The 132431-nt window shown below is 33.1% G+C and overlaps 11 protein-coding genes and 1 pseudogene across 15 annotated transcripts; 7 read left to right on the top strand and 5 right to left on the bottom strand.

Annotated features, from left to right (window-relative positions):
- Positions 1–4851: 4851 nt before the first annotated feature.
- Positions 4852–8281, top strand: LOC148206627 (proline-rich receptor-like protein kinase PERK9). The gene is made up of 8 exons (XM_088114046.1): positions 4852–5469; positions 6055–6447; positions 6543–6629; positions 6931–7001; positions 7092–7168; positions 7313–7460; positions 7673–7834; positions 7947–8281. The coding sequence occupies exons 1-8, from the start codon at positions 4893–4895 to the stop codon at positions 8100–8102; spliced, it is 1671 nt and encodes a 556-aa protein (XP_087970172.1). The 5' UTR covers positions 4852–4892; the 3' UTR covers positions 8103–8281.
- Positions 8282–17909: 9628 nt separating this feature from the next.
- LOC148206626 (uncharacterized) lies at positions 17910–20287 on the top strand. Its single transcript, XM_088104466.1, has 2 exons — positions 17910–18558; positions 20166–20287. The coding sequence occupies exons 1-2, from the start codon at positions 18109–18111 to the stop codon at positions 20181–20183; spliced, it is 468 nt and encodes a 155-aa protein (XP_087960592.1). The 5' UTR covers positions 17910–18108; the 3' UTR covers positions 20184–20287.
- On the top strand, positions 19112–19975 carry LOC124829618 (putative calcium-binding protein CML16). Its single transcript, XM_088104467.1, has one exon. The coding sequence runs from the start codon at positions 19322–19324 to the stop codon at positions 19802–19804; it is 483 nt and encodes a 160-aa protein (XP_087960593.1). The 5' UTR covers positions 19112–19321; the 3' UTR covers positions 19805–19975.
- A 21-nt stretch (positions 20288–20308) lies between the features above and the next one.
- On the bottom strand, positions 20309–32798 carry LOC148206625 (putative phospholipid-transporting ATPase 9). Its single transcript, XM_088104468.1, has 11 exons — positions 31390–32798; positions 29567–30924; positions 28929–29039; positions 28552–28828; positions 28380–28468; positions 27922–28030; positions 22263–22475; positions 22032–22157; positions 21833–21931; positions 21556–21747; positions 20309–21322 (listed from the first exon to the last, which is right to left on the bottom strand). The coding sequence occupies exons 1-11, from the start codon at positions 31780–31782 to the stop codon at positions 20693–20695; spliced, it is 3597 nt and encodes a 1198-aa protein (XP_087960594.1). The 5' UTR covers positions 31783–32798; the 3' UTR covers positions 20309–20692.
- Positions 32799–47302: 14504 nt separating this feature from the next.
- Positions 47303–48760, top strand: LOC148206624 (uncharacterized). Its single transcript, XM_088114041.1, has 2 exons — positions 47303–48307; positions 48429–48760. Exons 1-2 carry the CDS (start codon positions 47303–47305, stop codon positions 48501–48503), a joined length of 1080 nt encoding a protein of 359 aa, XP_087970167.1. The 3' UTR covers positions 48504–48760.
- A 12979-nt stretch (positions 48761–61739) lies between these two features.
- On the top strand, positions 61740–70386 carry LOC124829569 (putative isoprenylcysteine alpha-carbonyl methylesterase ICMEL2). The gene is made up of 11 exons (XM_088104465.1): positions 61740–62318; positions 63182–63258; positions 63373–63442; positions 63528–63608; positions 65144–65218; positions 65955–66056; positions 66178–66318; positions 68440–68505; positions 68597–68740; positions 69880–69970; positions 70090–70386. The coding sequence occupies exons 1-11, from the start codon at positions 61936–61938 to the stop codon at positions 70249–70251; spliced, it is 1392 nt and encodes a 463-aa protein (XP_087960591.1). The 5' UTR covers positions 61740–61935; the 3' UTR covers positions 70252–70386.
- A 5434-nt stretch (positions 70387–75820) lies between these two features.
- On the top strand, positions 75821–76601 carry LOC124829578 (Bifunctional inhibitor/lipid-transfer protein/seed storage 2S albumin superfamily protein). Its single transcript, XM_047303119.2, has 2 exons — positions 75821–76247; positions 76394–76601. The coding sequence occupies exons 1-2, from the start codon at positions 75890–75892 to the stop codon at positions 76408–76410; spliced, it is 375 nt and encodes a 124-aa protein (XP_047159075.1). The 5' UTR covers positions 75821–75889; the 3' UTR covers positions 76411–76601.
- A 130-nt stretch (positions 76602–76731) lies between these two features.
- On the top strand, positions 76732–85367 carry LOC124829636 (histone-lysine N-methyltransferase family member SUVH9 pseudogene; annotated as a pseudogene). Of its 3 annotated transcripts, none has more exons than XR_015783662.1 (2): positions 76732–79533; positions 84937–85367. The product of XR_015783662.1 is annotated as a histone-lysine N-methyltransferase family member SUVH9 pseudogene, transcript variant X1 (transcript). The 3 variants fall into 3 exon arrangements; XR_015783663.1 differs by having other exon boundaries at positions 84906–85367; XR_015783664.1 differs by lacking the exon at positions 84937–85367 and adding an exon at positions 80779–80912.
- A 951-nt stretch (positions 85368–86318) lies between these two features.
- PPR40 (pentatricopeptide (PPR) domain protein 40) lies at positions 86319–91739 on the bottom strand. Of its 2 annotated transcripts, none has more exons than XM_088104464.1 (3): positions 88721–91739; positions 88167–88342; positions 86319–86616 (listed from the first exon to the last, which is right to left on the bottom strand). In XM_088104464.1, exon 1 carries the CDS (start codon positions 91668–91670, stop codon positions 89676–89678), a length of 1995 nt encoding a protein of 664 aa, XP_087960590.1. In that variant the 5' UTR covers positions 91671–91739; the 3' UTR covers positions 86319–86616; positions 88167–88342; positions 88721–89675. The 2 variants fall into 2 exon arrangements, with proteins under 2 accessions (XP_087960590.1, XP_047159179.1); XM_047303223.2 differs by lacking the exon at positions 86319–86616 and adding an exon at positions 87055–87755.
- Positions 91740–98081: 6342 nt separating this feature from the next.
- LOC124829674 (defensin Ec-AMP-D2-like) lies at positions 98082–98716 on the bottom strand. The gene is made up of 2 exons (XM_047303234.2): positions 98556–98716; positions 98082–98474 (listed from the first exon to the last, which is right to left on the bottom strand). The coding sequence occupies exons 1-2, from the start codon at positions 98617–98619 to the stop codon at positions 98302–98304; spliced, it is 237 nt and encodes a 78-aa protein (XP_047159190.1). The 5' UTR covers positions 98620–98716; the 3' UTR covers positions 98082–98301.
- Positions 98717–111693: 12977 nt separating this feature from the next.
- On the bottom strand, positions 111694–112817 carry LOC148206623 (uncharacterized). The gene is made up of 3 exons (XM_088108354.1): positions 112708–112817; positions 112373–112618; positions 111694–112303 (listed from the first exon to the last, which is right to left on the bottom strand). The coding sequence occupies exons 1-3, from the start codon at positions 112815–112817 to the stop codon at positions 111694–111696; spliced, it is 966 nt and encodes a 321-aa protein (XP_087964480.1).
- A 7460-nt stretch (positions 112818–120277) lies between these two features.
- Positions 120278–130720, bottom strand: LOC124839210 (UBX domain-containing protein). The gene is made up of 10 exons (XM_047314957.2): positions 130520–130720; positions 130204–130334; positions 130013–130129; positions 129002–129197; positions 125244–125321; positions 125091–125159; positions 124337–124480; positions 124127–124223; positions 121194–121477; positions 120278–120638 (listed from the first exon to the last, which is right to left on the bottom strand). Exons 1-10 carry the CDS (start codon positions 130619–130621, stop codon positions 120474–120476), a joined length of 1383 nt encoding a protein of 460 aa, XP_047170913.2. The 5' UTR covers positions 130622–130720; the 3' UTR covers positions 120278–120473.
- Between the last annotated feature and the right edge of the window lie 1711 nt (positions 130721–132431).

Here is a 132431-nt window from a genome sequence, read left to right as displayed (position 1 = left end):
ATATATATATATATATATATATATATATATATATATATATTATATATATATATATATGGGGTTTGCTAACGAGCGATGTTTTTCAATCGATACATTTTAGCAATGTGTACCGGATTTTAGTAGACAAAAATAGCCTTATATATCATGCATTCTAAGTTTTAAGGTTAAGGGTATTTTAATAATTTTCATTCTCAAAACTTAAAAAAAAAAAAAAAACCCCCCAAATCCTTACTCACCCGTCTCTCATTCCTCTCAATCCTTTCTCTTTCATCTCTCTCACTCTAACCTTTTCTAACCTTTTCTCTGTCATCCCTAACATATTCACCTTTAGGAAAAGGTTCATTCAAGATCTCTTCAATTTCACCATCTTCACTAACCTCTCTAATTTCATCATCTGCATATGTTGAATCATCATCTCTAAAAAAATCCTTCAGGCCAATTACCAATTCTTTCGGATGTCATTATGCTTGTGAAAATTAGATAAAATTATATATGACAAAAATTATAAAATGAAAACTCATTATAAAGTCATTTTTTTGTAAGAAATTGTTTAACGAGTGTTTCTGATTTTTTTTCCAGGCCAATTACCAATTCCTTTGATGTCATTATGCTTGTGAAAATTAGATAAAATTAGATAAGACAAAAATTATAAAATAAAAACTCATTATAAAATCATTTTTTGTAAGAAATTGTTTAACAGCAAGTATTTCTGATTTTTTCCAGGTCAATTACCAATTCCTTTATGCTTGTGAAAATTGGATAAAATTAGATAATACAAAAATTATAAGATGAAAACTCATTATAAAATCATTTTTTTTGTAAGATTGTTTAACGACAAGTGTTTCTGATTTTTTCAATTGGGGCTACATTAGAGAAGACAGAGAAAAGATTGTAGTGAGAAAGAGGAAAGAGAAAGGATTGAGAGGAATGACAGAGGTGAGTAAGGGTTTGAGGGGTTTCTTTTTTTTTTAGTTTTGACAAAAATATCCTATATAAGGATATTTTTGTATACTAAAACCCGGTACACATTGCTAAGATGTACCAACTGAAAAACAGGCGTATGCGCGTTAGTAAACCTATATATATATATATATATATATATATATATATATATATATATATATATATATATAAGTATCAAAGAAAAGACCACCAATAGAACAAGTTGTATGAGTAGTTTAAAAATAAGTAAAAATGAAAGAATAAATTTAAAATTATTAATGAAAAACTGATGGATATTAAATGAATTGTTTATAATTAATTAACATATTTATGTACTTGACTAGTTGCTTATGAGATTAAAATGTAAATTTCCAACATTTATTTTTTATATCAGTAAGTTTAATTTACATAAAACCTCATTTTTTATCTTTCTAATGTGGTTATTTGACCAATTTGATTCATAAATATTTAATATATATAATATAATATATATGAGAGAGAAAGAGAGAGAGCAAAATTACAATAAATTATGTATATATAAATTATATTGTTTCTAAAATTTAATTAAAGTTTTGCAGTGGGGCTAAACCCACTTCAACCCTGATCCTAACCCACTTGAGAGGGGTTTTTGGGGTTGGGGGTTGGGTCTTTTTTCTGGCCCCGTACTTGATAGACTTCTTAAAATAGGACTTTTTCAATAATGGGTTGGGATTGGCCCTGGAGCCATGGGTTAAATTGACATCTCTAGTTTTGACATCTAACCTACATTCATCGATAAAATCAATATGAATTTTCAATTTCACTACACAAGTTGCAAAAATAACTACATGGATTACAACTTCAAATAATGAATGCTCCATAACAATTTAGCAACCATTTCTCACTTGGAAATAATAGCTTCAACTTTTTATCATATATGTTACACACGACATAAACGTAATAATAAAACCTTCTAAAAACATATTAGACATGGACGTAGTAACAAAATCCATATATAAGCAGATAAATCTTGAGAAACAATACCAGGAAAGCTCAAGAATTGAAAAATATTTTCACTAAAATCACCCACCATAAAAGTAATGAAACATATAAGCAGATAAATGGAAGTTAGGTTTCGTATTAGAAAGTGATTTTAAGTTTAACTCAACTTCACAAAACCAGCTTATAAGGTGAGGTTTACACCTTATTTATATATTATAAATTGACTTTATCTCTAGTTGACGTGACACTTTCAATATTTCGTGTGCATAATGGGATGAAGTAATGAATGGGAAAAACATTCAAGTATTATGAGTCTATTTGATGAAATAAATCTTCAACGCACCTAAATCTTAAAGTTTATGTTCCTTGTCTCTTAAATCCTTTTGTAAAGAATCTACCTTCTTCAGAACCTCTGCACCATCATCATCATTTTCCATGTACATCAACACATTTAATGAGCCCTTTAATCACTGAATCTCCAACTCCAGTTCTTATTTCATATGAAGTTGCTTTTTTATTATACTAATGGCCCGAACTGAGATTTAAATAAAAAATAAGAAAAGGTAATAAAACTAAAGAAAGGAAAGTTAATGCGGAAGTAGAAAAGGTAAACGTGGACAGTGAAGGGTTCTGAATCAAGAATAAACAACTTGAATTTTAAGTAGATCTCAGCATTAATTAAGTTTAGCAATTTAATCCTTGAAACCATCTATACCATTTTTTCCTTAAATGCGTAAATTTATTTTAAACTGAAATCTAGCATGACATCATAGCCTTTTGTCAAAATTACACTTACATTATTGATCGTGTAAGAGTTATTTTTCCGTCGTAAAATTAGTATCAAAATAGCCTATGATTCATGGCTACTCCAAAGGGAATTTTCCTATCACTGATCCACTTCTTAATGAAAAACATATGACAACTAAAACAATTACATCAGAGCCTAACTAATGCATATTCAGTTCTTCTTGATAAGTGTCAAATGTAATTCTTAATATTTAAGGCACTTTTTTCTTTAGTTTGTTTTTTAATACAAGTGAAAACTCCTAGCATTACGTTTACTATGATATTTCTTTTTATGAAGAGTTAACAAGTTGATTAAGAAAGTTTTGCTATTTTTCTAGATGCACATGAGAGAATATGTAAGATTGAGAAATTCTGACACAAATTTGAACCATTCTAACTAAAACATGAAGACAAAAAAGTGAAAGAAGTAAAAACTGCCATGAATGCTTTTTTTTACCTATTGCATTTGGAGTTCATTTTCTTTTTACTTAGTACATTTACAGTTCTAATTAATCTCATCCAGTGATCTTGTGATACCCTATGAATGTCTATAAACATTTACAAACTGTAAGAATTTAATAGGTTTTCCTATTATACCGGTCCCACACCATCTGGAAAAGATTATTTCAGGAAAAAAAAATATCAATTGTCTATAAAGAAAACAACAATGAATAAAATCGTTATGGAAATATATAAAGTTAATATTATTGATTATAGTTTTATGCTTGGGAATTGTACAAAGTAAATTCAATTTAACTCATGGATTTGTAAAAAAAAATACAAATTAATATTGGCATGTTATTGTGGATAACTCAAAAACTGATATATATTGCTAAATTTGCGGTAAAAAGAATTTGAAACTTATTTATTTATAAAAGTGTTTCAAATTATTTTTTTAAAATTGAATTTTTGTAAACTAAGGGGTGTCTGCTTAAATCCAGTGAGTTAAAATGATGATACAATTTAAATTACATAGTATATTAATTGCTTCAAGCTCACTTTTGAGTTTTGAGGAGTGTTATTCACCTCAGTGGCATGTACGAGGGAACTTATCTTTCGTGAGAGTTACATAACACCCGATGAAGATCATAATTGAGGGTCACAAATTTCAAGAAATAAGAAAAATAGAGGATATGGAAAATTGTAATTGAGACATCAGTTTGAATTAATTGTGAAAGAAAATATTGCCCAGAAAATAATTCTTCAACAAATGACAAAAGAGGAAACTTCATCCATGTGATTTATCAATGCCATAGTTTCCCGGAATTTGCAGACCAGTTGGACAAATATTCAAATAGGTTTCAATACAATTTTTTTTTATTTTGAATACTTAATATTTTTTTTCTTTAAATGGAATAATGAATAACAAATTTTTTAATTAAATTTAACAAAATACTTGCATTTTGTCTCTTTTTATATATTAACTTAAATATTTTTAAAATAGTTTTATATTATTTATTGTTTTGAAATTATTTTTATCATAATAATAATAACAATAATAATAATTTGTTCATATATAATTATTATTCTATTATATAAAGAAGAAACTTAATTCTTTTTTTTTTCTTCATCATTTTAAATTGATTACATTATATCTGTTTCAATTTAACCAACAAACGTAGAACCTATATTAAGATAATACTAAAACCTTAAAGAATTTGTTTTCATACTCGAAACCAAAACATGGTTGATCTAAACCAAGAAACAAAGATGTTTAGCTTGAGCACTTTCCGTTGCAAGGTGACTTTTTGCGATGATTTATAGGTTCTGTCAGTGGCACTGTCACGTACTTATACGTTCCCTGAAGGTTAGAACTCTATATCAGCTTCAAATGTTTTGCTTGTATCTGCATTTTTATGTAACAGTTTTATGCACAAAGGTGCAATGCGTAAACCTAGTTTATCGAAGAGGTTTTACAAGATCAGTGTGGAACATCATAGTTTGGCATGGCAGTTGAGTGGGAGTCTTGGAACATTGGTTTCGGTTGGTGACACTGACAGTTACCACTTTCTTCATCTTAAGTTTCCTCCTTTGGCATCGCTTAAGGTCTAAACTTCATCATCTGACCCCAACATGAACATCCTGTCTAAACTTCCCAACCCCAACCTTAGTTCTCATTATGCAAATGTTACATGACACACCACACCTCAAACAAACACCCCAATTCTATTTAGTTTCCTACAATGTCAACCCCATTACCATTATCACCGTCACCGGCGTCATTCACCGCCGCACCGCCACCACAGTTATCTTCTCCGACACTACCTAATTCAACTTCACTATCACCATTATGGTCACCATCACTCCCACCATTACCATCTCAGTCCTTGCCTCCGGCTTCCTCTCCACCGGCACCACCACCACTGTCACCATCACTATCACCACAATCGTTGAGTTTGCCACCGGCATCAATTTCTTCCCCTCCGCCACCTCCTCAGAGTTCTTCTCCTTCTCCAGCAGCATCTGCTACACCTGTAAGTAGTAGTGCACCTCCTCCACCTTCTAGGACAAGTCCTTTAGATTCTCACTCTACTCCATCACACACTTTTGCATTGGCTCCACCACCTCCATCAGCAAAAGATTCTGGCCAACGAAGCAGTGGTGGCCCTAGTTCAGTGGCTTTTGTTGGTGTTGTGACAGCAATTGTATTGTTTGTGTTCATTGGCATTGCTATCTGGTGCCTCAGGAGGCAAAAGAAAAGGATTTCTAAGACTGGTGGTTATGACTTCCCATCCCCTCTTGGCTCAACATCTGAGTCAGGTAAAACTGTAAATACTGGCTTTATTGTTTTTCAGTGAATGAAAATCCTCAAATTTTTCCATTAGGAATTTCTCATGATCCCAACTGTTAGTTAACAATGCAAAAAATCCACCCTATAGTTTCTGATAAGAACCACAAATGTCAAGCAAGCAGCAATGTAATGAAACCTGCCATTGTAGCAACAGGAATTTAAAACTTTTGTTACAATTATTTTGTGGATCATACTGAGTTTGGATGCATCAAGAAAGCGAGAGACTCATTAAATGGAAATTCTTTTAACAATTGATAAAAATACAGCAATACATAAACCCTTGAATTTATCAATACATTGTTTAAGTGTTAATATAACCCACATGTATAGTTGTTAGGGATCAATGAGAGATCTGTGCATTATTGAAGGCTTAAAGTTGTCCCATAAAGAACCAATTGGGGTGTAACAAACAAACTCTTGTTTCTTTAGTACATTTATCCTTGTTTTCATTATTATCTGTTGCCTTCGAAATATACTAGGATTCTTCTTTTACTGCTTACGAATATTGCAAACTTAAAGGCAATAAAAGTAATTAAATTTTGTACATTGTTCAGATTTGTCCTTTCTTAAGACCCGTTCTTCAGCTCATCGTTTGCAAAGAGCTTCTGGCGGTAATACAGCATCAGGACTGGGAAACTCAAGATCATTCTTTGCATATGAAGAACTAATGAAGGCCACAAACAATTTTTCAACTCAAAATCTTTTGGGTGAGGGAGGGTTTGGTTTTGTGTATAAAGGGTCACTTCCAGATGGGAGAGAGGTAGCAGTTAAGCAACTACAGATTGCAGGAAGTCAAGGAAAGAGAGAATTCAAAGCTGAAGTGGAAATTATTAGCCGCATACATCATCGTCATTTAGTTTCCTTGGTAGGATACTGCATTTCAGAGAACAAAAGACTGCTTGTCTATGACTATGTCCCCAACAGTACCCTTTATTTTCATCTTCATGGTACAGCCACTTCAGAGTGATCGGTGACTCTTTTTTCATGATATTTTGACTAAATTTAATCTGTGCTTACTGAAAGTGAATTTGATTGAATTAAGGGGAAGGTATGCCAGTGCTGGAGTGGACAAACCGTGTTAAAATTGCGGCTGGAGCAGCCAAAGGAATAGCTTATCTCCATGAAGACTGTAATTATCAATCCTTAATATCTTTTGTTTTTGTGTTGTTGTTGAAGTTATGTATGAAGTTGTCTTAAAAATGTGACTGTAAATTTTCGTACATGGTGTGTGAGAGACGGGTACTGGAGAAATATAGTTATTCTTCTTTGTTCTTAATTAGTTTATTCGAAACAGTTACTGAAGTTAGGGACTTAAAAAATGGGAAAATAATTCTTTTATTTTAGTGTAGCTAGATTCTATGATTTGGTAACTGGTGACCTACTTTATTAAACATAGTTATTTCTGCTAAGGAATGTTACATTTCGCACAGGCAATCCTCGGATTATTCACAGGGATATCAAGTCAGCAAACATTCTTTTAGACTACAACTTTGAAGCTCGAGTCTGTGCTATTACACTTCTCATTCTAAGTTGGATATTATCTGCTACATTGATATTCTAAGCTAGTTGCTCGTGTTTTTTCATTTCATAGGTCTCAGATTTTGGGCTGGCCAGATTAGCAGTTGATGCAAATTCACATGTAACCACACACGTGGTGGGAACTTTTGGGTTAGTAACATGTCTACTATTTTCTCTGGGTACAGATAACGAATTCATGATTCATTTCATAATAATGCTCAAACAATAACATTGATTTTAACATGAAACTAAAGATACTAACAATGATTCCTCTTTTGCTTTCCCCTCTTAAAGATATGTTGCACCTGAATATGTATCAAGTGGTAAATTGACGGAGAAGTCAGATGTATACTCCTTCGGAGTCATGCTTTTGGAGCTCATTACTGGAAGGAAGCCAGTGGATGTATCTCAACCAGTAGGTGAAGAGAGTCTAGTTGAATGGGTAAGCATAGTTGAATGGATTATGGTAGGTATACAAGTAGGTAAATATCTAAAGATTTTGAAAAGTAGAAAGCACTAGAATTTCATACTTTGTGGACTCAACCATTATAGTATATAAGATTGGAAAAGTCAGCCTTTTCTCCCAAACCAAAGTTGAAGATGTTCATGAAGGCAAGCCTTTCTGACTAAAGATGTTATACCTTAATTTTTCAGGCTCGACCCTTGCTAAATGATGCACTTGAGAGTGAGGAATTTGAGATTTTGACAGATCCAAAGCTAGGAAAAAAGTACGTTGAAAGTGAAATGGTTTGCATGATTGAAGTTGCTGCTGCTTGCGTCAGACATTCATCTGCCAGAAGACCTCGGATGGGACAGGTAATTATAAAGAAAGTGAAGCAGAAAGTTTTGTGTTGTGTTATTGGTTGAGCAACATATATACACCAATTTCTAAACATTTTGTTCCTTGAATCATCATCACATTTGTCAGGTTGTTAGAGCTTTTGATGGTTTAGCTATGTGTGATCTTTCAAATGGAATGAGAGTTGGGGATTCTTCGCAGCAATCCGCAGAAATAAGATTATTACGTAGAATGGCATTTGGTTACAGTTCAGAATTTTTTAGCCACTCAAGTTTGAATGAGTAAGAGGCTATATTGTATTGTGAAATTAAGTTGGTTTCAGTGTGACTATGGTGCACATAATCCTGAAATTCACGCATCATGTTCTCTTGATTTTCGTAACATCCTCTTCTTATTCTTCTGTAGTTACCATTTTCTAAACTCATGTTGATGGTGGTAATCAATTCATGCCCTTTAACGTAATAAATCTCTTGAATTTTCGAGAAAAACAAGAACCATGTTGTTTTGTGGGATGAAAGAGAGAAGACCCTTGTTAGATCATATTAGAATTAAGAATGTGATTTAATTGGACTATTGAGATATAGAGGTTTTGATTATTTAAACAAGTTATGTTCAAATTTTAAAACCTCAACATTAAAGAATTATGAATAACTCATCATTTTTTATTTATAAAATTACAACTCTGTTTCTTTTCAAAAATTTAAAATGTATACACATTTTATTAATAGGAAATTATCATATTAAATATGTTTTTAGTTTGTAAATTTTAATTCAAAATTGAAATTTATTTCTATGGAAAAATATAATTTGTAATAGAAAATGAATTGATGTAGTCTTCCTAATATAACTACATTACAATTTTTTGACACATTACAATTTTTTGACACATTTGAGATATGTTATTTTTAGACACTGATTGAAAGATGTTTGAGTTATTTACACTATTTAATACGTTCTAACTCAAATATTAACCTAAAAAGTTGTTTAATACGTAAAAAAAATTAGAATCGCTAGATTAAAAGACTATTTTCATTTACTTTTAAAGTTTGGACCAGAATGTATTAATATTGGATAATAAAGAATTTCAATTTCGCATATACATTCAAATATTATTATAGATTATTTAACTTGAAATTATATAATACTAAAATTATTATAAAATCCTAAATTGATCAATTAAATTACCAAAAAAAAATTTCATTAATTAAATATAAATAAGTTAATCAAGTCTGAATTGATGTCTTCAACAAGTTAACTTAATCTATATTTAAAGTTTGACTGATATCAACTTTTTAGATAATTATTAAGGAAATAACAAATAATAACAAAGGTATTTATATTTTTTTTATATTATTTGTAAGGATCTAGAAAATTGTATTTTAGGTTTGATGGTGTTCTAAAATATTGAGACTCAATTTCTTTTTAATATCAAAACACTTTAGTATAAATAGAAAAGTTTCTAAATGAGTTTCATTATTTAAAAATATATCATCTCTTTAAAAAGCATTTTCTTGAGTTCCCTAACTTCTCTACGTTTTCTCACTCTCTGTTTATTTGTTTGAAGATGTAAAATTGTAGGAGTAATCCTCGTGACAAGCTCTTTTGATATAACCAATTGGTTTCATCGTTTGAGAAAGTAAATTTTTCTACCTTCCTTAGGTCAATTTGTTTCTTCCTTTACATGTGATCTTTCTTCATTTGTATGTATCTCTTGAGTCATTAATATGAGTTTATGTTGATCAGTGATCATAATAGTACGGATGTTTCTATGTGTAGTTAAAACATCTTGTGGAGTTAGAGGCATTTTGATGTTTAGAGCAGTTAAAGTTGTTCTAACAAGTGATGGAAGTTGATTTGGCGATTACACAAGTCATCTCTTGGTAGGCGATTTAATTGGTATTTTGTTCCACTGGTGGATTCGTTAGGCAAAACATATAGTCGTTGGATGAGTAGACCTCAAGAAGCTACTCATTTGGTGAGTATACGGTCTTGTTGAAAGAGCATGTCAATTTTCAATTAACATGAAGAAATTTACATGGTCTAGAGACAATTATTATGATGCATTAAAGCTTTCTAATGTAAGCTTCGATTTGTAAGATTGAGCAAGTATGATGTGCTATGATCTAAGGTGGATTAAGCATGTGTTTTCTTTAAGTTATGCATTAATGAAGAAATTTATGATTGTAAGTTATTTTGACACTCTAATAACCATTCAAACTCATATAGAAGAGAAATAGTTTTGTAGTGAGAGTAATAGAAGGTTCTAGCCAAAAGACTGCTCCAAGGTTCTAAAGAAGGGGGAAGGACTAATCTTGTGAAACACATTGACAATGACTCTACAGAGGAATAGAGACCATCACAAGTGTAAAACTTTCAAGGATTTTATATCAATGAATAATTGAGTTTAGAAAAGTTTATGGTTGAGTTATGTATTGTATGAGTGTTTAAAATGTATAGTGTTTAAAGTGCATTGTATGATGAACCAATATATTTATTTGATATATGAGGTTTCTTTTGCAAATTAGCTTATCATCTTTTTTTGTTGACTTTCTTGTGTTTGTCTTATTTTTTTGCAATAATCACTTTAGTGTTAAAGAGCCTACAATTTGAGATATAAGAGAAGAGTATCTCCTCTTATGTTTAATTTTGGTATAAGTAATAGAGTGCAATCTAATTACATACATACATATATATATATATATATATATATATATATATATATATATATATATATATATATATATATATATATATATATATATATATATATATATATTTTGTTTCTATAAACAAATATAACAGTGTTTTTTAATTTTTTATTAAAATTATATATATTAACATGTTTATATTTTTCATTGTTATAATCAAGTTTATATTTGTCTTTATCTTATTTAAGTTATTTTTTGAAATTCTTTTGTCATTAGTTATTTTTTATCAACTTTTTTTTACTAATGTGAGGGAAAATTAATTTCCAATTAAGTAAAAGACTCAAGATTGATTGAAAATATAAATTAAAAAAATCAAATAAACTTTAACATGGAAAAGATTCTCAACATGTATGACTGTTAGGTTAAGATCAACTAAAAAACAATTTCAAACTTATTTAGTAAGAGGAATGGTATGATAACATATATTTTCATTTTTTTTTAACATATATTATAAGGATAGGATATGGTTATAAATAAAATAATTTTTTTATATTTTAAAAAAATATTAAATGAATATAAAAGATTTGTGTATATTATCATTTCTCAAATAGGAGAGAAAATACAAAAAGAATAAAAAGAATATAAAGAGGTTAGACGAAAACAAGAGAAAGTATAACGAATTTCCAGTCTTTTTTAAATAATTCTAAATAATCTAAATATTCTTGTAAATTTTCTAGAATTTGAATCTATTTATTTATGATGAAGAATTCGTAAAGTGTAATGTAAAATATGTTCTTTGGATATGTAATTATTAAAAAATTGAAATTACAGAAATTATGAAAATAATCTTAATTATACCTGAAAAGTAAAAATTTAAATTTTTGTATACTTTTTCTTTTCTCACACATATCTTTTCCTTTCATAATAACTAGATAGATGTGTCATCGATATAGTTTTGATAAATATTATCAGTTGGTGGACATTAGTTTGACATTATTTTTTTGAATAATTTTAAAAGATAATTTAATAATATAATTTCTTTTTCAAATATCAAATGATGAAACTTTCAACTTTATATTAACGTTACCTGGTCAGAAAAAATTTCTAAAAACTAAGTCAGAAAGAAATAAACAAAAATTTTAAAAAATATGATTGAAATTAGTGGAAATAATTATAAATAGTTTGCTTAATTTATAAAACATTATTTATACAGTTAAAAAAAGTAAAATCAACATTGACTAAAAATATTTAATAACTAGTGTTTTTTAATTATTAAATATTTATTATTTTTTAGTAATTAAAATATTTTTATCTAGACAGAAAAATTAAAATTTATTTAAACTTGATTGTTTCATCAAAATAATAAAAGGAAAGTAGTTGAAATTTAATGTTTTGATTTCTTAGAAAATTTAAAACTTTATGGGCTTTGTTCTTTGGTAGTAATTTGGGGGAAATTATGTGGGGGAGATGATTTGAATGGATTTAAGTGGATTTGAGGATAATTTTTTTGTTGTTTTTTTTGAGTGGATTTGAGGGTAATTTTTTTGTTGTTTTTTTGAGGGGATTTATGAGTAATTGAGAGTGGATTTGGAAGTAAAGTTTGTCAGAACGGTAGGATTTGATTGATGTGACAGATTTAAAAAATTAGTTTAATTGGTAGAAATTAAAGATTATCAAAATAAAATTAAAATTAATTATTAGAAATAATTTTAAAAATGTAAAAAAATTATAATTTAGTAAAATGAATTATTTTTAGTATCAATACATTCTTTTGAAGGGCATGATATTGATATTTTTAGTCTATATTGACAAGAATTAAAATTGTTTTAGTTAAAAATAAAAAATAAAAAATAAAAATAAAAGTGATTAAATTGAAATTTTTTATATAATATCTTTTTCAATCTTAATACATGGTATTGTTTTGTCTTACAAAATTTTTATTTGATATGTGATAATTTTTTTAAAAAAAAATTTTAAAAGAGAAAAAAACTAATTTGATGATTTAATTAAGATTTTTGAAAAGTATCAAGTGAGTGTTTAAATCTTAAATATAAGCTAAATAATAATGTAATTATTCAAAACATTCGTTAACATACACCTTTTCATGAATTTGCTATAATTTATTTAAATTAATGCTTGTAAAATTTACTAATATTCTAATTATCATAATTTTCTTGAAAATCATACTCAGAAAAATAATAAAGAAAAGAACGGTCTAGCTCCTTCCTTACCAAATTCAAACGTGAATAATTAATTAAAAAACTAAAATAAAATAAAAAGGGTGTAAAAAAATAGTAGATGATATTTTCTCATGAGTTTTTTCAATTACCTCTTCTATTAATAAAAGAAAAATGGAACTCTGGGAGCTTCTTCTGCTTCCTCAAGGAAACTCTCAAACTTTCAAGAAACATTTTTTCCCACTTCATATACTACCCATGCTTCCATTCTCTCTTACTTCACACATCCATCACCAAAAACTCGATACATCAAAATTCAAACCGATTTCATTATTCACTTTTGTCTCTTCGTTCCAACAAATCAAACTTCATTCAAATTTTTTTGTTTGTTCCTCCACTTTTGTCCTCCACGCGCAATTCACTCTTCTCCATCTCGCTTCCTCTCTACTCTCTCTGACAAGAGGGAATCTTCTTTCAAGCGCTATCCAACACAGCGGCGGGAGAGGAATCGGCGTGCGACGGAGAGAGTATTCAGCCAAGTGAATGCACCACTTCTCTTGCAAAATGCACAAGTTAAGAATTGAATAACTATGACTAGAATTGAATACACCAGTGATCCAACCTGAAGTGGAATTTTTGGAACCCAATACACCAACCTTCGATATTTCTTGTTGAAGCAAAACCGAATACTAGTACTGGATAACCGAATACAGTTTGTTTTGGTGGGTTTCTTTCATATGCAGCCATGGTATTTCACAAATAAACGAGGACAAACATGTTATTTACGTTGAAATCACTGTAAATCTCTTCACTTCAGCGAAGATTACTTCTGTCCGCTGTCTTGCAAATCCGTACTACATATCTCCTCAAGCGAACACAAATTTATTCGCATATCAGTCGTCGTAATTTCTCTCTATTATACCCTCAAGCGAACATGAGCGTATAGCATGAAAGTTGGGGTGGGCCTACGTTTTAAATTCTATTGAAAGTACAGTGATTAACCTGTGCATGATTGCTTATTGTGTCCTACTTAAATCATCCTTGATACATGATTTAACATGTAATTTATTTTTTACAACTGCACCTGTCTAAATTCATTCGTCAACACTCCGTCAAACTTTTCTAAAAATATTATTTTTAAAATTACTTTATCTTTCATTTTGCTAAAGTAAAATATATCACACAAAAATTGTTTAAATACTACGTTTTTGTCTTTGGCTTTTTGTATTTTTATTTTCTAATACTAGAAATAAAAATTAAAAAAAAAAACTAAGTCAAAAGTCTCATATTTAGTCGCTATTCTAAAAACATGTCCATAATCAATACACAGTACAGTAAAAAGGGTTTCTGATTTCTTCTTCTTACCCGGTTGTCGTAGCTTCCTTCATTCCTCCATGGTTGAGCTCCTCTCCGTAGCTTCTTCTCGATGCTTCATTCTTTTCGTTGTATACCATTTCTAAAATAAACCCTAGATTAAAATAAAAGATATCTGTGAAATTGAGAAATTAATATGCAAGCTCAAACAACAAATCTCACACTTTCTACCTTTTCCACTCTCAAATTAAATCTATTATCTATGAGTTTAGCAAATATTAATTTTTCAGAAATAGTACATACATCTTTTTTTCTCTCTCTCATGTTTACTTTCATTCTCAATCTTCTGGATTTTATTTTATTTTGTCCAACAATAATTAGAAAACACAAAAATAAAAATGAAAGAAAATAATTATATTTATATTGTAATATAATTGAAAGTTTTATACAAAATCATTCTTTAAATCGTGGAGATTGATTGAAGAGAGTGAGTAGATAATTTTGATAACATTGATGCTTGAGGAAGATAGAGTATTATATCTTTATTTTATGATTAACTTTTGTATTGGCTTTTATCAATTAATAAATTACCTTTACATTTATATATACCTTTTATTTTCATCAATGATTTTGACCACGAAATTGGTATTATTTTGTTATCTATGTATTTAAAACTTATCGATACACTTAGATACCTTCTATTGTAGTAGAATATAAACCACAAGTCACAATATCAAAAACTAAATATAAAGTCTTCTACATCAAAATCCTTCTGATAATTGATTACATCATTATTGTAATTGATTACAATGGCCTGTAATACGAATTACAGTCTCGCATAATCGATTACAATAAAAATTAATCAATTACACATTGAAATCGTGCACCCTCCAAACGATTATAGCAATATGTAATCGATTATAGCAATATGTAATTGATTATACCTTTTACTAATCGTTAGACTAGAAGTTGTGCATCCCCAACACGACTTCTTTGTTTGAAGTCGTGTGAGGGTTGCATGACTTGTCTATTTACATAATTTTTTAAACTTTTGTCCACTATGTAATATGGGAATACATTTTTCCCATTCACGTAAAAAAATCCTTTCTCCTTTAGGTTGTGTTCGCTTTCAACGATTTACTATTGGAAGGGATTAAGAATGATGGATATGCGAGTGAACGTTGTGTTCTTATCCAAGGATTTTAGCATGAATGAGAGCGTCGACTTAAGGGATTGGCTTTGAGGCCATTTTGCTTAAGAGGAGTTGATTTCGGGGTGTCAATTGTGTTTTTACAACATTGTCCCTAGTTTAATATCTCATGGTCTTTCAATTTTCTGCTAGTGTTGTTTTCATGGTTTGAGCTTTCATTTTTACTTTCAGAGAGACAGGATTACTCTGTGATGAGTGTGGAACTAATTTTGCAGGGTCCATGCCTACCTGAATGACCAATTCCTACAAGGTGGTCACGTGAGGGAACAGTTATGCAAGTCCATGGTGGTAATGGTTCGAATGTTAAGGAATCAGTTTTGGTACGTTGGAATTTGTTCTTGGTGATGGGAATTGGTTCCAAGGATTTCATAATGAGAATATGAATTAGAAATTGGGAATGAATATAAGGAAGGAATCAAGATGGAGGAGGAATCTTACGGTAGTGGAACTCCCACGGGTGGTTGCTAATGTGGATTGCAATAACTCATTGGGTTGTGGTAGTGAAAATGGGAATGTGTAGTGTTGTCAAAACGGGTTGGAACCCATAGCCAACCCAACCCACCATGGGTTTGGGCCAAGTTGGGTTGAAATAAAATTTAAAATTTCGATAGGGCCAATTTTGAACTCGGCTCACTCAGAATCTGGTTCACCTAGGTTGAACTCATGGTGAGCCAACTTGGCTCACCAACCCACCTAATATTTCTAATAAGTGTTTTTTGTTGGATCAATCATTTAGAAAATATTGAAACGAAGGCGAGTGTTAAATTATATTTTTATGGAATAATTAGGCTACATGAAATATCCACAAATTTATACTTAGTAACTCAATTTTTATCCAGAAACAAATTTGAATCCCTATAAAGTCATTAAAAAATTTGTTGAGAAAATTTTTGTGATATTTTTATGTGAATGAAATATTATATTTGATTGATCATAAATATAATTTAAGATATTTAGATTTGAATTAAAAAAATTATTATTTTTTGAATTGAAAAAAAATATTGTAATTAAGTGAGTAAGTAAGTCAATCATTTAATCCATCAATTCGTGGTGGATCAAACTTTTGGGTTCAATCTTTTTAATTTACTATATAAGTCAGATTGAATTGATTCACTAAATGACTAACTCATAGTGAACTAAGTCTAATAAGATCAGGTACCCTAATTTAATAACACTAAAAATAAATATTGAATGAACAAATGAATGAATAAGAGAAAAGAATCGGGATATATATCTGACACACACCGAATCAATTAATTTTTTTATTTTCTCACTTTATATTCTACTCTCTCAAATCACTAAACTACTTTGTTTTATTAATTCTTAATTTACAATTCTTAGTATTATTTTTTATCACTGTACATTGTAATACGGTTACTATACTTGTTAGGTGTAAATTTATTATCTATGATAATTATTAACTTTATAATAATTATATTAAAAGTATACCAATAGTAATTTGTAATTAATTGATAATGAAACAGAATTAACATTGCAATTCTTAATATTTTCTTTAAAACTATTCATGAGCATCTTTCTTCAAAAATAATTTAAACTAATTTATATTATTTTTAATATTAAGGATAATTTTGTAATATTATTTTTAAATTTATAATTTTTTTATATATTATATAAGTCAAATCATTTACAAACTTTCACGAAATTAAGTTTATATTCAAATCTACTTACTTTTATTTTCAAATCCTTTGAAAAAATAATATAAACTTTACTTTCAAATTTACTTAAATTTATTCATTCATTCTTTTCTATTGAATCTTTATTTGCAAATAATTGAGAATCGTCAAAATAAACGCAAACAAAACTCACTATTCCGTCGAGATGTACCATACGCATGTGGAAACAAACGCAAGCTTAATCTTTTGTGATTAATCAAGCCAAATACCACAAATTATTCATCCATGGACAATGATATAGTTATTGATGTCACAAATTTTATTTCATTTTCACTTAAACTTCATGCAAATCCAAAATGGTTTTGCACTCATAATTTCTCACAGAGAATCAGAAGTATAAGAAATTACCAACCTCGAAAATTTTACCATCTCTTATGCACTATTTAATTAAAAACGTTATGAAATATTGTTGATTTTCTTCTCATTTCCAAAATATAATGATCATGTTTTTTTACGAATGTACATATTTGTCTACAAATTACATATGGACAAATCAGAAAAATAAAAATGAAGTCATCAAAAATTATGACGAGTTAAATATAAAATAGTAACGCTGAAGTCGTCATGATTATTGAGGATTTCACTTTTTCGATAATGAAGTCGTTAACGAATTTACTTTTTATTTTTTGACTTATCCATTTACGTAATTTGTGAGCAAATATGCTTCCACTCATGTGTAAAAAAGATTGTGAAGAAGTTACATCCTTAGGATTAAAATATGAAGTTTTATTTTGAATAAAATTTTACGTAATAATTTCTTTCCATTGTACAATTTATACATTATATGACATTCCTAAAATTTACATATCAAAGATAAAATTAATTTGTAGTGTTAAGTTAAACTTAAAATTTGGAGAAAGTTTTCACAAGTTAATTTATTTTTTTCAAAACATATTGAAGAGTAGAAAGAAAGCAACGTTCCATGGAAAGTGAACTCATGTCAATACCTTGGCAATAAATGTTGACAACATAAGCACTGAATCATTGTTGGGCACGTCATAGGTTGATGTGAATGTTAAACTAGAATTTATTTAAATTTTATAAATTACACACACAACATGATATAATCTTTATTCAGAAGCTATGGTTTGCGTTTAGGCTTCAACCAAATAATTTGAAGGAATGAGTATCCATCACTATTCACCAATATATCTTAGCTTTTCCTCATCAAATTGTGTTGCTTCCTCCTCACCAAGACCTGCATAGGGGAGAAGGAACCTCTTCTTTAAACAGGCATGCCTTGTTTTTATGATCTCCTCCTCCTTCTCTTTCACAGCCATGGAAGAATGGAACATGCTTGCCGCTGATTGCGTGGTCATATCATGCTGCTGCCAGTGCTTGCTGCTGCAAATTCTTGTCTTTCTCATGCTGAAGCTTCCCTGGAAGCTCATCAGGAAAACAAGGGAATATGCTAAGAAAAAGCTTCGTCAAAGGAAGGGAAACGATGATAAGATGAAGATAGAATCGGCTTGTTATGAAGATGTTCTTGTGAGAATTCATGAACAGTCTTTTAGAATTCAAGGAGAGATGACAGTGAGAGATGGTGAAGGTTTCGGTTGTGGTGGTTGCATGGATGAAGTTGAAAAGATGATGGAGGAGTTATATCAAAAGGGAGAGTTTGGATTCGGGAGCTTCTGGGGTAGGGAAGAACCATGCGGATTTGCTGTTCCTACAAAAATTCACAATGATCCTAATCTTGTAAGATATCAAGTTGTTGATTTATTGATTAAAACTAATGTCCACGCATAGATTAGGTTAATTAATTTGCATAACATTTTGTTAAAATGCTTCCTTTGTTAAATGTAAACATTGTCATGTCACCATAAACATAATCCGTTACGCAATGCTAATTGAATCAACTTTTTATTCTCTATACGGAATCAATTAATGTGATAATGATAATATTATTAAATTTTTCATGAAAATTTCCACATGGTAAAGTTTATAATAAGATATATAATATTTTATATGTAAATTCTAGCAAAACATGGTGGGCAAGTGGCAATAGTCTCACTCGTGTTCTCAATGGGTTCCAGTTTTTGTGGTAATAAATAGAGCGAATGTTTTCCTAAATTTAAGTTAAGAAAAAATCTAACTGCATTATGATCTTATCGTATATATCCAAAACCTCAACTTTTCTCTTCTCACAATTTAGAAATGTAGTTACTTTCTAGACAACAATTCCAACCAGACATGCATTAAATATAGGACCGATTTGTTCCCATTTGCAAAGGATTTGCAGACAAAAAAAATCCACTCATCACACCGTTATTTATTTTGCAACCGTTTCGCACGCGCTTTCCATCTACCTTTGAACCGTTCCAAATGCGAAACGTGATCCATCGTTGTGAAAGACGGAAGCTACCATTCTTCTTCTCTCCATCCGAAGAATTGAAGAAACAAGAGCAAAACATCATCGTTATCATCTTTCACCGTCAAAACAAAACAACGTACACGTACGATGTCAATTCAGGAAAGCGACCAAATCAAACAACTCAGCGACATATTCAAACGCTTCGACATGGACTCCGACGGCAGCCTCACGCACCTCGAGCTGGCGGCGCTCCTCCGGTCCCTCGGAATCAAACCCACCGGCGATGAGATATACGCGCTGCTCTCCAACATGGACGAAAACGGCAACGGATACATCGAGTTCGACGAGCTCCTGCACGCGATCATGCCCGACCTCAACGAGCAGGTTCTCATCAACCAGGAGCAGCTGCTCGAGGTCTTCCGCTCCTTCGACCGCGACGGCAACGGCTACATCACGGCGTCGGAGCTCGCCGGCTCCATGGCCAAGATGGGCCATCCCCTCTCCTACAACGAGCTCACCTCTATGATGGCCGAGGCCGACAGCAACGGCGACGGTGTCATTAGCTTCAACGAGTTCGCCACCCTCATGGCCAAATCTGCCGCCGATTTTCTCGGCCTCCATGTCGCCTAGAACCTCCTCCCTCTTTTGCTTCGTCTTCTCTTTTTTTCTGTAACTTCTTTAGGCTACGTTCGCTTTGGGTGTTGACTTCTGTGTATATATATATATAAACACTTCTCCGGACGTGAATGCAGATTCTTCTTGTTGCTTTTTAATAAGAAAATATTACAAATTAGTCTGCAATATTTTTGCTTTTTATTTGTCACTAATTTTCTTGCACTTTCGAAATGCTACATCGAGGAATCTGGTGATTGAGTGATGAGAAAACGTAGAAGATGAGATTATGTCAATGAATTAGTGCCCCCTGTTTTTTTTGTTGGTGTCTTTTGTCCCAGTTTTTCAAGCTGATCTTTTTCTTTGATTTATTCTGCAGGGGATCCATACTCTCTAGTTGGTAATTCGATCAATCGAGTAAACTTGGTAACTTCTATCAGTGTACAACTAAGTTGACAAGGAGCTGATATAGATTCTCAATTAGAACAAGAATTAGTAAAATAAACAAATTTACAAGATTGCTTCACACAAAAAAATCTTCTCAGTAATAGGATAACTTTGTTTTCTACAACAGCAAGCAGCTCTAATCCAATCTTACAAAGAATTGGTCTGTCTCTATACAGTAACTACTATGATACAAGTGGATAAATGAATTGTTTGCAGCAGCAAAATGGCCGAAACAGATATACAATTTTATTTTTCTTTCCAGCCTCAGTCACAAATACTGGTCCTTGCACCATGCAATCACCGTGGAAGTGGATCTAACTTGTAAGCAACACTCCTCTGGTTCAAAGGATCCAGCAAGCAATTCCATGACCACAGGCAAAAAAAAAAACTACATATTTGTAGGAAGCTGTACACAAACTAACTAAATGCTTTCATGGTTAATTTGTCAAAATATCTTATCTACCGTTTAACATTTCTGTCTCTAACGTTGTGAGCCTTAGCAGCCAAACGTGCTGTTGAACCCACTGTTGTTGGCCGCAATGATCTCTGCCGCACCATATCACAAAACTCAGGATCCTTAATCTTCCCTTCATACCTTATCCATTGTACTAGTTCATGGTACATGGGAAAGAACCGCATCTGAATTGCTGCGTAAGAGAAGTATGGTATAAGGGTTGAGATAACCACAAAGAATGTCACAAGCCAATAGGAAGGGGATGGAGCAAGAGCTTCAATGAAGACTTTGTAAGCATCTTTACTAAAGTGTGGGGGTATTGCTCCATATACCATGAGAAAAATATACCAGAAAAGAATGGAACCCCAGATGAAAAAATGTTGGATCAAGGTGAAATAACTTATCGCTAGTGCCATTTGCAAGTTTACAACCCAAACTATACAGGTGTACATTGTTACTCCCAGTATATCCTTTCCAGCAGTTCTACCTTCTGCATCGAAGGCCTGGAGCTCCATCGCTTTTGTGCAGAAGAAGAAAATTATTAAGGCACTGATAAATCCATTAAGCATCCAGCTGAGTATTCTACGCCAGCTGAACAGAACATTCTGTACTCCTTCTTGATATAACAAAGGAAACTGCCATATTAACAACATATCATCGTCAGAGAAGAAGCAAAGGAACCGAAATCAATCAAAAATCAATCCTATTTCTGAGGTAGGTATTGCATCATAAGTACTATGCAGATTTTTCATTTACTTATTTTATTTTTCTGTTCTATGTGCAATCTATTTGATGACAAAGCAACAGTGAATTTTCATTTCACGCTCATTAGCAAAGAGGATGGTATCATAGGCTAAAACAAACTGACCTTCAGGCAGTACCGAGCGGATACATCCTGGTCAAACACCCCAAGTGCAACCACAGGAAGTGATGAAAAGAAGACATTATACAGAGACAAAAACCAGTCATTGTAAGCTGGTTGTCCAGAGAATGATGCATACACCTCATACAAGAATAGAGTGAAACCAAATGTGATATTCTTGTAGAAAAAGTAGCATATCTGCAGATGAAAAAGTTACCAGACTGTCAGAGCCTCTATCTACCATGTTTAGGATTAAAAGCTGAAATACAAATATTGTAAATACCATAGACGAGATCCTTCTGTAACACCAATGTCCGTGAACCAGGAGTAACCGTTCCAAATACCGGAATTGTGCAATTGCAATATCACTAGACATAACTGCCTGGGGAATTGGGGGAATTAAACAAAAAGTATTGTTCAGAAAATCACATGAAGAAATCAATAAAGAAAACGAAAGAATATTTTGTGAAGCTTGGCATTACCTGCATTCCTTCAACACCACTTATACCAACCCCTATATCTGCTTCTTGAAGCATTCCCACATCGTTAGCTCCATCCCCAATGGCTAAGGTTGTTTTCCCAGTTCCAGATTTAACCAATCTAGTAACCTTAAAGAGAGGAACAAGACCAATCAATTCTGAAAGCTTAGCTAACCAAAAATTACCATCACGATTAGCATATTTATTATAAACAAAGCACAGATTGAAAAATACCAGTGCCTTCTGCTTTGGGGATGAGCGACAACAAATAACAGATGCACAATGCATCGCTAGCTCCAGAAACATGTTCTTTATATTGTCTTCAAGTGCATAAACAAGTGATTTTCCATCAATAATCAGAGCAAATGCCTTCTGAGAGCTCCCTCTGTACGCAGTGAGTTGTGCAGCAGCTTCAGATATCTGAAAGAGGACACTTTGCCTTGATGCCTAAAAGAAGAATCAACAAACAAATTTAAAATCTACGGCATAGTACTACAAGTTTTAAGGTGAAAAAAACTGTTGCAGTAACTCCTCCAGGCACTAGTATCATTAACAGGGAGAGGCCCAAACGTGTGACTCACAAGCCCAAAGGCTGGGATGATTTTATTCATTATTAGATATTGAGTCAGCAAACTTCTAGAAACTGTTGTGTTGTGCATGTTTGTTACGGGAATAATGTTGGAGGGTGGTTATATACGATTGTAATTTCTGTTTTGAGGATATGAAAAAAGTATTTTTCTCCTTCCCTTTTCTATTCAGGAGTTCTCTCTGTCCTCGAATACAGAGCTCTTCCCATATCTCATCATTTGGTGCTCTCGTTGCTTTCTTCGATGGCGGAATCCGTTCGCAAGACCCAGTCGGAAAAAATGGATGAGATGCTCCATAACATGTCTCTTGTCATCTCCAAGATGGATGACCTAAATCTCCGTCTTTCCGCCCTGGAAAACCATCCCCCTTCTCCACCTCCTTCTCCTCTTCCAATTTCTTCACCGGTTAATCATCGGCATTTTCTCAAGTTGGATGTGCCCCGTTTTGATGGTTCTGACCCCCATGGTTGGATATTCAAGATCTCTCAGTTCTTTGACTATCATTCCACACCTGAGGAAGAACGGATCACTGTCGCGTCATTCTACCTCGACGGACCTGCTCTTGCGTGGTTTCAGTGGATGTACCGCAATGGACAGATTCATTCCTGGCCACAATTACTGCAAGCTTTAGAGACCCGTTTTGCGTCGACCGCTTTCGATGATCCTCAAGGTAAGCTTTTCAAGTTAACTCAAACTTCCTCTGTTGCTGCTTATCTGAGTGAGTTCGAGACTCTTGCTAATCGGATTGTTGGGTTGCAACCCCAATTTCTTTTGAGCTGTTTTATTTCTGGGTTAAAACCGGAAATCCGCCGTGAGGTGCTTTCACAGCAACCTCAAACGCTTTCTCAAGCCTCTGGGTTAGCTCGTCTTCATGAGGAAAAGTTTCAGGATCTGACTCGTATTGTTCGACAGCGTAGTGGTCCCGGACCGATGCCGTTGCTGACCCGGTCACCCACTACTCCTCTGGTACCTTCAGTTCCTCTGAAGCAGTTGCCACCTCTCTTACCGGCTCCCCCTCCGCGCACACGCTTTAAGCAATTAACCGAGGCAGAGATGGCTGATCGACGAGAGCGTGGTTTGTGTTTCAATTGCGACCAAAAATTCTCACGCAATCATCGTTGTCCTGCACGTTACATGCTGTTGGTTGCTGAAGAGGATGATGATTCCGGCGAATCTTCTTTGCATGCTCCAATTTTGGAACCCAACCCACCAGATCCTATTTCACCCATTATCACTGATGATCCGAATCAGGCCCAACTTAGTTTGAATGCTTTGTCGGGCTTTGGGGCTCCCGAAACGCTGCGGGTCTCAGGTCAGATTGACCAATTTCAGGTAACAGTTTTGGTTGATGGGGGCAGTACCCATAATTTCATCCAAGAAGCAGTGGCTAATTTTTTGGGCCTATCTCGTAGCCCAATTTCAGTTTTGAAAGTTATGGTAGGAAGCGGTGAAGTTCTATCATGCACTGAAGTATGTACAAGGGTGGAATTAATGATACAAGGGCATAATTTTCAGGTGGACTTATACATATTGGGAATGACGGGGTCTGATATTGTTTTAGGGGCCCAATGGCTGAAACAACTGGGTCCAATTCTCATGGACTACCAAAACCTTACTATGCAGTTTAACCATCCTAATGGTCTTATTGTGTTGAAAGGCCAGACTGTTTCCCCTCCTGAACCTATCTCTTTTCACCAACTAAAACGTGTCCTTCATTCAGACCCTACAGCACAATTCTTCTCTCTTAGCGTCACGCCACAACCTGACACATCCTTACCCCTCCCTACCCTCGCACATGAACACGTTCCACTCCAACTTCTCCTACACAAATACCATTTCCTTTTTACTGAACCTTCTTCTCTCCCTCCTCAAAGGTTTTCTGATCACTTCATTCCATTACTCCCAAACTCTACCCCGGTCAATGTTCGACCATACCGCTACCCACAATCCCAGAAAATTGAGATTGAAGCTCAAGTCTCTAAGCTGCTAGCCAATGGGTGGATACAACCAAGTGTTAGTCCATTCTCTTCCCCGGTCTTATTACTGAAGAAGAAAGATGGCTCTTGGCGTATGTGTGTTGATTACCGGGCCCTTAATGCCATTACTGTCAAGGATCGCTTCCCACTGCCTACGGTGGATGAACTTCTTGATGAATTGGGTCATGCTCGGTGTTTTTCTAAGCTTGATCTGACTTCCGGATTCCATCAAATCCGTGTAAACCACAAGGACACTCACAAAACCGCCTTTCGCACTCATGACGGTCATTACGAATATTGTGTAATGCCTTTCGGGTTATGTAACGCTCCTTCCACGTTCCAGTCCACCATGAATGACATTTTCCGCCCATGGTTACGGCGATTTGTGATTGTTTTTTTCGACGATATATTGGTTTATAGTGCCTCTCTATCTGATCATGTTGCCCATCTACAACAAGTTTTCTCTATATTATCAGAGCACAAGTTTTTTTTGAAACCTCAGAAGTGCGAGTTTGGAAGACCTAAGATTGCTTATTTAGGTCATATTGTATCTGATGGCAAAGTATCACCTGATCCCTTAAAGATTTCAGCTGTGATTGATTGGCCAGTTCCGACATCCGTTAAAGGTCTTCGTGGATTTCTTGGTCTAACCGGATTTTATCGAAAATCCGTGAAGGGTTATGCTTCCATTGCTCATCCTCTTACCGAGTTGCTTAAGAAGGATAATTTTCATTGGTCACAAGCAGCACAGGATTCATTTGATGCGTTGAAGAAGGCATTGACAGCAACTCCAGTTCTAATATTGCCGAATTTTTCTGAACCATTTCTTGTCCAAACTGATGCTTCTGGCATGGCCATGGGTGCAGTCCTTTTACAGAGAGGCCACCCCATCGCTTATTTTAGTAAGGTATTTTGTCCTCGAATGGCTCGTGCATCTGCATATTTAAGGGAACTTCATGCTATTACCAGTGCGGTCAAGCGTTGGCGACAATACCTCCTTGGCCATTTTTTTGTAATCCAAACAGACCAAAAGAGTTTGAAGGAATTAATGTCACAGGTAATCCAAACCCCTGATCAGCAACATTATTTATCCAAGTTGCTTGGATATGATTACCAAATTCAATACAAACCGGGAAACACTAATATTGTAGCTGATGCTTTGTCTCGATCACAATATCCCACGTCGGCCTCTTGTTTAATATTAACAGTTCCGCAGTTTGTCTTCTTGGACGAATTGAAGAAAGAGATTCAGAGTGATTCATCTTACATTTCCCTGTTGGAAAAATGTGACACCAACCCTTCTTCCCATACCGAGTACAAGAAAGTGGATGGATTTTTGTTGTATCAGGGAAGAATCTGGCTTCCTCCAAATTCTCGTTATAAGGCAGCTATACTCCGAGAGTTTCATGACACCAATACAGGGGGACATGCGGGTGTCAACAAGACATTGCAACGTCTTAGTGCTAATTTTTATTGGGACTCAATGAAGAAGGATGTTCGTGACTATGTATCACAGTGTACGGTTTGCCAACAAACAAAGTACCAAGCTATGAAACCAGCAGGGCTTTTGACTCCTCTTCCGGTTCCATCTAATGTGTGGGAAGATGTGTCTATGGATTTCATTACTTGTCTCCCTCCTTCATTTGGATACACTGTGATCCTGGTGGTTGTAGACCGTTTTTCTAAAGGGGTTCACTTGGGTGCGTTACCCACCCACTTCACTGCTTATAAGGTGGCCGACTTATTTGTTTCGATGGTTTGCAAGCTTCATGGCATTCCAAAGAGTATTGTGTCTGATCGGGACCCCATCTTTCTTAGCAAATTTTGGACTGATTTATTCAAGCTTAGTGGCACTAAACTCCGGATGAGTTCTTCCTACCATCCGCAAACCGATGGACAAACGGAGGTGATGAACCGAACTATTGAGCAATATTTGAGGGCTTTCATTTTTCACAAACCTTCTCTTTGGTACAAATTTTTACCCTGGGCAGAGTACCATTATAACACCTCAGTTCATTCCCGTTCCGGCCTTTCCCCATATCAAGTTATTTACGGGAAGCCTCCTCCCTCCTTGCCTTCTTATATTGTTGGGTCATCATCAATTGCTGCCGTAGACGAAACATTATCATCTCGTGAGGCCATCCTTCAGCTGCTGCAACAAAAACTACTCAAGGCACAAATTCGCATGAAAGAGTACGCAGATAAACACCGCAGAGACGTGATTTATGAAGTGGGTTCTTGGGTGTATGTCAAGTTACAACCCCACAAACAGATTTCCCTCTCAGGTTCCAAGTACCATAAATTAGCCAAACGCTACTATGGTCCATACAAGGTTTTGATGCGTATTGGCCCAGTAGCTTATAAATTAGAGCTGCCTTCATATGCCAAAATACATGATGTCTTCCACTGTTCTCGTCTGAAACCCCATGTCGGTCCTCCCCCGGTGGAGGTTGATCACCTTCCCCCTAATTTCGTTGACAGTCACCCCCTCATCACTCCACTAGCTATCCTTGACTTCAAAATTGAAGACATTAATAACAAGCCATCCCGCTTAGCTTTGGTTCAGTGGCTGGGTCTGTCCCCTGACGACACATCTTGGGAAAATTGGGATGATTTGAAGTCTTTGTACAACCTTGAGGACAAGGTTGAATCTCATGGGGAGGGTATTGTTGCAGTAACTCCTCCAGGCACTAGTATCATTAACAGGGAGAGGCCCAAACGTGTGACTCACAAGCCCAAAGGCTGGGATGATTTTATTCATTATTAGATATTGAGTCAGCAAACTTCTAGAAACTGTTGTGTTGTGCATGTTTGTTACGGGAATAATGTTGGAGGGTGGTTATATACGATTGTAATTTCTGTTTTGAGGATATGAAAAAAGTATTTTTCTCCTTCCCTTTTCTATTCAGGAGTTCTCTCTGTCCTCGAATACAAATGGAAAGAAACATAGTGATAGAAAATTTACAATAGCATAGAGCTTAAGTGCAGCAATTAATATCATACAACTCAAAGTACACAAGCATGCAGGAAATTCTTATATCTTCTGAAATAGAAAAGAAAAATGGTATGCTAATGCAGTTACTGAAACTCTTAATAACACATTTCAATTGTTCTGTTAAAGAAAAGACAGTGAAACAATGAAACATAAGTTCAAATTGTCAGAAATATAAAAGGCAGGTCAAGCTGACATGTTAGCTACATGAGAGGTGTCATTGAAATATTGCAACGTTGAAGAAACCAACTTATTAGCATGTTGCTAAATATTTTACTAGAAATGTAAGCTACACAGTGATAGATAAAAACAAAACTATGGTATGAAATTTACTTCACCTTGGCAATGGCCATCTTGTCCCCATCTTTCTCTAGTGCTTGAATTTCTGGACTATCCAAATGAATTATAATCTGCTTCATCCCTTGTCTAAGCAAACTGCAAGCAAAACTACAATGGAATATTTATGTCAGATAAATATAAGAAATATTTATAAATATATATAAGATTATTTTAGAGAATCTTAAATTATCTCTAAGGATTTTTTCTTCTTAAATATTTTGATTTGTTTCCTTATTTAATTAAGATCTTCATAATTATAGGAATAGGAATACTTTATCAGAATCAGATTTATTAGAATATGATTTATTGGAATATCATATCATGTATGTCTAGTCATGTTAATATACAATGGAGTCTGTTCTACAATCCGTATACACAGTTTTCAGCAACTCTTTCATCTATTTTGCTCTCTTTCAACAAATACCATAGTTAAAAGGGCATAATCAGAATATAATACCCAATGTTGATTGCAGTCTCCATTTTATCCCCAGTCAAAACCCAAATTTTAATTCCAGCTTGGGCAAGCTTGTCAATGCAATTAGGAACCTAGCAACAATACGAGAGGCATCAGTTGCTGCCCCAATGAGTAAACATTAAAAGGTAAAACAAGTACTTTTATTCTAGCTTACCCCATCTTGGAGCTTGTCCTCCACAGCAGTGGCACCAAGAAGGACCAGGTTCTTCTCAATCTTATCTGCTACTTCCTCAATCAGTCTCTCCTGATCAGCACTGACTAACTTCTTGGCCTTGGAGAATTTACTATCAAACTCCTTGTATTCTTCTGCACCAAGCTCACGATAGGCCAGTATAAGGGTTCTCAGACCTGCATCAGCATATTCATGCACGTGCTCCATGGTTTTCTCTTCAAATTCCCTCCCATTCTTGGCAAGTCTTTCAAACATGATGCTGAATGAAAACAATACTCAAGGTGGGTCAATAGGGTGAATCACAGGATAAATTTTGGAATTCATAACCATTTAAGGTTACATGCAAGTTTATCACAAACCTGTCTGCACCTTTGCAGAGAAGCAAAATTTTCCCTTCTTCATCTTCCACTATCACTGACATTCGCTTCCTTGAGCTATTGAATTCCAAAACATTGAGAAGCTTGTATTTCCTGCACAAAGAAACCGGTTAATGAAAATATGTATCATAAACGTGAGGAAAGAAATCCTGAAACATAGTAGATAGAAATAATAAATCAGTTGGCTACATAGCATTTTAGAAATATTAATATTGGGTGGGATGAATAAAGTGAAAACAACATCAAATAGAACGATTATGCAGAAAACTATGATGTAGACACAAATTAAATATTCTTTTTTTATTTTAGATATTTGAAAACAATACGAGTGTTAACTACAAAATCACCTACTCTATGAGTAGCTACAGTAAACTCGCCATGTGAAGATAACTATGCCAACTTCAGATAGGGAAAGGTGCTATTTAAAGCTCTTTTTGTTGAACAGTACTTACTGTTATCAGATGAAAAGTTACTATCAAATATCATGTGCACTCTTAAATGTAACCAGACTAAATAAAGCTTTGCATATCGATATGCAAAGATAAAATGTAGCTGTAGCAGTCAAATTGAAGAGTTATCACATAGACAAAACAATTGATAGCTTGAATGAAACAACTGACCTTTCAACTTTATTGCCAGAAACTGGATCCAACTCAAATGTCGATAAATTAGTCTGACCCCTTCTGTAGAATTCAAAACCAAGTTCTCTGGCTGCAATCAGAAATGCGGCTTCGTCTGGGGATTCAGCCTCATATGAAACATTCCCGGTGTCTTCATTCACTTCTGGTATGGCTGTATGACATACAGCCAACACGCGAAAAAACTTCTGGATGACATCTGCATGAGGCTCATTAACCCAATGTCCATCTTTTATTCTTTCGTCATCAAAGTTAAAACCTTTAATAAGCGCTTTTTTATCAAGCGAACCCCTAATGTTATGTGCTTCTGATTCAATATCATGCTCATGAATTGGTGGTGAACCTTTTCTTCTACCCATGGCCTTCTCAACCTCTGTAGCACCACAGCCATATGCTACCCCTGCAATAGAACATTTGATGAATTCCATTGAGTTGCAGGTGAGAGTTCCAGTCTTGTCAGAAAGTATTGTATCAACCTGCCCAAGCTCCTCATTCAAATTAGAAGTACGAGCTCGGGCTGGTTTGTCTGCTTCCTTGTAGTACATATGGATATCTTGATTGATGAAAACACTCTGAAGAACTTTGACCATTTCTATTGACACATACAAAGAGATAGGAATAAAGAATCCATACAACATTAAGGCGGTCAAACAATGAAAGAAAGCAGCAGCAGCTGGTCTTTTTGGGTCAAAGAAAACAGCAGAATCGTCTGGTCTTAAGTACCATCTTTTCATCAACCCATTTTGGAAGTCATCTTTAGTTGCAATGCAAAAGAAAATAGATCCAACAAATGCCATTAAAAACAAAATACAAAACAAGAAATAGATGACTTTGTCCATCTTCTTCTCAATTCTACTTCTTTTTGAAGGTGGGTCAGTAGAATTTTGAATAACCTTAGTGTCATGACCAGTGAAAATGACAGCTCCAAAAATGTAGTCTGTATTACGAAGTTTAGAGTCACGGAGAAGAAGTTGCTGAGGAGAGAGGGCATAATTCTTCTCTTCAAACTCCATGCTCCCAACAAATGAATACAAATTTGCATTGGGGTCTTCACATTTCACTGTAGCTTTAAATTTTTGGAAGTTAAGATCATTCTGTAAGGAAGCTGTTACCTCTAACCCTTGTTTTAACTTCAAATTTGTCTCCCCATCTAAGTTCATGGTCTCAACATAGCAAACAGCATCCTCATAACTGGATGAAAGCAACAGCAGGTCAGCCGGGAAGAACTCATCCTTCTCTACCTTCACTATATTCCCCACCCTCAGATTCTTCCATGCAGTATATTCAAAAATACCACCAACTTTATGAACTTTAACTCTTCTATTGTTCACCTCTATATCCTGCACAAGTATTCCACAAGAAAAATTATTTACACTGCCGTCACAGCTTGCCACAAAAACATTTATCTTCCCTTTCCTTCTTGCTTTTCAACCATATGGGCATCAATATCAAATTAACAAACTTCTAGTCTGGTAACAATGTCAACTTTTACTGGGAGATATTATTTTGTCATATGCAAGACACTGTTGACTTTGATACTTTAGAGTTTGATATGATACAATAAAACACACTATGGGTTTTTTGAACTGACTTCCCCAAATAACACTTGCAGTTTAATTTAAAAATTTAGAGGATTCAAACCCTTTAGCAAAAACTGCATTTGGACAAAAAAACAATTTTGGTAACTGCATCTCATCCCTTCCAAATATTACGAAGAAACTAAACAGAATGGAAAAAGGTTATGAAGAATGACATTATAAGAAGAAACTCGACAACAGGATAAATAGGTAAGTAGAATATAGCACCTGTTTTTTCCTGCGCCAGTCCTCGATACCTTCTTTCACCATAGTAGCCCCAATAACAATAATCAGTGGAAAGATAGCACTGGCAGCAGTATATGGAGCAAGTTTTGTTAAGGCCAAGGAGCCAGTGACCAAAAAATAGAAGTTTGCCACCCTCCTAAACTGTTCAAACAAAGATTTGGGAAAGAAAGTTGCAAGAGTATATTTTGTAGATCTGACAGAGTTATCTGCAAAATTCTTAACACCATCCTCAAAGATATCTGGCTCATTGCAGAACACCACCCTGGAATAACCTTTTCCTCCAATCTGTGAATCATCTCCCTTGAAAGATGCCTTGCAGCACGCGAATGAGTAGATCTTGCTTAAACGCAGCTTCCTCTTCCTGTCACCACTCATTCTTTATCCTTTATCCCACTGATTAAAAAAATTCAACACAACATCAAGAGACTGAAATGCCCTCCGTCAAGAAACAGCTTTTCTTCCTAGGACCAAGACTCTTGTGTCATTACCAAAACTAGGAACCAAAATGGCAACTTTCCCCAATTCCAAACCTCAAACCACGATCAACTCACTAAAACACTTACTAGGGAGCTCAAGTTGAAGTACAGAATAATCCTAAAAGCAGAGCATCTTCAAAAACTAACACCACTAACAACTGCACAAACCCCGCAACCCAAAACTAGGTAATAACTCCTCAGCACAAGTACCCAGTAAAAATGAAATAACAAATAAAGGAAGGAACAGATACTGAACCGCAGAAAGGTTCCCACCAGAAGAAGCTCCAAATCCCAGTAATTTAATAATCAATGAACAAAAAAGAAACTAAGCAAAATAATAAAATAAAACTAATAATTGAGAGAGAGAGAAATTAATGGAAAAAAAGGGACAGCCAGAGTAGCTTAGAGAGTAATGAAGAAAATGGTGGCTCAAGTTGAGACAAAACCAAGCGATAGACACAACCTACAGCAGAACTGGGCCTGCAATCTGTGACAACCAATGTGAAGTTTACAATGAAAACACAGAAAAGGAAACACCCCAGTGAGCCTAAAACACCAGAAATTATTGGGGAGGCACGGAGAAGTGGTAAGAAAAAGGAATAACAAAAAATCTGCAGATTTGAAGCTATGTGAAAAGATATCTGGAGAAGAAGAAGAAGAAGAAACTTTGAACAGAGACTTCAATTATTAGATCTCGCATTTGGACTCCGAAAGAGACAAGCATTTCCCTTTCCGAGCGTGACCAATTCAAATTGGCTTAGATTTTTCCAGAAAGCTCAGTGCCATGTCAAAACCCTTTTTCTTTTTCGAGATAAAAATCCAACGCCAAGCACAAGCAGAATTTTTCTCTGGCTATATATCCATCTATCTATGTTTAGCGGGAAACCTATGAGTGAAGCTTGTGTTGTGATAATGGTGGCAACTAAGTGTCTCATTCACTCACCCAATTTTTCGTTGTATTATTTTTCCTGACAATTTAATAATGAAGAAAAGAAAAAAAAAACATATTTTTGATAAGAATAATGTGGTGAGAAAATCGAAACCAATGAGAAAGGGTCATCTCCACGATAACATGCAACAAAAAGACAGAAAATAGAATGTGGGTTTTCGAAATTTTTAATTTTTAACTTCTTGTTAAAGTGATAATAATTTATCTACCTGAATGAAGGACCACCGGTATACCTTTTCAATTGCAGAAGCAAAAAGAGAATCTGCATGGCCAAATAACATTTATCATCACTGTGATGAGCTGAAAAAGAAAATGAAGCAACAAACATATCATGTGGTTACTTGAGCTTTTTACTTGTGTGTCTGTTGAGTTGCATTAGATGCGCCGTTATGCTACATACTATGTTTGATTTAGATTTAGATTTAGATTCCTTAAAAACATCTCTGTTTTCAATTCTTACATATGCAGTTACAAAATATGGAATCAAGAGTTCACTGGGTTAGAATTCCATAATTTAGTAATATCATTAAAACAAAACAAAATTTAAGAAAATTAAGAAAAACTAAAATTTGAATTATCCGTGGTCCATTTTTTTTCTATGTTTGCATGCAGTGACAAACCAAGTAAGGAACCAGGAAGAGACCGACCAGGGGAAAGCATAAAAGGAATGTAAGAAGAACAGAATATGTATGTTTTTTTCATTTGTCAGGAAAAGCAAGGAATAATGAAATCTCAGAATTTTGGTACTTAACGAAGCAACGCAAATTAAGAACATTGCGATAACTTCTTTGAGCACTGATGCATATAAAAAAATCTGGTTAATTTACAAAGCAGGTTAATTTACTTTTGAATTTACTTAAAAGAGTTGCATTTTTCTAATTTTGTACAGTCAGATAGAAACTGAAAACTTCAAAAGATAAAATCTTCACGACGAAGTCGTATATACCGCTTCGCTTTAAAAAAGAAAAGTCGTATGAGATTTTAATACTTTTATTTTTTTAATATGAAGTCGTTATATCTATAAAATTTTAATCTAATTTTTTTTCTATCCCGATATGGTTAATTTTATTTAAAATAAAGTAATTATTTTAAATTTTTATTTATAATAAATTTATTTTCTTTTTTATTCAACTGTTATAATGTTAGAAATTAATTTAATTAATTGAATACAAGACGTAATAAATCAAGAAAAAGTTGTAAGAACTTAAAATTAAATATAATTAAAATAAAATAACATAAGTAAAAATACATATAAATATTTATTTGAGTGAATAAGTTTTTCAAGGTGATGGTAATGTTCTAACTAAGACAAGTCAAATTTGGAAACAACAAGTCATGTTCATGGATCTCACGATTATTAATGGAGGAATGCGGAATGTGTGGTGGATGAAGGTAGAATGTTACGGTTTTGATGATTTTTATGGTGAAAGATGAAGTGTTTAAGGATTCTCTAAGAGAGGTTGGGTCAACTCTTGGAAAAAGGTGGCTAGAGGAGGCCACTTGGGTTGCTCTAGCCTATGGTGACCTTAGAAGAGATTGTGTGCACAAAATGACAGCATAACTTTACTATAATTTCCAAGGTCATTACATGATGGAGAGCACCTCTATTTATAGGCTAAAGTGTCTTAAAATGGACAAAAACTTTAACCTAAAAGAGCCACCTTGGTTGGCTTGGATAGCAAGGAGAAATTCTCTCCAATAGAAGGGAGACAAGTGACAAAAATCATCTCAAATGAGAGATTGACAAGTAACTACTACTTATGGAAAAACTTTTCATTCCTAAAGAGACACATGGTCACTAACTAGGAGGAAAACTCTCCAATGGGAAGCCTCTACATGTCTAGGACGAAATCTTGCTCCATCGTTCTCCAAGCTTAGCCAAAATGTTGACCCATTGGTGAACACACCCATTTTGGACGTCCAAGCATAGTCAACTTTGGGATTTGGCCCTTTATTGACTTGTTTGGTCAAAACCTTATTCTACTTGGCCCAAAATACAAGGTCCAATTGAAATCCTACACTATTAGGCACATAATACAAAGGCCAAATAAAATCTAGACTACTTTGCCCAAAGTACAAGGTCCAAAATTATTCTTACTCTACTAAATCTTCATGATGGCTTAAGACGGCCCAAGAGAAAGAGTTTAGACCCATCTTCCATAAATGTCTCCAACTCTTCATGAATGTGTTAGGTTATGGCTAGGGATATGACATCATAATGTGACCTTCTTCATTGTCTATTAGTTCTTTGGTTTCCTCCATATGCAATTGGCATGGTAAATTGTTATTCAATATTATCATCATTTTGCTCATTTTCATCTTCATCATCCTCACTTTCGTCATTATATTATTATGATAACAATTCATAGATGGAGTTAGATTGTAAGCAAATAGTAATGTGTGTAGATGTCAGAGTTCCCACAAGTCGGTTCATGGATAGATCAAATACTGCTAGAAAAATCATCTCAAGCGTTTGATGGAGGCAAGAGGTATCGGCACATGACAACCAACCTAGCTAAAAGCATGAACTCTATTTTAAAGAGAGCAAGTTTGTTACCAATTGTTGCTCTTGTTAAAACAACATTTGAAAGAACTAATTCTTGGTTCGTTGAAAGAGGAAAGGAATAAAGGCATTGTGCATGTTACGAGCAAGACATTAATACCTAGAAAGTGTCACAATGTTATTCAAGAAAAATGAGCAAAGATTGACCATGTATCATGTCCACCAGTATGATCGACAATGTTCTATGCTTAATGTCCAAGAGATGGCGAATTCTCAATTCTACCAACAACCAATGTCATAAGCGATTAAGTTAAATGAGTTATGGTGTAATTATGAAGAGTTTTGAGCTTTGATGTTGCCTTGTCCTTGTGTTATTGTCGTGTGTTATTGTCGTTTGTTCTTGTTTCCACTTAAAACTTGAAACATTTGTTGGCCCTACTTATAGTCTATAAAAACATTTATAAAGTTTACGAAGATATTTCATAATATTTGAGATTAAGATTATCATCAACCTATATGGATCCCAACTTTATTCTAGATCCTAAAATACGTCGGAAATAATTTAGAAAATCAATTATTACTCGTATCTATAATAAAATGTATCAAACAACTAAAAATAAGTCAGAAAGTTGTTCTTATTGTCATAAAAAATTAAAATCAAAGAAATTGTTGATGATATTTCATTTTGTATTATTTATTTGTCCACTTTATTAATTATTTTATAATAAAGTATTCTCAATTTATTACAGTAATCTTTATCATGAATTCAATTAATTAAATTAATTTCAAACATCATATTAGTTAAATAATAAAAAATCATTAAATATGATAAAAAAATATTTTAAATAAAATTAAAAACCAATTCAAAATAAAAAAATGTCTTAAATTAAAGTCTTGGTATAACAAATTCAGTTTGAAAAAATAAAAAAGAAATCATCATATATCCGACTTCAATTATAACAGAAAAAAAAAAGTTTAAACAAAAATTTTTAATAGGAATGACGAAAAGTCGTTATGCGGACGACTTTACTTTTGAAGTCCAAAGTCTCCATCTTATTCGTAAAATTAAAAAAATCTAACTCCTTTAAAAAAATTCAAAAGTGAATTAACCATATTTCATAAATTAACCCAAAAAAACTCCTACTTTAGTATTGTAAATTCTAGTAAATTACAGTATTTTTATTTTTGTAAATGTGTTTTCTATTTAGTATGTAAAACTAAACTTGTAAAAAAATTAGCCATGTTCTTTTCAAGCGAAAATATATATGAAATTTTTATTTTTGAAACAGAAGTTGTTAAACTAGTTTTGACAATAATACAGTATAAACAATTCACCCAAAGGAATCGTTGATGTTTTCTTCCTAGTTGATAACTTCGCCTCATGATGTTCCTGTTTCCATAGTAAATTTGTATTTTTATGATTGGGAAGTTCTTATATAAATGAGAGTTGACTATTGACAAGCATAACAACATGCACACATAAATAAATATTCAAGTTATTACAAGTTCTTCAAAACTTAGATAGCATTATTATAACTTTCAAAACTTCAATTATTACAGGAAAATATTCAGAAAACAAATTATTACAATATGAATTTTTTTTTAGTCATTTGAAATTGTTAATTTTTTTATTTATATTTATTTTACTACCACATATGAAAAAGGTTATTTTATTTTCTTATTTAATTATTTTATTTTTAAAATCATTTGTCTTAAAAATTAAAATATATTTTTATACTACTTTTTTATTCTTAAGTTTATTTTTTTAACATTTATTATTAATTGGTCACTTAATAAATTATTAAATAATAATTTATATTTAAAGTATTAAATTTTTGTACTATTTTTTTATTTTTAATTTTATTTTTTTATAATTTCTAATTACTTGGATAGTTAATTTCGAAAAAATATGTTTTGCTTTTTTCTTAAAATAATATTATTAAATTACATTATAATAACATTTATATAATATCTTACTTTTAAAAAAAATTACATTTAATTTTTTATATTAAATTATAATATACATATTCTTATTATTGAGTTTTTTCATAATTTTAAAAAAATTACACTTATCTTTTTCATATTAAATTATAATATAAATATTTTAATAATATTACTAAATTAAGTTTGAATAACATTTAAATAATATTTTACTTTTAAAAAAATTAAATTTATTTTTTTTATATTAAATTATAATATAAACATTCTTGGTGGAATATTTTTCATATTTTTAATATGTAAAAATTAAACTAATATTATTTAATAAAAATTTAGCATTAACCATTTAAAAATAAAAATTGGTATAAAGTTTTAAATAATTATATATATGTAACAAAATAAATCTAACATTATATTTGACCGTTAATTTTAAAATTTTAAATTATATATTTGTAATAAAAAAATATCAAACTTCTTGATATTACAAATTTTTGTTTTATACATTTTGAATTCACTTTTTATTATTTTTAGGTTTAATTATTCAAGAAGTCTTTATTTTCGAGGAGAATCTCAAATTGGTCCTTTTTTTCTTGGCATCTCAATTGGGTCCTATTTTTGTGAAAATTGCAACAATTCAACCCCTACCGTTAAATTGAACCTAACGGCGTCAGTATCTGATAAACGTGGCACACTGTACTGATTTTTTTCTTGACGCGTCACGGTGAACTAACTGATGCTGAATGACGTGGATTTAGTTTATATTAAAATTAAAAAATTGAGAGTTTCATGGGATAGCCACCCACCGCAGATCTTCTTCCACAGGTTAGAATTTTTTCCTAAAGTTCCACCGGAGACTTCTCTCCCTCCTCCGATTCTACCACCATTCAGATTAACTTACATATAAGGTACTAGAAGGTGTGTTTTTGTAACTACTTCGTAAGGTTCAATAGTAGAAAGTTCCAAAATCCCACCAAATCTCGAGGTTCATCAATGGCGTCGTCGCTCGCGGTTCTCTTCTTCATCCCCTCCTGCGTCTTATCCTCTCTATGCCATGCACTACCGCGCGAAGCCGCATTTGACGCCGTCGATGTCCTCTTGAATTCAAGGTTTGTATCTATGGCTCTAACACTAGAAGTTGTTCAAGAAATCTGGCCAACCGTCCCTTGACCTCGCACCGTTCCTGCTCACCTCGTCCAGCCTCCGCCTCCTAAGCGTCGGCGCAAGGATCCCGACAACGCTCCCCGGTCAGTCTCTCACCGTCACAACCTCTCCATCCGATTGCACAACCTTCATTAACAACATAAAACTCACGCCATGGTCAATCTACGACGACGTGGACAAACTTGCGATTAAGGTGCGAGTTAGGGTTTTTGTAATTAGGGTTTTTGTAATTAGGGTTTTTTTGATTTTTGATTTGGGAATTTTCTCAGTTCTTATTTTGTCTTGCAGTGGTTAAAATGTTGGACGAACGATTGGGTTCCTGTGCAGTCTAAGGTGGCTGCCATGGAAGCTGGGCACTAGAGAAGATGAAGGATGGCATTCCAGGAGATGGCAGATGACTACTTTGTCCTTATTTAAATTTTATTTCCCCTTTTTACAGTCCATTTTTTAATTCAAAAATTAAAATAATATACTTCATACATTTCTAATGCCACGTCATTTTAAAAAGACATCATCAACATGCCACGTCACACTCTTCTTAACGGTGTTTTCTAAATTTAACGGTAAGGGTTTATTTGATTCAATTTTACAAAAATAAGGACCCAATTGAGACGCCGAAAAAGAAAGGGACCTACTTGAGATTCTGGACGAAAATAGGGACCTATCGAAACATTAAACCTTATTTTTAACTTGAAAATGTAGAATTTAACACTTTAGAAACAAAAGGTATAAATTATTAAATCAATTATTTTAAAATATATCACTAATGTATTTATATTGTCATTGTATTGTCCGACGTCTATGGAGCCCTTTAGACATCGGACATTGCATTAACCGACGTTTATGGAGCCCCTAAGACATTGGGGTCATGCAGTAACCGACGTCTATAAAGATGTCAGACCTATTTCAGTCCGACGTTTGATTAACATCAGTCCGACGTCTATAAAGATGTCGGTTTTGGAGCTGACGTTAAAAGGCAAAATAAACGACGTTAAATGCCCTTTCTGTACTAGTGACATTAATTAGACAAGTTTAATGATATACATAAGATAAATTTGTCCATACAATCGCTAGACAGATATAACAAAAAGTATTAGACAAATAATTTCATACATTGAGTTAATATGCTCATACACTAATAAGACAACCCTCACAATATACATTGCACAAATTTGTCCATATGTAAATTATAGGAGTCTATTAATACATATTGGACGAGTTTGTTCATTCATTAATTAAACAGTCTTACACATTAAGCGAGTATGCACATACATTGATTAAATGACTATGTTCAAATTTTAACTAAACGAGTATAAAAACTGACACTAAACGAGTATAAATATACATTGATTAGACAAGTTTAGAACTATATACTAGACAAGTCTATCTATACACATATTAGACAAGTCAATTAGTACAATTAAGCGAATTTGACTATTACGAATTAGACGAGTCTTGCAATACACATTACATGAATATGATTATACACTAATTATGAGTCTGTATGAAAAAAATACATAATCACAAGCTTATAGGTAATCTAAGAAATACATCTTAAATCAATATTGTACCAGAGGTGCCGGATGCCGTACGGAAGGACGCCCACATAGACGGCGCCATATGTACCGATAGAGGACGTCTACCCAAAGTAGAACGTCCGCCCAAGAGCTGGACGTCCGCCCAAGAAGTGGACGTCCGCCTTAGTTGGCATGTCCGCCCAATAATCCGGACGTCCGCCAAACAGTCTGGACCGAGCGTCCTTAGGAACCGGACGTCCGTCCAAGGACGTCCGTCATCCGCCAGTCCGCCCAAAAAGTGGACGTCCGCCTTAGTTAGCGTGTCCGCCCAATAATCCGGACGTCCGCCAAACAGTCTGGACCGAGCGTCCTTAGGAACCGGACGTCCGTCCAAGGACGTCCGTCATCCGCCAGTCCGCCCAAGAAGTGGACGTCCGCCTTAGTTGGCGTGTCCGCCCAATAATCCGGACGTCCGCCAAACAGTCTGGACCGAGCGTCCTTAGGAACCGGACGTCCGTCCAAGGACGTCCGTCATCCGCCAGTCCGCCCAATAATCTGATACGCATTCACTAGCCGGACGCTCGCCCAAGGATTGTACGTCCGCCCAAGGAGTGGACGACCGCCCAAGAGCTGGACGTCCGCCCAAAGAGTGGATGACCGCCCAAGTGCTGGACGTCCGCCCGAGGAGTGGACGACCGCCCAAGGAGTGGACGACCGCCCAAGAGCTGGACGTCCGCCCAAGGATTGGACGTCCGCCCGAGAGCAGGACGCCCACCTAGGATAACATCCCTGACCGACCATCATTCCCAACCGACGCACGTTGCTGATTACACGGTTAAATGCTAATGACACATTAAAGTCCTTAACGAAGATTAAGGTATTATTGGGCCGTCCCCAGGCCCCCAAAAGGTAAAAGCCCATTACAATTCGCTATAAATAAAGGTCTCAGGTACGAACTCTAGACTAACTTGAATAACGATGCATACATGCATCACAATCACTCTGTCATATTACTGACTTGAGCGTCGGAGTGCCTTTAGCAGGTACCCGGCCCCTCCCCAACTTGGAGTGAGATGCAGCGCCAGAGGACGTCCGCCCAACATGGAGGAGGAGCAGCACCAGAAAGCGTCCGTCCGCCTTTGTGCCGTCCGTCCAATCCACTGGAAGAGCCGCAAGCGTTCGCCTGCCCGTCATCAATCAACCGTCCGCACGCCATCGACCTCCTGCAACGTTCGTTCACAATTCAAGTGTGTTTTTGCGGGGTCCGCCCGGATCCAGTCGAAACAAATATCAAACATTAATAGGTAATTTGACAACAATTTGATAACAAGTAACATAATAAGTTGAAAAAAATACATAATCACATGCTTATAGGTAATCTAAGAAATACATCTTAAATCAATATCAAACATTAATAGGTAATTTGACAACAATTTGATAACAAATAACATAATAAGTTGAACAAATAATATCTAGTTAGAAAAAACTTCAAATAACTTTAATTAATATTGTCTTAAAAAAAAATTTAAGTTTGACAATCTTATAAAACTAATTTATAAAATGAAGTTAAATTCGTTTTATTTCTAATGATTAAAATTTGCAACATCTTGAAAAATGAAAATAGTTAACGCTTAATAATACTATGATTTGCAAAAGTATACTCCACTAAATTAACCATAATTTCATTAAAACTCGACTACCTTAAAAAATTAACTAGAAAAAGTCAGGGAGACCAAGACCTTCCATTATTAATGTTCACCTAATAGGGTCGATGTTAGAGCTATATTTATAGAAGTTTAAGATGTGTTTGATATGATAATTCTAGGGCTTCTGAAAAATATTATTAGGTCGTTCTAGAATAGTGATAGTAACTTTATTCTATAGGCTATGGCTCACTCTAGTGTACCAAAGTATAATATTACAGGTGATGACATTGATTTGGATCAACATGTGATATAATAATAAGTTGATTATGCTTTTCAAATCCACGTGTTCTATCAATGAGCTTAGACTTTGGAATAAAATATCAATCACAACAAAAGAGTGAGAAACGAGTTTTGTACGTTTCATTTACTAAAAAAGAAAAAAGAAATCTTATTTAAAAGTCTGTCAAAAAACAGTATTACTTCATTGAAATGAGAAGAAACAACCATTTTTAATCAGTGATTTAAGAAAATATAATTGCATTTTTTGAACTCTTTGTTTTAAAATAAGCAGCATGAAGAAAACTAGGTTGGTGAAGCTTCTTATCCATTGCAATAGAAGCATGAGATTAGTATTTTAATCGTGTGCAGAACAGAAAAATCAGACCGAAACCAACTCTGCAGAGTCGTGCACATCATTCAGAGGACCACTTTTATAGTAAGACAAAACATTATTCAGCAATATGTGTTAGTACTAAGAATCAACATTTTAGTTGGAACATTATCTGAGAAAGAGAGAGAGAGAGAAATAAACTCAAATTCACTGAAACAAAAGATCCTATGTACTTTCTTTAGAAAATTTTCTGCAAATAAATTTTCTAAAAGAATTTAAATCAAATGGATATACTGGTAAAATAAATTTTTAAAGGATTTCAGATAGTCAAATTTTCACCCACCACCAATTTGCAGCTCTGGGGAGAAAAAAGGTTTCAGAATTTGGTATCTGGAAACGTGAATTATGGATGGAATTTTTATCCTTTTAGGTGAGAAGGAAAGAAAAATTATAAAAAAAGGAAAAAAAAAGAAAATGGAATTGATTATAGGAAAAAGAAAATTAAAAGAATTAATTAAAATTTGGAGAATAAGTTGTAATTGATTTAAAAGGGAGAAGAAATGAGAAATTTAGTTTTGTTCTATTATTTAAAATTAAATTTGGTACTTTTAATTTTTTGAAGATAAAAAAATAATAATACAAAATATAAATTGAATTTTGGAACTTTGCATTGAAAAATCATTATAGTGATTTAAAAAAAATAAAAATTACTATTGGTGGTGTAAACAGTTAGAAATAAAATTGAATTAATTTATGAATTTTTGTTATTATGTATATAATGATAAATATCTTTTTTTAATGTTTTAGGAAAAAATTAAGAGAACCATCACAACTTTTTGCTATATATGCTATCATGAATAATTATTTGTTAGTTTTGATTTATATCCTTATTATTTATATATATATATATATATATTCTTGTATATTATTTTTAGGAGAGTAAACCCTTAATTAAGATAGGCGAATGAAAATATATATCATTGTTTTGTTTGGAGAAATTTATTTGTAAAAGTTTAAAGTATGTTCTGAATTTTCAGAGTTCTTAAAGATGATCCTGAAAAACTGATGGCGCATATTTGATTTTATTTAGTCGTAAGTATGTTATTTGATTTTTAGAATTGTAGATATTTTAAGAAGTGAAAGTTTTAAAGAAGAAAAAAACAAGAGTGGTTGAACAAGAATAAATGGTCCCATGAGGTTTGACAAAACCATAATAGACAATGGCATCATTTCAAAACCATACCCTTGTTTGGAGTTGTTACGAAGAAGATTATATCACAATTTGCATTGCGTGAGGTTATCTCCATCTTCATTTTTTATTTCCTATGTACGTCTATCTTCTACTTAAACCATTTTCTTTTTAAAACAAAAAGTTTCAATCATGGCACAACGTCATTTATTATTATTTTTTCTATTTTCCAATAAATGGGATTGAAACTCTCAATTACGAATAATAAATAAATTTGTTATTACAAGTATTGTTCGAATTTGTCTAGTTTTGATAAAAAAGTTTATCCTAAGAATAATATCTCATATTTTCAATTGAGTGTAGGGATAATATATATATAAACATAAATGTGATATCTTAGTTTTTATCCGTTTCCATCTCATATTCATTTTTATTATTATTTTCGTTTAAATTATTAAAATACTCATTAGGTATATTTATTAAGTAATAATATATATATATATATATATATATATATATTATTCTTAGTTTTATTTTTATAACTTATTTATTCTTTTAGTAGCTACACATTACTATAAAATTAATTTACATTTTTTAAATATTTTCTATTTTATTAGAACTTTTTATGTTGTTATGTTTAAATTATGTGTAAATTAAATACTTTTTGTGAAAATTTACTCAATTTAAGTGTTTATTAGTATAAATTCTTTATTTCTTAAGTAATATAAGTTATCTCTTTTTATTCTCTATTTTTTTATTTTTGATTCATTTTAAGAACTTTTTAATACTTTGCTAAAATAACATTCATTGTCTTTCAACAGTTTGACTAATTTTATATATGAAAAGTTTTCTTATATCTCTAACTGATCTTATTATATTCTTAATTATATATTTGTTTTCTTTTATGCGATTTTATTTAATAAGTATCAAGTTGATTCTAAAACAAATTTAATTATTTTTATTTATTTCTAATATTTTTATTTTGTGGGTTGTTTTTATAATGTAAAATAATATTGTTATATTTTTTATATAATTATTTTTATTTTCTAACTCATTATGTATTCTATCACTAGAATTGTATAAAAAATTGTATATTATTATAATATTTTAATATTATTGTTATGAATATTTTTTATTATCATCCAACATATATTGAAGTTCAATAGATGAAATATTTATATTAAATTTTAATTATTATAATTTAATGTTTGTTCTTTGTGTGATTTCATTAAAGTGATGTATTATAATTTTTACTAACATATAAAAATAGATATTTCATTATAATTTATATTTTTAAATTTGAAGATTTTTTTTGTAATTTTTAAAAAATATTTTTAAATTTTATCAATTTTGTTTCATTAACTTTTACAAGTTTAATAAATATTTTAATTTTCATGAAATTTTATTTGATACTCCCATTTGACATGTATATAACTATAATTTTTTTCTAAATATTTGATGTTGAAGAAACAATTATATGTTTTTTGATATTTAATATTTGATAATATCATGTATTTTTTAAGAATATTTTATAATTTCATAAAAAAATAATTAATTAATATTAAAACATTAAGAAATCAAGTATGATAGGAACAGAATAGAAAGTATATCCATTATATGGTGGAAATAGAGATGAGACAAAAAGAAAATTATACTCATTAAATTTATATTATGTGTATAAATGAGAATAATTAAAGAAAAAAAGTATGGGATAACAAAACTCGTCCTGTCCCATTATCGTCATTCATCCTTAGTTTTTAAAAAAAAACATGACAAAAGATCTTTTAATATGTAAGAAAATAAAAAATAAATTTTCTAAGCAAGTGTGTCGATTTACAATGGTTTGAAATTGCACCGAAATATTTATTTTTAAGATGTTATAAATTGATGAAACAATTGTTTGTTATATTACAAAAGTAAATTATATTAATCTCTCTTTCTACGGATTTTATTTATCTTTCTCTTTATCTAAAAAATAATAATTTACAAAAAATAAAAAAAAAATTGTAAGCTATGTTTTTTATTTCACATTTTTTGAATGAACGGGAGATGATAATCGTAGTTGAGCTCTCCTTTTCTTTTTATAGGATTTACTGGCCTGGTGCTAATAATATAATTTTGACGGCCGCTACTTCATGTACCTCCTCTTTTTTCCTCCTTGCACCTCCATAAATTATAATATTTCTATTTTATCCTTTATTAAAAGATAATAAAAACTCTAAAACCTTAATTTGACATTCCCTTTCCTTAAGCCATAAAATACCCTGCACCTTTCTCACTTTTTGTTTCATTTTCTTCTTTTTGATAAAGTTGTGTAGGATTGAAAATTGAAGGCCGAATCCCCCTCCCCTATGTGATGGGAGGTGAAGGATTTAAGGGGAAAGAGAATTTGGAGAAAACTAATTTTAAAATCAATTTTTTATATTCCAAAAAAGTCATTTTAAAATCAATTTTATATATTCCAAAAAACTTGTTCTAGAAATTATGCTTTGGAAATTTTATTTGATAACTTTTATTCTAGAAATTTCGAAAAACTTTTCCCGAAGGTAAATAATCCAGAAATCACCTTTGTGAAGTGTATTTTTGTAAACATACTAAACTTTTAACTCCAGGAACAACTAATTTCACGATCATTGGAATCTTGATTAAATTGGATGATGACTAAACCATTAATATTACAAATTATTGCATTTTTCATATTAATCTTTTTGCAATAATAGTGTTTTTAATAATAGAACTATTTTTACAGGTATAACAATAATGATGATAATTAATATCTTAGTACAGATTGATATGAGATACAGTGTATAATCATCAAAGAAAATTAGATGTTATTGTATGATTGAAAGTGAATTTAACTTTATAATTGAAGAAAAAGAATTAGGTAAGACATGTGACTAAAAACAGTTAACTATATTCTTTGGTTGAGATTAATTATTAGTATAAATTCAACTAATAGTTCGCGTCCGATTATCCAAAACAACTACAAATTTATAATCTAATTATGAAAATAAGGATTTTTAAAATAAATAAATCTCATTTGGATATTGTAATAAGTTGATAAAGACTCTTTCTAATTAAAGAAAAATAAACTTTATAATTAAATTATACTTTATGCATACCATATTATAAGAATAAGACTATTTTGTTAAAATTGTATTAAAAAAAAGTTTATATTTATTGTTATTCTCAATCTGTGTTTAAAAATCAGTAAATAATTTGGAAGGAAGAACAATAAATATATTTGCAATAGAAAAAGAGTCAAGTAGATGTAACATCATTTTAACATTAAAAGTTTGATAATAAAAAAACCTCGATATATCTTAAAATATCAGTTTAAAATAAGTACATTTCTTTTCCAAAACTAACATATGTATAAGAAAAATGCTTGGACATTATGCTTTTCTACCATATTTAGAACATGTATTCCTGAACTTTTTTTTAAATACCAACAATAAAATGAACAAATTCCTTACATTTGTCTCCTATCTAATTTCGTTTTAGGTTGAGATAAATATTGTAAAAAACATTAACAATTCCCTTAACCAGATGATAGGATGCTTAAAGAAAGACAGTAATGTATATTTTTTATTTCACATGTTCATTCATATTTTTTATTTCACATGTTCGTTCATATTTTTGAGGAGAAAATATGAATAAGAAAAAGATAAGCACCATTCCTGTTGGAAATATGTCTGTAGTGAGGAGAAAACATCACCTTGGTATGTTGGTTCATCAGATATTAACAGAATATGAGACCTGGTACTAACATATAGGTCACATGTAGATATGATAGGTAAAATTGCATTCTCATTAACATATGAGTCTCAACCATAACTCATAAACATGCACCATACCATATAAATAATCAACAACCCAAATCTTTGTACCAAATCATATCCAACAATGGCTCCAATGTTCTGGGCACTTGCTTTGGGCTGTCTTTGCTTCTCACTAGCCTCAACAAGTGCCCAAACACAAGGACATGCTCCATCAAAGTTGCCAACTTCAACCCCAACTGCACCAATAACAGCATCATCTTCTCCCACTTCTTCTGCAAACAAATCACCAACCATAACTCACCCACCTGCAACTGCACCAGCAACTGTTAAACCACCACTTCCTAAGGTTGCATCTCCAACATCATCTGTTCCTGTTCCTGTTAAATCACCATTTCCTAAGGCTACATCTCCAACATCTGCTCCTGTCAAAACACCACTTCCCAAGATTACATCTCCAACATCTGCTCCTGTTAAAACACCACTTCCTAAAACTACATCTCCCACATCTGCTCCTGTTAAAACACCACTTCCTAAGATTGCATCCCCAATATCTGCTCCTGCTCCTGTCAAAACACCAGTTCCTAAGACCACATCTCCGACATCTGCTCCTGTCAAAACACCAGTTCCTAAGACAACATCTCCCATATCTGCTCCTGTTAAAACACCAGTTCCTAAAACCATATCTCCAACATCTGCTCCTGTTAAATCACCACATCCAAAAACTACATCTCCAACATCTGCTCCTGTTAAAACACCTGTTCCTAAGCCTGTTTCTCCAAAATCTGCTCCTGTAAAATCACCAGTTCCCAGGGCTATATCTCCAATATCTGCTCCTGTAAAACTACCGGTTCCAAAGATTATATCTCCAACACTTGCTCCGGTGAAATTACCAGTTCCTGAAGCTATATCTCCAGCATTTGCTCCTGTTGAATCGCCGGTTCCAGTGACTGCATTTCCAATATCTGATCCTTTTCCATATCCTGATCCCATAGTTACAGCTCCAATATCTCCTCCAGTGAAACTACCAACTCCACGAGTTAAACCATCATCATTAGCTCCTGCAAAATTACCAATCGCCAAGGTTTTACCACCGCCATCTCCTCCTTTGAAATCACCACCTCCCATTGCGGTAATCCCCCAACTTAAACTACATCATGCATTAACTTCTCACAAACCTTATGAAAATGTTGTTGTTATTATTTAATAATAGCTTTCATTAATAATATCAATGTTTACTTTTTGTTTTACAGAATAGTGCAGCAGGGAAAAAGATATGGTGGAGTATTGGAGTAGCTATTTCGATTTTGTTATCTGTCAGCATCTGAGACGAGCACCAGCTGCTATATATATATGTGACCACCATGGATTCACCCTAAATGGCCATTGGGTTTTGAAAAACTTGAAAAGTCATTATTACTCAAAAATGATAAATTGTGATCATTTTTTTTCTTTGCTTCAAATACGAATGAAAGAGTTATTATTTAATAATCAGGAAATTCAGTTAACTTCTGAAGGCCTTATTATTTGTGTTTGACTAAGAACCTTGATGTGATTATAAGTTAAACTGAATTTCACATTTCAGAGAGGGAGTATAAACAAGATATCCATGTTTGATATGGAAAATATAGAGATGAACTCTAAAATATTCCATGTAGAATATTATATAATATTATTCCTCTTTAATTATTTTACCAGTACAAGATGTTATTTGCACATATTATTATCCTGGTTTTTTATTTCTAACTAATTCAATATTATTGAAAGATTTATTTTTCAGTAAAATAACAAGTCCGTCATAAATAATAGCTAAAATGCATTAGTGATTAAAAAAAAAATCTCCAATAAATCAGTAAAAATTTGGTACTTTGAAGCACAAACATTTTTCAAAAGGTTATTTTATTTCCACTGTTTTTATTTATTTCACAGACAATAGAAACTAAGAAAAGACAGTTGCTAAATCTTAGCATTGGAAATTTGCTCTTCCTATAACTCTTATTTTCCTCAAACTTGTGTTAAGTGGAAAATTTTCTAAATATAAATATGGTGTAAGACTTTGTATATACGTGGTGCCATGATTGTGGGTTTAGTCATAACAAATATTAACTACCTACAATTTCTTCAAAAACAAATAAAATTTAAAAAATATAAATACTTTCTTTTCATCTACTATAAAAGGTGATAAAATAGATTATGTCGGTTTCTTTAGTTTCAATATGTAATCAGTGTATTAACTATAGATTAAAGTGAGTTATCAATCCTTTCCACATCAGGAATTACACTAATGAAAGAATATTAATGACAATAAATTATGAGAGTTCTAATGTCATGATAAGTAATGTATTGACAAACTTATTAATATATAGTAAATTTTGCTACGTTAGTAAGTCACTTGCTATTCATTAATATTAGAATTTTTATGAGTTTTTTTTTTAATGTTGGAAGTAAGTCTTCTTATCAAACTTAAAGGAATGACACACCATATTTGAGAAAAAGGAATTGTATATTAAGATAAAATAGTTTGGCTTATTTAGAAGCCTTCCAGGAAAGCAAATGTAAAATTGATTTAGAAACAACATGGCAATAAAGTAGGAGAAATTAATGCAACTAAGGGTGTGTTCACATGATTTGTGGGAGATTATTTGGGAAGAGTAATTGAATGGATTTCAGGGTAATTTTTTTATTGTTTTTTTGAGTGAATTTGTGGATAATTGAGAGTGGATTTGGAAGTAAAGTTTGTGAAAATTAGTATAGGATTTGATTGATGTGATAGATTTAAAAAATTTGTTTAATTTGTAGAAATTAAATATTACCAAAATGCCCCTAGTTATTAAAGTAATATAAAATGATATTTGTTAATGTTATATTTAATTGTAAAAATGTTTATAAAGAATAAAAATTTTAAAATAATTATTAAAATAAATTTTTAAAAAGTAAAAAATTATAATTTAATAAAATAAATTTATTTTTAAATGTAGTATTTGTTTGTAATATAATTTATTACCAAATAGTATGAATTTATTTGTTATGAAAGTAAGATTCACTACAAAAATTTGTAATTTTTCCGGGGGTTATTTTTGAAGTTACCGATGGTTTTAACTCCCGGAAAACGCATTTCCCGCGGTTGGAAAAATCGCTGAAAAACCTACGTCGCTAAATAAGTACCGGCGGTTTAGTAAAAAATCGCCAATATTAGCGAGGGTTTCTGAAAACCGCCGGAATTTCCAGGGTTTTTTTTGAAAACCGCCGGTATTAGCGGAGTTACTCAAAAACCGCTGGAACTAGTTGAGGTTCTCTCAAAACGCCCCTATTTTGCATAGTTTAGTTAACCGAGGTTTTAAAACCGCCGAAAATGTATACAACTCATTTTTTTTCACTTTTTTTCGTAATAAAATTGGATTATTGTAAAAGTGGTTTTATTGACAAAACAAAACAAACAATAAATTAATATGAAATAAAATTGATTAATATTATATAAAATAAATTACAGTGTTCAACCTAATATCATTCATACAATTAATTGTTCATATATAAAAATTAAAATGAAAGATGTTCATTACATATTTACATATGTTCAATATAGATGTTCAATACAAATTTTCAATACTAAAAATATGACTGAAAGATATTCAATAACAATATCTAATTTTTTTCTTCTTCATTACATCCATTGTTTGGCATACTCCCTTAATCACATACCTACAATATAACATAATAGTTAGTTGATAATATATTTAATAAAAAAATCATACAAATAAATTTAAGAATTATTATCAATGATAGTTGAAACAAAAATGTCATCATTGCCGTCATTTCATTGACTTGTGATGTCACTAAAGATACCTATAATAGAAAAATTTATTTAAAAAGTGAAAAATATGATACTTAGCATGTTAATATTAAAAGGAACAAATCAAGTATGTATATATTAAATATTCATTAACATGAGATTGTTTCCAAGTCCTTTTTAAACCTATGATACAAAATGAAGAGAACTCTAAAAAAAAACTAAAATGGGTAAAAAATGACTAGAGCAAGTAACAAAAATAATCTGCATCCACATGAATATCAGCAGTATTAGAACTAAAATCCAAATCTGTAACATACTTTCAAATCTTTAACACTGAAGAGTTGTTATTCTTAAAAGTATAGAATCAACTTCATTATAAAAAAATGCATCTAAATATGAACACGAATCAACATTACTAACAGCAGTTATATTAATAGAATCAATGACAAATGCTAAACCAAGAATATTAGAATGAGGAAAAATATATTTAAATCAATAATTGCAACAGTGTTAGCAATATTCTTCATAAAATCAAAATACATATGACCAACAACATAAAACTTATTATGAACACTTTCAAAATCATCTAAAAGTTTGGCTTTATTTCAACCCCACCAAATAGAAGGGGCATTTTAAATCTATATAGTATTACCTCATGTGTTCCCATATAATCCTGAAACTATTATTGTTTTTCCATCATCATCAGCTTTACGGCAGAATTCATAAAGGTCTTCGAAGAATTGTGCTTCATCAATACCAATCACATATATTCATGACTAGAAAAATAGGGAACTTCCAATTATGTTTGTATAAGAAAAACAGGACAACCTTGAAATTCATTGTGAAAAGGAAATATTTTTTTTAATAGTTATACAAGTCGTGTTTCACAGATTTTGTCTGTTTTACCGTGCAAGAGCTTCCATACATGCAGTAACCTGCTGCTAGCATTTGGTTTCCAAGTTGCATTGCATCTTCAAGACTTACTTTAGCCTCATTCTTTACCATGTAAATTCTAAAGATCTATGTGCAACAGAAAATGCTGACAGTTATTGTAATGTTTTCAGTTTTTAAATGCAACAATTTTGTTTGACAATTTGAAGTTAAAATTCATACAGTTCAAATAGAAACTTCGCAGTCAATGTTTGAGGATCCATCCAAAGGATCAAACACAACAATGTATCTACAAAATTAAAAGGAACGTTGATCAGATAATGTATTTTATTTGATCAAACTTGTTAACAATTGGTGGAAATCAAATAATGAGGAAGAAGAAGGGGGCAACCTGGACTTTAGATGAGGGTATGGTTTTGAGCATCCTTCAAAACACTGCGTACAGCGAAGCATCTGGGTTCACCTACAAAACCATTACTCAATTCAGAACATGAAACAAATAAAAAAATCCATTAGCCACCTTATCATTAATAAAAAAACATTTTATTATTCAACAAAAACAAAGAACTGTATGTGACATCATGTTCAATTGAAAAAGGTAAAAATAAAAATGCACCTTAAGGCAGAATAACTTAAAAAGTAAGGTTCTATATATAAACTTTGGGCAGCTTGAAGTTCAACGAAAACTACAATGTAAAGAATCTTTCAATTTGTTTGAAATCTTGTACCATAAAAAAGAATGCACCAGAATACAGAAAACTATAGCCAAAGATTGCAATCTAAGCTCGGATATAAATTCAGAGAGTAAGACAAAATTAACTAGAGCCACAAAATACGTTTCCAAATTCAAAAGGCAACCGAAAAGATAAGGTTAAAATTTAGATATCCGTTATTTAAATAAAAAAAATCCTTCATTGAATAATCCAAATAGAATATGTATCTTTAACATAAAGTCTCTAAGAAACAATGTTTTGGCATCAATTATGTCCAACAATGAAGAAATAGTCAATCAATTCTTAAGCCAGAAAAATAAGTTCTTCACACAGTGGATCTATGGTCAAGAAAAGTGTATTAGCATAGCATAGAATATGAAAAAGATGGCAGCCAGTGTGAGGAATCTGAAAGCATGAGAAACAGCTCAACGTCTACATTCTGCTTTTCAGCAGTTTAAAATTAAATGTCCAAAGGAATACAAGATTTTTGGTTATGTATGTTCGTTGATGAGTACTGACCTTCTTTGATTCCAAGCAGCGTTTCTCTGAGGAACATATATTTGTTCTAGCTTTTTTGGGGGCAAGCAATAGAGCTGGGGAGCTAGAAAACAAAAAACAACAATGTTTAGAGAAATTATTATGCGCACATTAAGTAAAAATAATAGCAATAAACTACATGCAAGAGGATATGCTAAATTTTCACCAGGTCTTGCCAGAAGCTTTGTAGAAATTTGTGGAGCCAGAGTATGCAAGATAGGAGAACAAGAAAGTAACTCATATCAGAAAGAGGCACTTCAGAGGCAAAGCATATGAAAAAACCATATTAAGAAAAGAATTAGAGAAACTTGCTTTATTTTCAACAGAACAATATACCTAATCTAAAACCTATTCCAAAAAGGAAACAGAAAAAGGGTAATAAAATTAAACCTTGATTCACAATCAAACATTCCAAGCAACACCACAGACAGATATGGAGGAGGAGGAGCAGCGAGTGCAACCAGCTCCAACACTGGTGCAGGTATTTTGGCTCCCATTTCCTTCAGCAGTAGGAAGTATTTCATTGATTGCTATTCAGAGTCATAGACGCCTCCATCATTAGAGAAATCATCAAATGTTCGCATATCAAGCTGGTAACGCGAGATTCCACCTATCCCACCAAAACCTCTACAAAATTGTGAACCTTCTTGAGATTTATCGGTGACAAACTCAAGAGTGCAACCAAACCGTTTGTATTCATTTGCAAACCACTCCAAAAGAGACAACTTCTCCAGAGATGAAATGTTTTGAGTTACAACACAAAGATCAAACATCAGTAGATTGAACAAAGAACAAGAGAGCCAAGATCGAACACAGTCTTACCTTGACGGTCAGTGCGGGAGCGCGCCAGAGCACCTTGAACTCGCTCAACCCACAGATGGCTCGACGCCTCCAACTCCACGCTCAACCAAGTAGGAGAAGACGAACACGAAGGAGAGCAGGGGAAGACGAACACGTAGCCAAGCAGGAGAAGATTGTGGTGCGATAAAGGGTTTGGGGGAAAATTTGATGAAGGAGGGGAAGGAGGTTAGGGTTTAGAGATAGTTTCAGAGAATTAGATTAGATGGAATATTCCTGAAATTAATGACTGAAGGCGAGGCATGGGATATAGGTTGGTAAGTATTCTAAATATTAAAAAATTATATTTTAGGGGCGGTTTTGTTATAACCGCCAGAAATACCTGCGGTTTTAAACATAAACCGCAGGAATTATTCGGGGTTTCTAAAACCGCCGGTAAATAACCCCTCTTAAAATTAATTATTTTTGTAGTGATTGGCATAGGAAGTGGAGGTGTATGGACGAAAAAAAAGGGTGCATGAAAAATATGTTGGTTTAATCCCTGACAATACCAAAACATGCAACATGGGATGTATGTAAGAAAGCCATGGGTGCCACACACAATATTCTCGGTCCAAGCCCAAAGCCTTTTTACCTTCAGATTAGAAACCTTGGGTTTCTTCTTTTCTCTATTAGTACTAAAGCCTACCACAATTTTTCTCGTGTGTCCTCCAATCCCCTCTCACAACAAAAGGCTTGCTACACTTTCTACACCCAAAAGGCTTGCCACATCTTCGACTCCTACTACTGTTCAACCAACACCTTCCAAAGATGTTTCCACTTGAATATATCACCATTGGAATAGTTAAATGCTTCATTCCGCACATAGGGGTCAACAACGACCCAAATATGTTGCTCCACAATCAAATCCGCATCGGAAGAAAAGGAATAACCCTCCCAGGCGCCTCTGGTGTTGGGAAATCTCAACAAAATCCCTTCGTGCTTGCAAATTGCAGTGTAAACGCAAAGACTCCCAACTAGGTTCATCAATCTATAGAGAGAAAAGCCAAATATTGTTCCGGGCCTGTGTACAGACCAATGCTAGTGGTATGAACACACCTCCATCCTCTGTGGCCTTCTCCTCAACCCCAAAGCCATCATTTCTTCCATGGGAGGCCAAGAACATGTTAACGGCATCAGCCCATGCACGTTGACAGCGGCGCTGAATCGAATAAACGTTGCCTAGAACCGGATACGCCAAGTCCGTAACCGAATACGCCTGCTTTGCAATTTCTTCCAAATGCTAGAACCGGATACAGTATTATGTGGAACCGAATACACGTCCATGAACATCTCTTCTTGAAGCTTTCCTCATCTCCATGCAGTTGCTCCTCATCACCAACCGCGTTCTTCCTCATCCATTAACCACTCTCTTCGTCTTCAACTTAATCACACGACTTTAACCTGACTTACTCACATGGTTGGAATCAATTATTTAACTAAAGAATCGAATAACGTTCAAACGCTAATATTTTCCTTTATTTATATTATGGATGACTGAATATTGTCGTGGAATTGATCAAATAGTACAGGGCATATAAGTCTTTTGTGCCTAAATCATCATAAATCGCAGCAAAATCGTTGTTATACTCTCTTTGCAAATCAGCGCAAGCGAATGTCACTTCTCTCGCAAATTCGTCCGCGCTCATTACTGTAAACAGGAAATCACCTTCAAACGAACACAACGTAAGAGATACTAATTCAATCCTGAAAAGTAGGGGTTGACTGCAGTCACTTCCACTTTTTCAAGCATGTGGATCAAAGTTTCTCAAAATTATCAGGTTTTAGTATTTTCGTCATTAAGTTAGCTACTTGTTAACTAGTATTGTAGTATTTCAGTTGAACTAATTGATCATTTACCAATTTTTTGAGAAAATGAAATTTCATTACAACATGCTTACTGCATTCATGGAAGATGGGATTCTTGGATAATTAAGTAGTAGAGTTGTTGTCAAATAGGTAGTATCTTCTTTTTCTTCTAATTCAAGATGTTTTAGAAATCTTTGGAGCTAAATGCATTAATTCAGATATTCTATATACTCAATCTTAGTGGTAGATAAACCTACTACAGGTTACTTTTTTGAAGCCCATGACACAACTTCAGTTCTAATCATGAATACTGCTCTAGAGGTGTTACATCGATCATTTAAGTCTCCAGTATAACTATTATCACTATAAGTTATGAGGTTTGTCTTCTTTCCTTTTCGATAAAGAATGCCATATTTAATAATGCTTTTCAAGTACCTTAAAATGCATTTTGTTGCAACCGAATGTGACTTCTTTGGAATGCTCATGTATCTACTGATTAGGTTTACTCCAAGCATCAAATATAGTAGGGTAATTGTGAAATACATGAGACTGCAAATTGCTTTCTTAAATGTGGTGGCATCTAATTGTGTACCTTCATCTTCTTTGCATAATGTGGTTCCTAGAATAAGTGGGTTTCGTACATAATTGCAGTCAACCATATTGAAGTGCTACACCTACATTTCGGACAATGTGGTAACATCTACATGATATTTCTTTTATAAGTGTGTCACATTTACATAAGCAAAGTAAACAAGTTTCCTTTGAGGCACAAACATGCATTACATCTACATCTGATCTTCCTCCATGCATGACAACGTGTACATAATTTTTTCAAATTCATGACCTCTTGCATTCATGTCACATTTCATAATGCATAATGTGCATCATAGTTGGAGAGGCTGCTTGTTGGAATGATTGTTTTACTTTTGGCCAAGGAGGCTGCCTTTTTAAGGCGTTGTGTGTGCATATGTGTGAAACAAATTTATTTATATTATATTTATTTTATTGGTTTATTAAAAGAAAAGATTATTGGAATTTTTTTATTTTTTTAAACAAAATGTTTTGGTTTTACGTTAACTCTTCCCTTTTATTTAGTGGTTTCCACTTACCATGATATTTTTATACGAAAACAGATAATAGTATAGGTGTTGAAGAAGATAAATGATGATAATGAGACGGGTAAATATCAGGTGACATTTGAAATAATGTTTTAGTCTTAGGTTTTTTCTTTTCAATAAAGTATGTCTATAATTTAGTTTTTCAAAAAGTTAGAAATAAAATTTTATTTAAATTACATAAGTTTGTGATAATTATAGATTTTAGAAAAAAAATGAATGTTATAAGAAAATTATTAAATAAGATTATAATAAGTCAATATTCATATATATATATATATATATATATATATATATATATAATTATTTAAATGAATTAAATTGAACTATAACTAAGCTAAATTGATTTTAGGAAACTAAACTAAGTGTATCTATTTTAAATCATTAAGATTATATAAATTATTTGAAGACTCATAAACTAAGTTTGATTTTAAATGTCTAATAAAAATGAGAAAGTTGAACACTTATATTTATTATTTTAAGATTTTGAACATAAAAACTGATGGTTCATCTTGGAGGTTAACTCATACAAGTCCATGTAATAAAAGTGTTAACTCAAAGGAAAAATGTCATTATGAAGGGATCACACGTGAGAGAGATTCCTAATAAATGGTTAGACAAACGTCTTCAGTTTAGATTATCAGTATAAGTAAGAGGTACTCTAATTAGCTTGAGGAGGAAATGCTAATGTGAAAAGAACTCACACTTGAGGAAGAGATTGTTAAAAATTGAAATGTAAGTTTAAGTCTTACGTTGAATAAAATAAGAAAGTTGAGCATCATACAAGGATGAAGACATAAACTCATTACTTAAGAAATTAGATTGAAGATAGAATCAATGACTTATATGTTAATTGAACTCATATATAATTGATGTTATATCTTCCTACCGATCCTTTCTCCAAAATTTTATTAAGAATATATTCTTTCTTTGAAATAAATATTTAGAAAGTATCTTTATAACATTTGAAAAAATATTAAACTATTTATTATTTTGCACATTTTAAAAAATAAAAGAAAAACAAGTTAAAACAAATAATTCCTAATTTATTTTCAAAGAATTTTTAATAGAGTTTTTAAAAAATAAGTAATTAGTTTATTTTAAAAACAAATATTCTAAACATTTTATAGTTATCTTATTAATTCCAAATCCAACTCATTGATCTTCTTAAAAATAATCTCTTCAAATTCCATGGTCTAAAATTGTGTCTTTCATTACAATATGCTTACTGCATTCATGGAAGATGGGAGATTCTTGGATAATTAAATAGTAGAGTTGTTGTCAAATAGGTAGTAGCTTCTTTTTCTTCTAATTCAAGATGTTTTAGAAATCTTTGGAGTTAAATGCATTAATTCAGATATTCTATATACTCAACCTTAGTGGTAGATAAACCTACTACATGTTACTTTTTGAAGCCCATGACACAACTTCAGTTCTAATCATGAATATTGCTCTAGAGGTGTTACATCGATCATTTAAGTCTCCAGTATAACTATTATCACTATAAGTTGTGAGGTTTGTCTTCTTTCCTTTTCGATAGAGAATGCCATATTTAATAATGCTTTTCAAGTACCTTAAAATGCATTTTGTTGCAGCCGAATGTGACTCCTTTGGAATGCTCATGTATCTACTAATTAGGTTTACTCCAAGCATCAAATCTAGTAGGGTAATTGTGAAATACATGAGACTGCCAATTGCTTTCTTAAATGTGGTAGCATCTAATGGTGTACCTTCATCTTCTTTGCACAATGTGGTTCCTAAAATAAGTGGGTTTTATACATAATTGCAATCAACCATATTGAAGTGTTACACTTACATTTCGCACAATGTGGTAACATCTACATGATATTTCTTTTATAAGTTAAGCAAAGTGAACAAGTTCCCTTTAAGGCACAAACATGCATTACATCTACATCTGATCTTCCTCCATGCATGACAACGTGTACATCATTTTTTCAAATTCATGACCTCTTGCATTCATGTCACATTTCATAATGCATAATATGCATAATAGTTGGAGAGGTTGCTCGTTGCAATGATTGTTTTACTTTTGGCTAAGGAGGCTGCCTTTTTAAGGCGTTGTGTGTGCATATGTGTGAAACAAATTTATTTATTTTATATTTATTTTATTGGTTTATTAAAAGAAAAGATTATTGGAAATTTTTTAATTTTTTAAACAAAATGTTTTGGTTTTACGTTAACTCTTCCCTTTTATTTAGTGGTTTCCACTTATGATGATATTTTTATACGAAAACAGATAATAGTATAGGTGTTGAGGAAGATAAATGATGATAATGAGATGGGTAAATATCAGGTGACATTTGGAATAATGTTTTAGTCTTAGGTTTTTTCTTTTCAATAAAGTATGTCTATAATTGAGTTTTTCAGAAAGCTATAAATAAAATTTTATTTTAAATTACGTAAGTTTGTGATAATTATAGATTTTAGAAAAAAAAATTGAATGTTATAAGAAAATTATTAAATAAGATTATAATAAGTCAATATTCATATATATATATATATATATATATATATAATAATTATTTAAATGAATTAAATTGAACTATAACTAAGCTAAATTGATTTAAGGAAACTAAACTAACTAAGTGTATCTATTTTAAATCATTAAGATTATATAAATTATTTGAAGACTCATAAACTAAGTTTGATTTTAAATGTTTAATAAAAATGAGAAAGTTGAGCACTTATATTTATTATTTTAAGATTTTGAACTAGATGTGATATCAAGTTCTTATGTGTTGATTGGACTTGTGTTTTATTAATGTTATATTACTATGGTGAGGTGATCATCTCTCGAAAGACCATCAATATTATTAAAAACTGATGGTTCATCTTGAAGGTTAACTCATACAAGTCCATATAATAAAAGTGTTAACTCAAAGGAAAAATGTCATTATGAAGGGATCACACGAGGGAGAGATTCCTAATAAATGGTTAGATAAACATCTTCAATTTAGATGATCAATATAAGTAAGAGGTACTCTGGTTAGCTTGAGGAGGAAATGCCAATGTGAAAAGAACTCACACTTGAGGAAGAGATTGTTAAAAATTGAAATGTAAGTTGAGCATCATACAAGGATGAAGACATAAACTCTTTACTTAAGAAATTAGATTAAAGATAGTATCAATGACTTATGTGTTAATTGAACTCATATATAATTGATGTTATATAGCGGTCTTTCTCCAAAATTTTATTAAGAATATATTCTTTCTTTGAAATAAATATTTAGAAAGTATCTTTATAACATTTAAAAAAAATATTAAACTATTTATTATTTTGCACATTTTAAAAAATAAAAGAAAACCAAGTTAAAACAAATAATTCCTAATTTATTTTCAAAGAATTTTTAATAGAGTTTTAAAAAAATAAGTAATTAGTTTATTTTAAAAACAAATATTCTAAACATTTTATAGTTATCTTATTAATTCCAAATCCAACTCATTGTTCTTCTTAAAAATAATCTCTTCAAATTCCATGGTCTAAAATTGTGTCTTTCAAGTTTCAACACGTTTGGCACGTTTACTCAAATCATATTGATCAACACACAGTGTTACGTTTTGTGGGATAGAGTGCAAAAATAAAATACTGTAAGTTGAAATAAATAAATATATTAACATTCTGCATGATAATCAAGAGAAGAAAAAGGAATTGTAACGTAATTTACAACTATATGTTTGACTTCAAGATTGAGATGCTATAACTTTGGAGTATAAATTCGGTTTTATCACATTATGGTCTGTAAGAGTACGTGTGCACTTAACATATTCGTTGGAAACTCAGTATTGTAAAGAAATACGTTGCTTTGATTTTTGCAAACTTAATTTTAATAGCAATTTAAGCGTCCTTTACGTAATTAAATTTTCTAAATTTATATATTTACATTAGTTCTTTTGAGACACATCACAATCTCACTATTCAATTGATTTTAAATTCAAATTAAAAAAATCACTTGTTATTTTATATAATATAATTTATATTAATCACAAAATTTTATATAATTAAGATATAAAGACAATTAACCACCTTACCATTTTACAAAAAAATAGATTAAAAAATATAAAAAATCTGAGAACTCGATGGGCAATTAATTGTAATAAAAACTCAGTTAAAATTATTCAAATTCATTAAAGACTCAAAAAGACTTAATTAAACTTATATTTAAAAATAGTCTCTTTTATTGACAAGAAAGATGGTAAAGAAAATAATAAACCCTTACTCAAACTAAGGTATAAATTTGAAGAAAACAATTATTATAATATAAAACCTATTTAAGTCTATACTTATTCTTTTTTATTTATTCAAACAAACATAAAAAAAATTGGAAAATTTATTAAATATTTCCATTTATCCACATAATATTTGTAGTTTACTTTGATAATTTAAATTTTATCTCTTTCTTTGAGTATTTGATTTTTCATTCAAATAAAACACGAGTCCCGCCTAAAAAACTTCAAATTACTGCACCATTTAACAATGACTGAAATATATATTAAATTATTATTTTCTAAAGTTAATACCGTGTAGAAACTAATACGAAAAACCACACCGTTGCAGACAAATGTCTGGTTATTCCGTAAATTTTAGAGTGTTTTCAGGAGTTTGTTAAAGATAAAGAAAAAAATATTTAATTTTTAGTTATTGTTTAAATAATTAGAAGAATTGAATAATTTATGAAGATATTTGTGTATTATTAAGACATATAAATGTTTTGAAGTGATTTTGTTATATTTGAATATTGTAAAGTATTGAGTTAAGAAGAGACATGGATAAAGATTTGAAGTGGTCTTGAATAAAAGAGGAAAGAAAGCATTTGAAGTGTTGCAGTTGGACGCACCTCGTTTGACGAGCTCAATATCCGATCTGGGCCCCACATTCTGGCGAACTAAGCCAATCACCACCTTTCTTTATTTCTTTCTCCGATTTTCAATTATTTTCTCTCCCTCTGTCACGCAACTCATATCATACATGTATCGTGTCATCTTCCAATAATCCTCTGTGTAACCAACACGATTGGCTCACACACTCTGCATTCGCTTCAATCGCAAAATGCCATCTCAGATCTTTCCCACATCCAACCGTTCTCTTGATTCCGCGGTTTCAACTTCTTCCACGGCATTCGTCCGTCCCAAAGAAGACCAAAATGACCCCTCCGTCAGCCTCCTCGATCACTCCGCCACCCCTTCCTACCGAGACTTGTCCCTCAAGCCGCCCTTGCCGCGGGCCTCCAGCTTCACCTCCTCGCGCACCAAACCCTCCCGCCCTCGCCACTCTTTCAATCAGAAACGCCGCCGCCGTGCCGCCAGCCAGGACTCCTTCCCCAACATCTCCGATCAGACTCACACCTCCACCCGCTCCTCCTTCGGCCGCGATGTCGCAGCCGAGACCTTTCTCTTGACTCGCCTTGGCTTCAAGATGCTCGGATACCTCGGGTATTATTATGTCCCTCTCCTATCGTTCCCTTCGAGATCCTGCATTCACCCAAAATAGAATATATTCATGTGTGTGTGTGTGTGTGTATAGAGTGCAAGATTTCAACAGTGTAATCAAACAATGCTGATTCCTGACATCAAAGGTGACACAAGTGACATGTAGTTTGGATTCTTTGACTGATGTCGGGGATCGACAAAACTGCATGTTTGGGTACTTAACTTATACTTTAACTATCGACGGGATTAGTTCGCCTAGCTATGAGATAGATACCCATGGGTCCAATACGGATCTAGTGTTATGTTTGGCAAAGAGGATGGAATTACAGTGGATGAAATTAAGAATAACGAGTGAAAATAGGTGTGAAATAAAGTGATTGTTCAGGTGTTTTGATTGAATAGAGAGAGAGGGAGAGCGGGGGAGAATGTGGAAAAACAAGTGAGAAATAGTTCGCTGGGTCACATTATTTTTAGTTTTGAAAGTATCTCGACTTATTCCTTTTTCTCCTCCGAACACACCTGATTGTTTCCATTGGCGCTTTGCACCTAATTTCTCACTTGCCAAACAGGGCCTACAAAATGATGTTTTTTTCTTTGTGGGTTTTTGAGGTTTTTCAGTATAGCTTGGTGTGACTGATTTGAATTGGTAATGCGATTGATAGGAAATCTTGTTATATATCTTCTTGAAAACTCCCATATTGTTTGTCTCAATTCTTAGGGTGCAGTTATATCTGTCTATTAAGAACCTTCAATTAATGGAAGTTGGTTTAAGATGAACTCTAACATCTCTGTTTATTTGTTTTACGTGATTAGTATTTTAACATATACCATTTGTGGATGCTCTCTGATCATTTATTTCTGTTCAGGGTAGGCTATAAATGGATTACACGATTTCTTGCCCTTAGTTGTTATGCACTACTTCTTTTTCCGGGCTTTATTCAAGGTCTGAATTCTGTGATCTATAACACTTTTCATACTTGTAATCTTATTATTATGTCCAGATTCTGATTTGAAATGCATTAATATCCCTCGACATTTACCGCGTTCTCTTTTATAGTTGGATATTACTATTTCTTCTCCAGTCAGATACGCAGAAGCATAGTTTATGGAGATAAACCTCGAAATAGGTATGCTTTATCACAATTGTCTCTGTACATTTAAAAATTCCTTTAATCGATGCAATTTTAATAAATAGCTAATTTTCTTTTGCAGGCTTGACTTGTATTTGCCTAAAAATGGCAGCGGTCCAAAACCAGTTGTTGCTTTTATTACTGGTGGAGCCTGGATTATTGGGTACGTGATGTCTGTGCTTCATTTCAAAATTGCAAATTAACGTAATTAGGTGTAATAAGTTTTTTTTATGTTGTTTGGATTGAGAGGATGTTCCCTATCCATGGAATTGTTGATTGGTATATGAGCTTCAATTCTTATTTTTATCTCCTATTAAAAAGAGAAGTTCATTATATTTTTGCGCACCATTAAGCTTATACATCATGGTGGTGGTAGTAAGAAGGTTGCCAATTTATCGAGACGCATAAAGAAAGGGGTTGAACATTAAGTTTTGGAATTGTGTGTAAATGTCGACCACAAGTGAACATTTATAATGACAATGTTTCATAATTGTACAATTATCTCAATAAATGCTAACTTTTATCAAATGTTGCATATTGAAATGTTTAAAACTAGTATTTACATGTGCTATACTGAATACTCCCTTTCAAGCTTGGGCATATAAATAATATGCACCAAAATATTTCAACCTGGGAGATCCTTTGAAGGATTTGGTGAATATGTCAACAAATTGATTACTGAAACTGACAGTCAGTTTTAATTTTGCCTACAACAACTCAATAGCCTAATATGGATCTTCTTTCACATGGAAATCTTGCCCAATCAAAATAGTTTGGTAGTAGTTTGCAATCCTTAATATCACCTTTGTTCACACTTTAATCTTGATGTATTTGAGGGTGCGAACCATGAAATCCCAACGAGCATCACAAGCAGAATTTAGGAATTGATTTACCACATTTGCTACAAAGGATATTTTGTCTACCTATTAGGCATGAATAGCTGCCCGGGTCTTTCTATGCGTCCCCCTAACCTAGGAGTAGTTTGATGGCATTGGAATCTACAAAGATGTCACAAGGTTTTCAACCAATCCTACTTGTTTCCTAGAAAATGTCAAAGGCATTTGGGAGAGGCAGATTGAGCAGCTTCAATACCCAAGCTACAAGTATTTGAGAAGAGTCAAATCCTTGGTTTGAAACTGAACGGTCAGTCAGATGTTGCTATAGACAGAATTCCCTGGGTCATTTCCGGTGATGGCGATGTTTTCAATGTGAACCTCAAGATAATTGTGAGTACTAAGTCACCAAAATTATGTAAAAAGAGGTTTACATGGAGTAAATCAAACCGACTAATACTATATCAAGTTTGGTTATTATGTGTTAAGTGTTGGGCAACCCATGTTTATATATATTGATTAAAGTAACCGTACAATGATATCCCTAATAAATGCTACTTGAAAGACAAGTATTAATATCTGCTAAAACGAATATCTACATGTGCAGCCTGAGCTATATTTAATTGTATTATTAAGTAGTTTCAACCTGAGGAGGTTATAGTTATATTTATAATTATATACTTTTTTTTTTCCTTTTTTGACATTTATCATACCCTGTGCAATCAGAATAAGATGCTACAATTTCATTATTGAAGGGATTAACGTGTTTGTCTGTCTGTTGTATATAAATACACACACAAACACGTTCACCACTTACCAATTCTGTGATTACTAGTTTTAAAGTATGTGTACTGTATTTGTGTAGTTACAAAGCATGGGGTACACTTCTAGGTCAACAGCTATCAGAGAGGGATATTATTGTGGCATGTATTGATTACAGGTGATACTTCCTTCCCCAACTTTCACATCTGTAAGGCTCTAGGTAGAAGCTATCTGCCCATTAAAATTGTTATGGAGACAAATATTCTGTTGTACTAGTAAATAGTAATAAAGAAAACTCTATTCCTGGGTTCTATTCTACTGTATCGTCTTATCATCTTTTCTAAATATTTTCTGTTTCAATTTATTCTTTGGTCCCGGTCCTTATGTTTTAGTTTGTACTGTCTCTTTTTGGTTTCTTCATGATATTGATGATAAAATAAGAACTCTTTGATAGTTTTCAATCTTCTCGTTTTTGTTTTTGAAAATTCTATTGATAAATTTAAAATATTGTTATATAATTAGAAAGTCTTAGGGTGTAACCAAGCCATTATTTGTAGTGACCCCTTTCAACTGCTCACTTTCCCGTTAGTTTTTATGGAGACTCCTGAATGGTTCCATATCTCTAATGTGCATCTTTTATGCAGGATTTCTTCCAGTTTAAAGCATGGGGATTGTTGAAATATAAAATTCAAAATCGAAATGAAATTTGGTAGTGAAAGCAGTAATGAATAATACCAATACAAGGAAATCAGTGGTTTGTGTTGTGCCTCATCACAAACCACTAAAAGCATATGTAATTCAAATTTTCTGTCAAGCTACTAGAGATTCACCTAAGAATAAATAGTTTACAGAAGTGAGTATTACTTGCTTTTGTCTTTCTATTGCAGTGTTATAAAACATTTTTTTTCTTGCAGAAATTTTCCCCAGGGAACCATCAGCGATATGATAGCTGATTCTTCTCAAGGCATCGCATTTGTGTGCAACAATATTGCAGAGTATGGAGGTGATCCTAACAGGTGAATAAACATTCTCTTAAGTTCAAAGTTTTCTCATTAAGGCATCCAATTTATTCTCTTGCTTTAAGTGTAATGTGCTTCTCATGATCAATAATGATACTTTTCCAATTTTTTCCCATAGAATTTACCTAATGGGACAATCAGCTGGAGCACATATTGCTGCATGTGTAATAGTGGAGCAGGCAATCAAAGAGGCAGGTGAAGGAGAGAGTACATCTTGGAGTCTTTCCCAGATTAAGACTTATTTTGGTTTATCTGGAGGGTAAGTACTTGCAGAAAGTCCCTTTAAGTAAAAGTCTCTTCCCTTTCAATCTTAGTAGTTAAATATGCGCGCTATAGCAGAGCGTCGCATGGCGAGAAATCTACCATTTTTTGTGCTGTAGTGGCGCAAGCTTCATACTATATGCAAGGGCTCTCTCACCTTAATTTAACACAAACCCCCAAACCCCAGGGGCATACCCACCTCTTGAAAGGGCCGTGGACATGTTTTGCTGTTATTTGTCCTAAAGTGGTGTCCCTCTGTGATATTGCTCAACCTCCCGTTTTATTTTATCGGCAAATTGGTGATATGTTGTTTTTTGTTAGCGGATTCAAACCCGCGACCTTTTATGTTTCCATCCCTTCCACTTTTATCATCAAACCAACCTTACATCTCCTATCGCTCACTCCTTTTGTTATATCCTTATGTTTTGTTCTTAAAGTTTTTCTTTAGTTTTTTTAATTATTTTAAACTTCATAGGTCGCCCTTGAAACAATTGCAGCATCATCCAGTTGGAGGCTTACAATTGTTTAATTTCTTGAATTTGTTGTTCTTGACTTGTGTGACGAGACTGATAACTATGATGTTATCCACATTTGAATTAGTCTTCTTTGCTGCGTTCTATATATATCTCTTTAGCTGGCTGTAGTACGTAGTGTTCTCTTCGATCTCATTTTTATGTTGATCAGAAATGAATAAGGACAAACTCAAGCCCCAAAGATAGCTTAAGTGATTAGGATTATTTAAGTCTTAACAAACACCTCTCACACAGGATTGGACATCTACAGTGACTTAACATCAATGCGGGATAGACTTCGATATCATATTCAAATTTGATTCCATCTAACTCAATCCAAAATGCTTTCTCAAGGGGTACCCATTTGTAAGGATTATTTTGGTTGACATTCCTACCCAATGTGGAGACATCTAATAATCTTCAATACCAAGTTTCTTTCTTTTCTTTCTTTATTGTTGGGATCAACTTTCTCCACTGTTTTTCATCCCGGGCGATATATTCCTCGTATCCTTGGAAAAATAAATGATTGTTTTGAATGAAGTTTTGTCCCTTCAGTTTGTGGCCAATGAACGGAAGACTAGGTGAAACAATCAGGCGAGCTATGTCACCGTACCCTTCTTCAAACTGCTGTTCGTTTGCTATGAATGGTGCGAAATGGAGTTTGAAATCAAGGATGGGTCATCATATTGTGCCTTGCTACCTTGCAGAAAATATTGTATTTTCCTTGATTTGACTGGTTACAAGATGGTAGAACAAATAGGGAACTAGGGCAACAACTGTACACTTATCTAGGCTTAAGTGAGAGGACAGACAATATCTCCTAACTGGTAACACAAACTTACAGATATGAGATAGTAGAGATACCCAAAATAGGAATGACGGAACTAATGTCTGCACTTATGAAAACAAAATAGGAGGATTCTGTTTTATCCTGATAAGCAGGAACTAATTGCCAATCTAGGGTTTGATCTTTGCAATTCAATTCTTCTAAAAAAATCGGAAGTTGAATTTAAGAATTAGCGGAGTCTGCGCATTAACGTCTCTTTAAGCTCAAAGGACTCGTAGAGTAGGGAGTCTGTTAGATATGTAATAAAGGTCGCTCGTGTTTTCACCTAACAATTTTGGCTATTGTTGTTGTTTGGTTCGTGAAAGATCTCATGATGTAAATGGAAATTTTGATCGTGATATTTTACAAAGTTCTACTAAGTTAGAAATGCAAATTTTAATGGTGATATGTTACAAAACCAGTTGTTCTACAAATATTAAAAATGTAAATTTTGATTGTAATATGTTCCAAAAGCGTTTTGTTTTAGTAATATAGGAGTGCTACACTGTTGTACATGTTACCGAATATAATGTAGCTCAAGTTGATCATGTATGGATTTAATCTTTTCAAATTATAATGGCAGAAATAAATGTCTCCAGAAGATATGTAATGTCTACTAATTCTTCCAATTATCGGTTTGATTTTGTTTCTTATGGTAAATGCAATGTTATATGATTGAGATTGTTTATTATATTACCTTGCAGCTCCCACCAATGATAGTTGACTTAACACTAAGATTAACATAATTTATTTTCTGTATTTCCTTCTTAAATCAATTCAGGTATAATTTATTTAACCTAGTAGATCATTTCCACAGTAGGGGTCTTTATCGGTCCATCTTTCTAAGGTACACACTTCATTCATCTTCAAGTGAGTTAATGTTCAGTTCCCTGCTTTTCGCTGTATTAGACTTTCAAATGACTACCTCTACCTTACAGCATAATGGAAGGGGAGGAATCCCTGAGACGGTTTTCTCCAGAAGTAATGGTTCAAGATCCAAACATTGGAAATGTCAATTCTCTACTACCTCCTGTAGTGCTTTTTCATGGGACTGGGGATTATTCAATACCATCAGATGCCAGGTTTGTGTCCGCCCGTTCTAAATATTTTGTAACAATGGAAAACAGGAGTATATATTGAGTGTCCTATTGAATTGTCGTGGTTTAGTTTTGCCGAGATAGCCTAGATGACCTTATTTGGGGAGCGTAGTGACAGATAATTACTGAATGATTTAGTTTTTAATGAGCATCTTACTTTAACTTCAAGTTATTGATAAGCACGTAGAAGAAACAGCACAGAAACGACCTATGTCAGTTCCTTGTCCCCCTGAAACTAGATTTCAGCAAACAATCAGTATAGAAAGAAAAAAAATTATGTAAGTGATGTAACGTGGTGATTAAGTTCAATTGTACGAGGAGATCTCACAATATCAATATCGTACTATTTGATGTCTTAAATTATCTCCTGGAATTAGTTTATCCATTTCTCTTGTTTTAATTTTTTTGGGTATATCTCCATACTTATCTGCTCTCGTATGACGTTTGAGTTCATTACTGTCAAAATGGGCATACTATTATAAGTGCGCTGTTAATGATCAACATAAGGTATAACAAGCATTCAAAAACCTACGGGATTTTCTGTGGTATCTGACGAACTTCAGAAATTGAAAAGGCATTCTCAAGTTATGTGGTTGTTTAAGCTCTTTGAACCTTTAGGAAAAGATTGCACCTTATGTGGTTGTTTAAGTGTGTTTTTTGATTGAGTGAATACTGATGAAGTGTGAGGTTGGAAATGGAAATACTTAATGGTAACAAAGTTATATTGTAAGCATTTTATAAGCGACAAAGCTGCGAAGAGCTATTGCTGGTATATGACCAAATATATTTAGAATTAATTGAACCTTAAGAAATATTCTAGCAAGAATGTTTTCTTACGTACTAAACTTGGTTAAACTGTTAGAACCCGTTTTTTAAAAGGTTAAGTTGAAATGTGCGCATGTAATGCTTTTGCATGGGTTATAAAGTAGGCTTTAATCCTGTATATCCTTCAATGGGCTACTAGAAGAAATTTACCACTTTGAATGGTGGGTATTTACATTATGTAGCAGCGAATTGTCATTATAGTGCAAGTAATTCGGTTGTCTTCCTATTGAAGCATCCTCTTTAAAAAAAATTCGGATGTTTTCGCTGCTAGACTTTGACTAACATACTATTTTATACAGTAAATCATTTGCTGAAACTCTTAAAAGAGTTGGAGTGACGGCTGAAGCAATTATGTACGATGGGAAGACTCATACAGATGTGTTTCTACAGGTATTTGGTCACTCTGCTTCTCATCGATTTTGATAAATCTGTTCCTTTTCTTTATTGCCGAGACAACTCTACCATTTTTCAATAAGCAGGCATTGATGTGAAATGGTTATACATTTCAGGATCCGATGAGAGGTGGAAAAGATGACATGTTTGAAGATTTAGTAGGATATATCCACGCTGGTGATGCTGAGGCCCGTGCCAGAGATGCAGAGGCTCCTCCAAGGAGACGCCTTGTGCCTGAATGCATGTTAAAACTCGCTCATAGCGTTAGTCCATTCTAGTCTCCAACTAACATTCTTTCTCCATTTTATTATTTTTCTTTGTACATAATCTCATTCACCTCCTAAATTAATTTTCAACATTCCATTCTATTACTAGATTTAGCAATACAAGTAGACTCAAACATTTGCTTCTCATTAATGTTCAATTTTTAATTAAACCTAACTTCACTCAAAAAACTATCCTATTAGTGTGGCCTTCAACGTTTTAAAAGAAGATTAATTTTTAATAAATTTCAAGTCTCAATAATTCAACTACAGTAAAACTTTAATTGATAGGATTAATACGTTAACGATTATTAAATAAATATAATATAATTTTGTTCAATTGAAATTCTGAAATAATAATAGTAACATCTATGCATACATAATAACAAAATAATAAATTAATATAATATTAAGTTATAAGAAATTATTTGACATGATTTCTTTAGAAAGTGATTTGAGTTTTCAAAGTATAATTTTTCATAATTGTATCACACAAGTTTGAGTTGGTTCGATGTTTGTACCATTCTTTCGAAGAAGATATAGTGAGTAAAATGAGGTACTAATTTAATTAGACATCAAAATTTTGTAAAATTAATGGTCTGTTCTATGTGATGGAAATAAATGAATCAAGTCATTAAACTGTAGAATTCCTTGGCTCATATGGCTCAATAATATTTAAGAAACAGAACCGTTAATAATGAGTTTCAAACTCTCGTTTTTATTAATAAATAAAAAATAATTTCATTTCTTTTTAGTTTTAATTGTATGGAATAAAGCATCCATATTGTAACATCCGATATTAGTATATCAATATTATTAAATATCACAAATAAGATATTAAACATAATAATTAATATATATATTTATTTAGTTGTTCACATAACATACGAGCGATTACAGTAGATAAACAAATTACAAACCAAACAAAAAACATGATAAATTAGTGATCATAACAATTCATATTAATAATCAAAACATATTATATAAAAATGACATTGATCTCCATTAATATAATATTTAATATCCTATATCAACAATCAAATATCCATAATACATTTACATTTGACTCTATTTCTATAGAACTCGAGTAATGAGTAGACTAAAAAATTATGCACCTATCGTATGATCTTACACTCCTAAGAACACAAATATAACAAAATAAATTCTTAATACCTGAATGATTCAATCATGTTTATATCAAAACACTGTATTGTAGGAATCTTTTTTAATATACCATAAACTCAAAATTAAAACAATTTAACATTTTAGAGTTTCAAAAGTAAAAGACCCTTCCATTGACAGTCAATAAAGAAAAATCTTAATCTCTTGAAGATTTCTCTGCTCGGTTAATGATTTTTCACGGAAAAGGTTTTTACCCAATTCCAGGTTCTTTTATTGTTTGAATTATATAGGTTTCGTATTAATAGTATTTTTATTTTGTTTTTGACAATTTTTTTATTTTAGTTTGAACATTCCAATTGTCTTATTTAATTATATTTATTTTTGCTGTTAAAAAAATTGTAAGTTTTCTCACGCTTAAGTATAACTTTTCTTTATAAAAGTGTGTGGCCTAAATTCATAAATAAAGCTTAAGAAAACAAAAGAAGAAATTACGAAACCTTTAACTTTTTTTTAATTGAATAGATTCTTTACGAGAATTTGATTATAAAAAATGTGAGATTGTTTCAGAAAATAACTTGGCAAACAAAAATATATTTTTTTTACTAAATTCAACTAATAATTTGAAAAAAAAAATTAATGCATTGAAGTAGTTTTAAACATTTTTGTTAAATAGGACTTAAACTAAAATTAATATATTTATAACATTTTTTTATATAATATTTTGATCTTTAATATACATAAAAAATACAATTCATTTTTATATTAAAATGAAAAGAATAAAAAGATAATAAAAATTATAATATATATATATATATGATGAAAATATGTATTTAAACTAAATTCTAAAGTTAATAAACTTTAAATGTAAAATAGTAATAAACAGAAATCAACAAGAAAAAATAATACTAAAATAATATTAAAAAGTAAAAATATGTCGAGAAATTAAATAAACAAAGTAAAATAAATACTAAATATAAAACAAAAACTTGAATAATAAATCGATAAAATTGACGAACAACAATACTAATATTCTCTTTCTGATTTTCATGTTCGATTTTTACGAGAGTTTTGTTAGATGATATTTTTTCACCCTTATGAATTTATTATGTTTTTCCAATAATGCACTTAATATTTTAAAAGTCACAATCTTCTCAACTTCTCGTAAGATTAAAAATAAAGATACACGATTGTGAAAAATAACTTTGATCGTTGTAACGTTACTATTATGCAATTATACTAATTTTTTCACTAATCATCTCTATATATAACATTTAATTGTATATAAATTGTATTTACTTTCTCCCGTAGATAATTTCTTCAAAATATAAAACTTTAATTCATCAACTAAATTTAAAATACAAATATACACAAATAACAAATATTCACATGAATTTATAGTCCTGGGTCTCACCATTGGATACTCCACTCCACCTGCACCATCCTTTATTCTTATATAACACTATTATAACGATTAGAAAATTACAATCTACAAAAGAAAGTAAGTTAATATGTTTTTGTAATAACATATAAATTTATGAATTGATCATTTTAGACATCAAAAAATCTTGTAAGTCACAGTCAACAATCATTCAAATTCGTCAATAATAATTACTAACATTATATTATACTTTTTTTAAAGACTCAAACATTTATTTAAATTTTGAGATTCTATGCTAATCATATTATCTTCCACTCATATAGAGTTCTATATATTGAGAATTGAACCCTCAACTTATTTGATAAGGTAAATTTTCTTGTGACTTATCAAACTCAATTATTTTTTCACACTATAAGCTATGTCACAGGAACTGTCGTTTCATCACCTAACTAATTATCTTTCTCTATGTGGATCTAATAATTAGTATATACAAAAAAAAGTTTATTAAATTCTCCATTCAATGTGCATTCTATAACCATTTAACATAGAATTTCTTCCTTGAAAATAACTATGTTTACATCACACATAAAAATATATAAGATCAAGTAGATTATGGCTTAATCCCCTGACTTTATTTGGCCTCACACACACCTCTCAGTAGATTATAATCCTTAATTCTATTTGACCCCACATATCTCATACATTTTCATCTTATGATTAAAAACATAATTTTTCTCTTTCTCACTCAACAAGCATACAAGTTCGTCCAACAAGACAACCTTGAGAGTTTTCAAAACAACCTTCCCTTATCACTGAGTGAGTCACACTTAGAGGCATGCTCACCTAGTGAATACTTGGCTCACTCAACAATGAATCTCCTTTGAATTTTTGAAGCTTAAGTAAATTATTTTTGCTTAGTGAGGGAATTGACTCAGTCAACAAGCAAGGATTGGGAAAGTTAATTTTTGTTCAATGATACCAAACTCATCTAGTAACCCAATAACCGTAGCTCTTTTGAATTTTATTAAAGTATTTTCACTTGGCAAATGATTTACTCCCTTAGCGAGTAGGACTTCCAGAAGCTTTTCTCCAAAATCTCACCCAAGGAGTAAAGCAACCTGAGCTCTCTAAATTTTTAAAATTTCATTTTTTCTCAGCAACGAACCAACCCGTTCAACAAGTCTGCATAACCACGAAAAATTGATAAGTATATCAAACTGGTTTCTTGGCTTAAATTGGAGTTTTTAATCTCTTAAGTTAGTTATAACAAGTCTAATTCAGTTCTAAAACATAGCACCAAGCCAATTTAACCAACATAACATTTACACGGTCTCAAATTGTTTCTAAATCATATACAATATATGTTGAATTTCACATCTTAATAATTATTTAACAACAATCATCTCTACTGCTAACATTTTCTATAACAAACACCCTTATTACCTATCACATTCCATCAAATTCTCATCCACACAACTCAATTAGTTATAATATAACAAAAGAAATAACAAAATAACTAGCTTCCCTACCTAGGCTTGAGTTCCTAACTCAAATAAGCTTAATCGACTCAATCTCACAAAATACTTTACTTATACAAAGAAAATTCATATCAATTACGTAAACATCCTAGTGATAATAGACCGACAAAGATTCATTTTAAACCTTTTTAAGTTATATGTTATTACAAATCATCCATACACACAAGAGTAGTAATAAAATATTCAAATACTATTTATAAAAATTTAAGTATTTTCTAGATCTTAGAGTCGTAATAAATGCCTGTTCTCTACCTATAATTTTCATGATATCGATTTTTCAATTAATCAGATCCAATTTCCATCAATAAAACAAAACTTTAACTTTTAGTGAATTTTAACCTCTTCCGTATATTTTACTCCAACTAACTATATACCTGTATCATATGAAACATTTTTTGATATCAAAAGGGGTTAAAAATAGGTAGCTTAATACAATAACGACCAAACAAATTTAAGTTGAAACATAATAAGTTATAATAATAATAATAAGAATGATAATACATTAAAGATATATTCAGGTCTCTTTTAGAATGGCTCAATCTAAAAATCCAAACTATAAACTAAATCCCATTGCTTTACTGTAAAAAGAAGCTGAAAGTTTTCAATTTTTTTTCTTGTTATGAATTATTTAGATTGATTTTCCTTTTTTTTAAGAAACCATTTTTGTTATGTTTTAGTCGAAATGGAATACATGAATTAGGAAAGGAACCTCTGGTATATAATAACGTGTACGACATTAACTCACCCATAACACATTAAGATAAATTATCCTAATTATCCCAAGAATCACTTACATTTATCTGTTAACAATTTACTTTTTGTTTCGATTTAACACGAAGTTTATCATTATAGCAAATAAATAAAATAAATTTAATACAAACAGTTTTTTACTACTTTTTCTCATCGTTCTAAACTTATCCTTAATTAATTGGGATTACATTTAATCTTTTAAAATATATAGAATTTAATAATACTAATTAAATTTTATTGCTATAAAAGTTAATTAGCTTTTTTTTTATATATTTTTTTTATCTTTGAGTGGAGTAGTGTTATTTTATTTACCACCTACATTTCTCTCATGCAATTACGTCACTCTGAACACTCCATGAATGATTTTACTATCATTAAAAACCCAGCTTTACCAATAAAATTTGTCGAATTTCTTTGACCATTATGCAGAAGAAGTAGAAATGGATGATGCATACTGCTAAAAGAAGAAAAAAAGCAAAGAGCCAGGTGTAGTTGTTTTATGTGTGAAGCATGCATAGTGGAGCAAATTATGTGGCAGCCCTAGTGCATCAAAGTTTTTTTCTAGCAACTTTTTTCTGTGTTCACACCCACCTACCAATCTACCATGCCATGGCAGTGTCTCTAATAAGCTCACTCATGACAAGCCATAACAACACATAGGCTCGTTGTGGAGAGTGAACCTTCTAGCAGAAGCATGATTATTAGTTCTTGAATATCCCAAGGCCACAACCACCCCACTAATGTTAATGTCACACTCCTTTTTCCCTTTAAGAATTCTATATAAACATGGTGATATTGGTCCATGGAACTCAAATAACTGTTATACAAGTGAGTGATCAGTGTAAGCAGATTCTGAAAGAAAAACATGAGAGGGTTGAAAGGTAGAGGTAGAGCTATTTCCCTTGTGGCAGTGCTGATTTTTGTGTTGGCATCAGAGGTGTTGATTTTGGTAGCTGAGGGTGCTGGTGAGTGTGGAAAGACCCCTATAGGGTCTGCAGCTGCTAGTCTCAGCCCTTGCCTGAGTGCTGTTAACAATGTGAAGGCCAAGGTTCCTTTGACATGTTGTGCAAGAGTTGGTGCTTTGCTCAGAACTGCTCCAAAATGTCTCTGTGCTGTTCTGTTGTCTCCTCTGGCCAAACAAGCTAAGATCAACCTTGCCACTGCTATCACCATTCCAAAGAGATGCAACATCAAGAACCGTCCTGCAGGAAAGAAATGTGGAAGTAAGTTAACACAACCCACTTCACCTTCATTCTCATCCGTTTCATATTTTGAATGCATTGATTCTTTAATATTTTGTGTTGTGTGCTTCTTCATTTCAACAAACACCTTATGTGCTTGGTTAACCTTGTTTATATTATGTTTGCAGAGTACACTCTACCCTGAAATCAAAACAACAGAATGATATTGAATATGCAGTGTTAAACAGATTAGAGAGATAAATAAATGCAGTGATACGGCATCTTCAACTGTCACCTGTTTCAGTGGTGGCATAGTGTTTGCTGTGTGTTGTTACAATCACATAATTTGATATCTTTTTTCTCGTCGTAATTAATATCAATGATTACTATCTAAAACTTGTTATTGTTTTCATCCCAAAAAGATGTTAAGATAATGGAAAAAATAAACATTCGTAACTCTTTGGTAGTTTCTCTGGTTAAATCTAACGTTGATTATTGGCACGGTCAAAATTATAATTGATAATTAACATGGAATTCTTTCTATTTAATAATGAAAATGGTAATCATAAATAAGCATATCATTAATATTTATTTTTTAAAATTAAATAATCTTGAAAAGCTCGTATTTGTTAAATCTAACTGTAAAAAATTTCACCATCTTTACTTATCAATTTGACTCATTTAAAGTTGGATATATAAAACTACATAACTAAATAGATAAATAGGTCGAACCACAAACTCAAATAATAAATAATTTAATATACTAAATAATTTAAAATTTTGATTTTCTAGAATAGTTTGAAAATTTATAAATTTCAATATCTTATGGGGATGCAAATATACATATGTATAGAAAAATAGAAATATATAAATATAGAAGAAATGATGTTGTGTTGTTTATGCTGTGAAAGGTTGAAAAGTGTAAACAGTTTAGTCGAAGATGTCACTGTTTAAGTCCAACCGAACAAAAAGAGAGGAAGAAGCATTTGGAATAGTTGTATTGAGAAAAGCGCTTTGTTTTCCAAATGTCACTCAGTCTCTGTGACATCTCTAAAACTCAAACTCGTAATAATAGAAATAACACACTTTGCACTCTTTCCAACGTTGTTTTCGCTTTCTCTTTATACCCACACGCCCATAATTACTTCCATTAATTCTGCCAAATGGATTCCACTCTCTCTTTCCACACTCCAACTAACAATGCCATCTCACAACCGGAACAACCGCCTCCTCCACCGCCTCCGCCGCCGCCTCCTAACTCACATTCGCCACCCGCACTCTTAGTTCCCAAACCCGAACCCTTCTGGGCCTCTGACCATGACGATATCGGAGACGAACTCGACCTATTCACTGAGTTCAACCGAGTTACCGAGTTGTTCCACCTTGCCTTCGGAGCCACCAATGTCGTCCTTCCCCCCTACTCCTTCGGACCTCAACCTGCTTCACCCACATGCTCCGACCCCCTTCCTGCTGCGGATGTCCATTCGGCGGTTCAGGAACACCCGAATTCGTCGTCCTCCACCAGCGACGCCTCGAGAGCGATCGTCCCCGTGGAGGACCTCACGGTGAGCGTTGCGCCGCCGCGGAAGCAGAGCCGGCAGAAGGAGCTGGTTCGGGTAATGGGTCTGTCGGTGAGGGAACAGGCGCAGCTGCGGGAGACGGTGAGGCGCACGCGCTTGGTGTACGACTCGGTGCGCGTGTATACCGCTGTGGAGGAGGAGAGGCGGGTGGCTGCCTTGGCGGCTGCGGCAGCGGCGAGGGAGGCGGCAAGGGAGGCGGCAAGGGAGGCGGAGATCAAGGAGGAGCAGGAAGAGGAGAAAGTGGTGGAGGGCCGGACTCGACGTCTCCGCGGGGACCTGCGAGCTGCTGGACTGATGCGGGAGCGTGGACTGTGGCTGAACCGGGAGAAGCGAATCGTTGGGGCGATCCCTGGGATTTTGGTGGGGGATTTGTTCCTTTTCAGGATGGAGTTGTGTGTGCTTGGGTTGCACGGTCAGATACAGGCTGGCATTGATTATCTTCCTGCAAGTATGAGCTCCAGTGGGGAGCCTATAGCCACCAGTGTGATTGTTTCTGGGGGTTACGAGGATGATTCTGATAAGGGTGAGCATATATTCTACACTGGTCATGGAGGGCAGGGGAAGAATTCGTCTAAGCAGGTTGCTGATCAGAAGTTGGAGTCAGGGAACCTTGCATTGGAAAGGAGTATGCATTACGGTGTGGAGGTGAGGGTTATTCGTGGGATGAGGTATGAGGGGAGTGCTTCTGCTTCTGGTAAGGTGTATGTGTATGATGGAGTGTATAAGATTACTCAGTGCTTGTTTGATAAGGGGAGGTCTGGTTTTGGGGTTTACAAGTTTAGGCTTTCCAGGGTTGCGGGGCAGGCTAAGATGGGAAGTACTATTTTGAAGGAAGCTAGGAGTATTAGGAGGAATGAAATGGAATCGAATACTGTTCGTTGTCTTTCTGCTGATATGTCCAACAAGAAGGAGAATGTTCCTGTTCGCCTTTTTAACGACATAGATGATGATCGAGATCCTCTTAACTATGAGTATCTTGCCAGGACAAGTTTTCCACAGTTTGTGTTTCATCAGAGTGGGAATGTTACTGGTTGTGACTGTGTGAATGGTTGTGGTGATGGATGCTTTTGTGCTATGAAAAATGGGGGTGATTTTCCTTACACTCTGCAGGGACATCTTGTGAAAGGGAAGCCTTTGATTTTTGAATGTGGCCCTTTTTGTTCTTGTCCTTCTCAGTGTCGTAATCGTGTTTCGCAGAAGGGAGTGAAATATAGGTTGGAAGTGTTTAGGTCCCTGCAGACATCTTGGGGTGTTAGGTCTCTGGACCTTATTCAAGCCGGTACTTTTATATGCGAGTTTTCTGGGGTTGTTTTGACTAGGGAGCAGGCGCAACTCTTTGCAATGAATGGTGACTCTTCGATATATCCCAATAGGTTTTCAGAAAGATGGGCGGAATGGGGGGATTTGTCTCAAGTAGATCCAAAATATGTGCGTCCATCATATCCATCTATTCCTCCTTTAGATTTTTCTCTGGATGTGTCGACTATGAGGAATGTTGCTTGTTATATGAGCCATAGTTCATCTCCAAATGTTTTGGTTCAGTTTGTTCTGTATGATCACAACAATTTGATGTTCCCACACCTTATGCTATTTGCAATGGAGAATATCCCTCCCATGAGAGAGCTCAGCCTTGATTACGGCGTAGCTGATGAGTGGACAGGGAAGCTCTCTATATGTAACTGAATAGTTCTAAAAGGTTAACGCACTTCTAATATGTTGAAGCCAATTTTTGCGCATGGTTAACTGAGGTAAAGCCCATTTCTATCGTTCTACTTTATTGTTTTCACGAATATCTTCCTTTGATTGCATCTTACTTTTGTGTCTGGTACTTTGTTCTGTCTCCGATGCAAACTGTGTGCCGAATCATGGTGAGTTTATGCTTAGAATCATGGTGAGTTTATGCATAGAGGTATTGTGATATTTCAAATGTCTAGGCGTACTTTGGATGCTGAAAAAATGTTGTAGCGAGGTTGATGATTGACTTCCTGTGTTTTGAATATTTTGTTGCAGTATAGTTTGCAAACATGGAGGAATTGATTCTTGTGTTGCTTAAGTTTATTTGATTTGGGAAAACTAATCTTATTTCTAGATCTTATTTGATTTGGGAAAATTAATCTTATTTCTCAGTGAAGGGGGAATATGAATTGAGCCAGTTTGAATTTTTTGGTGTTATTTCCTTTACTGATATCATACATGCTAGTGGCTATATAAAGTAAAATAGGTGTCAGGAACTGAACAGTGGATAGGGAATATTATATGATTACTATTTAAGACGTCATAAATATTGCTTGAGGGTGATTTAATGTATGTGTGACGTGTTTCTTAATGAGCAACTGATGAATATACAAGACATTCTTAGCTGTGTATTTTGCATCTAGTTCAGCAATTCAACTTGTGATTCATCACAGAAGAGAGATATTGTAGCTTCCATAGAATTGCTATTAGAAAGATGTTGCGTATGTTTTGTTGAAACAGTCCACTATTTGCTTATGGCATAACTTCATCGTTTATCCCTGCTACCTTGTGACTTTAATTGTCAAAAACCCAAGTCCCCCCTCCCAAATAATTTAGTAGCCAATTTAGATTGCTTATCAATTACTCTTCCATTGTCAGCAACAAATTCTTATTTTGTATTTTTTCCAAAATGATCAGATTTAGCAAAATTACAACTTTTTCGTACATAATTAGCTAGTTAATGTTATTAGGCGTGGTTGTTATTAAATCTTTGATACATTATTGTTTAAAAAATTATGATATTGGACTGAACTGTGGCCACCGAATGTGTAGCTTGAACTTTTCTATGAAATACATCAGGTCTAGTTTCTAAAACTTGAATCTGTGGCGGTTAATTTTGGATTGGGTTGGGTTGCTGATATTGGAAGAGTCATGATCACTTAGATAACCCCACATTAGAATCTTATATTTCTAGTGTAGGACTTAAGTTCCATTCCTTGCGATTGTTTCCTAGCATCTAACCATGTTCTGTTCTGCAGCGCTGGTGCCCTCACATGTTGGTTGTACAATGGTCTTTTGACTAATAATCAACGACAGACACTACAATGCCAATGTCACACTACCCACGTTGCTCAATGGCAACTGAGAGATATGGCGGAATGCTTTAATATTGATTCATAAGAACCTCGGGAGAATCACATAACAAAAGTTAGACATTATAGCAAAAGAATCCGAGGCCTTGTTATAAACCCCACACCATGGTTTCAATTGTGAAACACATCACTTGATCTAACCACAATATTGTAATTGTGGCAGTTTCCGAAAATCATTGGAAAATCTACAACACAACGAGTGAAATGGTCACATTAGGCTGTAACAGGCCATGTTTTGAATAGATCTCACACAATTAGTTTCTCGTGGTCTCTCTTTAATTTGTAGATTTGGTTTCGTACAAGAGTGGCATCTAATCATATATGTCAACAGTGTGAAAACAATTGTTATTAAATTATGAGATGACAGCTTGTTAGCTTGCATTTCAGAAATTTCCTATTACAAATAGGTGGGTCTTAGAACTTGGCTTAGGTCTAACTTAACTCCTCCAAACCAACTTATAAGATAAGGATTTTAAAGTTTTGTAAGATCTATTTAAGTTAAATGTCTAATTGAAGTGAGGCTAAACTTCACGTTGCAATTAAAGAAGTTCAAAGATATCCCAACAACAGCAGGCTAGCAGAGACTGCCATTAAGGGGAGTTTCCAACACCCAAGGCTATTTATTTACTTGGAGCATGAGAAATGTAGGTGAACCAACATTATACCTAAGATTCTATTACCATTTTAAAATTTGGGCTTAGAACATAATTTCATCCTGCAAAAAAACTTCAGGTTGAAGAATATCCAAGCCTTGTAAGCTTTATTTAAGCTAAACTGTTAGGTATTCAAGATGAAATCCCTAACGAGCTCTCTAACTCTCACTCACTTACACCAACACAGAACAGAATAGAATGAGAAAGAATGGAATTGCATTCAAACCAACAAATCAAGAATACAATGTACCCAGGAGCTTAACCTCCTTCACCTGGTTTTAAGACCGGTCAACTACATACAAGTCACTAACTACCCTTTCAGGAACAAATACAGGGTCCTTATATAGACCCTGTTCCCGCCCTCTTAACTGTTATTCTGTTAGATAACAGTTAGGTATTATTCCTCACCCTTTTCCTCTCATAAACCCTCCAAGGCCTAACATTACTCCCCCCTTGAAAATCAACCTTGTCCCCAAGGTTGAATTCTGGGAACTGTTCTTGCATCATCACACGATCTTCCCAAGTGGCCCCCCACTGTTTTGCCATTTTATTAGGTGGCAGTCCTGGAAATTCCTGGAATACCCCCACGTACTGTTCCAAAAGTTTCTTCATATCCCCCTTGTGTTCTCTCGACAACTCACTTTCTTCCTCAGTCTCCCCACTTGCCTCTTTGCCCTCCAAACTCCAAACCAACGCACACGACTCTACCTCGCTAAGTTTCAGCAGTTGTTCGGGTTCTATCACCCTCCTCTCCAACCTCGGGTCTCCGGTTATGGTGCGTTTCTGCTCCCCTTGCCAGAACGACATGGTGGATTTTCCCCAGTCTACCGTGATCTCACCCAACTTAGCCAACCACTCCACTCCGAGAATCATGTCTACGCCCCCCAGTTCGAACAAATAAAATCTCTCCGTGATCTCGACGTCCCCCATGCAAACCACCACTCTCGGACAACACCCCCGCGTCTTCTTTCGTTGACCATCCCCCAAACTGACGTGATATGGGGATGTGTCTTCCTGCTCGAGTTTCAGCTCCCTCACCAATTCTTGACTAACGAAGTTGTGGCTCGTGCCACTGTCCACTAGTATCAGCACCTTTCTCTCTCCCACCCTCCCCTGCAGCTTCAAGGTTTTTTGTTGAGTCAGCCCTCCGGCTGAGAGAGCCGACAACTCCATGCATGGCGGTTTTGTCTCCGCCCTTGTCTCTCCTTCATCTCCTTCTTCGTCCTCGGCCAACAACACCACCCTCAAGCTCTTCTCAGGACATTGGTGCCCGGGACTAAAGGGCCCCCCACAGCGAAAACATCTACCCTCCTCCCGGCGCTTCAAGTACTCAGGATACGGCAAATTTCTTGAGCTCCGGTTCCGACTGTCCCCGCCGCCGTAACCTCCGCTCCTCACGGGTTCACTCCCTGGCGCCGTGTCGCTCTTCACCGATCCCACACTCTCTATCGGTGTTGCTCGAACCATGCTACCCCTTGGTTGCTCCGTCCTCGTCACCACCGCTCCTCCTCCGGACGGTCGTCCCCACGCGGGGGTAGTCTTCGCTGCCGTCCATCCCATCAACCCTAGACCGCGAAGAGCTTCCTCTACGTCACGCGCAATCTTCATCGCCGTCATCAAATCGCGGGAATCATGTGGTCTCATCTGACACCGCAGCTCCTCACGTAACCCCGCAATGAAATAACCTAACAATTGGTTATCGGAAAATTCCCTTGTCTGCCCCGCCAATGCTTCGAATTCTTTCACGTACTCCTCCACGGTAGTGGTCTGCCTAATCGCCGCTATTCTTTCGTAAATTCCCCCACTGTGGCGACTCTCGAATCGGATCAGCAATGCTTCCTTCAACCCCTCCCAGGTTCGATCAGTTGCCTTGTCTTTCCAGAACTTGAACCAGTAAGCCGTGCTTCCCTCCATGCTGATATGAGCCAATTCGACTTTCTCCGCTTCCGCTACCTTCTGAATCTCAAAGAACTTCTCCGCTCTGTTAATCCAATACAGAGGATCAGGTCCTTCGAATATGGGTAACTCCACCCGTCGTCTCCAATTAAAGCCGTTGTCTGATCGCTCTCCCTCTTTTCCCCCTCCTTCGTTCCCGCGCCGGTTCCCTCCATTAGGGTTCACTGAATCCTGACTTTCATCCGAGCCTGATTCCCCTTGGCTGTTACGTTTTCCCATCAACCGTAACAATTCTTGAATGTCTTTGCGCATCGCGATCGATTCTTGGCGATTCGCTGCCGTCTCTGCCTTCAAACCGTCGACCGCCAACTCCAGGTACTCCATCTTCCCCTCAACCTTGACCATTCTTCCCTCCATCACTCGCGCTTTCCTCCGATCTGATCCGGTAGGTCGGACCACTTTGTTAGGTATTCAAGATGAAATCCCTAACGAGCTCTCTAACTCTCACTCACTTACACCAACACAGAACAGAATAGAATGAGAAAGAATGGAATTGCATTCAAACCAACAAATCAAGAATACAATGTACCCAGGAGCTTAACCTCCTTCACCTGGTTCTAAGACCGGTCAACTACATACAAGTCACTAACTACCCTTTCAGGAACAAATACAGGGTCCTTATATAGACCATGTTCCCGCCCTCTTAACTGTTATTCTGTTAGATAACAGTTAGGTATTATTCCTCACCCTTTTCCTCTCATAAACCCTCCAAGGCCTAACATAAACCCTTGTCAGTGTGGGCTAAACACATTCCCTTCAATGCTGCAATTATGACAGCTAACTGGTGACAAGCCAAGAGTGATTTCTTTTAAGTTTCCAACAATAGATTAGGGCACCATAGCACTTTATTGGTAACAACTACGGCTATTTACTCATTATATACACAAGACCTTTATATATTTTTTGATAGAGTCGAGTATTATGAGGTGACTAAGTTCCAATTCAAGTAGCAAGAAATGTTCGGTGTATTATTTAAGTTTTTGCTCTTAAATACTAAGTTCCAAAACAGACCCATCTCCTGGTCAAGCCCTTCACATCTGTGGTCAATCCTTTTGCAGGTCATTCCGGCTGCTATCTTGCATATCTGCCTTGCTGTATTCAATTTTCTTTCCCCATCCCCCTTGACCTTTCTTTTACTGTCTTGTGAGTTTCGTGCTTGTCTTCTCACATCTTCCCCATTTCTGATGCTGGTCGAGCGTTTTGGTTAGCTTTTTAATAACTGAAAAATGGCTTTTTTTTGGGCAAGGTCATAGTACGGCTGGAGCTGGTGGCTATTGTGTGACTTATTATTATGAGTTGTTTTGGATGTTATGATTATGAAATTTTAGTTAGGTTTGCTTTACTGTTATTTGTAGGTTTTTTCCCTTGTTTTCTGCCTTTTTGTAATATATAGTATATTTGCAGGCTCTCATTCCTGACAACATTGGTTTTGCAGACTTAACCATGGTTTTCCTAAGGTTTCAACTTCACCAAATTTTGTGGAACTGTGAAAGTGCTTGCTATGTGAACATTTTGTCAAGGTATTGAAGATAATGTAATAGCTGTTGAATTTCATGGTTTTTTCTAACTTCTTTTTTGGCTAGTGCATAGCATATGATGTGTGGTGATGAAGATCAAGTATTGGAGCTCGGGAAGTGCTTAATCTTGAATACTTGTGTAATTATTCTGTAATTTTCTGATTTTGGGCCCTTTGGCAAGGCATTTGCTCGCCACCTTCTTCTAAGCAAGTAGCTCGGATTTATTGAATTTTCTGCTGTCATTGTATATAATGTAAGTCAAAAGCTTGTACAGGGATATGTTAGTGATGGATAGAACGCAGCATTTTAATGGTCTGTAAGAAAATGAGTAGATATGTGATTAACTAGAGCTCATGCTATCGTGATCTATCAAAGTCTGAAATACTCACCTAACATCAGTTTTTGTTCATTATAATTAAGTGATGATAGAAATTGATAGATTATGCAATTTTAGTTGTTAATAAATAAACCTGAGCTTAAGGGTCTGCATCAAGTTGGAACAATATTGAATGTGATGTCTTGATTTTGTCTCATTTGAAAGGTGTCGTTGTTTAGTGTTTTATCAGATGAAGGTGTCAGATTATTGTTAATGTCACTGTAAAATGATCATAATCATCTGTTAATGTCGCTGTAAAATGATCATAATCATAAGATCAAATGATATGTTTATATAGGAATTATTTGAAGGTTGAGAGACAAATCTATGTCATGCTTTGAAGAAACATGTTTCCTATACCAATATTTAGTTGTTATATCCTTTATTCTTTCCATATTATTAACTCATAACTGTTGAAACTATTACCTATATACAAATTAATTTATCTCATATTTTGATTGCAAAGCATGTCATAATTTAGAGGAAAAAGATAACTTTATAAATTGAATTAGTAAGAGCAAACCAAACGTAATATAAAATTACAACCAAGCACTGATTGCTTACTGAAGCAGCCGTTTTTATTATTTTTAATTAAAATTACTTTTATAATATAAAATAAATTGTAATATATTAAAGCTAAACGTTATACAGTATTTGTGCTGCTGACAGTTGAGTTAAAATATTTATACAATGGTTTTAATCGTTAAGCAGTGTTTTGAACGTTGTGATTTTGAACGTGGTGATACATGTAAAGCTAAACTTTTTATTTAATTTTTAATTTATTTCTAAAATTGAATAATTTTAATAGAATTTGTATTAATTTTTTATCGGTTAATTAATAAAAAAATTATATCTCAATTCAACCTCTTTTAACAAATTTTGTCACTGAAAAGCGAGGGGCTCCTGCACCTAATTATCATATTTGAAATCTATTTATTTTCTAACTTTCATAGGTTACAAATCAACAAATACAAGCAATTTAACATATTTGAAATCTATCGGTATGAACAGTTGTCACGAAGATACAGGAAGACAGTAAATCTTTTTACTTTACACTTATGTACGAACACTGTCAAAACTTTGACACTTTGTTGTCCAATCAATCACTTGCGAATTTTCAATTCTAAAATTTGAATTTTGCACAATTTTGATGCATAACTTTTTAGGTAACAAGAGGTGCCACCGCCACCGCTGGAAGATGCGCTGCCTCGGGGTACAAGAGCTAACACAGGGGAAGAAGAGGGTAAAACAGTCATTTTATCAAGTTTATGGGGGAATGCAGAAAGAAAAAAAAGGGAGGTACAGGAAGAAGCTGCCCAACGTTATCCACCATTTCTCACAAATCTACCATAGTCATGTATCACTCTATACTCACTCATGCATCAACAAATCGACAAAAATAAATTTGTTCTACTCATATACCAATTAATGTCATCAGACTAGAAAAATGCATTAGTAAAGAAGTGTGCGTACCATCCCTATAGAGCACATTTCTTTATATATGTTATACTGTTCCTGTGGTTCAATTTTTATGACATTATCCTAATGTTCGTGTCGTTTGATATGGTTCCAAATAAATTAGGCGACTAGTTATTCGAGTCATATGTAACATGATACTTAATGTAATCAGCAGTTTCGCAAACATACACAAGTTTCAACGTATACATAAAATAATTCATTGGCCTTCAAAATTTATTAGCTGCCAGTGGTAGAAAATTGAGAAGAAATATTCGCTCCTGACACTTGAGAGACAAGTTTTTTCCAATTACAAGGTTTCAGATTACAAGAAAATTAGATCGATCTAACCTCCAAGGTTTGTCCCTATTCTTACTGTAACTCTAATTTTGTGTAGTGGGATTTTCCAATAAGGCTAGAATGGAACAAAAAATCCTGATAAATAACTTGGATGGATAGAAGCATGCTAATAAGCACACAACCATATACTGCTACACTACGGCTTGTTTAGCTTTTCTTTGGTTCAGCACGAAATCATCTGTTCTGGCATTTATGCATAACAGTTTATCATTCACTACAGATTGAAAAATTACTTAATACCAAGTAGGCGCTACCAGTACACTTCTCCTTTTCAACCTGTGCCAGAGACCATTTACTGAGACAAAATATTCAACCTCAAACGTCACCAACACTCCAAACGACATAAAGCAGCCAGAACAAAAGCAAAACACGCCATCATCAGTCATAAGCATAGAAGAGAACTATCTTCTAAAAGCAGTATTCCAAGGCTTGGTTGGTTCTCTAGGGCAGCCCTATACTCCTTTGATGCTGGAAATGGTCTTACTTATGTTTTTTTATCATACTTAACAGGAACAAGTTTGAGGCCGCTAATATCTTGAGACAATTCTGTCAAGCAATGAAAGTAAGCAACCAAGATTTGAGAGTACAACTTAGCAAATTTGAGAGTTGAGAATATAATCAGCTATCATTTTTCTGTATATCATCAATTGATGAAATTTAAATAAGATTCGAACAAAAGAAATTGTACAGAGAGTTTGTTTTTCACTGACTTAAGATAGATGTTCTACTCGCTATGTTTTACTATATTGCAACAAATACCATTACATTGTGAAATATAAAAGAAAAAAGGGTATAAAAATAAAACATAGTTACTGGACAAGTACTATCCGCTAGGCTAGTACAAATATAACATTTATGCATGAACATCATAAAAGATGGACGACGACAGCATTAGTGGATGGTAAAAAGATATATGAAACAAACGTGTCCATTGTTGTTTGTTAGACATAAAATTACCTGAATGGAAGCATACAATTGAATTTCATTATGACTGAAATATTGCACCAGGATGATCAGTCTCGTTAGGACCACCACAACTCAAATATTGATCATTAAGACTTTATGGTCGATAAAGCCACAATTGAGAAAGGAGTTGAATTATTCAGGCAATTCAGAAACTGGCCATACTCAACCTGCAATGAATAAAAGAAAAGTTACATTGATAAACCTCGGTCTGAAAATTTTAGTAATACCAGTGTCACATATAGTTCATTGAATTTCATGTTCAAAATAATATTAACAGTGAAAGTACATATGTTAACAAGTTGCAAAAAACAATAAATGTAATTTAACATAGAACTTGGCTGCATGGTTTCACTGAAATGCTCTTTGGGAAATCAGAAGTCCTCTTATACCCAGCATCTTCATATCAGATGATTTATAATGTCCCAAAACTCGATAAAATGCTAACACAAAGTCTAGAAGTAGCTAACACAGATCCTTCCTTCACAACAAATAAGGTTATAACTTCTAATAATAAATGCACCTTGGTCAAGGAATAAAACTAATACCAGTTTTATAGATGTGATCTTTGAAGATGAAGATTCATTACACGAATATGCTACAGAAGTAATTCACTGTTACCATGTTAAATTGAAAGGAAAATGCAACAAGCTGCATACGGACCCAGTGACCAGTGCTATTAGGAGGAAAGCTATATGGAGCCAGTTTAAATTATTTGGGGTGGGTGGGCTGGAAGTGAAGAAGGACGACAAGAGAGAGATGTTATACTTCATCGATAAAGGGATACGTGTATGATACACACCCCTAATAATAGTCTAGAACAAATATTAGTTTAGAACTAATATAAACCCTGTCCAATAAAACTATTAACATCATAAGCGACAGCCACAACCACGAAATTTGGTATCCCAGGTTTTCCAGTCAAGAGTGCCATCAAATTCGAGCTCTTCAATGTGCAGGATGGGTCACAAGTGAAAGATGGAGCTCTTGGCTGTGGTGATTTGACATAACCTCCACTGTTTAATGTTGGTGTTTGTTAGGTGATCAATGTTAATCCATTAATGGAGAAAACAGAGGAAAAAGGTGTTGTTTGTTGCCTCCAGAACAACAGCACAATTAATAAGATAAGCATAGCAAGACTAGAAGTATGGTATAACACGATAACCAAGCCACGTCCATCAAAGCTTCTAGATCAAGATCTTTGTAAGAAGGGCGGAAGAGCAGCCTCTAGATCAAGCTCTTTCTAAAAACGATGATGGAGAGTCACCGACTAAAGAAGAAAAAATGAATTCCTTATTGTACTCTTTTCTGTTGGTGTTGAAATGGCAAAAAAGTACATCCATACATAAACACACATAATTCTTCTGTCCCACTATATAACAAGATATCCATATGAACAGGGCTTTATAATCTGAGGTACCTCTATACCCAGAATCGATATCATCATATTCAAAAGCTCAATAATGTAGTAGCATCCGAGAAATTAGTAGGAAATTAGTCTCACTAATTAGGAATAGAATTTAAAGATATTCCCTTAAGTCTGCATCTTTCCATGATGCTTCGTGCCTCTTCAGTACAGTTCTGCTGAACCAATATTTTAATAATCAAGTTACATGTATACAAATCAGGAGAGCAACTGTTTGCCTCCATTGAGTAAAATATCTTCTTGGCTTCCTCTAATCTCCCAGATTTAGAGAGTACCTCTATAAAAGCACCATAAGTGTAATTGTCCGGATTCAAGCCAGATCTTGACATTGAATAAAAAAGCCTTTTAGCTTTATCAACTTTATTCATCCTACAGTGGATTTGGATCAAAGCATTATAGGAGTAGGTGTCAGGGTTTACTCCTTCCTTTTGCATTCTTCCTAATAGTTTCACTGACTTTGCAACATCCCCAATGGCACAAAAAGACCGAATTAAGATATTGTAAATGACGGCATTTGGAGTGATGCCCCACTCAATCATCTCTGTAAAGCATCCAAAAGCTTCCTCAGTCTTCTTTATTCGACAGAGTCCATCAATTATAGAGCTAAAAGTGAAGATATCAGGTTTAAGCCCAGTTTCTAAAAGCATCTCCAGCAGCTCCTGTGCCTTAAATATTTCTCCTTCCTTGCAATGCCCATTAATAAGCGTATTGAAAGTAACAAGGTTGGGAACAAAACCTCTAACCTGCATATCTCTGAAAACCTCTGACGCATTATCCGTCAATTTGGCTTTGCACAAACTATTGATTATCATGTTATATGAGACAACACTAGAAATTAGCCCATCACTGGTCATTTGACCAAAAACTCGATCCCCGTCCTCCCTCCATCCTCTTTTATACGACGCCTCCATAAGTACAAGGTATGTACCAGTGCTTGCCTTCACACCTCGGTTTCTCAAAATTTCAAATATGTCACACGACTCTCTCAGCTCGGCTCCCTTAACCAAACAAGCAATTATGACATTAAAAATAGAGCTATCAGGGGCATAACCTCTTCCCAAAACCTCCCTCAGAAACACAGCCATCTCTTTCGCCATAGAATTATTCCCAAGGCAATACAACACAGTATCACAAGCTAACTTAAAATGAGCACGCTCCTCCTGCTCCAGCTTCCTATCTAAAAACTTAGATAACAACATATCAAGTGCCTTACCTGGATCCAAGCAGCGAAAAACCCCGTGGACTAACGCTCTCACAGTGGCTTCATTAGGAGCAACTCCCCTCTCCTTCATCATCTCAAAAACCCCAAATGCTTCACCAACCCTGTTGGCGTTACAAAACCCATCAATAAGCATTGTATAAGTGAAGACATTAGGAAAAAGTCCCTTATCGTTCATCTGTCTGATTAACCGAAGCGCCTCATCCACCACGCCAATCTTGCAAACCCCGTGAACGAGGGTGTTATAGGTAATTCTATCGGGGCGGCAGTTATCAGCAGGCATTTGTTGGAATTTGAGATAAGCAAGGTCAATTGAATTGGATTTCACCAAAGCGTCAATAAGAGCGTTGTACAACCTAGTGGAAGGGGTGAGACTCAAGAATGAGATTTGACCGAAAACGTGAGCACAGTAATTTGCCAAACCGAGCCTTCCCCAGCTTCCAATCAACACGCAGAGCAGGTCCTCGGTGAGCCGAAACCCGGAATTGCGAACGTCACGGAGCAACTCGAGCGACAGCACCGCGGGGCCGTTAAGGTGCAGAGTGTTCAGAAGAGCGCGTTGCACTGAGGGATGCGTGGCGAGTGCGGGGTTGACATGCGAAAGCCAGGCGTGAAACTTGATGGCGTGGGAGGCATTGCGTTGGTTGTGGAAGACGGTTACGGCGGAGCGAGGGTTGAGGAGGAGGGGGTTTGAGAAGAGGTGGTGGTTTAGTAACAGAGCCCAGTTGGGTGTGGAGAGGATTTGTGAAATGTATGGATGGTTTAAGGGAGTTGAAGAAGGTGGAGTTTTTGAGGGAATAACAATGGAGGGCTTTTCTTTCATGTATTTCATGGCTTGATGTTGGAGAGGCATGCTTCTTTCCAACAAACACTCTTCTCCCTCCCCTCCTTACAACATTAATGCCTAAACTTCTTCCTTAAAACATACATTTTTCAAATCATACAAATGCTGACTCTACTATAACACAAAAATGATCAAATCTTACAAAAATACATAAAAAAAAAAACTTAAGATTTAATTTTTTTATATATATACATATAACTTTTAGATTTAGATCTTTTGAAAAACAAATAATGTTTTTGTCCGTCTCTGCCTCCAAGTGATCCCTGAGTGCCAACCCATTTTCGGTGTGAGACCCATTGACCTACTGCTTCGTGCACTCCCACAATTACTAATTGCATACTTACAATAAGAGAAAAAGTCTTAAACACCTTTCACCACCACCACCACCACAGCTGCCACCTACCGCCGCCCTCACTGCTTACATCATCACCACTGTTTTTATTTCAAAAGGTATTATATGCATTTTGGAAAATTTCATTCAAAAATTTTAAAAATTTCATTTCGAAAATCATATATATCGATATTTTTTTCAGAAAATTATTTTCTGAAAATATCATTTCAGAAATTCTAGAAAAAAAACTTATTCTGAAAAGTTTTTGAAATATTTATTTGGGAAATCACTTTTACAACGGATATAATGATAATTTGAAAATTTGAGGGAGTGGGGGAAACAATTGATGGGGGTGAAGGAAATAAAAGCCGATCCATTGCTTGTTCTTAAAGAGAGAGAAGAAAAGAATAGCCCACTTTGAGGCAATATATAACAGACCAATATTTCTGCTCTTCAAATCTATAACATTGATTTTGATGGTGACTTAATTATAGGGATGAGATTTACAATGGAAGAGAAATATAGGTTTATTATTAGCACTGAAAAAAAATATATAAAACAATATGGAGACTCGAATTAGGTCGAATTTAAAGAAATAACTATTAGTTTTATTTATTTATTTTTTTAATGGTTGAGTATAAGGGTGTAAAAAACCCTTCACATGATTACCAATCTTTTAAGAAAAATCACTTGATTTTCATACAAGGGGGGTGGTTAATGACGATAGCAGTAAATGTATGGAAATGATTCTCATAGATGATAAGGTAAATTACATTTTTTTATTTTCATATCTTTATGTACATGTACTTATTTTTACAACTTATTTGCAGGGTGACAAAATACCAGTAATGGTAAATGGGGAAGATTTTGATTTGTGGAAACCCAAGATGGTCGAAGGTGATACTTATGATATGCACAATTTTAAATTTTTAAAGAATAAAAGCCAATATTGAGTATGTCAGCATTTCTGTAAGTTACTATTTGTTGGTGCCACAATTATAAAATCTCAATCAATACCAAATATTTCCTTGAAAAGCTGAGTTCAAAAGTTTGAAGGAGATAGTTGACGAAGATTATTGTTCTAATATGTTATTTGGTATGTGTTCATTGCTCTTTGAACTATAAAATTGTGTATTTGATCTGTTAAACAAAATAATTCTTGTGTTGGTATTTTGACTTTATTATTTTGACATTCGCATTGCTTATTGATAATAGGAATTATGTTGTGTGACCGTTGCAACCATTGCTATATTTAACTACTTCGACCCACAACTTAAGTAACATTCTGATGCAGATCTTCCAGTTCATGTAATCTGATAGGTGCACAGAGATCCTTGCTTATTAGACAATAAGTGCTTCTTTCTGCCTTTCTTCAATGCCTTTGATGCATAAGGAACTAGCCCTAATGCTAAATCAGCTAAATAATAAGCATGAAGATATGTTTTTTTCATAATGGTAAAGACTTCACCCAAAATTTGAGCAACATGTAGTCCTGCATATAGTTAATTACATATATTACAATATTAACCCATAGCAAAATACTACACTTTCTAAAGTAATAGATATTATAAACTTACAGTCATGAAGCAATTGAGAAAGTTGTCTGACATCAATGGCCTCACTAGCTCTGCCATATACTTTGGAATGCATACTTTATTTCTTACCAGAGCAGATTAAAATTTTTAAATTCAAAGAAGGATTCACCTAACGGACTTACTATGTAATTAGGATAAAGAAGGTTGTAGACTTGAATTATGTTACCCCGCCACTAAATGTAAATGAGTTGCTAACATGAATGGAAGCATCTAAAATCACTGTCAATACATTGTCAACACGATTTTTGAACGATTTTTGAAATTCAGAAATACAAGTGTGTGTATGTATATATATATATATATATATATATATATATATATATATATATACACTATTAAGCCCAAGAGTTCAATATTTTTTACTACTTAAATTTGGAAAAATGATTATTCACCAAAGGATTTGTCCATTCATATAGCTCCTCACTCCCTGCCAAGGTAGTTTGGACTCAGTATCCTCCTCAAAAAGATTCGCTCTATTCTCCGTAATCACTTTCATTTCCACCATCAAAGTTCCGGATGATGATGCATCAAAGGACATTGAGGTGTGCTTACTATCATTATTTGTCTTCTCCCCAAATCTTATGTTCGACCCACATAGGTGACATACTTGTTAACAGTCGACTCTCAAGTGATGAACTTCTTCCACAAGATATCACCAACATAGCAAATTCTCAAAAACTTGGTGTTCAACTAAGGCAAATGAGCCTCTTATTTATAGCAAAATTGGGAACTGTTCATCTTCCCATCTCTTCATTTCAACCCTTAGATCTCTTCAAATCTTACACCTAGGGGCCATGACTCTTCACCTCTTTAGTTTTGCTTCATTTCATATGCAGTCTGATAACCATTTACCTCCCACGTCAAGTCAATCTTGACACTTTCTCATTTCAACATCTTTGTCGTTACGCTTCTTGAGGTTTGGGGTTATACCTATCGGGGTACATAACCACAGAAATACAAATTTTGCTTTGCACATGGCCACTACGACAAAGACCAAAGTCCAACATGATGGCGGCATTTTACAAGACTTCAACATCGAGCGAGTTAAGTCTAGAGGGTTGGGCTATTATGCTATATATAACTGAATACCCTTCAATCATGTCAATATATATTCTATAACCATCCGAATATATCCACCTAAGTACACCCAACATGCATTGTCTAACTTACCACCATAACGGACTAATCGAATACATATTGGTCTACCCAAATACATGTAACTCAGATTTCTTTAATACTAACTCAGATTTCTTTAATCATTTCTTTAATACTAACTCAGATTTCTTATCAACACGATCAGTGTTATTATAGGACAATTTCTTTGAATATTTTTTATAATAAAGGATACTTTATCATGCAAATATGTTACTTCATCTAAATTATCTATATTGCGGTAACAAAAAATATTGGAATAAAATTGAACAGATTGTATACTCATAAATCATATAATATATTAACACTGATTTCAACTATCTAAAAATTAGAAATGATCATAATTTATAAGAAAAATGATAAAACTTAATATTTCATTCAAATATAATAATAACTGTATTATTTATATTGGAGGGTTACTCCCTACACCACCACACATTGCTCCCTGCACCACCACACTTTTTTTAAATTCCAAAACTATCCTTTATATTTTAAAATATCCTATACCTCCTCCTTTTCTCTTGAACGGATGTCGACATCCGTTGAAGAAAACGTCCGTTTAGTTTTTTTTTTTAAGTTTTTAGTTTTTTTAAGTTTTTAGTTTTTTTAAGTTTTTAAATTAATATATAAATATTATTTAATTTTTTTAAAAACTATTACTTAATTATTTAAAAATTAATTTTATTTTATTTAATAAAATAATTATTATAATTTAATTTATGTATTATTATTTTAAATAATAATTAAAATAATTTTTAAAAATTTATTAAAATGGATACGGATGTTCACATCGTGAAGTTTTTTTCTTTTTAAAGTTTTTAGTTTTTTATTTTATTATATTTTAAATTAATATATAAATATTATTTAATTTTTTTAAAATTATTATTTAATTAATTATAAATTTATTTTATTTTATTTAATAAAATAATTATTATTAATTTAATTTATGTATTATTATTTAAATATTAATCAAAATAATTTTAAGAATTATATTAAAACGGACGTGGCAATTCGTTAACGGATGTCACTACATCCGTTGAAGTTTTTTTTTTTAAATAAAAATAATAAATTAAAATATAAAATATGTAAACGGGGATATTGACATTCATTTTAAAAAAGGACAAAATTAGTATAAAATGGTACAGGAAACATTCGTGGAGGGAGCAACTGCCTTTATATCGTAATCAAAATATTAATAAAAGCAAAAAGACATCCTGAAACTAGTTTACTTTAAAACTATGTCTCTTGGCCTAAATAATTTTGGTTTTACATTAGACGTTAAATGCAATGATGACTGTTTGTTACGCGTGTCGCAATGAGTTGGGTTAAAGTACTGCTCACAAAAAAATATAAAAGAATTATTCTACAGATTTAAATTTTTTACATTTGATATTATTCTTTTCTATTTTTTACTCTTGTTTTTTTTAAAATACAAAAAATTATATTTTTATAATATTTTATTTTTATACTATGTCTTATAAAAAACAAAAATTATATTTTTATAATATTTTATTCTTATACTATGTATTAAATAAATGTAAAAATGTGTCATGTTATTATTTATAAAAAAATATATAAGATTTATGAGTTGTGAGAAATCCGGCTTGGTCAGGAAAGTGTTTTTGACAGTTTTAATGTTTTTTTTTATTATTGTTATTCATAAGTTCTAATTTTCGTTGTTTTCTTTTTATGTTATTCGTGTATCCATTAAGAATTTTTGTATTGTCCATGTTCTCCAAGTTCATTTAAAATTTCATTTAAATTATGATTTTCTATCATCAATCGATTTGAAGATACAACTATTATACTCAGAGAAAATCATTAATAGCATGGGGCCAGCATTATTTATTTACTTTTGTCTTCTTTTAAATAACTGTTTTTCTTTTTGGGAAAGGTGGTATAATGGTAAAATTTCTGGTCTTGGCTTGTCACTAAAACTCAATAAATGAAAAATGTCAAATCTATCCCTCTCATCCATGCGAGTTGGTAGTCATGAAAATGATGTGATGATGAAACAATGGACAAAGGAATAACAGAAGTAGAGGGTTTGGTTGTCGGTAACGTGTCAAAACATCTATGTCAAGAATCTCTGTACGTTTATTCTTCTTGTTTTTTTCCTCTAATTATTTCTTTTCTTCCTCCAATTATTTTTTTTTCTACTAAACTAATAATTTTGAGCCTTTTAAATATATTTTACAATATATTATGTTTTAGGATGTAAAAATTCTTACATATATCATAGATAAAATAAATTTATATATATCATAATAAAATAAATTTATAAAATAAAAGTGAATGAAATCTCATCATAAAATAAATCAATTTTATAACATTAAATTAAATGTAAAATTTAAAATAATAATAGAATCATTCAAAAATTTAAAACTTATCTTATTGTTGTTCATTAAACTTATTACATTATTAGGTTAATATCTAATTTTACTTTCTGAATATATATACAAATGTAAAGAAATATATTAAAAATATCATTATAAATAATATTATATAATTAAATTAAATTTAAAGTTTATTTCTTAAAAAAATTGACTATTATTTTTAGAAATTTATAAAATGAAATTATTTAAATTATCTATGACGATAAATCTATTATTGTAAATTTTTTAAGATTTAGCAATTTGTATATCCTCAAGTGATCCTCTTGAAACCTGTATCTCCAAAAAATTATATTTCATATTTAATATTGATAAATATATTAATTTACTTCATGTTTTGTAATACTTATAAGTTTTTTTTTTTAGTTACTAATTCCTACACAGGTAAATATTGTAAAAATGATAGATATCATGAACTGTCGGTAAGTATGGGATCCCAAAGCTAGAACTTTATTTTTCTTTTTCTAAAGCTGAATATACTATTTTCATCTCCTGTTTTGATACGAGACAGGACAATAAGTTTGAGCACTTCACTTTTCTATGTCTTTTATAGCACTATATTATTTATTTTAAAAAAACATATATAAACTTTTTAATTATTCTTTTAAAACTAACTAAATATTATGAAAGACAGAATATGAATTTAATCACATTAACTGTAACAGTAAAATTTTAATAATGTAATTTACTTCTTTTTATTATATCAAAGCAAAAATATATAAATATTTATTATATTGAACACAGTATTATAAAAATGGATCACATTAATCGTACAATAAACTGTTGTCCAGCAAGAAGAACATCTTACTGACTCGTAAAATTAATGTTAAAAACGTTCTAAGGAGTTGTGATATATAAGTTCAATTAGATTTAAATTAGATGTTAATATATGTTTTTCTCCTAAATCAATCTTTAATCATTCTTATCTCGATAAAAAGAAAAAAAGGGAGAACAGAAACAAAATTTATCATTACATCACAAACATATTACATTATACTCATCGCACTCGTCTAATGGAAAGAACTGCAGAAGAAGATAAAGAGAAAGATCAGTGGTACGTAACCTTTATTCTCAAACATAAGACACTTAATTAACAACACTGGTAGAAAGATGATAGATGAATCATCTTCTATGGAGATTAATTTCCTTCAGAGCACAGTCATAAAGTTTTAACAATGTTTAGTGCAGAAGCATCTGCGACGGAAGCCACGGCAATGTCCTCCGCTGAAACGTTCAGTTCGGCAAACAGAAGCGCAGTTGGTGTCACTCACGCATGGTCCCTTGAAACGGTGGCTCTGAGACTCACATGTCCTTGCCTCCGCCACCATTGTTGGCCCCATCTCTGCTCAATAATCAAAAGGAGAAAAAAAAATGTTAAGAGAAAACCCTAAAATGATAGTGTTGAGCGTGGAGAAAGGCTTACCGGTGGCCACCAGAAGCAGAAGAAGCACAAAGATGGTTGAGACCAAAGGCACAGAGCGAGCCATGTATGAGAGTGTAAGAGAGTTTCAAGAGGAACTGAACAAGTTAATGTTGATAGAGCGAAGTACAAGTGGAGCTGGTTGCTCTTAAATAGAGACGATCCAGGTAAAAACATGCAATATTACACCTAGATTAAATCCTTGGTTAAAATATTTCGTAATCCTAATCGCATCTTTTAATTATCTATTATAGAAAAGGAGATTTATATAATGATCTAGTAGCACAATAAATTCTCTTCCAATATAATAAATTTAATAAATAAGAAATACTATTATAATAATAGATATAATATTATTTAAACATAGTTATAAAATAGTATTTTAAAATAATATAAAAAATAATGTTTTATGGTCCGCGTTAAGACCTTGTTTGTTTAGAAAAGCGAAAAGATGAATGTTTGTGAAATTAAAGGGAACGTGGATTTTGAATGTATAGATAAAAAGGAATGATCGAGAAAAAGGAGAGGGAGCATAATTATTGAGAAGTGGGAAGCATGAGAGAGACTTTAGCACTTTGAGTCAGTCTTTTTGACAAACACGGTGTCGACGTTCAGCTTTTGAGTGAGCGTTTGCGATTTCACGTTTTTTTAACATTCATATCTCATCACACGTAAGCTCCTTTCCTTCTTTTATCATGCCATGCCATATCACATGGGTTGGCTTCCTTTCCAAGTGGGTCCCCCCTTAGTCCTACCAACGTATCACTTTTCTTTTCTTTTTTCATTTCTTTATATTTTGTTGTAGAGAATTAGGTATTCATCTTTTTTTAACCAACCCTCTTGTAAAAATAAAAAATACTAAAATATAAAAAATGAGTTTTCTTATTGGAAGGAAATAATGAGTGAAAAAACATATCATTTATTATTATTTATTATAATAATAGAAAACAAAAACTGTAAAGAAATAAAAAAAAAACAAACTATTATTGATGGTAAGTATCAGCTAATGGCCATTATGGTTACAAAAATAATTTATTTTTCTCTCTTTATATGTGTAAGGATTTTTTTTCTCTTATTTATATTTGTAGTTTTAAGTTAAATATTTTAATCGTATTCTTTTATGATCCTTTGCCTATATTTGGTATGAAAATAATATTATTATAAAAATAACTTGTTTACAAAAGTGGAAAACATATATTCAAAAAACAAAACTATAAATCTACTTGGAGTATGGAGATACTCCGGAGTTATAGTACGAAGATTAAAAAGAACAAAGATTAAAACATAATTATAATATCATTAATACAAGTAAATATATATATATATATATATATATATATATATTTAAAAGATTATTGTTAGAGAAAATACTTATTATGTAAAAGTCTGAAAAATATAGGGCTATTGGGCCTAATGTTGAGGCAGCCAGACCCGTAAAACTAAGGACACCATGACCTTAGAAGGGACTTTCTTTTTTAACTCCGAGTTCATTAGCCAACCTTTCTTTCTCTCTCTAACCTCTGTTCTTCTTCTTCTTGCTCTGTCTTTTGTCTACCCTTACATAAATTTCAACCGTTGCATTGTCAAATAGGTGGTGTTCTTTCGTTCACGGAGTTGAGAGCTTTTCGTCCATCCGATTAGTTTCTGTCTTGGGCGGGTAAGTCACTCTTTTCTGTTTCTCCATCTCTCTTGAACCTAGGGCATACAACTTTGTTAGTTGCATGTAGCCAGTAGTTTTCCCCTTTTGATTCTCTGCCTATTCTAGCTCTAAGCGTTGCTTCTGTCTCCACTTTAGTGGGTTGTAGGGTCTTGTTGTGTGCTGGCTATGTAAGGCACTATTGAGGCCTTGTTACTGTTGTGAATTGTACTGTGCTTATAACCACCAAGGTAAGGAAAGCTAGACTTCTGTTTGAATTGGTAGTTCGATAGATGTGTGTATTAAATTCTACACGATGTTGTTGTTTGAGTTGAAATGTAGTACTTGTGTAAGTTAAATCATGTATGCTTTGGATGACTACTGTTGAACCTGGTGAATGTTGTTTGTGAGCTGATTTGAATGTATTGTGCAACTGTAATTGGATATGTTAGGTGATGGTTTTCTGCTATAATAGCTATTTTATGGAAGGTTAAGTGAATTGGTAGTGTTTTAGGTAAATTTTATAGGAAGTGAGGTGGTGAAATTTAGAATTAGAGGTTAGGAGTTCATTTGGTCTGTTCAGATACTTTGGGTAAGTCATTTGTGACTTGTGTGAGTCTTTCAAATGGTCAAAAACAAGTTACAAGTAGTAGAATTGGATTTGGGTCCCTAAGTTGTTGATTTTGGCGTTCTAGAGTAGAAATTGAGTCTAAATCACTTTAGAATTGTAGTAGTAACGTTTTTAATCAACTAGGCAAGTCTAACTAAGTATATAACATGAATTAGAAGTCTTAAAAGTTGGCCAAGAGGCCTATAAGTGGTAAGGACGGGTGTGAGTGTGTGATTCTGCAGAATTCGCGTTCTGCAGATGATGCAGAGTCGCTATGCGAGCTGTCTCGCATAGCGAGACCCTGTAGAGGGTGCTCACTGTTTGGATAATTCGCTATGCGAGCTGGTGCGCTGTGCGAATGACCAGAGGGTGTTGCTCTCTGTCTGTGGATTCGCCTGGCGGATCCTGTCGCTATGCGACTGGTGGTGGTCTGGAACCACTGCCCATTTAATTTGAAAGGCGAGTGGGGTGCATAGCGAGAGTTTTAAGGGGGTTGGTCTTTGTCTGGGCTCTCGCATAGCGACCTGGGTGCGCTATGCGACAGACCCAAAGTCTGATACTTATTCAGACTTAATTCGCAAGGCGAGCTGGGTGGATGCGCTATGCGAATAGCGCAAGTCTCGCCTTGCGAGGGCGGTGCGATGTGCAATGAGTGTTGGGTCTAGTTCTCTAAATTTTCTCTTGTGCTACGTTTGATTAGTGTGCTCTTTGATTGTTGGTGAAGCATTATTTTGCATCTATAGTATTGTATTGTAATGTTCAGGCAAGTATGTGGATTGTAGCAAAAAGTGTATGGTTATAAAGTGGTTGAAAGATGATCCAAGTTGTAAACCAAGTTTCATCTGTGTAGGATCTCTTGGTGAGATTCTTACTGTTTAGAATGAGAGTAGGAGCTCAGTCTTGGGGGTCACCTTGAAACTCCAATGGTCTTTCTTCTCACATAGAGAGGATTGAACCATGTGGTGAGGAGTAGCAGGAGGTCTTAGTCTTGGGGGCTTCCAGTATGCCTCAAGGCCCGGAACAAGCTAACCTCGTGAGTGTGGTAGGGGTGGGGGAACCCAAGTTTCATAAGCCACCACTCGACTATCATTCTAAAGTACGGACGAGTCAAGTCTAGTATTCAACATGTTAGGATGCGTGTTTATCTTGCTTGATTGAAGTTAACTCTTGCATGCACATATTGTCATATCGTATGCTTTTTATATAATTAGCTCACCCTTGCTTGTTTGTGTTTGTGCTATGCTTGTGTATGTTTTCTCTTGCGATGATCATCCACTTAGATGGGAGCAGTTGTCGAGGAGGTGCCCCTGAAGCAAGACTTGGAGGAAGAGGATGTTGAGTCCTAGTATCATTAGGATCTCTGTACTTTAACTTATGTATTTTGAAGAATGGTAATATGTAGAACCTATGGGATTTTGGAAGACCCTAGTACCTCAAGTTTTAACTTCATAGCATTTTAAGGATGATTGTAATTCTCAATATTCAGTTATATGTTTCCAACTGCTTTTTATTATTATAACTCAATAACGTCTTTATATATATTTTGGGATATCACGTATTACATCAATTTCGTTGCATTCACGTTTTATTTGTTTCTGTATAATTCACTATTCATGTATTTTTTTCTTCAGAAATGTTAGCTTATGTTTTAATTAAAAGATAAATTCGAAATAGTAGAAATAAGTTCATTTGAGGAGAATGAAAAATAAATATAAAGTTATTTAGATGAAAAGAAAGAGAGTGGAAGTAAAAATAAATAAATAATTTTAAATTGTTATCTAGATAAAGTTATATATTTAAAATAAATTTTTAAAAATAATTCATTGTAAAAATAATTTTTGAAATATAGATTAGTTAAAATAAATTTAAATAAAATTATTACAATATTTAACAAATAAAAAATTCTATTTTATTCATTGTTTTAAAAAATTTGTCTGCATTATTTATTCAAAAAATAAAATTATACACAACTTTCTTCATAAATGTCTTCCATGTTAGCAAAGAAATTTTGTTGTTTTTAATGCCTATTTTACCTTATTTTATATGTTTTTTCCATAAACAGTAAATACATGTTTTTCATCTGCTGAAAAAAAGGATCGCTAAGGTCGCTTTGTTCTCACGGAATAAAAGACATAAAAATATAACGGTAAGAAGAAAAATGAGGTAAAAACTAATAAATTAAAAGATAATATTTCTTAAAAATTTTGCCGACGAATTTGTAAAATTAAGCATAATTATGATATGACACATAATTATTATGGATAAATATTGTATTATATGTATTTTTAAATTATAATATAACAAATAATTAAAATAAATAATATAATAATAATAAGTAATTTAAATTTCAATTTATTTTTAAGTTAATATGTAAAATATAATAATATATTTATTAAAATATTTTATTATTATTGTAACATCCCATTTTAGTAATATAAAATCACTAAAATAATAGCTACAGAGAAGATAACTTACAACAAACTTGAGATTTTAAGAGAAGAAATATCTTCACTTGAAAAGAAAAATAGGCTAATTATACTTTTGTTTCACCCCCAACACCTACACTGAGACAACTGCAAATAGACCCTCTCTAAGCTCACACCCATCAAGGTAATCATCGTAAAAGAGAAAACACATAGACAAACAAAAACAAAAGCAATGATAAGCTAATGATAAAACAGTTTAACATGATAAAAATAAAATTCAACATATAATTATAATCACCCAATTAGTAGAACATCTTCTCCCATTCACACATATCAAAAGATTTTTCTCATTCACACCATTGACTCGAACTTGGTCAAACCCTTTACAATATAGTATAAATGTCGAGCCATGGAAAGTTCTACACCTGTGTGGTGAAACAGCTGACTCATTCAAAGTTGTCACACAAGATTAGTCCTTAAAACGTCCTTTGCCACCATGAAGAAAGCTCCTCAAGCTAGGACCTCCTGCTCCTCTTACGACATGACTCATCACTCTCTAATTAAGCATGGATGATCATTAGAGTAGGATAACCTCATATCGGCTTCTTACAAGTTATAATAGTCTCCCATAAAACCACCAATAAGAGATTCCTCCTAGGAATTCCCATTCACAATCGTTCACACAACACTTTGATATCTTCATCATACATTTCATCCAAGCATAAGGAACCATGCAACATTAATGAAAGAAAGGAAAATAACCCAGACCAGTGCCCCAAAATACCCAAAACCATAACAACAAAAAAACATAACCTTGCTGACTGTCACTTAGTGGCACAAACTGGCGCTCAGCGCCAGCGAGACAGAGAGCTGGCGCCCATACTAATGCTCAGCGTCTTGTTACCCGAGAGCTGGCGCTCAGCGCCATGACAGATCCAATTCCTCTTTTTTTTTACCATGGACACTTCTTCCCCAACTTCTACTACTTCCTAGCACCCTATAAATTCTAAGAAACCTCAGAAAACTCACCTTTAGCTCAAATTGACCATTCCAAACCAAAACAACCTCTTTAAGCTACTCAAACTCATTTCCAATTCTTCTAACAACCATTTCACTACAAAATTTGCATAAACCAGTTTTGGTTGACTTAATAATGGACTCTAGATTCACCAATTCCACCCAGAATCACTTCCTTAGAAATTCACTACCTAAAACCCCTCTTTTTGACCAAAACCCATGCAAATACCCCCTCACAAGACCTCTACTTCAATATGGATTGGATTTTACTGTTTTAAAAATTCCAACAAGTCTAAAATAGCTCAAAAACAATCCCCAAACTGCTATTGCTATTAAACCATCTTTCCTTCTAAAATTCACCTCTGAAAACCCCTAATTTCACTCTAAAATGGTATAAAATGCACTCAAGTGTTACTTCTCAATTTCAACTTCATACTATAACTATTTTAGGACTTAAACCAAATATAATAGACCCAAAGACCTTTTCCAAACTACAAAATTCTCTTTAAACCCACTAATCCAAAATTTTACATGCTAACACCCATCACTTTAAATATCCAATTTATACTCAAAATTCTCAATTCTTCCAACTATCAATAATAGCACAGTTTTATCTCAACAACATCTCCATTTCATCAAACTATAAGTTATACAACAATCATACATTCAAAATTTTTAAAACACATCATAAAGGTAATTACTCATATTTTTCTAAATTTCACACCACGAACAATCATATAATCACATGCACACCAAATGACAGATTTCAAACATTTTTCTACTAATATAAAAAGCAAATTAGATTCCCTTACCTTAGGGAAAACTAAGACAGTCCAACAATTACTCGACCAACGCTCCACCACGAAGAATTTTAGTAAACGCCTACAATTGACGGAATGACTGTTGGGATGAAATCTTAGGACCCAAAATTAACCAATAATCAAAGAAGAAACACACTTTATACATGCGAGACAAATTTGATATGTATGATCAAAGACCAAGATAGACCGAAAAAAAAAGGGGTAAAAACTTACTTGTTCTATTGTAGAAATTTGTCGGTTAGATTTGAAGACCTTGAAGTCGTGATCGTTTAGACACCTCGTGATCATCAAATAGATGACTTAGGAGCAAGAACATTTAGAGAGAAGGTAGAGAACTCTAGAAAATGGTTTCTAGAAAGATGATACTTTTTAAAATAATGAAACTCGTTTATAACAAAATTATTTATAACTAAACCATTTAATATTAAAATAATTGAATCTCACTATCTTTAAACTATCATCATTTCTAAAATACCCGGGGTTTTACAATTATCATTAAGTAATTAAAATAATTAGTTAAAAAAATTATGTTGTAGTAAAATATATATTATATGTAATATTTACATTTTCACTTATTATAATAAAATAAATATAGTAGTATATTATTACAATTAAAATTAAAAATTAATTTTTTTATCATAATTAATACAAACTTTTGAATCAAATTTATTCATAATCTCTTACCTCAAACATTTCACTTTCTACTTAGTTATCTCTTTCCACCCAATTTTTATTTTAATAACTACCTACTCGGGATTTAAAAATGGATTTGAAAGAATATAAAATAATAAAAATTAGAAGGAAAAAAAAGGGTCAAATTAGATTATTTCAATTAAGGAAAAAATGGAAAGAAAAATAATATATATATATATATATATATATATATGAGTAATTTAATGAATATGGAAAAAATTCAATTAACAAAATTGTGAGATTATAATTTTCTTGTGATTAAAATTTAGTTTAAAATAAAATGTGATTAGTCGAAAATAAGTTAAAGTAAAATATGGATATTTAGGAGTATAAAAAATATTACAATTGATAAATTTATAATAAACTAAAATATGATTGATTAAAAACAATTTAAAATAAAATAAAATTATTATTAATGTCAATTATTATAATTATTTTTAACACTTTCGAAATATTTAATTTGTACATTATTATATTACTGTTAATTATTTATTATTATATTTATATGATATATAATATAGTCAAGGCTTAATATTACTTTTGTTCTCTATTTTTATTCATTTTGTTCAACGTCAAACTTGATTTTTGTAATTTTTATTCACTTTATTCTCTATTAATGATTTTTTTAATGTGGTTTCAATTTTTGTAATTTTTATTTAATTTTTTTTATTGAGGACATCTAAATGGTTAACATCATATGTTCACGTGAGCAATTAGTTAATGGAATGTTAACTTTTGGCCTATGTGTTCGTCCATATTATGTTTAAAACTTTCAATTTTCCTTTTTACTCTAGTCTTTATCACCTAGTGTTTTAAACTTTCATTTTCTCTTTCTTTCCTCTCACTTTCTATATCTCATTTACCTTTAATTCATGCTTTTTATTTTCGTTTTCTTTTTACAATTTGGGTTTGCAAGTCGAATTTTGTAGAATTGCATAGTAATTTGCTTTGAAAATAGATATAATGAATGTGTGCTCTATTTTTTTATTTTTGGTTGTTTGTGTGGAACATTTGTTCTTATTTTTTATTATGTGGAAAATAGAAAGAAACATGGAAATTGCATTTTAGTTTATGATTCTATGTTTTATTTTTGAAGTTACGATGTAGAGATTTATGATTTAGAAATTTATTTAGAGATTTATTTAGGGAACTGCATCTTGATTTCTGATATGTGCGTAGATGTTTCATTTTGGCATGTTGCTAGCATTGTGAGGTGCATAGTAGCTAACAGTAGTGGTTAGGATTTTTGTATTGAGAGATTGAAGATAATGATATGATCATGTGAATATTATGTTGGACGAGTCACGTATGTAAAAAACTAACACCTCATTTACTGATTATTCATGTAGACATTATATCGTTAACGATTTAGAGACGGTAAAAATTTGAATCTTACCATTGAAAAAAATTACAAAAAAAAAAAGACCAAAAAGGATAATAAGTCTATCACATTATATATGTAATTTAATCAATTATATATAGTAATTGAGATAGATTATACATTGAGAGGTTTGTTTACTATTTTTAGTGTAATTTCATTCTAAAATTATCGAAATTGGATAATTTAAAGAAAAAATAGATAAGTTGTTTCAAGTTGGTACAAATTCATAACAAAGTTGTAACATACTCAAATGATTTTACTTTAATTAAAATAAAATGATACCAAATCAATAGGAGTTTTATAAAAAAATTGAAATGGTCACATTTTGAGATGACTTTAATATATTTCATAAAAAAAATTAAATCGTCATAGTATCATAAGATTTCAGTTTATTTGAGTAAAACTTTTTCAAACAAAACCTTAAAATCAGAATTGATTGAGTTAGATTTTGTTAGATTTTAGTGTACATTCTGTAAAACTTTTTTAAACTCATTAATAGTGTGGAAGTGATTGAGGTTAGTATCATATGAATTATAGTTTAATAAAATAGACTATGATTTTAATTGTATCGCAATTTATTATTTAAAAAAAACTAAAAGTATTATACTACTTTAATATATTCTCTCTTTTTTAATAACCCATAGTAACCTAAGAAGAAATACAGCTTATGTTTATTACGGTTTTGTCCCTTTCATTGCATGCCCACAAGGTTATTTACATCATGAATCTAAATTCATTCCATGCACGTCATTTCTGACTCTGATTTTACTGCACCTTCACAGGTTCAAGGTTGCATAGTAGAGGAAAAGAGGAATTCATTACAACTTCTTATAAAAAACATGTACATTAGGTTTCCTTTAAAATCACTTCAACTTTTTACAAAATTTCCAACCTAATACATTCAAGAATGTGCAAATTTAGGAAAGTTGTTAATAGTATGAAATCACTGTGAACCACCCTACACCCTATTTGATTTGACCAATCCAATCAACTGTCATATGACAGAGGAAGTTCTAGCTTAGTTAGCACCAATAATCAAGCCAGAGTATTTGAAAGCTTTCTACTACCACTAATGCTGTTGCAATAAACTTTGCAAGATTATCTAACTTAATGCAGAAAAAAAAAAAAGCAGAAGAAAGAGATAAAGAAAGGTAGGTTAGGCAATGTTTGGAATGCTATGGAAAAATTTCAGAGGTAGATGACAAGATTTCCTTATTACTGAAACAAGGAGGATTGTTCTTCCTGATGCCAGTAGAGAAATGCTTAAAATAGAGACACTTCAACCTCGCTTTATATATTATCGAGTTATAAGTATTTTTAGTTCTTATATTTGATTACAAAATTATATTTTATTTTTATTTTAAATTTTGATATATTTTAATTTTTAAATTATAAAAAAAGTAGATATAATTCTTTTAATTTAATAATGTTAATAACTTTTGTTGTGTTTAATGATGTTTCATTCTAATGTTGTCAAAAGGGGTTGAAATCCGACTTCATCATGGATTCAAGTCGGGTTGAGTTAAAAAAAATTAAAATTTTGATATGAGTCAATTTTGGACTTGGTTCACTAAGAACTCAGCTTACTTGGATTGAACTCATGATAAGTTGGGTTAGCTCACCAACTCGACTAGTATTTCTAATAAGTATTTTTTATTGGATTAGTCATTTTACAAAATATTAAAAGAGGCTTGCACAAAATTATTTTTGTATTGAATAATAAAGTAACATGAAAAATTCACAAATCTATATACTTAACTTAATTTTTATGAAAACATATTTGAATCGTTAGGATTGATTAATCATAAATTTAATTTAAGATCTTTTTTCCTTTATGTGATTTGAATGAGAAAAAATTTGTTATATTTTTTAGAATTGAGAAAAAAAACTAGTAACTAAATGAGTTAGTTAGCCAATTTATTTAACCCATAAACCTATTGTGGGCCGGGTTGGATTCAAATTTTTTTGACTCACTAATAAATGAGCTGGGTTGGATTGACTCATTGGTCAACCTGTGGTGAGTTGAACTGGATTGGGTCGGATGACCCATTTTGATAGCACTATTTTAGACTCATTTGAGTTAAAACTTATAGAAAACACACTAAAAAATATTATTTAATGGATTATTTTTTCAATTTGCAAGGATATTTACCCTCCACAAAATAATTTGCGGGGTTTTTCAAACCATCGCAGTTTGAGTTGTCACAACCTATCTGCGGGGGGTTTCACGACCCCTAGTATCACATTTAATTTACGGAGATTTTTTTAAGGAGGGTAAAAACCTCCTCTATTATTGACTATTATTTTTGTGGGAGTTTTTAACCTCCTTTATTTTCAATTATTTGATTGCAAAAAATACCTACATTTTTTTACAAAGATTAATATGTTATTCAATTTGACAATTATACTAAGTTTTAACCTCCTTCGTTTGTATTATTTAGTTTGAGGTTTATTACTTTATTTTACTTGCATTATTTAATTTATGTTACCATTTGAGATGTTTATATTTTTGGATCAAAAATATTTATTTGTAACAAGATCAAAACATATCAATGTAACAAAATACATCATAAATTCATATAATTTCATTGTCACAATCATCATAGTAACATAAAAGCAATTTAAAATAAAACTCATTCTTAAAACTTAATTAATAAGTACTCAAAAATCATAATAAACTAGATATAATTTTATCCTAAAAAAATATTATAAACTCCCTAAATGTTACTTCCACCATATGATTACCCAAAAAAGAGTCTCGGACTCATTTGCATCACCAGCTTGTTGAAATGATAAAAAAAATTAATAAAATAAACAATGACATATTATCATAACCATGAAAATTCAGAATTTTCTAAACTCAATTACATATGCTCACAGTAACTACAGTATATCAAGCATAGTACGTACTTATACTTGTTTAGTAACTTGTGGTTGAGGATGAAAGAAGATAACCAATTTATTAGGAATTTTTCTTTCCTTCGTCATCATGTATGCTTTTAGCGCATTCAAGATGGTTGAACCTGAAATTTTAAATTGGTGTACTTCTGTTCCCACTTATTAAAAGATGTGTCAGATAAACCAAGGCTTAAATCTCAAAGTCAAATTCTTGTATTTTTGATTAAGAACTACTTCCAAAATTAATATATTTAATTATTTATTTTTAAAATTTAAAAATCAAAATATAAGAAAATGAATTATAATTTTACGGGGCTAAAAAAAATGTAACTCTATATTCTTTTTTATATGAGGTGGTGCTTTCAATATAGTATGACAATTAGTACTAAAAAGTTATTGGCTTAATACCTCTTTTTGTCCCTCTTTATAAGGGAAATGTTCAATTTCGTCCTACCTTTTTCAAAAAGTTCAATGTGGTCCCACGTTGTGAAAAAAGTGTCCAACTTAATCCTTTTTGGTCACGGCGTTAAATATTTAACGATCATGCTGACAGCGTGGACTGATGTGTGCAACGTGGCTTTTTACCTTCGTAACGTGGCAATGACAGTGTTTTTCGTTAACTGAGAACGTGGCAGTGGGCAGTGATTAAAATTCTGAGTGTTAGGGTTTGGTTTGGGTATTCGAATTGGTCTTTGAGGATTGAGAATGGGTTCCCAAGGGTGTTCTTCGTTTTCGAAAAGCTAGGCCAAAGGATCTTCTCGTTCGTCCTATGGTGGTGCTTGTAGGGGAGGTGGGTTAATCCCTACTTGTTACTGTGGTGATATTGCAGTAATGAAAGTGGCCAGAACTACGAAGAATGCTGGGAGAAATTTTTGGGGTTGTCCTCATTACAAGGTTTGAAGTATACCCTTCTCAGTTAATGTTTTCTTGAGTTGATTTGATGCATTTGTTCATATATTCCCTAACATGGTAAATAACAGGGTGGATCTTCAATTGGGAGCTGCTGTAACTTTTTCAAGTGGTGTTGTGAAGACAACGTGGATGAAAAAGATTGCACAATTCTGAAGAGAATAAGTGAGCTGGAAAATGCAGTGAAGGATTTGCAGAAAATGCAGTAAAGGATTTGCAGAAAATGCAGTGAAGGATTTGCAGAAAATCCAGAAAATGATGAAGTTGTTAGTTGTAGCTTTGTGTGTGTGTATTGTGGTTGACCTTATAATTTTGAAGTTGTGGTTAGGTTGATTTAGTTAGATCGTGAATTTGGGTGTTTGTTATAAGTTGGCTTAATACCTGTTATGTATTTGGATGCTTGAAAAAAGTACGTTGACAATGCGAAGGTGTTTTGGTTGGTGTAACATCAGTTATGCAATGCAATGTAGAAAATGTTCGAATCAGTCCCCCATTTGGTTTAAAAATGTTGAAACAAGTCAACCCAATAATGCATATGACTGAGGACTAATGGCACATATTACAAATCTAAATACAAGCTTTGACCAAAACATGATGAAAGCACTTTGATTCATTAAATAAAGGCAGTACAGGTTTGTCACCAAAGTACATGATATTGAATACATATAACCTCCAATTCATCTAAAAAGACAATACATGTCTGTTACCAAAATAAAGATAGTACAGTACATGATAAACCAATTCATCTATCTATCTATCTTTTCTTCTGACTCTGAATTTTGGTGGACGGGATGATTGGGAAGTTGGAGGTGGCTGGTTTGGTTGTGTTGTTTCTGGTGACTGGGTTGTTTGTGTTGGCTGGGTTGGTTCTGGTGGCTGGGTTGCTTCTGGTGGGTGGTTTGTTTCTGCTGGTTGGGGCCGTAAAGGGCAGTTATTCCTGTTGTGCTTTGTCTGACGACAAATGGTACACTTTTTCCTATGCCCTCCAACACGCATTTGAGTGTCGTCCTTAGTTAACTCCCATGCCTCCAACTTGCGTTTTTTCTTTGGCCTCCCAGGCAACTTCCTTATCAGTGGTGGTAGTACATCATTGAAATTTGTGGTTTGCCATAGTTGGGGACCATTGAGTGGAAAAATTATGGACGCATACACCTCTTCATATGTGGATCTTCTGAAGCAAGTGGGTATAAAACTTTCTGGATGAACATTACAGTAATTCATTACTGCAATTGCATGACAGCATGGGATGCCACTGATCATCCACTTTCTACAGCTAAACTCTTTAGTGTCCAGATCCACTGTGAACTTGTTCCCAACAGATGAAGTGTGCCTAACCTCAAAAATCTTTCGTGCAGCCCAGCTGAAAGAAATAAAGCACATCAATGAACGTAAATAACAAAATGTATATAAATTGTGGTGATAAGATTACCTTGGCAGCCAAAATCTAGACAAATTACATTCTTTCTGAAGCCTCTTCTTTATCTTTGGGCATATTGTGAAGTCCATAGATGCGACCTTGCTTCTGTTGGTGGCCCACCTTTTCATGAGATACACTCTGATATCCTCCATCATTGTGATAATTGGTTTTCCTCTTGCATGAATGAGGACACTGTTGAAAGCTTCAGTGATGTTGTTATCAAGGGTATCACACATTGGTTGAGCTGTGAAGCGAGACCTTGACCAAAACCTGTTGAAAAAAAGAATTCTCAAATGGATTACAATGCATCTGTGACAGTAATGTGTATATAATGGCTAATGGGTTACCTTGGGGGAATGGCTATGAGGTATTTATATGCTTCAACATTGACTTCTTTAATTTTCAGCATTTCTCTCTCCCAAGCCTGGGGATATGTGGTGGTTGCAGCACTCCACATCAGATTTTTTAATACCTGCCCACCAAACATTTTCCTAAAGTTTGCATAGAGGTGCCTTAAACAGTATCTTTGTTCGCCCGAGGCAAAAGCTCTTGGATAGCTAAGACTAACCCCTGCACAATTAAATTTAGTAATAAAACCATATCCTATACAAAATCATTAACTAAAAATGAAAATAAGCTGCACATTATACCTTCTGCTGGTCTGACATCCATGTGCACCCTCCACATACTTCACTGCCCCCGAGGTCTTCAATTAACAATTGCAAAAACTATGTCCAGCTGTCTTTGTTCTCCACTTCTGCTACTGCATAGGCAAGGGGTAGCATTTGGTCGTTTGGGTCCCTACCAACAGCAGTCAGCAGCTCCCCCTTGTAAACACCTTTCAAAAACCATCTGTCTAAACATATAATGGGCCTACAACTTATGAAACTATCTTTACAAGCTTTGAGACAAACATACATTCTTTGAAAGATTGGGTCACCATTATGAGAGTCAACTTTAATCTCCACTGCAACCTCATCATCTTCTGCGTCCTCATGCTGAACATCCTCATTATACATTGAATCCTCCTTCTCAACCTCCAATGCATCGTCATGCTCAACATCCAACCAATCCTCATTGTCAACATCCAGTAAATCCTCATTGTGAACCTCCAATCCTTCACTTACATTCTCAACATCCCGTGCATCCTCATTCTCAACATCCACTGCATACTTATTCTCAACCTCCACTGCACCCTCCACTACTTCTTCCATTCCTTCTTCACCACCCTCAACATGTGCTTCTCCTCGTACGCCATTATCCTCACCACTCTCTGCATGACCTTCACATAGCAAAAGAATCTCATTCTCATCATTGTCTAAGATAGTTGCTTCGTCCACCCCATGCACAACATACAGGTTCACTTCCCCCAAATACTTAGCCACATTCATCATGTTCATAGCTCCTTTATCATCATCAACCTTATGTAGAACATGTTGGACACTGTAATATAATTCTTCTACTTGCATGTATCCCATATGGTTAAGTGAACCTAATACTCCAAAATAACACCATTTATCGGGGTTTACGTCCCAATTAACTATCTCTCCGCCTATATAATTAAAGGGGACTACTATCATGCATCCCTACCCGAACCCTGCAAATGCAAACGGGGGACCACTAATTTCAGTTAAAGTAAGACCTATGGGACCACTATCATGCATCAAAAGAAGACAACTTTTCACACAAAACAATTTCACCCATAGTTAAACCCCCTCAAACGCGACAACAATGAAAACATTTTCGAAAAACCTCTAACCTGATTTGATTTGCGGAATTGGATTTCCTCTGCAGATTTCACCTTCAAGATCACCCAATTTGGATTTGCAGGTCCTCCAAAATGCTTATCCCCAAATCGCGATTTCGAATTACCCAAACCAAACCCTAACACTCAGAATTTTAATCACTGCCCACTGCCACGTTCTCAGTTAATGAAAAACACTTTCACTGCCACGTTACGAAGGTAAAAAGCCACGTTGCACACATCAGTCCACGTTGTCAGCAGGATCGTTAAATATTTAACGCCGTGACCAAAAAGGATTAAATTTGACACTTTTTTCACAACGTGGGATCACATTGAACTTTTTGAAAAAGGTAGGACAAACTTGAACATTTCTCTTATAAAGAGGGACAAAAAGAGGTATTAAGCCAAAGTTATTTTCTTATTCATGTAATTTTGCATGGTAGAATAATAAGTTAGGAGGCATTTATTTAATAGTAAAAAAGGTAAAGATATAAAATATTTATGAAATTATTTCAAATCTCATGATTTCAGATTTTATAAATATTATGAATACAAAATTCATAACCTTAATATTAAAATATTTCTTTAAAAAATGGAAAATGATTACGTTTTTGCAAAATCTATTAAAATCTACATCATTTCCTTATTTGAAATTCCAAATACACTTACAACAGAAAATATAATAGATTGAATGTACAACAAGTTTTAATTGGGTTTTTCATATTATTATGTTTAAGATAAGCTTGTATGACTGTTCACTATTTTTAAAGACACTTTTTCTTTAAAAAGTTTGTGTGTTAAATCGATGGATCAAATATAGCAACGAATGAAACTTGGAACTGTCACTATAAGCAATTGGGGAACACAACTTTTTTTTTTTAGATTTGTGTATCTTGCTTTACAACTCAGTGGAAAAAATGTGGCACGAATTTGCGGAGAAAAAGTGCCACGAGTGATTATCCGAAAGAATAAATATATATAAAAAAAAGAGATTATCCGTAAATGTGAGTTTAAGATTAATAATATTTGGAAATGAACGGAATAAAGTATGAATATATTCTTTAATATATGAAGATCGAGATGAAGAATAAACAAAAACGTTTAAACACGAAAATAGGGATGAATGTAAATTTTTATTTTATGAGTATAATCAAACTAGCACTTACCATATCTATTTGTTTTAGACTATTAGTTAATAACTTAACAATATAACAAAATAATGTTATATTCACTAGTGCAGAATTGGCTTTTAACGTCACCCCGTAGATGTTGGATCACAAACTAGCCAACGTAAATTATTGACCGGTGGCATTTTCGTAAATAAGTTGGGCATCTAGACACCAGTTAGGAGGGACCCTGACGTTTATAATATTATAGACGTCAGAGTCCCCCCTACCCGACGTCTATATGTCTGACAGGTAGGTGAAAAGTCATTTTTTTCCGTCATATAGACGTCTGATCCCACCATCCCCGACGTCTATATGCGATTATAGACGTTGGCCCCCTGTAACAGAAGCCTATATGGCTGACAGGGTAGGTGAAAAGTTAACCTAGACGTCGGGTACCCTCCTAACAGACGTCTATATGCGCCAGAATGTGAAAAATCATTTTTTTTCGCCATTTAGACGTTGGATCATGCCACGTCCGACGTCTATATACACTGCGAATATTAATTTTTAAATCGAATGGACGTCATACTAGTGAGGTCCCCGACGTCTTGATTCCTGTTAAATAAGAAATCGCGAACCCGCGGTTACGCACACTTCATCGTCTTTCTCCTCGCCTTTTCTCTCCACGGCGTTGCATTTCCAGGTGCGTTTTATCTCTTTTGAGTCGTTTAAATTTACTTTTACTCCGATTAAATTAGTCTTTGATGGATTATGTTCCATTTGAACCGATTAAAATGAGTTTTCGTTGTGTTTTCATGTAGTTTTTCTCGTGTCTTTGGCTAGCGTAGTAGCACCTTCTTCCTTTGCTAGTTTCCTCGTAAGAAAAGTTTGCGTCTTTTGTATCTCTTATAGCATTTCAACCCAAAATCAAACCTGGATCCTTGTCTAGTTCTCATGTCACCGTATTCTTTTTCATTAGCGATTGGAATGGAATTATGCAAGGACCCAGATTCGATTTTCGGTTGAAATGCCACATGAGATTCAAAAGACGCAAGCTTTTCTTATGAGGAAACTAACAAAGGAAGAAGGTGTTACTACGCTACCCAAAGACACGAGCTGTTGTAGACGTCGGTTAATGCCATGTCCGACGTCTATAGTGCCCGTAGAAGTCGGTTAAGGGCATTAACTGATGTCTATAGTGTCCTTAGACGTCGATTAAAGGCATTAACAAACGTCTATAGTGCCCTAAGACGTCGGTTTTGGTGAATCTGACGTCTTTGATAGAGTCCGACGTCTCATTAACGTCACCCGTAAAGACGTCGGATCGGGATCTGACGTTAAAAGTCCAAAATAACAAAGTCTAAAGTCCTTTCTGCACTAGTGATTAAAACTATTCACTATTTGTATGATTTTGGTCAGTGAAATATATTGTGTTTTTTCATCAAATAAATTTGGTGTCCTCTTTTACAAATATCTTTTGGTGTTCCTCCATTAATAAATTAATAAAATCAGAAAATTGAACAATACATAAAAAAAACCGATAAACTTGTTATACATTTATATATTAGAAATTGTATCAATTTTTTTTAGTTTAATTCATGTTTGATGTCACGAAATTAATTTCGTGGCAGTATATGTCAAATAACATGGGTTTTTATTAATAATTTCAAACAAAGTTTCAAGTTCTTAAGGAATTCGTGTAATAAAATATTTTTTCTTAATTAAAAAAAAATCTTTAAAGTAAAAAAAACATTAGTGTCCTTAAATAACGTCCTAAAATATAGTATTAAACTATATAATAATTATCACATATTTAATAAAACAAGAACAGTTGAAAAAGACAGGAAAAATAAAATTTAATTACAGTTTCCTAATATAATTATAAATTAAAACATTATTTACAAGATAATTAAACAAAACTATATATATACATGTAGTTGATCTACATAAATCTAAACATCAGACGTCCCTCTATCGAGAGCATGCTCCACAGAAACTTTATTGTCTTCTGCTCATACTCACCAAATGATCATAACCAAGAAAAAAGCACAAAAACATACAAACAAAAGGGTAAGCTAGTATTACAAACAATTAATAATATATTTATACATTTTAACCATTTTACACATGATACATATATCACACAAAACCAACCAAACACTGACAAGACTTAGACTGGACTATCCAGATTAGTGTGAATATCAAGCTATGGCAGTTCGTGCACCTGTCGTGGTGAAACAGTTGGGTCACCCCAAACTATCACACAAGGTTAGTCCGTTATCACTCGCCTTAGGCCAAGGTAAAGCCCCTAGAATAGTACCTCCTGTTATTCTCATGAAAAGTCTCACCCTTTTGTACTTGAGAATGGATGACCATTAGAATATCAAGATGAACTCCAAAATTGAGCTTCCTATAATCATACTTTCAATACTTGAAACCACCACTGAGAAGTTCCTTGAAACTCTCTTAACCATGTTTAATTCACAAATAAACCATCATATAACAATGCAAGAGAACACATGAGTCAATAAACATCCATCACAGAACCTCAGATATCCATTAAAAATCACAATAACACCTAAAAACCACTTAAGGAGGTAGATGAAATTGGCGCTTAGGCACCCAGAGGCTGGCGTTCAGCACCTTAGCTGTTGTTTCCTGACACTCAGCACCCTGAGGCTAGCGCTCAGTACCTTAGCCATCTGAAAACTAACGCCTAACGTCTTAAAGGGGGCGCCCAAGCGTTGTATCAGAATTTGATACCTATTTTGTATCACTTTGCACACTTCTCCCACAACTTTGAATGATTCCTAGGACCTTCTAAACACCCTAAAACATCTTAAATATGATCCCTAACTCAAAATAACTACTTCAACCCAACTTACTATCTTAAACATACCAGACTCAATTATATACCTTGCACACTTAATTCTTGCAACCATAGCTTAAGCAAGTCCTAATGAACTTAGTAATAGACTTTCAATCATCATATTTAGCCCAGAACATCTAATTTAGAATCTCACTTGTCAAAACCCCTAAATCTAGCCAAAACTAAGTTAAATTCTTCCTATCTACTATCAACTGGTCTTATATCAGATTTTCTAACATTCTCAAGGTTCAAACAGGTTTTGAATACACCCAATAACAACCTCAAATGTTCATTTCAGTTCATACTCCCTTCCTTTAGATTTTACCTATTCAAAACCCCTAAAATCTCATTGTAACAACATTGTAAACATGTTAAACTCACTACCCTTCCATTATAAACCACATATCAACCAACTTTCACCCTAATTAAGTTTCTAAAGACTAAATAAATTATATTAAACTACTCGTCATCACATTTAACACAGATTTTCGGAATTCACGCTTCAAACCTACTAGATTAACTATAAATGCATAATTTTGACCTCTTACTATAATTTGTACAATTTAGCCAATTTCAATCATCAAAACAACATCACAACACACAATCATTACAGTAGAGATTATCAAAAACATATCATACCAAGTATTCAAACATCATACTACCAATGATCTTCATCTAAACACAAAAGTACTAAAACATTTATCAAAATTACATCGAGATCATCTTATTATTCATGAAAGTATCAAACATACTCTAAAGATAAAATTAGCTTCCTCTTACCTCACAAATTTGTGTATCAAGCATTAGAATTGTACCCTCATTGCTTCAGACTCAAAGAACTCTAAATACACCTACAAAACACCAAAAAGAGATCAAGGAGAGTCCTTAGGACATCTGATCAACCGGAAACTAGGAAAGAACATCACAATACACATGCGACAAGAGATCATTACGCATGATCTCAACTAAGAACAAAAGGGAGAAAAAGATTTGAAACTTTTTTGCACTATTACAGAAATTGATTGGTAGATATTGGAGACAACTCAGTTGTGATCTTCTAGGAACTTCCTTATCGTCAAATAGATGATTGAGGTGTGAGAACACTTAGAGTTAAGAAAGAGAGAATTGAGAGGAGGAGTTTTATAGAGAATAATTGTGTTTTATGTAATGAGACGAGATTAAGAAATTCTATTTATATTATCAGATTATTTTAAAATAAAATAATCGTCTCATTATTTTAAATCATGTATCAACTCTAATACTCTATTTTTTAGGTTCTTACAAATAGAATTGAGATTTCTTTTCTCTTTCCCTGATATCTAATTTACTTAGTAAACCTAATCGAAAATGTTTGAAGTTTTATTCATAATTTCTAAATATTTGTGAATTCAAAAATAACATTGGTAACCTTTATCAAAGTTTCGATGTGAGTATAGTTCTTAATCTTGAACTAAATTTTGAATTCAAGAATGACATTCTTTGATCCTAATCGAAACAACAATGGATTTTTTTTTTCATAACTTACTATGGTATAAAAAGTTTTTCTCAGTAAACTTATTCGAAAATATGTCAATTTGTTATCAAAAATTGAAGTTTTTTGTAAATTAAAAAATTATCCTCAATTTCTATAATAAAAAATTTAGATTTCTTTAAAAATTAAAATATCATTCTCAAATAATATAGTCGGAACTATGTGAATATCTTTTTAATAATATGGAGCAGAATTGGAAATTCATTGTGAATTCAAGGTGATCATAATTGGAATTGCAATAGATTTTATTCCTTTCATGATTGGAAAACCTAATCGAAAATATGTGAATCTTGTATATAATTTCAAATTGTTTTATGTAAATTTAAAATAACTGCTCTCCGAATTTAAAATAACTCCCATTAATTCTAATCTAAATTTCAGTGTGAAAGTTCGTTCGTAATCTTAACTAAAATTGAAATTCTTGATTGAGTTTAAAATAAAATTTTGAATTATCGAGTTTTGAAATAATTTTCTATAACACGAGAACTTAAATGCTCTCTCTTGGTTCTTAATTTATTGAAGAAAATTTTCTGACAGATCATTGACTTTACTAACATCAGGGCTTCATCAATACCCGTGTCAGTTTTCAAATTAAAAACAAGCTTACAGTTAATTTACTAACCAATAACATTTTATTAAACAAAAAAAGAAGGGTCTGAGAGGATATTAACAACGTTAATATATTTCCATTAACTTCGTTTAACCCCATCATTCGGATTCGTGGTCTATACACAAAGAGTTAATAACCTTTTCTTTGAACATAAACATCCTCGTTAAAAGATGAAAAAGGGATCATATTGATGGGAATCACCAATCTGAAGTTCTCAGTCTGGAAATTTAACCCGGTAATGAATACGAACTCAGTCCCAAGTCACCGAAATCATAGAGTTGGCAAGGCCTGATTCCTGGAAGGTTGAATTACTTTCATAGTCCAGATTTTTAGATGCTCCAGGAATTGCATGTGTTAGCCTAAATGGCCTTGTTTCATCTTCTCCTAGTTGAGTAGAAATGAAAGACCACAGCAGCTTCAAGAAAAAACAAAGAAAATCAAAATCAGTCAAATAAACTAACAAAAAACAATCAATTTGCATCCCAAAAGCAAAGTCCGCGCATGCTAATCTCCACACAACAATACTTATTTTGAATAATGGGTGGTGTAAGAAATTCATGAACTCAACTGAGGGTCAATAATCCTGTTCTTCAAAATTAACAAGAAAATAAGCTGGCAACTTAAACCAGGGAACATAATTATTATCATGAACTTTACGGTTATCCAGCAGTCATCAAATAAAACGTAACAAATCAACAGTACTGCGGAACATAAATGACTCGTACTTGAGTATGCAGAGTATCCATGATAAATTTGATGCCATACACCATATCATATACATCCATAATAATCACAATTTCAAAAACAATTTTGCAATATCACAAGACATGCAGATATAAATAATATCCAGTAGTTCTTTGAAGGGGGTAAAGAATACAGCATCCAGAAATCACATTAAATTGGCAGAAGACCATCCATAAGAAACAAAGGTTGAATGAATTCCTAAAGGTATGAGAGCAACGTCTGTTACCTGAATTGGATCCGTGCGTAAGAAGTTACGCTGAACACGTTGACCACCAGGAAGCCGCACACCTACTCTGCAGAGAAGATTTCTTTCAGCCTTGGGTTCCTCGGGAAGGGGTGGATATGTGGGCCTCTTAGCCAAGGTTGTTTCTTGCCCATTGACTACAACATCAGCATCTTTATTTTCTCTACCAGCCATAGCAGTTGATTCTTTCATGCTTTCCATAGAAGCTGCCAGAGCTCTTTGAATTTCCTCGTCCTCCTCTTTATTTTCATTTGATTCTACCAAGGCTATAACATCAAACAAGATCATGATGAGAACAAAATTCAAAAAGACGGTTTGATCATTAGAAATGTAAGGTAGGCATATCTCTATGCTAAAATATAAACATTGATTATTATAGTTACTTTGGGTTTTATCTATTCCATTTTAATCAGATCAGCATATCAAAATTCCTGATTTCAGATCCTGACCATTTATTATTTTAATAGAATATTTCTTAGTTATGATTCTATTAATCAGGGGTTTCTTTATTTTCTATTCGCGTTACTGTTAGATATGATCATACAGACTGAGGATCTCTTTATTTATTATTATTAATTATTATAAATTTTAGTTATGCTATTGGCTAGGTTATCATTGTAGCCTTTGTTTTAAAAGACATTTAATTGGAATTATAATAGCTAATAACAGATAGCTGCAGAGTTTTCACCCACAAAAACACTATGGCATGATAGCAGAGTGCGGGATGACCACTCTTTCTAATGTTATAGTTTAATGATATTAAAGTTTACAATAAATATTCTACTATTAAAATATAGCATAAATCACTCTAATAGCCAGTGAGGTGTTTACGAATTATGTAAAACCACAGTTCTTTTTAAAATTCTAACAAACCAAAACTTTCTTTTTAAAAACATTAGAGTAGCCCCCCCCCCTCTAGTAGGGGGCCTCAGTGTGATTTAATCTAAAATTATATTCAATATTCAGCGGTTAGAAAATCATATATAATTAAAAAACAGGTCTGATAGTTCAAAGTTGAAACATGATCTTTGTTTGGAAACCACCATTGGCGGACTCCAACCAGTCATTGACTCGGGCAGTGTAATAGGTCAGAGGATACATGGTTAAACTGCATGAACTGGTGTGTGCATATATATGGTGACATATATTTATATGAAGGTATTAAAAAAGTGCATTGACACAGTGGTTGCCTTAACTAATTTTTGTGCATGTCCTACATTTGACCCTACCCAACCTAGCTTTGTAAGCTCTTTATAAATTACATGCACAATCCCACATCACTCAGCCCAATAAGCCATCATTAACCTGAAAACTCATCTGCATATGAATGTGATGAGCCACCCCAAGCCCTCATACACATACACAGTTTAATTTTTTTTCTCCCTCGTCGTCTCTCTTCTTATGCCCCCTCTACACTACAAAAAATTTAAGATACAAGTAAAAATTTTCATTCCAGCAACCTCCCACTTCTTTTTTGTGCCAATAAAGGTATTTCTGGTCCGACTGAAGTCACTTAGTTTGTCCAGTCTAATATGATTCACATCCAGTTCAATGACATTTGACACCAGTTTGAGAGCAGATCCGATCTTATGACTTGATCAAACTGACTACAAGTTCAGTTTATAATCAAATCAGCCAATCCAAACAGGCTTGATAACACTACTTGAAACTAAACATAGATTGGGATTATGATAGGTTGGCAAGTATAGAACACACTTGCATCAACATGGGTTTGAGAGCCAATTCAATATTATGACTGACTGAACTGTTCATAAGTTTGGTTTATGGTCAAACCAACCAGCAAATCTGACCTCAGTTTAATAACACTACATGAAACTGAACAAATAGTGTAATTGCACCTATCATGTATCCTCCCCCATCCTGATTACATTATTTATGATTGGGTTTATGATTGGTTGGTGAGTATAGAACAGATGTGATGTTCCGAAAACAAATAGGAATGCTTAGGAACGCATTGGTGTGCCTGAGTAAGATTCATAAGTGCAACTCTTTGCCATTTTCCCCCAACCATATATTCTAGTTTTGATTGTTTCTTCGCTCTTCATTTGTGTGTATGCATGATCTAAGATTCGGGTTTCGTGAGGGTTCAGAAGGGATATTTTCCAATATTTGGGGATTAGATATCTTATTTCAAGATGTAACTAGGACTGAATTGAAGATATCATATCTTATCTTACCCTAGGATTTGATTATGTTTGAATTATAGATATTTAATCTTATCTTTACTATTTAATCTTACCTTACTTAGGATTTGGTACATTCAAACCGGAGATGTCTTGCCACGTTTAATCTTAGCATTTGACTATGTTTGAATTGTTGACATTTTATTTTAGAATTTTGGTATTTTTATATACTCACTGAAGTAAAAAAAAAATAATAATAGTAAAAAAAAAAACTGTTGTCTAGGGCTAGAGTTGTGTCTCTATTCTCTGACCGACACACAGCAACCATAGGAACCCCTGTAGAACATGTGGCCCAATTTAACTGCCATTTTCTGCAACTTGAGCTGCAAAACATAAATGCAACAGACAGGTGAAACACATTGATTGTTGGGGGACAGACAGCATGCAACAACATGATGCTCTGGCACGCTAGCGCTGCTTCAGAAGAAATTGCAGTTAGTCTAGGGGACTATATTAAAGAAAGGTAACTAGGCCCGTGAATAGATCCTATCCAGATTCAAAAGAAAACCTCAAGAAAAAGCAGGATTTCAAAAAGTCGAAAAAAAATACCAGAAGCAGATTAAGGGAAGTGACTAAGGTCCATCCAATACAATATAGAGTGTTGATTAGTAAAGAAGTAAACATGTAAAATAACAATAAAGACAGTCGTAAACATCAAGTCATCTAACACTATACAAACACCTGGAATATATACAGATACTAGCAACAAACCTTTAGATTTTGGTGGGCTAGAACTTCCTCTAGGACGCTTGTGAGACAATGTAATATGATGATCCTTAGGCCCTGCATCAAGGAATGCTAGTAGACCCTGCATCAGTAGGTTAAAAAATAACCTAGTTCAGGATTTGCATATGAATAATGTTTCAATTTCTCAAGCAAAAATGTCTACATCATAACAAGTTAAAAAACTGTATCACATACTTCCAATAAGCTTTCGGGTTCAACCATTCCAATCCAAGAGCGCATCTTTTGACCAGTGATGGGATCAATAACAAGTACAACAGGAATTGAATCCAGTCTGTAATAAGTGCAGACTTTTCTGCCTTCAGTTGTATCATCATATACCTATATGCAAAAATAATAATTGACAATGAAAAAGTGCATATAATACTAAAAAGATACAATAAATGTAGTGTAATATCAGCAACAAATACTTTTGAATCAAGAGGCATAGACAAAAGTTAGTTAAGATTTAGAAAAGAAAAAAAAACGGGTGTACAGTTAGCGTAAACCTAATTGAACTGAGTCTTACTGACTCTAGTGTTCTATACATAAATTGAAACCTGCTGTCTAAACTACCAACTAAACGTAAAAGTTCATCAAACTAATAAACACAATTAAGAGAAAGATATACCCAAAATTTAACTAAACACAAGAGAAAATGTAATCTTACATGTGCCCATTTTGAAGTCCAAATATCACTATCCTCCAAACTTCATAATTAATTTCTTTAGTCTTAGTGAATTTGTTCTTTTATAAAAAAAAATTACAATGAGACAAAGTTAAGCTTAACCTTGTTGTTAGAGTGTCATTCTGTGTATTAGGAGGTAAGATAATATCCACAAACTTTTCTAAGAAATCTGAGAAATTACACCAACTCTGATATAAATGCCATGGTAAATAACATTTTGAAAATAGAACAAAAATTACTGCCAGTGTTCAGTAGGAAACTGACCTGCCAGAATATACAGTTTGTACTAATAGTCTGAGAAACAGCTTCATTGGCCCAAGTATCACGGTTTAGCTTCACAAAGTGATCATGATATTAGTAGGGCGAATGCTGAAACAGATCAAGATAAATGAAGATGGAAAACCAAGAAAATAATACCATATGGGAGCTGAATTCCTTGGTAGATTGTATGTTCACCAACAACCATTTGTTCTGCAGGGAAGCAGCATCTTTTGCCTGCGTACAAAGGCCAAAAGTCTAGTCACAATGGTATACCATTTATATCTTTATGTTTCAAAATATATACACTGCCCATCAAGAGGAACCTGCAGCAACTTTTACGCAAAAATTCCCATAAACTATGGAGATGGAAATGATTGTAATCAAAATGAGTTTAAGGCATCGACTTGTACTGTTAACAGACCCATAAAAATAAAATAGGAAGTGCCAACTCAAACACTCTATCATATATGCAAAACAGAAACAATCTATATCTTATCAGAAACCTCACTAAGATAGGGCAATTCCTGAATTAGGTAGGTATTTGCCAGCTCTAATGTTGTATAAGTTATTAAGCAATTATTTTTACATTAACTACAAATTAGGCAGTAAGTGTTATAATATGACAGTTATATTGGTTTATAGTTCTGTGACAGACTTGTAGAAGACAATAAAAGCTTCAAATTGTTATCTTTTATCTATTGGAATAATGAAACTCCTTGTTAGGAGCAATGTTATCAAAATCGTGAGCATATTGGCACAATCCTACAAGTATGGGAGACCCAAGAGAGAAAACATGCAAGGCAGAACATGAAGGTCACGGACCACAGCAGGATTGCAGCTTCGCTTGAAAAATCAGCCGATCATGCATCATGTCAATCCTGAAAGCATTTGTGCAGGCTCGGACTTTGTTGCCCAGTTCTAGTTCCCAACTCCTGTAGTTGGGCCGCTTGCATCACCGTACACAAGGTTTGAATCACCGTCTCCAACTCTCACATCACTATCACTGGCACTGCCTTCGTTATCATCAATCTTCATGGAAATGAAACCTACTCTTGAGGGTTTGTCAGTCTTTGTTGTTGCTTTGGTAATTCAGATTTTCTCCTCTCAGAGATACTTCTTATTTTATTATTTTAGTAAAGCATCACAGTTTAAAAGACAATTCTTCTCAGTGTTTGTTCTATAATTTTTTTTAATATTCTTTTCTATTCTTGCTTCCATTTAGATTTAGAGTGTTAAGTTCATAATTCGTATTGAGCAATTATGAATTTAGTAGTTATTATGAGTTGTTATATGACTTATGGGACTAGTCGTGTTATGTATTGGATATGTTTATGATTATTATGAGTTATTTGTAATGTATATATTATATACTATTTTAATTAATGTTCATTTCTGTATAGTTTTTCCTATAAGCATTACTCGTATGAGTCAAATTGAGATTTTTTATCTCCCTTCCTGTTCTCTTCCGATAATTGAATTTGACAATGTTGTTAAAAAAACAGAGTATATACACATATCTGTCCCAAAAGCCATTTTATTTCTTCCTTTATTTAGAACTCAGCTAGTTTAATTCTTGAGTCCAACACATTACTAGAGAAGGAAAAATAATTCAAGTGATTTTTAAGTGTTGGTGATGGAGATCACTATGACAACTCCCAATCTTAATATTAAACAAGGCTGGTTGGAGATTATACGTAAATTTTGAAATGTTGTTGGTGCAATAGCTTGAAGGGTTTGGACTATTTTATGAAAGGGATTAATAATGTTACAATGAGAAAGTTGTGAACTTGCAAAGAAAGGATGTACCAAAGGAAATTGTCTTTCAAACTTCACAGAAGTTGAATTGTATGGAGAAACAATGGTTTTTGAGTCAAAGAGAACAATATGTAGAATGTTCTCCCAATGCTTCGGCAAACAGGCATTTGCAACAACTATAGAACAACTGAAAATGCTATCTATGAACAGAAAGGAAAGATGTTGGGTTAGCGGGTTTTCACCTTGGTGGTTAACCCTCTTCAAATGGGTGATACTCGGGCCAAGGTGGGCAATTCCAAACAAAGTTGGGCAACCCAGTACCAGTTGCAAAACATTATTAACAACCTTCTGAGTTCAGAAACAGATGTGCTAGAAATTTGTCATACAAGGAGTATGTGAGAAGAGAGAAAAGTTCATTGTTCTCACTGCAGCAAACAATTTGGCCACTCAATAGGTGTCCTAAAAGAAAGTAAAAATGCTGATTCAAGAGCAGCATGTGGGGGGATTTTTAGGAATTCAAGAGCAGCATGTAGGGGAATTTTTATGATTTTTGTTGCCTTTGGTTTTGTGCAGAGTAAATGTGATTTGTCTTTACTCATTTTGATCAATTAAAACTGCAGACTCTATGTATTTATCTATTTTGAGGATAGTGTAATCACTGGAACATCTTCACGGCTAAATCTGAATCTAATTATTAAACAGCCTCTATGTACTTATCTATTTTTCTTTAAAACAGCTTGAGGAATTAGATTACTTCTAGGGAATTGAAGTCACACTTCCCTATTGGCTCTCTTTCAGTCTATCAAGTCATAAGAGACCTGCTGCACAGGGCTGGTACAGCTGAAGCCAAAGGTATCTCTAATCCTCTGCTTGGGGGACCCAAAAACTCCCAATTTGGGGCTGACTAGATGCATGATTCAAACCTTTACAGATAAATTTTACAAATTTTGCAATACATCAGTAACATGGCCAGAAATTGGACATTGTGGTACAGTGAATGAAATCTATCAGTTCATGGGGAAGCCACTGAACTCTCAAGGGCAAGCAGTTATTCATATTCTAAGGTACCTTAAATAGACTTCTGATTATATGATTCTCTTACATCCTAGTCTGCACTCACAACTTATCTCTAACAGAAATACTATAATGATGACGGTGGTTCAGATATTGATTACCAAAAATATACTTCTGCAGCTTGCTCGTTTCATTCCTTAAGCCCCCCAACCAAATTTCATTTATTGGTGGTTCAAGCAATAAACTTCGGTTACAAAAACCCTTACTGAAGCAGAATAGAGGAGTCTTGCTACTTCAGCCTCAGAGAATCAATGGGTGCAGTCTCAACTGAAAGAACTACAAGCTTCTTGCTCCGTGCCTACAATCTACTGTGAATCAAAACACCATTGCTTTGAGTCGAAGCCCTGTGTTGCACCCTCAAACAAAATGCATGGAAGTGAACATCTTTTTGACAAAGAAAAAGGCTATAGGTCATTCCCACATTGTTGCTCAAGATAAGATTGCAGACATTTCACAAGCCTCTCACCAAACTCAGATCTATCGCTCTTTGAGACAAACCCATTCTCGGACATCACCAATCACCCTGAGTTGTAGGGTAGATGCTAGAGTATATCATATATGATCAGCTAGTTGTCACCTAAATTTGATTATAATTCAGTTGTACCAAACAGTTCTTTGGTTAGATATAACCAACTAAAGACATCCATAAATTGTGATCAGTGTATTTTTAAATAAAGACTATCTATAACATTTTTTTCTTTGCTTTCTCTAAATTATCTCTCTATCATACCAGTCTAAAAATTTTAATATTAATTTCAGATTAGGTAGTTACACATTATGATATGACAGTAATAGTTAGACAGATTGTGTGACAGGCTTGTGAAAGGCCATTAAAGTGTCAACGTTATTCCTTGCCTTCTGAAAGGAGGAAAAAACTGTATTAGGAGGAAGCCCCAAGTTTGTACACAAATCTGTCCAAAAAACTGCTATATTTTTATATTTATTGAGAATTTAGTGTGCTTAATTCTTGAGCCCAACACAGTACTAGAGTGTTTTTTTTCTAAATTCTGTCCACATTAAGTTTGGCTTTCACTCATTTCCACTCTAACAGAATCCATAAAATCCAAACTAAGAATCATGTTTACCTTATCAAAAGGACCATTGAACATCAAATGAAATGGTGGGCGATAAAGTGAAGCAAGATTGTCTCGAGAAGTCTCTGCTGTAGAAGCAGCACCTTGCTCTGGCTCCCAAACCCCTGGATTTCTCATTTCTTCTTCAAAGTTACGAAATGCAACTAGAGTGCTTGGTTCTTGTGAACGATGCCCAACCCTTGGTGCTCTGCATAAACATGAAAAAAACAACATGAATACACAGTTTGAATGTCGAAGCAACATATATACTATAGCACAAGAAAGTCGACTCATAAAACTCAATGAACCAAACTAAAACATTGGCAAATATTTCCTAAACACAAGACAAGTTATTAAACACGATTAATTGAATTATGGCTACAATATCACTTCACACAGTACTTTCGTAGTTTACATTATGAAGATAAGAAAATATATCACAGTTGTAGCATACTCTAGTGTAATTCGTTCGACAACCTAATACTTCATATATGTACATAATAGGGTTCGTAGTGTTTTCAGTTCTTGAAAATTATTTAAACTTCAGTTTTAGTCCTCAACTGTTTATATTTTTTGAAAAACCAAACTTTAGTGCATGTATAGGAAAATAAATGCAAGTTTTAGGGGCTAAAGGATTTTTTTCAAAAAAACATCGACAAAAGAGTTGTTTATAAATTGGAAAAAAAACAATATATAGAAATTCTTCAGGGACTAAAAAGTAAAAACAACATTAATCGTATATAATACATCTCATATTCCAAAAACAAATTGCAGCATTATAATGCTTGGTTGGTCGCCATAAAACAGACACACTATATTCAAAAAATTAAATCCTTCCAGTTATGTATGGATAACAAGATTGCCTATCCAGACTCAACCATTCATCTTTCGTTCACATAATTTTGTTTCACGTCTCTAAAAGGCGCACATAAACATCTTCCAGATTATACAAACATATAATCCAGAGTTTAAAAAAACACCAAATAATACAGCATTGCATCTCTGACAAAAAGAAAAACATACCCATACAGCATTGCATCATCATAGAGAGTTTCCCTGATTACAGGTAAGGGAGGGCGCACTTCTTCTGCCTCGTTAAGTCCAACACTTTCACTCCCCGTTGGGTCCTTCATAGGTTCACTGAAACAACTAGCATAAGTTAGAGAGAAAACCCACAAAAATCACTGAAAAGGGGACAAGAATCACAATACCACCTGGGAGGTTGGTCAGTCCAGGAATCAACATTTTCCAAAGGCGGAGTGTGCAAAGTTGGAGGCGGCACTGCCCCACTTTCACTACCTATCAAAAACAACTGAAGAGCCTCCTCAAGCTTCCAACTGGTAGCCTGTTACAACATCAATCACAGCAACAACCCTAATACTCATTAGATCTGTTAACAAAAAGCAATATTCTATACTTCACTCTTGATTAAAATTCACTCTCCACCCTTACGAGTAGTTAGAAATTTCAAGATTACACAATGATGAGCGAGAGCGATGTGAAATTGGGGAATTCGGAAGAGAGTGAAACCTGGAGGAACTGGCGCGCAGTCTCGGCAGTCTGGCCCTGAGCCACCTCAAGGAACGAAGACACCATGCTCTGCTGCTCGTTCGCGGACAGCATTCCCTCCATTGATTCCGATCGATAAGGGATTAGGGTTCCTTCCAATGCAGAAGAAGAAGATGAAAAGAAATACGAGTACTCATTAACCAACTAACACACGTCCATCACTCTTTCAGTAATCTTAATAATCTTAATGTTTCTACGCAATAATAATAATAATAATATATTACTATTTTTTTTCTAATTTGTACAGCTTGTTTTTCTCTTTGATTTCAACCTAATAATAATAATAAAATAATTTTAAATTTTAAAAAATATTTTAGCAAATGATTTGTCACATATAGATACTTATTAGTAACGATTAATTTTGTTTTACTTTATTCTGAAAATATATTATTATATTTAATTTTAATAAGAATTATCATCTTGAATTTTAGTATATATGTATTTATTATTACCATCTTTGAATTTATGACAATAATTTGTGTAATTTTAAAAAAATATAAATGTATTTAAAGTATATAAGAATTTATATATCTAGATATCTATTTATTTACTGTACAAAATAAAAGAAAGATAAAATAGTCACTAAAAGAAAATTGAATCATGTGTTCAAATCACATTGTATCGTATGATTTCACGGTTCAAACAATCAAACAGGTTATAACAATCATCCTAAAACCAAACAGTAGTAACTAATGGATAGAATGGTCACCTTTCAAGAAAATTAAATCTAATACGATTAATTTATGGTAAAATGTGATCATTATTAAGTAGACCATAATTATATTGTGTTAATTGAAAATTCATCATAAAATCTATAAATATATAAATGTATGTTTAGATAAAGAAGTAGGTAGTAACATTTAATACGCATTTATTACTAAAACTATTAAAATTATTGAATCTTAATTGACTTTGATATTCAATTTTTATTGACTTTGACACCAGATCTTTATTGACTTTAGCACTGAATCTTTGTTTACTAGAACCTCCAAATTTATTAAATGGACAAGTAGAACGAAGGACATGATGAAGACAAACATTTAGACTTTCAAGACACATTAAAAATATAACATCAACCTATAAACAAAATACACATTAATTAAAAAACATAATAAATTAAATAAATGATTTGTAGTCCAATTAAAAAATCAACAAATTAGCCACTAGTCCATGTCACAATATTTACCAAACAAATAAAAATAAAAAATCAAATCAATTTTAGCTTAAACAAAAAACCATAAATGTTATTTACTTCTTTTACAGTTTAATGTTTCGGTAGGTCCCTATTTTCATCTAGAATCTCAAATAGGTCTCTTTCTTTTTCAATGTCTTAATTGGGTCCTTATTTTGTTAAAAGTGCATCAATTAGACCCTTACCGTTAAATTAGACCTAACGATGTTAATGTATACTTGACATGGCACGTTGGACTATATTTTTAATTGACGTGGCTAAATGATGTGGATTTGGGTTATTTTAAAATTAAAAAATTTGGGGTTAAGTCAACGCCAAAGGTGGCATCTTTGTCGCCCAGAGGGCCTGCAGAAGAACCCATAAATCGCAAACTCCACTGATGCACAAAGCTTCAACCTCCATCGAGGAAGACCATCTTCGTCTTCTTCTACACATCATCGCGGCACACCTCCATCACCTTCACCTCACAAAGGCACTCCAACAGTGATAACTACAAAACCTTCATACCCATACCCATGAACAGAAGTATTAAGATGACTCATTGAAACAGATGACAGAGAAGAAGAATAGAAAGCGAAACTTACAATGTGTATTAAGTAAAATGAAAATGTGTAAGTGTAAGAATTGTTACAAAAAGATATAAGTTAGGGCCTATATATAGAGAGAGGAAAGGGGTATGAT

The sequence above is a fragment of the Vigna umbellata genome, chromosome 1, assembly GCF_029865625.1.
Source record: "Vigna umbellata cultivar VRB3 chromosome 1, Vumbellata_1.0, whole genome shotgun sequence".
NCBI lineage: Eukaryota > Viridiplantae > Streptophyta > Magnoliopsida > Fabales > Fabaceae > Vigna > Vigna umbellata.
Note: the sequence above shows the minus strand (reverse complement) of the source record. Positions and strands in the feature narration are given on the sequence as shown.

Coding starts and splice junctions, on each gene's coding strand:
- PPR40 (XM_088104464.1), bottom strand. CDS start 91,670: ATGCCTCTCCAACATCAAGCCATGAAATACATGAAAGAAAAGCCCTCC.
- LOC124829569 (XM_088104465.1), top strand. CDS start 61,936: ATGCCATCTCAGATCTTTCCCACATCCAACCGTTCTCTTGATTCCGCG. Junction 63,443..63,527: donor GGAGATAAACCTCGAAATAG/GTATGCTTTATC, acceptor TTTCTTTTGCAG/GCTTGACTTGTATTTGCCTA. Junction 69,971..70,089: donor ATACAGATGTGTTTCTACAG/GTATTTGGTCAC, acceptor TATACATTTCAG/GATCCGATGAGAGGTGGAAA.
- LOC124829674 (XM_047303234.2), bottom strand. CDS start 98,619: ATGGCTCGCTCTGTGCCTTTGGTCTCAACCATCTTTGTGCTTCTTCTG. Junction 98,475..98,555: donor TCTGCTTCTGGTGGCCACCG/GTAAGCCTTTCT, acceptor ATTATTGAGCAG/AGATGGGGCCAACAATGGTG.
- LOC148206625 (XM_088104468.1), bottom strand. CDS start 31,782: ATGAGTGGTGACAGGAAGAGGAAGCTGCGTTTAAGCAAGATCTACTCA. Junction 28,031..28,379: donor GAGACTGCAATCAACATTGG/GTATTATATTCT, acceptor ATTCCATTGTAG/TTTTGCTTGCAGTTTGCTTA. Junction 21,748..21,832: donor ACAGAAGGATCTCGTCTATG/GTATTTACAATA, acceptor TTTCATCTGCAG/ATATGCTACTTTTTCTACAA.
- LOC148206624 (XM_088114041.1), top strand. CDS start 47,303: ATGGCTCCAATGTTCTGGGCACTTGCTTTGGGCTGTCTTTGCTTCTCA. Junction 48,308..48,428: donor AATCACCACCTCCCATTGCG/GTAATCCCCCAA, acceptor TTTGTTTTACAG/AATAGTGCAGCAGGGAAAAA.
- LOC148206627 (XM_088114046.1), top strand. CDS start 4,893: ATGTCAACCCCATTACCATTATCACCGTCACCGGCGTCATTCACCGCC. Junction 5,470..6,054: donor TGGCTCAACATCTGAGTCAG/GTAAAACTGTAA, acceptor TACATTGTTCAG/ATTTGTCCTTTCTTAAGACC. Junction 6,448..6,542: donor CCTTTATTTTCATCTTCATG/GTACAGCCACTT, acceptor GATTGAATTAAG/GGGAAGGTATGCCAGTGCTG.
- LOC124829578 (XM_047303119.2), top strand. CDS start 75,890: ATGAGAGGGTTGAAAGGTAGAGGTAGAGCTATTTCCCTTGTGGCAGTG.
- LOC124839210 (XM_047314957.2), bottom strand. CDS start 130,621: ATGGAGGGAATGCTGTCCGCGAACGAGCAGCAGAGCATGGTGTCTTCG. Junction 130,335..130,519: donor CTGCGCGCCAGTTCCTCCAG/GTTTCACTCTCT, acceptor ATGTTGTAACAG/GCTACCAGTTGGAAGCTTGA. Junction 121,478..124,126: donor TAGCCCACCAAAATCTAAAG/GTTTGTTGCTAG, acceptor TTGATGTTATAG/CCTTGGTAGAATCAAATGAA.
- LOC148206623 (XM_088108354.1), bottom strand. CDS start 112,817: ATGTGGAGTGCTGCAACCACCACATATCCCCAGGCTTGGGAGAGAGAA. Junction 112,619..112,707: donor CTCATAGCCATTCCCCCAAG/GTAACCCATTAG, acceptor GTTTTGGTCAAG/GTCTCGCTTCACAGCTCAAC. Junction 112,304..112,372: donor TCTAGATTTTGGCTGCCAAG/GTAATCTTATCA, acceptor TATTTCTTTCAG/CTGGGCTGCACGAAAGATTT.
- LOC148206626 (XM_088104466.1), top strand. CDS start 18,109: ATGATCTCCTCCTCCTTCTCTTTCACAGCCATGGAAGAATGGAACATG.
- LOC124829618 (XM_088104467.1), top strand. CDS start 19,322: ATGTCAATTCAGGAAAGCGACCAAATCAAACAACTCAGCGACATATTC.